We start from the raw sequence: 144179 nt of genomic DNA, 5'->3' as shown, positions 1-144179 counted from the left end.
GTACTCCGGTTTACTCCCACATTCTAAAAAACATGCATGATATGTTAATTAAAGACTCTAAATTGTCCATAGGGGTGAATGTGAGTGTGAATGATTGTTTGTCTATATGTGCCCTGCAATTTGCTGGCGACCAGTTCAGGTTGGACCCCGCCTCTCGCCCAGAGTTAGCTGAGATAGGCGACAGCACGCCCGCGATACTAGTGAGGATAAGCGGTACAGAAAATGGATGGATGGATGGTCTTTATCCTTCGAGAAGTGTTATATTTATATTTAGGAATAGAGTGACAAACCACTCACAAAACTATCCACCCATTTCTTGTCATCTAGTCTGATGCCCTATGTTAAGACTAAATTTGCACAAAACACTCAGTTTTGCAGAACTAAAATGAATTAATGAACCTTTTGCACTGAAGCATATGCCCCTTTCAAACACCAGATGCCTTAACAGGATCACAATTAATTAAATGCTGAAGTTTAGGAGAAATCGCTCACTGCGGTGGTTACCTCTAATTAATTAGGTTGACGGCATGTAATTTAGCCAACCAAGCATCAGTAATATGTCTGCTCCTGTTTTTCTCCTGGAGTTAAAGTATACTTTTTTAATCCCAAGATACATTTGAATAATTAACTTCCTGTCCTGTTCTGGTTTCCTCTCTGATAAATTACATGCACGCTTCACACCCACACATGTCTTTCTGTGTGGCTTTTCTGTAATAAATCACAATGAATTACTTGAGTGCAACAATTACAGTTGATAAGGTATCAGGTAAACAACGTCAGCTGTGGTTAGTAATGTCACCTTACTTTAAAACCGTATCCATGTTTTTGGATTGAGCTTGCTTTCAAATTGTATACAATCATTTTACATGTTGCCACTTGATGAGCTTGACATTTTAAATACATTAACTATTACCTAAAAATGACAGGGCTAATTGAAACAGTGGCCATGCTTTTTCAGTACCACGTTTTTAACTGCGTGTCAAGGAAGGAATTATTTTGAACTATCAACCTATTTTTTAAATGAGAAATTACTATTATTCAATATTATAAGGGGTAATGTGATGTAAAGAAGCAGTGCGAAAGGGCCTACATTATCATAACAACCAAAAATGCAAGGCCATCCAACAGAAAGTAAGAAACTATATTTCCTTGATCACCAACACCCATTAGAATCAGAATCAGAATCATCTTTATTTTACCAAGTATGTCCAAAAAACACACAAGGAATTTGTCTCCGGTAGTTGGAGCCGCTCTAGTACGGCAACAGACAGTCAATTGACAGAGAAGACTTTTGAGACATAAAGACATTGAGAAAAAAAAAAACTGTCACTGAGCAATAAAGGGTTGCTAGTTATCTGGTACCGGCAATCCTTTCAGCAGTTTTTATTGTCCGTTGAAGTCGGAGTTTGTCCTTTTTTGTAGCAGCGCCAAACCAGACTGTGATGGAAGAACACAGGACTGATTTGATGACCGCTGTGTAGAACTGCCTCAGCATCCACCATCCAGCAAACAGGGGGAGGCAAAGCTGCCTTGCTCTGCTCTCTTAAAAATCCATTTCAATTTCAACTTCTACTGTACTTCTAAGGTACAATAGGCCACAAAATGAAAGTAGTTGTTGACTACCTGAGAGATTTGTGCCACTGACTATCTGAAGGGTTTTAATAAATTAAAGTCTCTTTCAAATAAAAGCTGACATGAAAGTTTAGCGGCGGCACAGTGGACGACTGGTTAGAGCGTCAGCCTCACAGTTCTGAGGACCCGGGTTCAATCCCCGGCCCCGCCTGTGTGGAGTTTGCATGTTCTCCCCGTGCCTGCGTGGGTTTTCTCCGGGCACTCCGGTTTCCTCCAACATCCCACAAACACGCATTAATTGGAGACTCTAAATTGCCCGTAAGTGTGAATGTGAGTGCGCATGGTTGTTTGTTTGTATGTGCCCTGCAATTGGCTGGCAACCAATTCAGGGTGTACCCCGCCTCCTGCCCGATGACAGCTGGGATAGGCACCAGCACGCCCGCGACCCTAGTGAGGAGAAGCGGCTCAGAAAATGGATGGATGGATAGATGAAAGTTTAGCTTTCTAGCAGGCATGGGAAAGTACTTGTACATCACCATAATTAGTCAGACTTTTATTCCAGGTCATGTCAAATGCTTGCCCAGCCACTTTCTTCTTCAAGGTAGATTTCATTGGGGTCAATCATTAGTACCCACAGGCCAATGAAACTTCTTTGATCTGCTTTGTATTAAATATAATGGCGCACTGTCTCCTAGGGTTATTGGCTACGGGCTACTGGCGCCCTATGGGCCAGAACTAGGCCATCAATCTACTTGGACCAGTCCGCGGCCCATATACCCATATATACTGTCGTAATAACTATTGATTAACTGCCCCTAAACTGAACTCTTTTCAGCACTGCAATTTATACTGTTTACAAAAGGTCAGGCAAACCAGCTGCATATGACAACACGTCACAGCCAAGGGAGAAACGATAACCAGGCTAGGGGAGTACAGCGATATATAAACAAGATAACAACATTTTTTTTTAACTGTAATCAGGTCAAGTTACAGAAAAAAAAGACAATCACATTACAGGAACATTAAAAAACCGACTGGTTAGCACATCTGCCTCACAGTTCTGAGGACCGGGGTTCAATCCCCGGCCTCGCCTGTGTGGAGTTTGCATGTTCTCCCCGTGCCTGCGTGGGTTTTCTCCGGGCACTCCCCTTTCCTCCCACATCCCAAAAAGATGCAAGGTAGGTTAATTGAAGACTCTAAATTGCCCATAGGTATGAATGAGAGTGCGGATGGTTGTTCGTTTATATGTGCCCTGCGATTGGCTGGCGACCAGTTCAGGGTGTACCCCGCCTCTCGCCCAGAGTCAGCTGGGTTAGGCTCCAGCACTCCCGCGACACTAGGGAGGAGAAGCGCATGAAGATGAATGAATGAATGAATAACATTTATTAAGAAAAAAACTGTGAGCTGTCAAAGCTGTCACTGCTGGTGAGGCTATGGAGGAGCGACCTCCGGGCTTGCCCGACCCCTGCACCTTTTAAGTATATGTTTCACTATCCCGTCAGGACGCCCACTTAGTATTTCAACACCATATTAACAACATCAGCTGCTAATTGTTGTCACGGGATATAGGTTTTTTCGCGGATGACAGTCACGTATCACTGTCATTGTTTAAAAAATTGCGAGTGTGTGTGCGTGTGTGCATGCGTGTATTTGTGTGTGTGTGCGCACGCGTGTGTAAATTTGTCCTTCTTTTTTCATTTCACACATTTTAACAAACACCGAGTCAAGTGGAAAGCTTTTAAAAACTTAAAATCAAATTTCCCTCATGGGATGAATAAATTACCTATCTGTCTCTCAGTATTGCTCTCTCTCTCTCTCTCTCTCTCTCTCTCTCTCTCTCCCTCTCTGTAAACAAGTGGTTAGCACGTCTGCCTCACAGTTCTAACGTTTGGGATTTGAATTCCAGGTGCTCCAGCTTCCTACCTCATTCCAAAACCATGTACTGTGTAGTAAACATTCATAAAACCAAAAAGACGAGATAAACATATTGAAATATACTCGATATTCATTCATTCATGTTCCGTACCGCTTATCCTCAGTAGGGTCGCGGGCGTTCTGCAGCCTATCCCAGCTGACTCTGGGCGAGAGGCGGGGTACACCCTGAACTGGTCGCCAGCCAATTACAGGGAACATATAAACAAACAACAATTCGTACTCACATTCACACCTACGGGCAATTTAGAGTCTTCAGTTAACCTCCCTTGGATGTTTTTGGGATGTGGGAGGAAAGCGGAGGCACAGAGGGAACATGCAAACTCCACACAGGCGAGGCCGGATTTGAACCCAGGTCCTCAGAACTGTGAGGCGGACGTGCTAACCAGTTGTCCGCCAGGCTGCCTTATCCTCTATATATTTGTTTTTGTGTCTTTTATTTTTTTTTTAGGATACAGTTATTTGGTTCGGTTAGCGGTTGGGAAAATGGATGGATGGATGAGTATTTGGTATTGGAGTAATCCTAAAGTAATTAAAAGTAATCGAGTTACATTACGTTTACGATTACATTACTAACTTAATTTTTTGACAGGTAACGAGTTAACTTTATCGGAATACATTTTTAAAGTAACCCTAACCCTTCCAACCATGACGACAGCTCAACAGAACATTTGATGACAACTGGCCCTATAAGAGCCTACGCGCCCAAAAATGTTTTAAGGCAATCCCATGCCCTTGATGTGGTGTACATGTTTGACATCAGCTCTGTGACTAAACAATCCTCGCCCAAGTCTGCTTCTTTCACATGAATGCCATAAAAATGGGCTATCTTGCCTCGATGACAAATGAGCATATGCACCATTGTTTGCTGATTGCTCTCACGTCGTATGAGCCAAATGTTTCTGCCCCACTTCAGTCAAGGAAGTACAATTTCTCTCATTAAAAGGATAGACCGGTGATTCCCAGCCACAGTGCCGTGGCACCTTCGTGTGCCACTAAAGATCATCAGGGGTGCCACAGGAAAACATCCAGTATTACTTAATTTGTAATAAAATTATTAGTTATTAATTCCAAATATATTTTTGTTCATCTATCCATACCAGTGAGACACCTGTGTATTCACCTGTTGCCATTCATACAACGGAATAGGTTATGGCTTCCTGGGAGTATATCAGCTTTGTTAAATTAAACAGGCAGAGATTTCACACTGAGCAAGTCAATTTGTGAGTAAAATGCCGAGTAAACGAAGGCGACTGCTGTGCGAGTCGGCGGCGGGCTGTCCGGCGAGCACTGTGTTTCTCCAGCCTGCTCCGCCACACACAGCATAAAAACTTCTAAGTTTTGCTTTTCAATGTGTTTTTAAGTGGTGCAAGATGCAAATTTTGACCTACAAATCAAAATCAGAATCTGACTCAGAATCAGAATTAGAATCAGAATCATCTTTATTTGCCAAGTATGTCCAAAAAACACACAAGGAATTTGTCTCCGGTAGTAGGAGCCGCTCTTGTACGACAACGTACAGTCAATTGACAGAGAACACTTTTGAGACACAAAGACATAAAAAACAATGAAGGGTTGCCAATTATCTGGTAATGCCGGTACAATTTTTTTTTGTTTTGTGTTTTTTTTTGACAATTGTGCAAAAAGTTGAGTCCTCTAACACTTAGAGCAGTTCGAATGACTAATATAGCAATAGTCCAGTGCAATGACCATTGTGCAAAGGGCGCCGAGACTTCAAGCGAGTAGTGCGATAACCTGGGACAATGTTGATTGTGCAAATGTTGCAGATACTCCTCAATCAGTGTGCAAATGGGGCAGAGGCCACTCTGGCATGAGTGGCCAGTATTGGTCAACAACAGATATGCAAATAGTGCAGCGTGGCGAGACTACTACAGTGAGTGCACGAGTAATGTATAATTGGCCCGACAGAAATGTGACAGCAAACTCAGACAAAAAAAATTGCCAGCATGTTGCAATGGAATTGTAGGTTAGCTGTTTAAGAAGTTGATTGCAAGAGGGAAGAAGCTGTCGGAATGTCTGGTAGTTCTATTTGGCATTAAACAAAGAATGTGGCGCTAATAACAAATGTCTTTGTCAACCAATCAGGATTCGTCAGCACAGCCCGTTTCCTCAAGAATTCATGGTAGGTCCACAAAAACCCTGGGGCACAAGAGGAACTAAAAAATCCTTGGGGAAACTTCTGTACCCTGGTAGTTTTTGTGTGTGTGGTAGAAACACAGGGGGAATTCAAACTACCAGGGTAGATAGGGAAGTTCCTGAAACGGTTCCAGCGATGGAAAAGCAGCTAATGTATGTATTAGGGCTGGGCATTGTAAAAAAAAAAACCACAATTCGATTTCGATTATTTTAGTTGCAATTCGATTCGATGTGTATATGTGATACGGAGGAGTGTATATAAGGGTTTACATACTGGGCTTTATAACAATGTTATTGTTCACATGTATATGTGGGCCCATTATTTGGGTACATTTATGGCAATTAAAGTACAAAGCATAATGTATGTGGATAACCCATATTAAGATGATATTATACATTAAAAACGATTTAGAGACTTGGGGCAGGACTAGATAAGTCTTTTACTTCCTCCAACTCCTTTTGAACGTGTAAAGTGTGCCAGATTATGTAATTTCTTGACATTTTTAGTTGTCTATTTTATGTAAATGTTATTGTTTTTTTAGTTTATTTGTTCAAATAAAGCTATCATTCAGTTAAACAATAAAATGTTTCACACTGGTCACGAGTGTGGTGGCGCCAGATATATGTGATTCATATCCACTATTTGCGTTCGCCCGTGTTTGTAACTGTGTCATACATCAATAATTAAATAAGGAGCGCTTCACTGAAAATAGCAAATGACTACACGACCTCAATTGATGAAAAAGAAATATTGTGAAATGCTGGATGTTGAAGATATCCTCTTGTTGATGAATATTGGATTACCTTTCATGCATTAAAATTTAACTACAGGTACTTTTTTTACTTTGCCACTTCCTCTTGGATAACATTTAGCACCATTTCACACAGTGAAAGAAGATTTTATCCACCTAAAGTGGTGTAATCGAGTGAACTAAAACAGGGTCCCGAGGTTTGGTTGTTTGCAAGATTTTAGGTCGGCCATGATGTTGAAGACAGATGTTATATGAAGCCTGGTAATGAGGAGGTGGCAAAACCAGACTGGCGTATGTGAATTCATCTTGTAGTGCTGCTGTAAATAATTTGTTATTATTAAAGGTAGAGGCATACTGGATTTCCTTGTCATGATTCATTTAACAATCTCTCTCTAACATGTCATTTCTAATTCATAAGAGACGTCAAATTCCGCTCACCGATGTCTACTTTGCATTAGCCAAGGGGCATGACAACAGTAAGTGAATGCGCCTTGTCATTTGGTGAATGAAGTCACTGGATTCTATTTTTAAGATCAGTGGGTGTGGCTGTGTGGATGACCTATCCCCATAGTCTGAATTCAGCACTTTATGGTATACTGCATGTGCTATTATATGTATATGTATACATGTTTGTACAATGTATTTATATACAGGTTCCGTATTGCAGTGAATAAAAACAAAAACCTCTGCAACAGTAGCATTGTATTTTTAATAAAACCAAAAATGTCGTAATATATTGTTTACCAGATTGTTCTCTGTCTTGTTCGGTGCATTGACATCTGCATCAAATGAGAAAAACAACCTGCTTATTTATTGCCATTGTTTTGAGTTGTTCATGACTGAATGCATTAAAGGGGCTATATTTTTTTTATTGTGATTCAGCTCAGGTCAGAATTGTCAGCCAGGATGTCTAACGTGTCTTGAACGCAAGCCAACCAAACACTTAAGAAACGGTGCAATTGAAATGTTGGCGTATGTGTTGCAGCACTCATTCTGAAAAGTGAAAACTAATAATAAAAATAATTTTCCACACAAAAAAACAAACAAAACTGCAACTATTTTCTCCCAAAAAGATCTACGATAGATGGATGTTTATTAACACTGCTTCTTGGCTCGACATACCGTAGACTTTTGATGAAGTAATTGAGCCAGTTCTCCCTGCCAGCTGCTTGGCATTTCTGCTTAATGTGCTACCAGCACGAGCCCTCCAAAAATCACCTTGATCAGTGTTTTATAATCCATCAACTGAGTTTTAGATGTTTTGCTGCTGTAGCACATCTGACTGACATTAAAGTTTACAAATAATTTGTGCTAAAACCCTGGCCTTGTTGAGTATAGACGCCAGAATCTTTCAGTTCAACTAGAAAGTAATTCTGGCCAATAACTGCCTGCAAAGTCAATTAAGGTTTTTTACTGACATTTATTAATGAAAAATAGCATTGAGGATCATAAAGGTCAATGAGTAATAAGTAAAACTGTGTAACCGAAAGACAAGGACAGGTGATTGAACCCAATATTTCACTCCCTATTTGTGGCCTAAACATCCATCCATCCATTTTCCAAGCCCCTTCTCCTCACTAGGGTCGCGGGCGTGCCGGAGCCTATCCCAGCTAACATCGGGCAGCAGGCGGGGTACACCCTGAACTGGTTGCCAGCCAATTGCAAAGGCGCATACAAACAAACAACCAGTCACACTCACATTCACACCTACGGGCAATGTAGAGTTGTCAATTAACCTACCATGCATATTTTTTAGATGTGGGAGGAAACCGCAGTGCCCGGAGAAAACCCACGCAGGCACGGGGAGAACATACAAACTCCATACAGGGGGGGCTGGGGATTGAACCCCAGTGTGGCCTAAACAATTATAGCAAAGTTACATGTCTTGTAGGTTGTGTCTATTCGGTTGTTCTGGTGAGGAGGATCCGTCTGGGAGTCGGACCTCAGATTCAGGAGTAGCAGCAGTGGCGGCTGGTTCATAGAGTGTGCTGGGTGCTGTCCCACCACTGACTGTTGTCACATTACTTTTCTTGAAGACAAAAAAAATGAATAGAAATATTGGAAATAAAATACAAAATAGTTCAAATTATATGTACAGTATTTCTATTTTTAGATCAGAACAGGATAAAAACATAATGATGAGCAAAGTTGTTGCGTTCCTCTCGATTGCCTGATATCATGAAGGATTTAGGGTCTGGTATAGGCGACATGGAGGCTTCTTTTCCGATTATAATCGGTTTAGAAGCCTAAACTGAATCAAAACGCTCCTTATAAACACCAATCGGAATAAAGAGGAATTTCATTTGACAACTGTTATTTATATTATTTAAGCTATGATTTTACTTTTTGGGACAGTTTTTTACACCTCCACTGTAAGGAGTCCCTAGCTGGACCCAAAGTTTAAGTATCCCTGTTCTAAACAGTTAAGTACTAATGGTTAGAAACAAAGCACTGTGAAGTTTTCACGAGGAAAATCTTTTAGGAATAGTGTTATAATAATACGTAAAGAGCTAAATATGTCATGATCTGTGCCCTGCAGTTCCTCCTTTGGAGCTTGGGTGGCACCTTGCGCCTTGCCTTTCTCTCTCCCCCAGCAATCAGCATCACCTTGGCCACGCACTTGTCTTCAATCAGGATTCACCACTGCCTGCATATAAGCCTGTGAGATCCGGGAAGCCGTCGCCTGAGTATTGACACTTGATTGTGGTATACCGGTCCAATCCGATACAATACGATTCCAAATGGTGACAAAATAAATAAACAAACCTGCTCTTTGTAGCACAAACGTGAGCCTGAAACAACGTCCGGGAGTTGACATCGTTGGTTCAACTCTTGTTCGGCCAAGTTTTCTGCTATCGTTGTTAGTGGCTAGAAAGCTAAGCTGAGCTAAGCTAACCAGCTTGAAAGGCTGCAAAATGCACGCCGAGTTGCTGCAAGTTACACACTCGCATCCTTAAAGTGAACTGCGATTGCAATGACATAACATAACAATAAGATGCAACTTTCAAAAATTATTTCCAGATTTATATATTTTTACAAATCGTAATTTCAACATAGGCTGCCATTGGTTTTTTTGTCGCAGTGCATTCTGGGTAGTGACGTCAAAGGGGGATGTGCCCGACGCGTGGCGTTTTTAGCAGTAGCCACTGCTGCCCCTGGCAGCGATGAACACTGTTCAGCCACTTCAGTTCGAGCCAGAGTGTGATCTGGGAAAGGAGGGTGAGGAAGACACAAGAAATGAGGATGAAGATGACGGCTGTGAAGAAACTGGTCATATTCAGTGGTGTATTTGTAGCTACTGCTAAAGTGGGCTGATTAAGGTACGTGGCCAGCGCCTCCTGTCTTTCGTGTCTTTTTGCTCGGGTTTTGCTTGTCACACGCGACCGTTTAGGCTCCTTGTGAGGAGAGAATAAAAACAAAGAATCTGGGCTGAAGTGACGAGAACACAGCCGCGGATCTTTCGGCAGCTCAACTCTTCTGACCGCATCCTCCCACCATTTCCTCAACTTTCTCTCTTTGGGAAAGCTATGAATGCTTACCTCCTTTTTTGCATTCCGTCCTGATTGGAAATTGAAACCAAAAGCAGCGCTGTATGGCATTTTTAACTGTTTTTGCTGACGATAAGTTGTTCGCAAGTGGCTAGCTTAGCTCCGCAGAGAGCAGTAACGTAGCAATTTTCCAACAGCCATTCACGTCATCATTCCCAGAATGCTTTGTACACACTAAAACATGGCAGCGATAGTGTCTCAAATTATGGTCTAAAAGTAAATTATAAATATATACCACTGTATTTCAGTAGTAGAGGTCAGTAGTTGTAAAATTAAATGTATTTGTCATTTCAATCGGAGCTCACTTGCATGATAATTTCCCCTTCTTATCTGTTATCAACCAGACAGACCGACGCCTTCAACATCAATAAAACTGCTTAAAACAACAACACACACGGACACTTGCCGAGCACAGACCGATCCAGCTGGATTGTAGGACTATGAATCATTCATTCATTCATTCATGCTCACTACGGGCGAGCGGCGGGGTACACCCTGAAATGGTCGCCAGCCAATCGCAGGGCACATATAAACAGACAACCATTCACACTCACATCCACACCCATGGGCAATTTAGAGTCTTCAATTAACCTACCATGCATATTTTCGGGATGGGGAAGGAAACCGGAGTACCCGGAGAAAACCCACGCAGGCACAAGGAGAATATTCATTCTACACAGGAGAGACCGGATTTGAACTCGGGTCCTCAGAACTGTGAGGCGTATGTGCTAACCAGTCGCCCACTGTGCCGCCATTGAAGACCAATTGTTATACAAAAACTAGACTTCTGCCAATGTTGAACTATGAACAAAAGTGAAGAAAAAAAACTCCAAAAAACAGGTAGCAGTGAATTATTTTCCAAGCATGCCCGCAAGGTGGTCTGAAAAGAACAAGCAGTTTGCCAGTCCCAATGTTAGTTAGGATGCTACTTTCTAGTTTAGAAAGAATAATTTAAGACTACCAGCCAGACAAGACTGTACTATTGGCATTCTGGGGCAGAGAGAACACTTCCAATGTGACTAAATTGGCCAAAAGAGAAAATAAATTACTCTCTCAACATTTGTATCCAGAATTGAACCAACATTTACTTGACTTTGTAGTTTTTCGTGTAATCCTACCTGCTTAACTTTTTTTCCAGTGCCTCCTCGTCATGGTTACACACAATGGTATTACACTTTTCCACCTGCCTTTCAGATGCAGTATTTAAAGATGCAAAATCATTCCTTGCAATTGGTCTCAGGTTTAATCAATCACATTGCATGTGCTAAATTAATCTAGTTGCATTTCGCTGGCCAAAACCTCCTATGTCGAAATTTGATCAATTTCATATTTTTTCACAATTCTATACTGTTGGTCAGTGCTCAGGTGGCTCTGTTATTTTTTCAAATTAATGACCAATCTAAAGGGTTGAGAATGGCTTTCTCTCTTTTGATGGTGCAATGTAAATGTCTCAACAAACATGCTGTCCTTTTGGTGTGAGGATTCTACCCAATGCCAGGAAAACACTACTTCTAGAATGCGCATAACAAATATTTCAGCATGTTTGATAGACATATATAATCCTGAATGCACCCGATTAGTAGATCAGCATCCACATCTGCTTGCGTGAGCAATCGAGTATGCGCCTGTCTTTTAACACACAAACCTTTTGTAACTCAGGCCATTATGTTCTGTATTTCATGAATCGATTCAGTAGGAGGCCGGGGCGTAGAAATTAAAATTTGAGAATCTATCCATCCATCCATCCATTTTCTGAGCCGCTTCTCCTCACTCGGGTCGCGGGCGTGCTGGAGCCTATCCCAGCTGTCATCGGGCAGGAGGCGGGGTACACCCTGAACTGGTTGCCAGCCAATCGCAGGGCATATAGAAACAAACAACCATTCGCACTCACAGTCATGCCTACGGGCAATTTAGAGTCTCCAATTAATGCATGTTTTTGGGATGTGGGAGGAAACCGGAGTGCCCGGTGAAAACCCACGCAGGCACGGGGAGAACATGCAAACTCCACACAGGCGGGACCGGGGATTGAACCCCGCTCCTCAGAACTGTGAGGCTGACGCTCTAACCAGTCGTCCACCGTGCCGCCATTTGAGAATCTAGTTGCCTGAAAAAAAGAAACAAACAAAATGAAATGATAAATACAGTGAGAACAGTAAAATACTGATCAACGGATTCCACCAAGTTACACCAATTAGTCACAGAGAGGTCAGGGTGCAAATCACTGATGGTGTAGTCGTACACGTGCCTGACTTTGGTGTGGGCAGCGTGGGTTCAGTTCCCACTCAGTAACGGTTTGAACGTGAGTGCAAATGGTTGTCCGTGTCTATATGTGCCCTGTGACTGACTGGCGACGAGATCAGGGTGTAGTCCACCTTTCGCCCGAAGTCAGCTGGGATAGGCTCTAGCACACTGTGACCCTAACCAGGATAAGCGGTGTTGAAAATGGATGGATGAAGGTCAGGGTGCATGCATCAGAAGAAAGGCACATGAGGATGAAGAGGCTGTGATTATTGTTGGCATGGCTCACGATCACAAGGGAGCCTGCGGACATTTTGCCAAAGATGTTGTATTTTCACAGCCATCTTCTGCTTGCAGAAGATTAAATTATTTTCATGAACATCTGCAACAAGCTCATGAGCCAATGAAGAAGCCATTGAAATTTGGGAAGGATCCAGATATTTTAATTAATTTCTCAGAAAGAAATATATTGCCCTTGGCTCCTCAATGTGCTTTGAATACTGCATATACTGTAAGTCCACTACCGAAGGGTTACACCAGTGTACCACTGAGGGCTCCATTTTCATGACTGGCCTAAATCCGACACAGCATGTGGCGTAACTGTGGCGTGGATGAAGGTAACAACCAGTGTTGGTAATTTTGTGGACCAGCGCACCCGACGCATGTAAAAGAGGAACGTCTACGCTGCTGTTGGTGTGATCACATCTGACTCCTCACCTGTCCAGTCAAAGTGGCTCCTCTCATTCCTTTTAAATGTGGAGCAGTCACAGTCTCCTATGGAGACATCCAGTGCCTGTGAGTTATTGACTTTCATACCTTACTCTGACACAAAGCCTTTATAGCGTCACGCCCAGCAAATGTGAATGACAGTTGATAAAAATACACGCATCACACCATTCTGTCAGGCAATAGCAATACTTAATGCATATTGTCCTGTTTCCACTGAGCACTAAAGTACACCAGTGGCTGTCATGAAACTCTACGTCATGAAACTCTGCACTACTATCTGAATGACTGTCTAGCAGAACTTCCAGCACACATTGTCAGTAATAATTTCATGTAACTCTGTTGATCAACTTGTATCAAGGATATTTATATTTATCAAAACATATTTCAAGGAATAAAATACCTGTACAGTACACAAGCTCAGTTGTGCTGAGCACTCAGATTTTCAACTGTCTTTGTATACATCGATTTGCGGTGCATGCGGGGGCAACCAAGGGGCAGGGGAGCAGAAAGAGAGTTTGTTGACAGCGTCGGTTACGTCTCACAGTAACTGTCTTCCTTTAATTTATCAATAAATCCATCCATCCATCCATCCATTATCTGAGCCGCTTCTCCTCACTAGGGTCGCAGGCGTGCTGGAGCCTATCCCAGCTGTCATCGGGCAGGAGGCGGGGTACACCCTGAACCGGTTGCCAGCCAATCGCAGGGCACATAGAAACAAACAACCATTCGCACTCACAGTCATGCCTACGGGCAATTTAGAGTCTCCAATTAATGCATGTTTTTGGGATGTGGGAGGAAACCGGAGTGCCCGGAGAAAACCCACGCAGGCACGGGGAGAACATGCAAACTCCACACAGGCGGGGACGGGGATTGAACCCCGCACCTCAGAACTGTGAGGCTGACGCTCTAACCAGTCGGCCACCGTGCCGCTAATTTATCAATAAATGTGAGATAAACAGACAAACGTCTCAGCGTGTATCAATGGAAGACGTTATAATTAGTTCGGCATGTACCAGTGGAAGACGTTGTAATTAGTGATGCACCGAAATTTCGTCAGCCGGAATGTCTCGGCCGAAAATAGGCCAAAAGTGCATTTTCAGTTTCGGACCACAAGACTTTTGTCAACTAAATAAATAAAATTTGTATGTCACAATTAATTGTGGCAATCGCGTGGCTTTACCGTCATGCTAGCTGCTCGTCCAAACTACAGCGTCCTTATTGTCGCCCAACCTCGCTGTGTTCCGCTGTTCGACTACTAAGGTGGAATGCTATGTACAGTATAGATGAACAGTATTTGTGCCGCCCCAGCTACCTTCAAGCTACAGCTAATGCGGCTATACGATACCAAGCTGCAGAGGGGAACGTGGCTAAATATGATGCTGAGCTGCGGAGGCGAATGTGCACATCGCGTCCATTAATCATAAGTCACTAATCATCGCCTCCATGACAGGGAATAAACTACATTTTGAGAACTATCGTTATCACAGAGTGACGAAAAGACAGGCGACAGATGGTGGGGAAGCCAGTTGCTAACATGAAGTCGCAGAACACCAAAATAATAAATAATATTGGGTGGTACAGTACACTTTTCACGTAGGTCTGGCTGGAACCGGGTTATTGAGGAGATTAGCCAACTTTGACGAGCAAAAAATCAGGAAAATTAGAAATGTGTTTATAGAGAAAAACACTAAAATATACAATAATGCCAGACAGGTACATAAACACAGGGACCAGAAACGAAAAATGAATTAATGTCACCGTGCCGTCGGTAGGGTGATTGAAGACTCTAAATTGCCCGTATGTGTGAATGTGAGTGCGAATGGTTGTTTGTTTATATGTGCCCTTCGATTGGCTGGCAACCAGTTCAGGGTGTACCCCACCTCTCGCCCAAAGATAGCTAGGATAGGCTCCAGCACCCCCGCGACCCGAGTGAGGATAAGCGGTACAGAAAATGGATGGATGGAAACAGACAGAAAATCTATGAATTGATCTACTACATAACATACAGCAATAATTGTCCTATGGTATTGTTCTTAACATGATTTTAAAAATACGTTAATTTCAGCCAAATTGTTCTGCAAGTGAATTTCTATAGGTTGGCAGCTCTGCAGTCATAGCCATAAATGCAATTATACTAATGATTGGCATAGTTTTATCATTAATAATTGGTGGGTTTGATTTATTTTTATATTTTAATTCATGCCGGCACGACGGACGACTGGTTAGCACATCTGCCTCACAGTTCTGGGGACCGGGGTTCAAATCCCGGCCCCGTCTGTATGGAGTTTGTATGTTCTATCCGTGCCTGGTGTCATGAACGGAACAAAGGACAGGACCCAAAATGCACGACTCCAATTCAAATGGACAGTTTAAAAAAAAGAGGTTTAATAAACGGGCAGAGGTCGGTACACAGGCAGGGAATCCGAAAAGGCAACAGTATCCAAAAAACGTGAGGCTGGGGGAAGACAACAACCATAACACACACCCACGACACCTTGGTGGGTTTTCTCCGGGCACTCCACATCCTCCCACATCCCAAAAACATGCGTGGTAGGTTGATTGAAGACTTTAAATTTCCCGAAGGTGTGAATGCGAGTGCGAATGGTTGTTTGCTTATATGTGCCCTGCGATTGGCTGGCGACCAGTTTAGGGTGTACCCCACCTCCCGCACGAAGATAGCTGGGATAGGCTCCAGCGGCCCGCGACCCTGGTGAGGATAAGCGGTAAAGAAAATGGATGACTGGATGGATTTTAATTCATGTAAAGCGTGTAGCGTATATTGGTTTGGATGAATACGTAATTAATTTAGGAGAAAAGAATTAGCTTTTAAAGTGAAAATCAGACTATTTTATCTCGTAAAGGGTCACCATGTCTCTTTTTAGATGTGTAAAAACCTTTGTGTCTCATAATCTGAAGGTTGCTCCGGGAATTAAATAAATTCTCAATTCCAGTGGTCTCTTGTCGTATCCAAACACACAAACGATACAGGTAGTGGGTTTTATATAAAATTTAATGAAATCTAACATGGGGATCTACACGAAACAGTACAGAGGGGTATAACTACAAGGAAACAATGCAGAGAAAAGAGAAAAACAAGGTACATTCGTAAAGCAGGTCGAACTTGTGGTGGAGGTGTGAAGTGAGGATGTACGGTGAGCAATGCATAAAGCTCGGATTCCTGTTGCTGTTAATTTAAACCTAAATATGCACTAATCTGTACTTTAGTAGACCGCATGTTCGATTTACATTGTGTGTGACACAATTCAGACAGGCGATCTCCCGGGTACTTGGCCGGTCCGGTCGAGGAGCAGGTGGAGATGACGAAAGGGAGGAGGAGAAAAAGAAAGAAAACCTTCAAGTACAGGGCGGCTGGAGCCCTCGCTTGGCGCTGGTCACCAGGGACTCGGAGCAGAAGTGCGTCGCTCTTCCTTCCAAACGGATCTGTCAAAGCTATCCCCACATGTACCAAAGCGTGGTTTCCGCGTCCCTGCCTCGTGGTGGGGGCGGGGTTTGTTGGCGATAAGCCAGTTCTTCGGCAAGGTGTACGAGCGAGCGAGAGCGAGCAAATGACAAAGGAGCTTTGGCCTTTTTTTGCACAAAAGAGAGAGAGGGAGTGATTGATAATTCCTTTTGGGGTTTCAGTTTTTGTTTTTTCCAGTTTCGGTTTTTGGTTTGGGTCAAGAATTTTCATTTCGGTGCATCACAGGACTGGCATCACAAGATTCTTCAGGGATCCTCTGCAGCTCCGTCGTCACAGCCATCTTGATGTTGTCCACGTCTTCTTCTTGGCCAAGAACTGCTGGATGCTCAGGGCATTGAGAGTAGACACATTGTCATGGTGAAGCAGTCACAACTCTCACCTCTTCTCATGCACTGAACGAAGCAAATGCAGCAGTATCTCTTTGTACAGCTGGTGGTTGACCATCTGGCCCATATTGAAGGAGAAAAGCAGTAGTTTGGGTTTGAAATATAGATTTTGTGACACATCTCATATTTCATAACACTCCTTGAGACTTGGCATAGCACATTCATATTTCTCATATTGAATGGTGAACACTTTCACTTTTAAACAGGCAAGAAGAATCCTTGTTTAAAGGTCTTCTTTGTCATCAATCCTTTTTGTTGGTATACAGACCACATCTTTGTTCACATTGGCCGAGGTAGTGCAGTCCGTTGATTGGTCAACTCCACTAAATCCATCAATGCATCCATCCATTTTGGAAATGTGGCTTTATTATTCTCACTAGATTGTTAAATATAGCATGTTTGTATATAACCCAGATTGGTGCAAAAACAAACTACAGTAAATCATATCTACTTTATAGCGTATGTATTATTTTGCATGTGATCCTTGTGAAAACGAAGATCACAAAATACATCAGATTTAGACCTGTGCTACTTGATATACAGTCACATCCACTTTTGTGTAGGTGAAAGGATATTTCAGAATGCAAAGAACACACTGAGTAAATAGCATTAGGAGAACAGTTATAAAGTAAGTGGCTCTGTTACCATGACGTGCTCTCTTGCCAAATGTATTCATCCAATTTCGGCCAGGCTTGTATCACACACAGCGTAAAATAATCTGATCATATACTGTATAATATTATATTACAAAGGTCACTAACCGGGTGGCACGGTTGCCGACTGGTTAGAGCGTCAGCCTCACAGTTCCGAGGACCCGGGTTCAATCCCCCGGCCCTGCCTGTGTGGAGTTTGCATGTTCTCCCCGTGCCTGCGTGGGTATTCTCCGGCCACTCCGGTTTCCTCCCACATCCCAAAAACATGCATGACTGTGAGTGCGAATGGTTGTTTGTTTGTATGTGCCCTGCGATTGGCTGGCAACCAGTTCAGGGTGTACCCCGCCTCCTGCCCGATGACAGCTGGGATAGGCTCCAGCACGCCCGCGACCCTAGTGAGGAGAAGCGGCTCAGAAAATGGATGGATGGAGGTCACTAACCTTTTTAGAACTGAGAGCTTATTCTTGGGTACTGATTAATATGAAGGGCATCCATTTTGACACACACTTCTGAAATAACAGATTTTCTGAAATTATCTTTTACTTTTATCCATCCATTCATCCATCCATCCACCCAGCCATCCAATCCTGTTCAGGGCCACAGGGAACTGGAGTCCATCCCAGCTGACTTTGGGCGAAAGGTGGACTTCACCCTGGACTGGTTGCTTGGCACCTATTGAAACTGACAACCATTCACACTCACATTCACACCATCAGTGTGTGGGAACCTAACCCACGTTGCCTGCACCAAAGTCAGGCAATTACCATTGCACCATCACTAACTGCCTTTAGTTACTAATAATCTTTTTAATGATAATTCATTGAGGTGAAGGCAATGATCATGTTAATGATTTCACACAATAATCATCAAACATGATTTAACAAGTTAGGAAACTGATAAATATCAATACGCAATGCTTTTTTTCTATGAATTTATGCAAGCGTTTACATTTTTTTTATTTCTGTAACATTTCTGCAACATTCCTAGGAAACCACAATCTCCCATCATGAGTGAGCTATTTTTAGAACAGACCTGCAGGCTATACATGTGGTCCTTGGGAGCTAACTGGTGCGAATCCTCCCACATGTGGGAATCATGTTGGTAACCCCTGGTGTATTACATAAAGATTTTTAATTTGATGTGAATTTCGTTTGGAAAATTTGTAATTTTATTTAAAAAATATATAAATAAAAATTATTTATTTGGAATTGGTTTGTTTTCATCCAAATGGATAACTGTGGTAAGCGTCATTGATGCATTAACGTAAATCATAGGTTCCTCATTAAGCTGTTTTGTTGTGATATTGTATTGCATGCGCCCCCAATTTTATATTTTCAGTATTATCAGAACTATTTATATACTTTAGCCAACAAAAATCAGTACATAAATGGCAATATTTGTTATGAGATTAGAATTTCAGATACAGTAAATTACGTTTTTCTCATTTAATTTAATATGTGATCTTCTCTTCCACTTCAAGCAGACCAGAAGAAGCTCATCCATTTTTATTTTTTTTTATCTCAAGTAGACCTGAGTGTTGTAATGCTATTCTGACTGGACTCCCCTAAAAGAGCATAAAACAGCTGTAACTCATTTAAACGGCTGCAGCTTGGGTTCTGACCAGAACAAAGACGTCAGAACATATTACTCCAATCCTTAGTCTCAACACTGGCTTCCAGTCAGCTTTAGAATAAACTTTAAAGTTCTGCTACTGGTCTATAAATCATTAAATGATTTCGGTCCTGAATACATTAAAGACATGCTAATGGAATATAAACCCAGTATGGCTCTGAGATCGAAAGACTCAGGACAGCTAGTGGAGCCCAGAGTCCAAACAAACATGGTTGAAGCAGCTTTTAGCTGCTATGCTGCTCACAAATGGAATAAGTTGCCGACAGAGGTCAAGTCAGCACCAAGTGTCAATGTTGTTAAATCCAGTTTAAAAACTCGCTTAAAATGTTTTTTATGTCATGCATATGTTTATTTTAGATTATTTGCCTTTCAATGAAGTTGGGACGTTGTGGTAAACATAAATAAAAACAGAATACAATGATTTGCAAATCATGTTCGACCTATATTTAATTGAATACACTACAAAGACAAGATATTTAATGTTCAAACTGATAAACTTTATTGTTTTTAGCAAATAATCATTAACTTAGAATTTTATGGCTGCAACACGTTCCAAAAAAGCTGGGACAGGGTCATGTTTACAACTGTGTTACATTACTTTTTCTTTTAATAACATTCAATAAACCTTTGGGAACTGAGGACACTAATTGTTGAAGCTTTGTAGGTGGAATTCTTTCCCATTCTTGCTTGATGTACAGCTTCAGCTGTTCAACAGTCCGAGGTCTCCATTGTCGTATTTTGTCGCTTTATAATGCGCCACACATTTTCAATGGGAGACAGGTCTGGACTGCAGGCAGGCCAGTCTAGTACCCGCACTCTTTTACTACGAAGCCACGCTGTTGTAACAGGTGCAGAATGTGGTTTGACATTGTCTTGCTGAAATAAGCAGGGGCGTCCGTGAAAAACACATTGCTTGGATGGCAGCATATGTTCCTCCAAAACCTTTATGTACCTTTCAGCATTAATGGTGCCTTCACAGATGTGTAAGTTACCCATGCCATTGGCACTGACAAAGCCCCATACCATCACAGATGCTTTTGATCTTAGCGTCTGTAACAGTCCGGATGGTTATTTTCCTCTTTGGCCAGGAGGACACGATGTCCACAATTTCCAAAAACAATTTGAAATGTGGACTCGTCGGACCACAGAACACTTTTCCACTTTGCAACAGTCCATCTTAGATGAGCTCGGGCCTAGAGAAGCCGGCGGCGTTTCTGGGTGTTGTTGATAAATGGCTTTTTCTTTGCGTAGTAGAGTTTCAAGTTGCACTTAAGGATGAAGCGCTGAACTGTATTTACTGACATTGGTTTTCTGAAGTGTTCCTGAGCCCATGTGGTGATATCCTTTACACATTGATGTCAGTTTTTGATGCAATGCCACCTGAGGGATCGAGGGTCACAGGCATTCAATGTACGTTTTGGCCGCTTACATGCAGCGATTTCTCCAGATTCTCTGAACCTTTTGATGATATTATGGACCGTAGATGATGAAATCCCTAAATTCCTTGGAGTTGTACGTTGAGTAACATTGTCCTTAAACTGTTCGACTATTTTCTCACGCAATTTTGCATAAAGAGGTGAACCTCGCCCCATCTTTGCTTGTGAATGACTGAGCAATTCAGGGAAGCTCCTTTTCCCAATTAGCCTGTTCACCCGTGGGATGTTCCAAACAGGTGTTTGATGAGCATTCCCAACTGACCTCGTGTCTCATTCCCTCTCGTTGCCAGTTCGTTGTATCTTGTCGTCGCGTTCCAGCATTCCTTGTTTCCACATCACAGACTCACAGTAAGACTTGACCCTGTTCTGATTATCGACCTTGCCTCTTTGCCTCATGTTTTTGGATACTATTGCCTTTCTTGGATTGCCTGCCTGTGTACCGACCTATGCCCGTCTATTAAACTTCTCTTTTTGGAAACTGTCCATTTGTTTTGGAGTCGTGCATTTTTGGGTCCTATCCCCTGTTCCGTTCATGACAGTAGGGCTCTGAGATCCATAGATTCAGGTCAAATAGTGGAGCAGTCCAAAGCAAACATGGTGAAGCAGCATTTAGCTATTAATGCTACACAAAAATCTAATAAATTGCCAAAAGAAGTGGCATCAGCTCCAAGTGTGAATGTTTTTAAGTCCAGGTTAAAAACTCTCCTTTTTTCTCTTGCTTATAAGGGCATTTCCACCTTTAAATGATATTCCTTGCACTGTACACTTAATTGTAATTTTATTTATTTTTCTCTTTGTTGGAAATGTTTAGAACCTGTTTTTTTTCTTTGTTTTTAAATGCTTTTAATCATGTAAACCACATTGAGTTAACTTGTGTATGAAATGCGCGATAAAAATAAATCTGTTTTGCTTTGCTTTGAATCTTGTCTGTTTGATACTCCGCTAATCTCTTTTGCTGGTGCATCTTCTCCTACCACATTTTATCCTTCCATTAGACTTTCCATTGATATGCTTGGACACAGCACTCTGTGAACAGCCAGCTTCCTTAGCTATTAACTCTTGTGGCTTACCCATCCTATGGAGGGTATCAATGGTCTTCTAGCCAGTTGTCAAGTCTGAAGTCTTCCCCATATTGAACCCAACTGAGGCAATTGAACCAAACTGAAGCAATTTAATGACATCTGGGGAAACCTGTGCAGGTGCTTTGAGTTTAGTAGATGATTAGTGTGTGATCCCTCAGTTTAAAACATTTATGGCCTGCAAAGTTTGGTCTGATTTCTTTACAGTATTCTAATTTTTTGAAATCCTGATTTCATGGGTTTTATGAGCTGGAAGCCCAAATTATGTAAAAATAAACAAATAAATACTTGAAATTGTTGGCCCTGAATCTATAATCTATGAAAGTTTAAATGTTTGAATGGAATTATGGATATATATAAACCTTTCCATGATGTAATTTTTTTTGGAAAGGGTCTGTATTTATATATATATATATATATATATATATATATATATATATATATATATGTATATATATATATATATATATATATATATATATATATATATATATATATACATACACACACACACACACACACATTTACTGGCCATATAACCTCTTAATGTCTTTTTGTTTTGTGCAGGGCTATCTTACTTACAATATGATAGAAATACTATTCAGGTTCATCTTGAAAAACTGTTAATATCATCACTGAATGTAAGGAAGTGGCAAAAGTGAAAAAATGTTTTCATGATGGATTTTTTATGTGGCTTCTATCCTGTCAGTATGAATAAAAAACTCCCATGAGTACTGAAGTTGTTTATATTTGAATTTTTGTGCGTGAGTGTGCCTGCAGTTGTGTATAATTACTCAGACATGCAAGGTGACTCACCAAAGAGCCTGGAGAGATGGGAAAGGAGAAAAGAGGAAGCGAGGTAAAGAAATAGACACAAGGGTGAGCAGACAAAGTGGTGAAGAATTTGAAAGAAAAATTATTCTATGATGACTTAACAAAGACTTTAAGCATGAGATTGTTTAGGTATTATTCCCCTTACAAGTATGTCCCACAAAGCTTCCATACTTAACTTTAGTCACACTTTTGAGTCAGTCAACATCAAATAATAAGCTATTAAAAGTTGCAAATTATAGTTCACTTTATATAATACATACAGTATATGATACCGTATATAAGATATGAAGTACATGTAAACACATGTAACATCATAAAATATCATGGAGGGCTCTATTTTGGTGACCAGCACAAATCCAGTGTGGCGTGACTTTGCGAGTGGGCGGGTTGTACCAGGTGTTTGTATTCTTGCAGACGTGCACAGCCGGCCAACCAAACCGGTTTATTTCATTCATTCCCTTTAAGCCAGACGCAATGACGGTCTCGCAGTGACGGTCAGTGGAACATTTTCACTTGGTGGGTATAGCAACAGGCAACGTGATGAAATACATGAGGGAGTGATAATCGCAGGCAACTTAAATATGTCAAGAATAAAAAATTCCAAGAATCCATCCCCACACATGCATGATGGTTTCGTGGATGTGCCGTGCCGCCCAACCACACCCAAACACATTCATTCATGGGTAATGTGTATTATGTGTCTTGCTCAGGGACACAACGACATGCATAATTGATTTCTACAATGATGAAGAAGAGCTTAATGCAGCCCTATGGGGGGCACAAGCCAGTGCAAACTGTAGGCCGGTCCCAAGGCCGGATAAATGCAGAGGGTTGCGTCAGGAAGGGCATCCGGCTTAGAACTTCAGCAAATATGAGCATTCATCTAAAGAGTTCCATACCGGATCGGTCCCAGCCCGGGTTAACAACGTCCGCCGCCGGCACCGTTAACCTGCAAGGCGCCGTGTCTCAGTGTCTATTAACAATGAATACTGGGTGCAAATCTGCAGAAATACATTCTCAATGACAACAAAATAACAAAAAACAGTAATTTAGAGCTAATCCAGTTCAAAGTACTGTATTTTCGCGACCATAAGGCGCACCGTATTAAAAGGCGCAGTCTCAGTCTCGGGGTCTATTTCTGTATTTAACACAGGCGGCGGGAGCAAAACTGAGTTAGATTGTACTTTATTGAAGTATTTAACAATGTACTCACATTATTTTTGGATCAATCCTCATCCACAAATCCATCAAAGTCCTCATCTTCTGTATCCGAAATGAACACCTGGAAAAGTTCTCCATCAAACATGCCGGGTTCCCTCTCGTCATTGTACCAGTAGCGCTGCCTTGCTCATTTCCCACATCCTGTCCTGCCCGCTCTCATCTTGTCCTATTGGTTAGTCGCTGCATGTCCTCACTGGGTGTCCTCACCGGGTGTCACCCCCCCCGAATCCAGAAATAAGAACATGATTTGACTGTAGTAACGTTACTTATGGTCAAATTTCTAGACTGTCTCACTATTGTTCTGCTGTGGTTCGCACCACTACTTCCCTTGACCGTTCTGTCCCACTGTCTGTCCCCTGAAACCCTTTTCTGTCCGGCTACATTTTCAATAAACATCAGAATAATTAAAAAATAAAAAAATAAGCAGGAGTATTTCAAACTCCCATGAAGCACCTTAAAATCACAGATCCATCATTCTGCATGGCCATGCAGCTGAACCGGACTGGTTACAAAAATAAAATGTAGTGTACATCATGTATACACCCAATCGGAATAGATCCCCTCACTTGAAACAGTTGACCAGAGCTCTTCAATCAGAATGACAAAAAAAAAAACAGTCTTCATGTAAACCCGGCTACTGTGTGGTTGGTCCGCTGGAGACGAGCCCTTCTACTGGGAATGAAATATACATTGACGTTCGCTGGAGTCAACTATTGGCTGAATAACGTGTGCCACTGTGGTTATGCTTAATAAACATTTAACCTCCTTGTGTCCCCTGATTGGGGACTAACACACACAACAACTCGGAGCGAAGCGCTGATGATTTAAATGACCGCAGTGGAGCGAGCTGTTTAGCTCCTTAACTTGTTAGCTCGCAGGCTAGCAGTTAGTTAGTTGCGAGCTAGCTCATTTGCTCATGAACACAATAAACAGTTAACTTTCCCTTAAGTGTCTCTGTTCTGTAAATCTAGGCACTGCACATGGAGCAAGGTTGTGAAGTAGTGGACGGAGCCAACACCGGCAAGTGTGTACCGGTCCGTCGACGTTCCATGAGCCCACTAGCAGCGAATCACACCCGTCCAAACTCGTTCACTGTGATCCGCGCACCGACTCACCACAACAAGAACAATTTATCCATTTTATATATCAAACAATAAGTCGTAGTAATTATTGTGACAGGCCTAGTATTCTGTTTTTATTTATGTTTTCCACAACATCCCAAACTTCATTGGAATTGGGGTTTATACATTCCAATATATATTCATTAATTCATCTTCCATTCCGCTTCTCCTCACTAGGGTCGCGGGCGTGCTGGAGCCTATCCCAGCTATCTCCGGGCGAGAGGCAGGGTACACACCGAACTGGTCGCCAGACAATCGCAGGACCGGTGTTCAAATCACGGCCCCGCCTGTGTGGAGTTTGCATGTTCACCCCGTGCCTGTGTGGGTTTTCTCCAGGTACCCCGGTTTTCCTCCCACATCCCAAAAACATGCTTGGCAGGTTAACTGAAGACTCTAAATTGCCCGTAGGTGTGAATGTGAGTGCAAATGATTGTTTGTTTATATCTGCCCTGTGATTGGCTGGCGACCAGTTCAGGGTGTACTCCGGCTCTCACCCGAAGATAGCTCCAGCACGCGCGCAACCCTAGTGAGGACAAGCGGTACAGAAAATGGATGGATTCACATATGTAAATGCTCTTACAGTTTAAATCCAAACCAGAACACCCAGACTCTGTCTTAATTCCAGTCCACTGTGTGAAAACAACCCTCCATCCATCCATCCATTTTCTGAGCCGCTTCTCCTCACTAGGGTCGCGGGCGTGCTGGAGCCTATCCCAGCTGTCATCGGGCAGGAGGCGGGGTATACCCTGAACTGGTTGCCAGCCAATCGCAGGGCACATAGAAACAAACAACCATTCGCACTCACAGTCATGCCTACGGGCAATTTAGAGTCTCCAATTAATGCATGTTTTTGGGATGTGGGAGAAAAACAGAGTACCCGGAGAAAACCCACACAGGCACGGGGAGAACATGCAAACTCCACACAGGCTGGGCCGGGGATTGAACCTGGGTCCTCAGAACTGTGAGGCTGACGCACTAACCAGTCGTCCACCGTGCCACCTGTGAAAACAACCAATTTTGCTAATTTTGCCTCTTAACCTGTTGTTTCTCATTGCAGTGTCCTTTTACCATTACAATACACACACACACATACACCTAAACACGTGCACACACACACATAAACACACGCACACACCTAAACACACACACAGATGAGCCTTTCACACAAGATGTATGTCTGTCACATGATTGCTCTCTCTCCCTTTGGCTCTATGCTTTTTTTGTGCTATTCATCTCTGCCTCTGTGTGGTTGATTCATGCATCTGATCCAAGCACATTGTCAGTGTTTTAGTGATTCTGGCCAGCCACAAGGTCGGACAATATCATAAGTAGCAGACTCTGCAATCCTGTGATATACTGAGACCCAAAAACTCAGACAGGTAGACAGAGAAAAGAAAAATGGAAGATTATAGTTTATGATTTTTTTTTGTGGGGGTCAGCTTTAAGAGTTTACCAGACAAACTATGGGATCACATTATCTGACTTGAACATCATCTTCTATCTCAGCAAGAGTGGCTTTTCCACCTCTGCCTGAGAAAGACTCACTGGTTTGGAGATCATGGTTCAAAGATTTTTCACTGTCCAATACACTTTAAGTTTAAGTTTTTGAACACATAGTGTCACGTTGTAATTCAAATGGCATGCAAAGAGACAAGCTTCTGGAATGTAGACATACCACAAGTTGATTAAAAAAACAAAACAAAAAAAACATCTCTTACACGCACGCACGCACGCACGCACACACACACACACACACACAAACATATATATATATATATATATATATATATATATATATATATATATATATATATATATTAAAAAACTGTAAAACCTTGATTTAACAGGCAAAGACTGAGTCTGGGTCACAGATATACAATGTGACTAGATCCAACCAAGAGATGTGCCCGTGTCTACGTGGCTGCCATGTTGAATGTGGTGACATTTCCAGGCAATGCATTAAACGTGGCGGCCATGATGGCATGAGTCTGTCGCATCGAGCTCTGGTAAACGATGACGTCACCTTGCATTTACGTCAAAACAGCATGCACAGAGAGCGCGCAGCAGCGGTACAATGGCTGTTAACTTTAAGGAGTACAGTACATAGCGAGACACATCTCTGGAGCTGTGGAACTTGCTATTTCAAGTAGAGTAAAAAAAAATTGGTGGGCCGCGGGATCAATTTGAAGTCAGAATGACACAGGCCGGCACAACGGCATCAGCCAAATGTGTGCACGTAATTCCATGAGCAGCAACTTCTTATTTGTATTAAATATACAGTACTCAACCTCAGTGAGATTTAAGTAAACTATTCTGTTCTGCAAGCCTTTATATTATATATGTGACCCGCCACAACAAAACCCACAGCAAGTCGGCCTGAGCCAAGTCACGTGTTTGTTTGTTAAAGAAATTAAAACATTTTCGCTGAATAAGTTGAAGTCATGAAGAAGTTATTCCAATTGTCAATTAATAATATTGGAGGCCATAAAACCTTAAACTTTTGTGTTAGAATCTGCAGCAGCTTGGGGGTGTTGGGAATGTGGAGATACGGTAGTTTGCAAAATCAGGTACCAGTTTCATGGAATCACATGGCTACTTATGCATCCGCTAGTGCATTATAAGTACTAGTAACCGTTTGCCGAAGAACTCGTGGTTGAGTCATCGCCAGTCAAGTGACTAGCGATTGTGGTGAACAATAACGTAAAAAACGCCGACGGACTTCTTATTTGATCGGAGGCAATGACGTCTGCAGGAATAGACTGCAGATTCTTACGGGGTGTGTTTGCATTCACGTTATCTATGTTAGATTAGTATTTATTCAGAAGTTTTGAGAAAGATGAAACAAATCTGTGTGGTTGTTATAGCGCAAATCTGGCTGCAAAAAGTGTTTTCGGCATCAAAAATCACACAAATCACATGTTTATAGGATTCGGACACAATCGAAAACTATATAGACGTGATTCACTATAATAATTATTATTTATACTATTATATTATTATTCTTGTTTTCTGTGAAGTTTGAAATAAATCTGATGATCCGCTTGCTCTCAGGGTGACCCAGAAAATGACGTGGCTCGAGTGCACACCGCCGTTGTTTGTTGTTTTAAGGTAGTTAGCTTAGTTAGCTCGGCAACGGTTGTCATAGTTACAAACTCAAAATCACTGGATAATCGCAATTTCAGCAGGTGCTGGAGATCACATGCTACATGACTTTGGATATGGACTATTTTTGGTGTTGTAGGTGGTGTTGTATTTTGGTGAAAATATCAATGATTGTCTCATGTAGCATCCGGTGCCGAGATCCCAAATAGCTTGTGCCGTAGCAGACTGCTAATCTACATGGGGTCCACGTACAGAATAGTAATAGATTAGTATAGCACAAAGTACATCAATACAATAGCTACACATGATTAATTGATACAGTAGTTACTCAAAATACATGCTACAGAGTCAAACAAGTAAACATTAACACAAAAGACACCAGTTAATAATCTAAAATATGAAATCAAATGCTATTATACTGGCGGCACGGTGGACGACTGGTTAGCACATCTGCCTCACAGTTCTGGGGACCGGGGTTCAAATCCCAGCCCCATCTGTGTGGAGTTTGCATGTTCTCCCCGTGCCTGCGTGGGTTTTTTCCGGGCACTCTGGTTTCCTCCCACATCCCAAAAACATACATGGTGGGTTGATTGAGGACTCTAAATTGCCCGTATGTGAGTGCGAGTGGTTGTTTGTTTCTGTGTGCCCTGCGATTGGCTGGCGACCGGTTCAGTGTGTGAAGATAGCTGGGATAGGCTCCAGCAGCCCGCGACCCTAGTGAGGATAAGCGCGAAGGAAAGTGGATGAATGGATGGATGGATGGCAAAACAGTTGTTTTTTTTCATAGTCATGATCATTCCATGACAATAGGCCTACTTGGCCACTCTTACCAAGCCATGAATCCAGTTCCTTCAAGCCATCTTTTCTTATTCTTTGGATCACCTTGGTTTTGCTTCTATTGTAAATCATACAATTGTTGCCTCATCCTCCTTTCTTCCCTCTTTCACTATTTTTGACCTCTTTTTATCATCATAATTTCTGCATCTCAAAAGCAATGATAGTTTTAATCATGCATGTAAAATAAAAGAAGCTATAACAATCAGAGGGAAGGAAACTGAATGAGAGATGCACGGAAGTCACACGTGCATTAGAACATCTACCTGACATCGATACATAGATGGATGCAGATGTTGTCACCCCTCATTGCAAACAAAACGTGTGCATGAGCAAGCTTTCTCATTTGTGTGATGGACCCTCCATTAGGCTAACCTGTAAACAAACATGCACCCTCATATTTCCCCATTTAATTTCTCCAGAGAGAAGACTGCAGATGGCCGATAACCAAAACAATGATTGTCATCATCAGTGTCCGTGTGCAGGTTGAGGCAGACTTGATATTATCATATGAATTTCTTTATATTGTTGTGAGTTTTGAGCATTCCAGGCTTTGAAAAAAAATACTTTTTTTTTTTTTGCCTTGCAACCAATTTGTTGTTTCTTTCTGCTTCTCTCCAACACTCAGATATATATATATATATATATATATATATATATATATATATATATATATATATATATATATATATATATATATATACACACACACACACACACACACACACGCATACATACACACATACATACACACATACATACACACATACATACATACATACATACATACATACATACATACATACATGGCGGCACGGTGGGTGACTGGTTAGAGCGTCGGCCTCACAGTTCTGAGGAGCGGGGTTCAATCCCGACCCCACCTGTGTGGAGTTTGCATGTTCTCCCTGTACCTGGTCCAGTGTGACATATCCACAGTCAGTCACGATTTAGGGTGCATGGTCCAGTGCAGGTGATGGTAAACGCTGCTTTCATAAATCCAAGGTCATGGCAACAGTCTACCAGAATGTTTTAGAGGACTTCATGATTCCTTCTGCTGAGGATCTGTATGGAAATGCATATTTCATTTTCCAGCAGGACCGGGCCCCTGCCCATACTGCCAGAAGCACCAAAACCTGGTTTAATGCCCATGCCATCACAATACTTGACTGACCAGCCAACCCGCCGGCTCTAAACCGCGTTGTGAATCTATGGGGTAATATCAAGAGAAAAATGAGGGGCACCAGACCCCCAAAAAAAGAACTGACAGCAAGGATCAAGGAAATCTGGGCTTCCATAACTCCCAGGCAATGCCACAGGATGATTGCCTCAATGCCACGGCGCATCGAGGCAGTGATTAAAGCAAAGGGATTCCCAACCAAATAGTTCAGATTAACATATCGTTTTGAAAGTACCATATTTTGATTGATTTCATGTGACCCTGATTTTTCTTTTTTTTCCCCTACAAATGTAAATGATTTCTTCACAGTTTTCTAATTTTCTGAATTCCTGATTTCGTGGGTTTTATGAGCTGGAAGCCCAAATTATGTAAAAATAAACAAATAAATACTTGAATTTGTTTAAATTGTGGGCCCTGAATCGATAATATATGAAAGTTTAACTTTTTGAGTGTAATTATGGAAATAAACCTTTCCATGATATGCTAATTTTTTTGCAAAGGGTCTGTATATATAAGTCAAGACAACCACAGTTTCCCAAACCAATTCCACATAATATTTGTCACAGTGCAGGCGAAATGTATGCAAACCTTTGGATTTAACAATAGCCACCTTTGGCGGTAATGATCAATCCAAAATGTATGCAGAAATCTTGGTAATTCCAAGGCTTCCCATACTTTTTCCATCCATCCATCCATTTACTTCCACTTCTCCAGGGTCGGGTTGCAGGGGCATCAGCCGACTGCGGACTATGGTCTCAGATTTGGTGGTGGTGATTTTCATCCAAGCCGCTTCACAGTCGGTTCTGAACCGCTCCAGTGAGAGCTGAAGCTTGCGGCTTGATGCAGCCATCACAACCACATCATCTGCAAAAAGCAGAGACGTAACACTGATGTCGCCAAACACCCTCAACGCCTTGGCTGTGCCTAGAAATTCTGTCTATGAAGGTAATGAACAAAATGGGTGACAAAGGGCAGGCTCAGCGGAGTCCAACTCTCACTCACAACGCATTCAACGTATTGCCGGCAACATGGACCAAACTCTGACACTGGTCGTATAGGGCCCAAACAGTCTGTATCAGGGGTCCGGTACCCCATGGTCCCAGAGCACCCCCCACAGGACACGGTTGAACGTCTTCTCACAGTCCACAAAACACATGTAAACTGGTTGGGGGAACTCTGCTGTGGGTGTAGAGCTGGTCCACTGTTCCACGGCCAAGACGAAAACCCCACTGCTCCTCCTGAATCCAAGATTCGACTTCCTGACAGACCTTCCTCTCCAGAACACCTGAATAGACATTACCAATCAACCCGGGGGGCAATCAGTATGTCCAACCTTCTCGGAACCTCTCACCATGGGCAACTCCAGAGTGGAAGAGAGTCCAACCCCTCTCAAGAAGACTGGTACTGGAGCCCAAGCTTTTCCACGTCCCAAAAGCCAGCTTCTGTAGCCGGAGATTGCCTGTGGGAGGGGCTAAGGGGGTCGGATCGTCTGTGAACTGGGCGGCGGCCGAAGGCGGGGACCTTGGCAGCCCATACTTTTTAATGCAACTTTATTAAATGTAATTGTAAATTATTATCATTCATCTATTTTGGCGGCGGCACGGTGGATGACCGGTTACAGCGTCAGCCTCACAGTTCTGAGGTGCAGGGTTCAATCCCCGGCCCCGCCTATGTGGAGTTTGCATGTTCTCCCCATGCCTGCGTGGGTTTTCTCCGGGCACTCCGGTTTCCTCCCACATACCAAAAACATGCATTAATTGGTGACTCTAAATTGCCCGTAGGTGTGACTGTGAGTGCGAATGTTTGTTTGTTTGTATGTGCCCTGCGATTGGCTGGCAACCAGTTCAGGGTGTACCCCGCCTCCTGCCCGATGTTAGCTGGGATAGGCTGCAGCACGCCCGCAACGCTAGTGAGGAGAAGCGGCTCAGAAAATGGATGGATGGATCTATTTTGGCTGAACTGTTTAGAAAATGTACCTTTAATGTGAAATGTTAGGGGGTGCAAGAACATATTTAAAATTCAAGGAACCACTGGCCTAGACTATGCATTATGAAGGTCAGTAAGAAACTGAAGCAAACTTGTCTCACTCAACTAGAGAGCAAAGTATTAGGCAGCCAGTGTGCCAAAAGTCAACTAATGAGAGTTATTTTAGTGCAAGTATGGCCTGAATAGACTCTCAGCAACCTCAAACTGCCCAACTAATCAAAGTAAGTTCCTGTGAGATGTCTATCTCACCCCAGATTACCCAGAAACTAACTTTGATGAAAAATAAAAGGCACATTTGCCCAGTTAACATCCACTTGACCACATACAGATTTAATGATGGTTGGCAGAAGGAATCAAACATAGCTGTTTGTTGTATGCCAGCTTGGGCCGGCACAATATTGAGTGCCTACCTACCAAGGTAGGAGGACGCGGCTGCACATGGTTGTGCTCTCTGTATGGTCGGCATCTCCCTACTATGACAGCCTCCCCCCAGGTAACCCAGGAGTCCTAATAATCCTAATGCGTGTCACGCTAAATTTAATTCACCCTGAAGTAAATATTTGCACTACATTTAATAGTCCCTGAGAGCTTCTTCGCATCAGCTTATTTAATTGCCTCCCTACCACCTGTAATGAATAATTTACCTGTCAAGAATAAATGTGTTTGCTGGGAAAAGGGCTGTTTCCAAAGCAAGATCAAATGAAAGGGAAATATATATTAAGCAGCAATGCTAGTCATCTTTCAGATGCATTATCACGGCACTCCAGAAAGATACAATGGCTAAAAGTTGCACGGTGAATGCAGAAACTGAGGTCTGGAGAGAAGCATAAAAGAGAAAAGATTATTTAAAAAATAAATAAAAAATGTGGGAGAAACGCAATCTCTTGCAATCCCTCATCCCGACTATTAAAAGTCTGTACATTTTGACCGTGTGTCATTCCTGTCTGCCTTTCTGTCTCACCATCTGTTCCTGGCCAGACTGCTGATTTCTATTCTTATAATATCCTATCTTAAGTGCCCGCATCTTATATATGGACTTCTTTTCGTCATCTAGCCAGCCAAACCGCATCTAGCCTCTTAACATCCCCACTTGAAAAACAATGTATTTCTGTAACAACCTGTTCAATAATGTGGGGGAAAGCCAAGTGTGTCTCTTTTGATTTACTTTTGATGTGACACCACATGCAGCCTCTCAAGCCTTACATCTGGGCAAAAGAACAAGCCACAAATAGCCTCCTCCTGGGAGCCCTTCTCTGACAAGACCACTTTTAGACAAAACATCCATCTATGCATCCATTTTCCATAGTACTTAGCGTTACGGGTGAGCTGGAGCCTATCTCAGCTGACTTTAGGCAAGAGGCCGGGTATATCCTTGACTGGTCGCCAGCCAATCGCAAAACATCCGTTTTCACATTTCTTCCACTTAAACTTGTGTATTTTGCTAGATTATTATTATGATTATTTTATTTTTTTTAGATTTGTGCCACATTCTGAAATTTAACTTCGGAAATTATTTAAAAATGATCAGCATAATAATAATTATTATATGTTGTTGGTTAGAGCGTCAGCCTCACAGTTCTGAGGACCCGGGTTCAATCCCCGGCCCCACCTGTGTGGAGTTTGCATGTTCTCCCCGTGCCTGCGTGGGTTTTCCGGTTTCCTCCCACATCCCAAAAACATGCATTAATTGAAGACTCTAAATTGCCCGTAGGTGTGACTGTGAGTGCGAATGTTTGTTTGTTTGTATGTGCCCTGCGATTGGCTGGCAGCCAGTTCAGGGTGTACCCCGCCTCCTGCCCGATGACAGCTGGGATAGGCTCCAGCACGCCCGCGACCCTAGTGAGGAGAAGCGGCTCAGAAAATGGATGGATATGTTGTTGGTTTCTGTGTTAAGCAAGCTTTCCAATGATACCAACTTTTTGAAAATAGATAATCATAAAGATTAAGAAAGTTCTTAAAGTTTTGGAGACATCTCTTGTGAATCATGCATACGCACAAATCTGTGATTCGTCAATATGTTCGTACTTTAATTTGTTCTTACTTCACGAACAGATTCAAAACCTCCTCAGACCATGCGTACGCAGAAATAAAGCAAAGCAAAGCAAATTTATTTATATAGCACATTTCATACACAAGGTAACTCAATGTGCTTTACATGATTAAAAGCATTTAAAAACAACGAAATAAAACAGCCTTTAAACATTTGAAACAAAGAGAGAAAAAAAATAACGGAATAACCTTTCATTGGTAAGAAAATTCTTTGGCTCTTTTTTTTAAAAGTGCCTACAATCAATGAACCACGTTCGTTTTTTTCAAAAGCTAGCCTTTTAAAGTCTGCCTCGCTAGCAGTAAATTATGCCATGTTTGAGCATTAACGGATAATATTTCCAACACATTTACTATTATTATTATGCACTGGGCAGCACGGGGCGGCACGGTGGATGACCGGTTAGAGCGTCAGCCTCACAGTTCTGAGGTGCGGGGTTCAATCCCCGTCCCCGCCTGTGTGGAGTTTGCATGTTCTCCCCGTGCCTGCGTGGGTTTTCTCCGGGCACTCCGGTTTCCTCCCACATCCCAAAAACATGCATTAATTGGAGACTCTAAATTGGCCGTAGGCATGACTCTGAGTGTGAATGGTTGTTTGTTTCTATGTGCCCTGCGATTGGCTGGCAACCAGTTCAGGGTGTACCCCGCCTCCTGCCCGATGACAGCTGGGATAGGCTCCAGCATGCCCGCGACCCTAGTGAGGAGAAGCGGCTCAGAAAATGGATGGATGGATGGATGCGCAGCACGGTGGGGAAATTGACCGACTGGTTAGCACATCTGCCTCGCAGTTCTGAGGACCTGGGTTCAAATCCGGTCTCTCCTGTGTGGAGTTTGTATGTTCTCCCCGTGCCTATGTGGGTTTTCTCCGGGTACTCCGGTCTCCTCCCACATCCCAAAAACATGCACGGAAGGTTAATTAGAGACTCTAAATTGTCCGTAGGTATGAATGTGAGTGTGAATGGTTGTTTCTACAAATAATAATGGGATCAATGAATTGTTTTCTACAATGATTCAGATGCTTTGATGTCCCCTGTTCACATATTTAGAATCAGAATCAGAATCATCTGTATTTTGCCAAGTATGTCAAAAAACACACAAGGAATTTGTCTCTGGTAGTTGGAGCCGCTCTAGTACGACAACAGACAGTCAATTGACACAGAACGCTTTTGAGAAATAAAGAAGTCACTGAGCAATAAAGGGTTGCTAGTTATCTGCTAATGCCGGTACAATTTTTTTTTGGTTTTGTGTTTTTTTTGACAATTGTGCAAAAAGATGCAGAGTCCTCGAGCAAATAGAGCGGTTTGAATGACTAATATAGCAATAGTCCGGTGCGATAACCATTGTGCGAAGGCCGCCGAGACTTCAAGGAATGTATGCAGTTTAAAGTGACTAATAGTGCGATAATCTGGGACAATGTCGATTGTGCTAATGTTGCAGATACTCCTCAGTCAGTGTGCAAGTGGTGCAGATGCTACTCTGGCATGAGTGCCAGTATTGGGCAACAACAGATATGCCAAAAGTGCAGCGTGGTGAGACTACTACAGTGACTGCACGACTAATGTATAATTGGCCCGACACAACTCAAAACAAAAAAATGGGCAGCATGTTGCAATGGAATTGTAAGTTAGCTGTTTAAGAAGTTGATGGTAAGAGGGAAGAATCTGTTGGAATGTCTGTTAGTTTTAGTTTGCATTGTTCGGTAGTGCCTACCTGAGGGAAGGAGCTGGAAGAGCTGGTGACCAGGATGTGGATCTTTCACACTCTTGTCTTAGTTCTGGCAGCGTCCTCAAGGGTGGCTAGGGGGGTACCGACAATCTTTTCAGTAGTTTTGATTGTCCGTTGCAGTCAGAGTTTGTCTTTTTTTGTAGCAGCACCAAACCAGACTGTGATGGAAGAACACAGGACTGATTTGTTGACCGCTATGTAGAACTGCCTCAACAGCTCCTGTGCCAGGCCGTGCTTCCTCAGAAGCCGCAGGAAGTACATCCTCTGCTGGGCCTTTTTGAGGATGGAGTTGATGCTTATCGCCACTTCAGGTCCTGAGAGACTGTAATTCCCAGGAACTTGAAGGTTACGACGGTTGACACAAGGCAGCTGGACAGCATGAGGGGGAGCTGTGGCAAAGCATGCCTCCTGAAGTCCACAATCATCTCTACAGTCTTGAGCGTTCAGCTCCAGGTTGTGTCGGCCGCACCACAGCTCCAGCCGCTCCACTTACTGTCGATATGCAGACTCGTCACCGTCAATGACTGTGGTGTCATCTGCAAACTTCAGGAGTTTGACAGCCGGGTGCGTTGAGGTGCAGAGATTCGTATAGAGAGAGAAGAGCAGCGGAGAGAGTACACAACCTTGGGGCGCCCCAGTGCTGATGTTGCGTGTAGATGATGTTGTGTCCCCCAACCTCACCTGCTGTGACCTGCCAATCAGGAAGCAGTAAATCCACTGGGAGATGGCAGGCGAGACACAGAGCTGGAGAAGCTTGGAGGAGAGGAGTTCGGGGATGATGGTGTTGAACGCAGAGGTGAATCCCCGCCTGCAATGCATCCGCAAGCGCTCCGAGCCACCCTGTTTGGGGGCCCGAGCTCAGTCCGAGAGAACCGAGGCGGATGCAACGCGCCCACTCCGAACGTCTCGCAAACAGAGACACCCGAGAGACGTCCTGCTTGGGAACTCGTTGGCCTCCCCTTTTTATTCCTCCCTTCCGTCGATCGGGCCGGCCGAACACTCGGGAGCCTGAGTCGCCTGCCTCAAACGTGTTCCAGACACATAAGTACAACATTGCGGTCTACTAAAAGTACAGATTAGTGCATATTTGGGTTTAAATTAACAGGAATCCTCAGCTATATGCATTCACTACATGCCCATTCTGCTAATCTCATGTCACAAATCCCTTCCTTTGCCAATGTTCGTCTGTACCTTGTCTATTTTGTGTTTGTCTGCCATCCATTTTCTGAGCCGCTTCTCCTCACTATGGTCGCGGGCATGCTGGAGCCTATCCCAGCTATCATCAGGCAGGAGGCGGGGTACACCCTGAACTGGTTGCCAGCCAATCACAGGACACATACAAACAAACAACCATTCGCACTCACATTCACACCTACGGGCAATTTAGAGTTGTCAATTAACCTACCACGCATGTTTTTGGGATGTGGGAGGAAACCGGAGTGCCCGGAGAAAACCCACGCAGGCACGGGGAGAACATGCAAACTCCACACAAGCGGGGCCGGGGATTGAACCCCGGTTCTCAGAACTGTGAGGCAGACGCGCTAACCAGTCGTCCACTGTTCCGCCTCTCTCTCTCTCTCTCTCTCTCTCTCTCTCTCTCTCTCTCTCTATATATATATATATATATATATATATATATATATATATATATATATATATATATATATATATACACACACACACACACACAGACACACACACATACATATATCGAGAAGATTGTCAAAATGGTACAGGTTCTTCCCTTGTCATGTCACAGATTCGCCCATTGTCACTAGGCAGAATTCAAAGGGCTCAATCGTAAGGGCTGCTGTTAAAAAATGGCCAACAGCAAATGACGGTAACGAGGCTATTTGAATGGTAGACATTAATTTCAAAATTGATTCACTCCTCTGTATTCAATATAAAAATATCCTCCACTAAGCTATATTAAATATAAAATACATACAGTATTGGAAAGAAAAATAGTGCTGGCTGCTGGATTTGTGACATGAACAGGAAACCAGACACTTAGTCTAAACCAGGGGTGTCAAACACATGGCCAGCAGGCCAGGACCGGCCCGTCAGGGGCTCCAATCTGGCCTGTGGGGATTCACTGCTATTTTTCAATAAAAGTACCTGTTGTTGCTCATTTAGAGGATGCACTGACAACACTTAAATGTCATGGATGCACTTGAGAAGGCCAAAAGATGCCAAGCCTCAGGAGCACACTAATATAAAATGCCATGCCACCTTCACACTGCAGTTTTGTGAAAATAAATACCTCCTGTAGAAATATTTTAAGACATTGAGTATTAAAAAAATTCAGTCAAAAGTTTCAGTTCAAAAGAGTTTGGTTTAGTGCAAACTTTTTTTTCTACGTTTACAAATGATGCATAACTGAATGGTACACGCTCACTGATTCATAATACTGTTGAAATCGTTTTTGTTAAAATTTCAGATTGCGCATGATTTGCAACAGAATTTGCAGATAATAATCAATAAATGTGAATGTTTTCCAAAAGTACTTATAATTAATTTAATAGCAAGTAGTAAGTAATTACTTGCACCAAAAGAAAACCTTTGGAGAGTTGTTATTTATGGATTTTTAAGCCGCAAATACCTGAAATCAAATTGGGGTGAATGTGGCCTGCGAACTAAAAGGAGTTTGACACCATTGGTCTAAACTTTCCAAGAATGTTTTCGTTTTTAATCATTCAGTAGTCGACATTCAGTTGTATCCTTCCTTCCCTTTGTCTCATCACCAGTGTCTATGTGCCGTCTCTGGAGACCAGCGTTGCTTCAATGAGTTCACAAATTAAAAGGCATAGTGTATGTCTCCCTCTCCCTTTTGCCTCTTCTTCAAAATCACTTACTTTGGGGATCTGTAACAAAGTTCTTCTCTCAAAATCTAGTCTGCCTCTCTTTTTCTCTCTGCCTCAAGTCTCCAGTTATCTATTTCTGTCCACCAGATCTCTGTGTTTGTCAGCAATACTTCCATCCCACACTCTTAGTAGACTACTTCCTTGATGCGACCTCATCCAGATTGCAAAAAGCCTCTCATCCCTGGCACTCAGTTTTTTTTTTTGGGGGGGGGGGGGTTTAGCAACTACTTATCAATAATTACAAAGCAAAAAATACAACCAGACATGCTGGCAAATGGGGTCAAGTGGGAGGAGGCACAACAAAGGCAAAATGCAGACAATCATTGGGATTTCATCTTTAGCGCGGTTGTGCTGCTGTAACAGAGTTATGCAAGAGGCATTTCCATAGAATTCTATTGACACTGAAATGAGTGATGCATTTGTCAGCATATGGAATGTGACGCCAATCATTATTCAAGTTTGGAGTTGAAACACTCTGAGCAGATGTGTCAACCAACCATCCAAGTGGTAGCAATACTAGCCCTTCCCTACTTGTCATCAGACCATGTCAGCTCAGCCTAGTGATGTTTTCAGGGTGTACCCCAGCCCTCACCCAGTAAAAATCATCTATTGCACTATGTGTCATTTTTAAGAAAACTAATTGCGCTTGTATTATTCCACAGTCTTAAACTCCTTCTCTTTGATGATACAATTGTATTTACAGGCACAGTGCTACACTTCCCACTGTTCCAAATAAGGTATGTTGATCAATCTGATCCTGTGTGTTTGTGTTCTCACTAGAATGCATACTCATTGTCCAGAGATTAGACTAATGGACTAATCTTATATTGAAGTATTTTTATTATGCCTGTTATTATTGTAATACAAATATAAATAAGAAATGCTCCCTCTCTTCCTTGACTTTTGTTCATGTGTTGTAAATAAGAGAGGTGGCAGTAAACACAGATCTTTCACAGAGATCATGTCTGAAAAGAGGTATGTACAGTAGAAGCTTCATAATGACCATTTTTTTTCCATTTTATTGTCAACAAATGGACTGACATCAGGCATCTGAAGCAGTATTTTTTTTGACAAATCTGGCAAGGTGTTACTGTTCATACACCTCAGGGAACCATTGTGTTTTTAATGCCTCCATCTATTCTGACGTTTCTACTCTTGCCACCATTTTGATGTGATGTTTTATCATATAACTCTTTTATTGTAAATGTATGCCTAACAGCAGAACAAGACAGTATGTCATCTTACATACCTTACCTTACAACTATAAAACTAAGAATCTTGCCTACCAATATTGAGGCTCAGAGTTATAGTTTTTTTTTTCTTTTCATCTATTTATAGATGGGCCATCCCTCACGATTTGTTTGAAAGTTGAGGTTCCAAAGCCACTAGATAATACCTTAAGTCCAGAGGTTTGGGATTTTCTGCTACACCACTGCAATAGATTAGCAATAAAATAATCAAGATACGACTTTATCTTTTTTCCAAATACTTATGGACCTAACTATACATTGGGATACAGAGCCATTATATTGAAAGGGACTGAAAATTGTAGAGAATATGGAGTTTCCCCTCCTTTGCAGCTATATATTGACTCTATTACTAACCTAAGTGCATTCTTTGCTTCCCTTCTGTATTGTTGCTCATTTTGGGTATTTAAATCAGAATGTGTATGTGCTTATTTGTGATTTGTCTCCCCATTCTCTGCCTAAATTGGTCAATCCAATGTGACTGACCTGCCTCTGTTGATGATCAGCTGCCATTGTTTATATATGATGTATAAAAAAAAAAAACTTCTTACCGTCAATCTTCATTTCTTTCAGTCACTATATATTTAAATTAGATTCCTGTTTTGACAATTCATACGATTTGAGATGATGAGGTGCATTTATCACTTCAATGTAACTCCCATTCCTCCTGGGCCTATTTGTGAGGTCAGTGATGTTGGACAAGAGTCCCTGTCACACAATCTCTGTTCTAGTTAATCACAAAGGTGTTTGATGGGGTTGAGGTCAGGGATCTCTGAGGGTAAAGCATATTCTTTCAAAGTAAAACCCATCCATCCGTGCCAAACCTTGCTTAGTGCACTTGGGCACGGTCATACTGGAACAGAATGGGGCCTTTCCCAAACTGCTGGACACGCACAATTGTCCTAAAGAACTTGCTAAAATGAAGAATTAAAGGAAACGTGACATATTTTTAACAATTTAAAATTGTCCCCATGTGTCTTGAAAATATGTCGTTGACATTCTACCAACAAAATACACAAAGGATAAAGAATTAGAGCACACTTAATATCCTCTTGTTACACTCTGGTTTAAATCACTTTGTCTCAAGTATGTGCGCCACTGCTCACCCCCGTCCCTTGTACAACTGAGCCAATGCCAAGAACAGCTTCCGTTACTGTGATGACCAAGCCGACCCTCTCTAATCTGGGTGTCAAATTAGAAGCTGGTCTGAAATTTGACACCCAAATCCGAGGAGTTGTCAAGTCCAGATTTTACCACTTGATGCAGCTGTCCAAAGTCAAAGCCAGTCATCTCAAGGCAGCATTTTGAAACAGCACTCCATGGGTTTATCACCATACGACCGGACTACTGTGAAGGACTTTACGTGGGAGTCAGCGCATCTGCTATTCGCCGTCCGCAGATGGTACAGAACGCCGCTGCACATTTTTAAACTGGTACACGTAACTTTGAGCACGTTTCCCCTTTTTAGCCTCACTGCACTAGCTGCCAGTGCACTTCAGGATTCATTTTAGAATGAGACAGGCCTGTTCTTAGATCACTTTTTAAAATGCATTCGTTCTCCTTGGCCTTTGACACCCAGTGAGAAAATTACAGTACACAACATACTGTCAACAAACAAGTACAGTAACACGAAATATGCAGTTTGGTCCTTTCCTCTAATCCTAAATGTTTAATCAAAAAGACATACATTAATGCACTATTGATACATACACAAAACTAATACATTAATGTACTATTGAAAAGAGATACATAAAGCAATTTTGACTGAAAGCCATAGCAAAGCAGAAGTCAACCATGCATAGAGAGGCCATACTGTAAAAATGCTCCGTAAACAACATGATGTGACGTCAGGAGCCATTCTGATGCCCTTAAGTAAATAGAATTATAGATGCGTAATCAGGCATCCTGGGGACGTGATCTAATGAAAGACCTAATAACATCTTATTTAAAACCACTTGGGCACATTGATTAAAAAAATAAATAATAATAATTTCTCATGAAATGAATTTCCCAATTACTTTTAAATCCAATTAATTAAGGAGATGAAAATATTTATTCTCCTGAGTAATAGAATTACTAGTGAAAATTATAGTAACCATATTTTTACATGGAATTTTATGGCTGCAACACGTTCCAAAAAAGCTGGGACAGTTGACAAAAAAGACTGGGAAAGGGGAGGAATGCTCATCAAACACCTGTTTGGAACATCCCACAGGTGAACAGGCTAATTTGGAACAGGTGGGTGCCACGATTTGGTATAAAAGGAGCTTCCCTGAATTGCTCAGTCATTCACAAGCAAAGATGGGGCGAGGTTCACCTCTTTGTGAACAAGTGAGTGAGAAAATATTCGAACAGTTTAAGGGCAATGTTCCTCAACGTACAATATCAAGGAATTTAGGGATTTCATCATCTACGGTCCATAATATCCTCAAAAGTTTCAGAGAATCTGGAGAAATCACTGCATGTAAGCGGCAAGGCCGAAAACCAACATTGAATGCCCGTGACCTTCGATCCCTCAGGCGGCACTGCATCAAAAACAGACATCAATGTGTAAAGGATATCACCACATGGGACCAGAAACCAACCAATGTCAGTAAATACAGTTCGGCGCTACACCCGTAAGTGTAACTTGAAACTCTACTATGCAAAGCAAAAAGCCATTTATCAACAACACCCAGAAACGTTCTGTTTTTATTTATGTTTAACACAACGTTCCAACTTCATTGGAATTGGGGTTGTAGAACAATTAACACTATATTCTGGCATTATGCCAGTTTACTTCTTTGACACCAAATCCTTAACTGCTCAGGGCATGACAGTGTGCAGCCCTCTTTCTCTGACATACAGTGTACACTGTACCTTACTGCAAGTCCTAAAGAAATTGATTGAGAATGTGTGTATGTTCAACACATTCTGGTGTTAGTGACCTTAACCTTACTACACAGTGTATGGCACAGGCAGATGCATGGCAATCTATTACCTCTGTCATAACATATTCGGATGGAAAGGTTTGTCTCACAACGCAATGCAATTGTTCCATCTGATCACAAAGATAGACTCAGAGCCTCACACACACACACACAACAACAACAACACTCTCTTAGGTACACGCACTCGGGAGACACGCAAACATGCAGACCGCTCATTAATATGAGCGAGTGCGGATGACCTTGCGATGTTGTGCTTAGGCCACCTCTTGTGGTGGATGCCACATCGGGCACAACAAGTGCTCGAGTGGCTGCCTCACTGACTTGCCACCTCGGCTGTGTTGCAACATCCCATCTGACTGCCATGCACGGTCTGTGAGTGTGGTTTGGGGGGTGGAGGGGGGGGGGGGGGGGGTGCAGACGAGCAATAGGAGATGGCAGTTGGCAGCTTGTTGCAATGACCCCCAGCATCACATCAATGTGACACACTCAAGGGCATCTGCTAACCAACGCAAGATCTTTCAACTACATGAAATGGAGCAATAAAATGCTTCACGGGAACTCTACTGTATCCAAATATATTTGACTCACCTTTGCTGTTATCTTCTTCTCTGTTGAGATGCATGACTCCTCTCAGTGTGCACTCATTTAGGCTGATTCTCGCAGCAAAGATGAGCTCTTCGCCCCGAAGAGTGTCTACGCTAAACTCTCATTCCAGTTTCCGATGTGTTGTTGTCCTCTTAGTGTCGACAGCTCGCTCGCCACGCATGGACGCGCCTGCACTTGTGCGTCCTTCTCCCCTTGTTGAGCTGGAGCAGGTAGTCTAGGTGATGTGGGGTGTCTGCACGAGGGTATTTTTGGCTCGCTCACTTACCCCCCCCCCCCCCCCCCCCCACCCGCCCCCCACCCCAACTCCCCCTCCGTCTGTGTTTTCCCAGCCCGGAGTGGCTCTCGGGGATGGTTGCGAGGGTTTGAGGGAGGATCCGACAGGCAGACGGGCGGGGTGACGTGAGGATCAAGTCGGGAGGAGGTCGAGGCTGAGGCGACGGGATCCACGCGCCCTGTGTTGGTCATTTCATCGCTGCTTTGGGGGGGGGACAAATAACCAGCATCCCCTAAAAGACAATAAAAGAAATGGCCTCTGATGCTTTTGTTGCACAAGCTGTTCATCGACAAGAAGGCTTCTGATTCCATAACATGTTGCTTCCGTTTGAAGACACTTTTTTTTTAAATAGAAAAAGAGGAGGAACACCGGATATTTGAATACAGATGGATTTGTGTGAGAAGAAACGATGACGCCTGATACACGTTGAATTTCCTCCTGTCGTCTGCGGTTCCTATGGCATTCATTCATGATTTGCTGTTATACTGTCTTCGTCGGTCTTGATGCCGAAGGAGGTAATTGAGTTAATTTGGCAACGTGTGCGCGCACGGTGCTTTTACGCGCAAAACAGCGCCGATCTGACTCGCGCAGTTGAAGTTCCCTGCCTGGCTCGAGTGATCCCATCACCTTACACAAAAGTGTCACTCGTTACTTTCGTCGTGTAATTACAGCCATTAGTGCTGTCGTGTCGGTATTATAGCACATGAACTCACCGTGCACGTTCACGAGTGGCGTGCGTCTGGACGTAGCTCACCGGTGGCCTCTAGTGGGCAATTTAAGGCAGTGACAGTCACCCGGATGCCAAGTTATGCCCGTCAACGTCTCAACTATCCATGGACTTGTGACTGACTGTTTGCCAATCATGAAATACTTAGCTCAGTTCGAATATCCTTTATGAAACCATCTATACTTACATTTTGTACAGCTCTTTTCCTGGTTAGGGTCGCGCGCAAGGAGGGCTGTTGTGTCCCAGCTGACTTTGGGCGAGACCTAAAAGACTTTTCGTCAATGCGCTACTACCACGTCGCAATTAGAGAAAGCATCAATACTTTCCAAAACACAACACCACGTACTGTACATCATGTGAAGCCAGTTTCCAGGGGGTCTATGACAATAACACTAAGCCATAAACACATACTACCAATAAAAAAATTTTTTTTGTGTGTGTGTGTGGGGGGGCTTGAGAAGTTGAAGGGGCCCCCCTGAAATAGGCCTAGCGACGCCACTGCCTAACATGACAAAACATTTGTTTCCATAAAATGCATCATACCCACCTGAGATGCTGATTATTAAGTCTGTGAATGTGTGCAGGCCGCTGCAGATGGGTTATGTTAGTCGAAGTTTGCTGTAACAAGTTTTGCGCCAATCAACCAATCAGAGTACAGAAAGATGCTGACGTCATTGCAGGGCAGCGCCCCGTGAGGAGGAATTTCATATCCGATTGGTTGAAAAATAAATCAAATTTCACCTTCAAACTAGGACTGTTTGAGTCTTAAATTAACCTAGGAAAAATGTTGAACACAGCTGAGAACAATAGCACACTAGCCAACGACTTGAATACCTTCTACTGGAGATTTGAAAAGGACAGTTTCACACCCCAGACCCACCCGGCCGCACCCCCGACCACAATCACACCTCTGACTTCTGCGTTTACCATCCATGAACAGGATGTGAGACGCATCTTCAAACAATAAAAGATTAACAAAGGGACAGGCCCAGACCATGTGTCCCCATCCTGCCTCAAAGTCTGCGCGGACCAGCTCGCGCCAGTCTTCACTCAGATCTTCAATAGATCTCTGGAACTGTGCGAAGTACCGTCCTGTTTCAAACGCTCCACCATCATTCCAGTCCCCAAGAAATCTGCAAGCTCGGGTCTAAATGACTACAGGCCGGTCGCCTTGACATCTGTGGTTATGATGTCCTTTGAACGTCTCGTGCTGGACCACCTCAAGAGTGTCACAGGTCCCCTGCTGGAGCCCCTGCAGTTTGCCTACCGAGCGAACAGGTCTGTGGATGATGCAGTCAACATGGGACTGCACTTCATCCTAGAACACCTCGACAGTGCAGGGACCTACGCGAGGATCCTGTTCATGGACTTCAGCTCAGCGTTCAACACCATCATCCCTGAACTCCAAGCTTCTCCAGCTCAGCGTCTCACCTGCCATCTGCCAGTGGATTTACAGTTTCCTGACGGGCAGGAGACAGCAAGTGAGGCTGGGGGAGGCCACCTCATCCACACGCAGCATCAGCACTGGGGCGCCCCAAGGTTGTGTCCTCTCTCCGCTGCTCTTCTCTCTCTACACGAACGACTGCACCTCACCGCACCCGACTGTCAAACTCCTGAAGTTTGCAGATGACACCACTGTCATCAGCCTCATCAAGGACGGTGACGAGTCTGCATATTGACAGGAAGTGGAGCGGCTGGAGCTGTGGTGCGGCCGACACAACCTGGAGCTGAACATGTTCAAGACTGTCGAGAGGATCGTGGACTTCAGGAGGCATCCTTCGCCACAGCTGCCCCTCACGTTGTCCAGCTGCCTTGTGTCAACCGTCGAGACCTTCAAGTTGCTCGGAATTACAGTCTCTCAGGACCTGAAGTGGGCGACCAACATCAACTCCGTCCTCAAAAAGTCCCAGCAGAGGATGTACTTCCTGCAGCTTCTGAGAAAGCACGGCCTGCCACGGGAGCTGCTGAGGCAGTTCTACACAGCGGTCATCGAATCAGTCCTGTGTTCTTCCATCACAGTCTGGTTTGGTGCTGGTACAAAAAAGGACAAACTCCGACTGCAACGGACAATCAAAACTGCTGAAAGGATTGTCGGTACCCCCCTACCCACCCTTGAGGACTTGCACACTGCCAGGACTAAGACAAGAGCGTTCAAAATCCTCTCGGACCTTCTGCATCCCGGTCACCAGCTCTTCCAGCTCCTTCCCTCAGGTAGGCGCTACCGATCAATGCAAACTAGAACTAGCAGACATTCCAACAGCTTCTTCCCTCTTGCAATCAACTTCTTAAACTCCTAACCTACAATTCCATTACAACATGCTGGCAATTTTTTGACTTGAATTGGGACCAATTATGTATTACTCGTGCACTCACTGTAGTTGTCTCGCCATGCTGCACTATTTGCATATACTGGCCACTCATGCCAGAGTAGCATCTGCCCCATTTGCACACTGATTGAGGAGTATCTGCAACATTTGCACAACTAACATTGTCCCAGATTATCGCACTACTCGTCACTTTAAACTGCATAGACTCCTTGAAGTCTCGGCGCCCTTTGCACAATGGTCATTGCACCGGACTATTGCAATATTAGTCTTTCGAACTGCTCTAAGTGCTAGAAGACTCTGCATCTTTTTGCACAATTGTCAAAAAAAAATAAATGTACCGGCATTACCAGATAACTACCAACCATTTACTGCTCAGTGACTGTTTTTTTTTCCTGTCAATGTCTTTATGTCTCCAAAGTGTTCTCTGTCAATTGATTGTCTGTTGTCGTACTAGAGCGGCTCCAACTACCCGAGACAAATTCCTTGTGTGTTTTTTGGACATACTTGGGAAATAAAGATGATTCTGATTCTGATTCGGATTCTGATGTTTGTGGGAGGAAGCCAGAGAAAACACACGCAAGCACGGAGAGAACATGCAAACATCACAGGGTTGGAAAACCTCTAAGATCAGAACTGTGAGGCAGGTCCAGGTCTGCCAACCACTCTTTCACCATGCTGGCCCTGTTGGGAATAAATTAATAAGATTTCTTGGAACAAATATCAGAGTTTATGTCATGGTCTGTGTTTTGGTCTGCGTGGTGGTTAGTTTTGTTTCATGTTTTCCTGTGTTATTGTTATTGTGTCCACCTGTTCTCATCAACCTTCGCCCTTGTGTCGACCAATCAGCTCCCTCCAGCCGCTCGTGTCTTGTCCAGGTGTTCCTCGTTGCCGCGTCAATCTGTTAGTTCCCCGGTTTCTTTCGGTTCATTGTCAGGTGTCATTGTCTCTGTCTGTGCCACGTCATAGTCGCCAGTTGTCGCTCAGTTATTTCCCTCGTCATGTCTTGTTTCCAGTTTTAGGTTTCTTCAAGTGTTTCTTTGTTACTTTGGTTATCAGTTGTGGGACTTTCCATGTTCCTCGTTTTCCTTTTTTGGGAATGAAATATTTTTGGAGACTCCCGCACTCCTGCCTCGCCTCCCAGCTTCCCGACACTTGGGTCCTCCACGTTTTTGCCTTGGCTTCCTCACCTTCAAAAACTCTAATTGTGACAGTTTAGGCTGTAAATGTAAACTTCAGGGCTTCTGATAGTGTTTCCACCCATAGAGAAGGCCTTGCTGGCCCTGACGTCTATCTTGTTATGCAGTCCGCTTACCGTACCATTGATTGTAATGCTAAAATATGTCCACTAGGTAACAGTATTGATGTACATATGAAAAGTCCAACCACTAGAAAATACTGCCCATTCCCCCTCATCCCTATTATAATTTACTTTGAGGTTTCGGTTAAATTAATACAACAGGAAAACAAGGGTGTAAACTCAAACTGAATTGATTAACCTCAAAAATCATTTTAAACAATTGCAGTATTGTTTTTAGTGTTATGAACGCTAAACCTTTTGGAGACATATTGCTGTTTAATATTTAAAATGTAATTTTAAAGCTGAGCCATGCTCAGCTTTGGGAGCACTTGAGGTAAGAATATTAAATTTCCTTTGTTTGCTTTGTGGTGACAGAAAACTCTTTGTTAATGCATTTCTTTTGTTTGTTTTTCATCCCTGTCATTATTCAGTGATGTAATTATTAATCAGTTGAACTGAGCTAAGGTATGCTTGTCATTTGTCTTAAAACATTTTAAAAATCCCAGTGATGGGCAGCAGCCTAATGCAATAAAAATCACTTTGCTGTAAATAAACATCAGAATAATTAAGAAATAAAAAAATAAGCAGAGGGAGTATTTCAAACTCCCCTGTTGCCCAGCCAAACTGTTCCAGCACCAAAGGCATACAGATCCACCATTCTGCAAGGCCATGCAGTTGAACAGGACAGGTTAAAAAAAAATCACTTTGTTACTTGTTGTAGAGTTGTACTCAAGTATTTATTTTTCTGACGACTTTTAACTTCTGCTCCCTACTTTTAAAAAACGATATCAGTTACGATATACTCCTTACTTTGTCAAACTTGGCTTGTTATTTTTTTTTTAACCAGACAAGGTAAAATGATGTACAAGAGTTGTAAAGTCAACCATGGTTGAAATCTTAACTGATTTGATTGACTGATTGATTGAGATCTTGCAGGGAAAAAAACCAAAAACAAAACAGGGACAGTAGGTGAACCATGGGGCATTATCGAAAGGGACCTAACAGATTTGGAGAAGCAAGATATTCCCCATGTAAGACAATTTTTCGACGTCAGATCCAAGAATCATTTGTGGCGAATGAAAACCATCCATCTATTTGCTATACCCCTTATCCCCACCAGGGTCGCGGGTATGCTAAAGCCTCAACACCCTGTACTGGTCGCCAGCCAATCGCAGGGCACGTAGAAACAAACAATCATTCGCACTCACATTCACGCAAGCAAAAATTCTGTCTAATCTGAAAAAAAAAAAAAAAACATACTGGTTAAGGTTTTTCTTTAGTTGTTATCATTAGATAATTTCACGTATTTTTTCTTTAGTCAGTCAGTTTACAGTTACATTATCTTAACACTGTTTTGAGAGTGCGTCCAGTGATTTTTTTTCTCTTCTTTTTTAGTCTCGGTATGAGAAAATTTAAAAACTTTTGATGCCAAAATGTCTTTTCCATTATGTGCCCCCAAAAATGTGTTGGAATTTGCATCACGATGCTAACTAAAATTTTCTTCTATTGCTTATTTTGCCTTTTCCATGAAAAGGAACACAAATGCATTTTAGTGAAGGGCAACACATACGAACTCACATGATATTTCGGAAGCTGTTTTTGTATTACAGTCATACACTTGCCTTTATTGTGATGCAAGAAGTGTATTTCAGTGGGCCATCTGCAGTCGCTCTGTTTTTGCCTTTACTATGAATGCCTAAGTCCAAATCATTAATGACATTTTAGAAATAGGGCTTTAAGCGTGGCTGTTTCAGCATGGGAGACATTTACCCATATAAGAACAAGGCGGCATAAAACAATTGCTAAATTAGATTTTTATTTTTATTTTTTTTTTTACAGGTTTTTACCATTATTGATCTAATTATGTGAAAATGATCTAATTGGCAGCTCACTTTTGTACTACATTGTTGTTCATTAAAAAAAAAAAAAACTTTTACTTAAACACATGGGTTGAATCAGTGCTGTACAAAAGTCTTTTTTTTTCTACTTTTGCCCAGTGTCAATACTGTATATACTTTTCCCACCTCCGTCACATTAGTTGTGTACGTGTAAGTGCGTTTTGCCAAATATACTGTCCAAAATATAATTTCGACGGACCAATACCTTATTGTGGTTTTGTCCAAGTTGTGCTAGATTTGTATTTTATTTCATTTGTATTTTTTTCCAGGGTGTGTAATTTGATGTGCAGCCGCCCAGTCAGCCGCAGTGTGCTCGTATATGGCGCTATGCTGGTTTCGGGGCGCCGCCGCCGCCGCCGCCGCTGCCCCTGCCGCCGCCTGTCAGCTCTCACTGCTCTCGAAAGGAGCTGAATTGTTCGGCACGTCAACATTACCCGGGTAAGACTGACTTTGAATTCTATTTAATGACAGGAGAGCGTTGAATCGTCGGCGAGCGTCGACAAGCTCTCCTCCGATTGGGGCATCGCCGCTTCTCCTGCAGAGCATCCCGAGGAAACGGCGGATGCTGATCTGCTAAGCCAGAGGATGAACGTTGCGCATCAGAGCTAACAATAGGGCGGCTCGCTTCGCTGCCATTAAAACGCCCACTCAACTCTTTACAAATATGCTTCAGGATGCTTACATTCAACTCTACAATTCGTGTTGGTGCATCCGCGAGCATCTCTTTGTCGGGTAAGCGTACGGATTATTTACGAGAGGCCCGGTGGATCGCATTCATTTCCACACGCATGACACTTTTGCTGTAACAGCTTCATCAAACGATTGGTGCGCGTGAGTTCCTGTCCGAAATGAGCTCTTGGACCTCTCTGTTATCTTCCATCTGTCACACTCTCACGCACTTCTCCAACAATTGAATGAGGGATTCCGTGTTCTAGATAGATAGATAGATAGATAGATAGATAGATCAGATGTAAACATGTAGTGAAGTTGTGAATTTCTTTACATGGGTTTTTAGCAAACAAAAATGCATGTTGATCACGGATTGTGAGTGTCACTCTGTGTCAGCAGCCATACATGGAGATGGCAGGCACTTGCTGGCGTAGTTGCTGGATTTTCATGGTTCTGAGGGTGGGAGATGTGACGCCCACAGTGTTTGTCCTCATCTTCATTGTCAGATTCTGTTTAAACCCCCCCCCCACCCCATCTGCATGATAACCGTGAGTTCGAGACGACACTGGTTTCCAGACATCATGATTTTCATCCATTCAATTTCCAAGGCTTCCATGCAATATTTGGTTGAATTCATACAGAGATACTAGCAAACGTGTGAGGCCACCATCAGCTATGCTTTACTGCAGTAAAATTCTGTAATTGCAGTAACTACTAGTACATACTGTACGGTGAGCAGGATTATGCAAAATGATTTACAGGTAACTGTACAGTCGTAGCGCATGGCACAAGGAAGAAACAATTACAATTTGGTGAAGATCAGAATCAGAATCATCTTTATTTGCCAAGTATGTCCAAAACACACAAGGAATTTGTCTCCGGTAGTTGGAGCCGCTCTAGTACGACAACAGACAGTCAATTGACAGAACACTTTGGAGACATAAAGACATTGACAAAAAACAATTGTGCAAAAAGATGCAGAGTCCTCTCGCACTTAGAGCAGTTCGAATGGCTGATATCGCAATAGTCCGATGCAATGACCATTGTGCAAAGGGCCCTGAGACTTCAAGGAGTGTATGCGGTTTAAAGTGACGAGTAGTGCGATAATCTGGGACAATGGTTGTGCAAATGTTACAGATACTCCTCAATCAGTGTGCAAATGGAGCAGATGCTACTCTGGCATGAGACAACTACAGTGAGTGCACGAGTAATACATAATTGGCCCCACAGAAATGTGACAACGAACTCAAGTCAAAAAATTGCCAGCTTGTTGTAATGGAATTATAGGTTTGCTGTTTAAGAAGTTGATTGCAAGAGGGAAGAAGCTGTTGGAATGTCTATTAGTTCTAGTTTGCATTGATCGGTAGCGCCTACCTGAGGGAAGGAGCTGGAAGAGCTGGTGACCGGGGTGGGGAGGGTCCGAGAGGATTTTGCACGCCCTTGTCTTAGTTCTGGCAGCGTGCAAGTCCTCAAGGGTGGGTAGGGGGGTACCGACAATCCTTTCAGCAGTTTTGATTGTCCGTTGCAGTCGGTATCAGTATAAGGCATGGATACAGGAATGTATTTTCACCATTGAAGTCACTATAAGGCATGAACGGAACATTCCACTTCCCAGATTTATAATCGTGGTTGTCAAACTGTCCGTTCTGCAGTGACATTCTTATTTCCCGCTTCTCTTCTTCCACAAACGATGTGGGGGAGATAGGTACATAAGGTCCGCGGACATATTGAAGTCACCCGCGGTTATCACCAGCAAATTTTTTGGTTATTTGAACACATTGCCTGTTGGAACATCGGCCAAGTGACAATGCTCCAGTAATCGCTGAGTCCTCTTCCGGTTATAGAGACATCTCCATGTGCCGCTATTAAAGGGAATGAAAGAAAGCCGCTTCGACTGGACAGGATTGAAGTCGGCTGTTTTGACACCCACACCAGCGCAGGCTTACCATTTTTTAAATGCCCTGGGCTACGCTGTGCCACAAAATTACCAAAACCTGGTCCAGCCCAACGCTAAGAGTTTGCGCTAGTCACAGAAATAGAGCCGGAAGTGTATATGCAGTACGTCTAATGTAGTCTACAGCAGACACCAACTTTAGGGAACTAATTATTTACAGTATGTTTTCTTGACTAAGTAAAGACAATTTTCATTTTGTTCTGATGGTGACCGAAGCCTTTTGCACAGTTCTGCACATCAGTGATGTCAAATGGATGCATTTCTGTTTCTAAAATAACAGCTAAACATTTAGCCCAGATCTAATATGCTGGTTAAATACATTTTGAACTGTATATTAGGAGAAGGGGCTTCACTGGATTTGGGTTCAAATTGCGACAGGTTGGTGTATTGAGTGGAGACCTGAAGGGGAGTGTGAGGAAGAAAGTGATGTGTTTGGAGGTAGCAGATGTGTGCCAATAGAAAGTAAAGGGTCCCTGCAGAGCTATGACAAACTCTTAAGAGTGCGGAGGATGTACACGTGTTGACATGCGTATTGTGAGTGGATTGCCAGGTTGTCTCCTCCACCTCGTTCCCATCGGGACCTTCACAGGTCTTCCCACCTTTTCTGCTAATAGTGTGCCCCGCTTCCTCTGAATCACACCTTTGAGAATGTCTCACTCCCCTGCTTAGTCGATAGTTTGCTATATAGCACCTGCACTCAAGGACAAACACCTTCCCTGCAGGCTGGAGGGATTTTATTCATACTGCAGCGGGAGGATACTAAATCGGTCTCCAAGCAGGGAGGCAAAGCAGTGCAACAACTGCCAACCCTGCCATACAGATGAGACATGATGAACTATTTGTAAACAAAATTAATGAATTTAAGCCTAATAAAGCAAAAGCAATTCATTGGACTTTGCGTCATGATTGGCACCAGCAAAGGGAACGTATTTAGTTGTTGTATAGGATGATGTTGTGTTATATATTCTTAAAAGCTTTGCTCTGCATTGTAGAATACACAGATTAGTTTGCTAGCTCTCTACAGTATATTACATCATGTGTTAACTTCCAACTGGAAAGAACCCAATCAAGCACAGGGAGACACAGAGAAATGTCCAATTTGATTTTTTCCTACATCAGAGTCATGCAAGATGGAAGGCAGTATCACAATTACATTAACTTCTTTCAAAATGAAGCATACTGCAGAAATCCTGAACTACTTAAGTCAGCCTCTTTTGCACAGCTCTTAAAAAGTAATTGAGCAAGGCTGTGGAATACTCTGCGATATGTATTTCTGCTTTGCTAGCTTCTTTTGATTTCCTTTTTTATTGAGACTATGCTGCTGTCGAGAGCTTCTGGCTGGCCAACCCATACCATTAATCTGACAATGGATGCTTATGCTATATTCTTACTAAAGATGCTCTACTCTGGAATACAGCTAGTTCTGATTAAAAACAGGTACTAACGGAACATGCAAGAATCAAGGTCAGATTGTGTAGATCATTCAGGAAAAGGGCAGTCTGGTTGACGTTCCTCATTCTTGACAATTCGTCCACTCGTGGTTTTCGACACAGTGTTCATGCTTTTTTTCCTTCTACTTAAATGTATTTGACAGGTTCAGCTGATATACAGTGTGTTACATACATATAACATGTAGGACACAGAAGCAATTGTTATACAAGTGAAAAGGCAACAAGCCAACCTGAAAAGGCAAAATAAGATGGAAGCTATAAGAAAAATATAACATACAGTCAAACCTCGGGTTACAAATTTAATTTGTTTCCTGACCCCGTTTGTAATTTGAAATGTTCGTAAACTGAGGTATTGTTTCCCATTGAAATGAATGGAAATGCAATTAATCTGTTCTAGCCTCCAAACCTAGTTATACTTACCTTTTTTATCATCCATCCATTTTCTGAGCCGCTTCTCCTCACTAGGGTCGCGGGCGTGCTGGAGCCTATCCCAGCTATCATCGGGCAGGAGGCGGGTTACACAGCCAATTGTAGGGCACATACAAACAAACAACCATTCACACCCACATTCACACCTACGGGCAATTTAGAGTTGTCAATTAACCTACCATGCATGTCTTTGGGATGTGGGAGGAAACCGGAGTGTCCCACGCAGGCTCGGGGAGAACATGCAAATTCCACACAGGCAGGGCCGGGGATTGAACCCCGGTCCTCAGAACTGTGAGGCAGACACTCTAACCAGTTGTCCACCGTGCCTGTAAAGACTTTAGAATTGGAGTAATATGCTCTGACCTTTTTGTTCTGGTCAGAACGCGAGCTGCGGCATTCTTAATGAGCTGAAGCTATTTAATGCACTTTTGGGGAAGTCCAGTCAGAAGACCATTACAATAGTCAAGTCTACTTGTGATAAAAGCATGGATGAGCTTCTCCTGGTCTGCTTGGCACACGCAAGCCTTCACTCTGGATATTTGCTTCAGATGGTAGAAGGCAGTTTTAGTAAAAAAAAATTAAGATTTGATATGACTGTTGAAAGTCAAGTCTGAATCGATCAGTACACCTAGGTTTTGGACTTGGTCTTTGGTTTTTAAAGAGAGTTACTCAAGGTATTTACTTTATATAGTAATGGTAAGACACTTAACTTTATAATAACTTGTTTTTCAACATAATATTACAATATTACATATCATATTCTTCATATTTAATGATATTTGGCACAAACAAGCACAACAGAAATCTCACTTGGATTGCACTCACCTACTCTTAAATATCTGATGCCTCCTTGTTTGTAAAACAGGTAATTCGTAACCTAAATTTCCACTACTTCATTAACCAAAAGTAAAGTGACTGCCAGTTCTGTAATTTGTGGATTTGCATTTTTCAACTGACTTTATAGAAATACAGTCAATATTTGAAATTAATTTTGCATTATTTATAACATCTTCAAATACTTCCCCAGGCATTAGCCATTGACAGTCATTAGCACGAGAGAAGTCAGTCTCCACAATTCTTTTGTCGCTTGCTATAATTGTCACATTGCTCAAGCCATTCACGGCTTGCATCATCAGCTAATCAAATGCAAAGTCAAAGTTTTAATAGGTAAACTATTAGATCTTGCAGGCAAAGACGTTGCTTGCAACAGAATGTTCTTTGAAAAGAAACAAGGAATCCTTTCTGACTGCTGACCATTCATCTCTTCTGATAATTAGCAATAGGTATCTGATACAGACGATTTGTGGCCAAAAATGGTCTCACCCATTCATTTCCTTTTTTGTCTTATTACCATGAAGTTTAAATGAAACCTACATCAAGACTACAAAAACCTCCAAATACGTAATTATTATCAGATCTTTATATATGCCTCCTGGTAATGAGTTTGGAATTGATCTAAGTTGAAGAGGAACCTGCAGTTGAGGTTCAGACTGTTATGGAACTATTTGTTTGCATAGAAGTCGTGTCATATGACTGAAGATTATAAAAACTCACTTTGACTATACCTCTTGCCACCAGGATTACATTTTATTGGTAATCGGATGTTCATTGAGTGACAGCATCAGTACACTTACACAACCAACGCAAGAAGAATGGTGGCTTCTGCTGCACTACAGACTGTGACGACTGCTATGTAGAGTACTGTTCAAAAGTCTTAGGTCATCACTAGCTTACTTTTTATAAAGACCCTTTTTTACAGCAGTAACTCAATAACTAATCAGAATCATCAGAATCAGAATCACCTTTATTTGCCAAGTATGTCCAAAAACACACAAGGAATTTGTCCCCGGTAGTTGGAGCCGCTCAAGTACGACAACAGACAGTCAATTTACAGAACACTTTGGAGACAGAAATACATTGACAAAAAAAAAAAAAAAAAAAAACAGTCACTGAGCAGTAAAGGGTTGCTAGTTATCTGGTAATGCCGGTACATTATTATTATTATTTATTTATTTATTTATTTATTTATTTTTTGGGCGGCACGGTGGCCGACTGGTTAGAGCGTCAGCCTCACAGTTCTGTGGACCCGGGCCCGCCTGTGTGGAGTTTTCATGTTCTCCCCGTGTCTGCGTGGGTTTTCTCCGGGCACTCCGGTTTCCTCCCACATCCCAAAAACATGCATTAATTGGAGACGCTAAATTGCCCGTAGGTGTGACTGTGAGTGCAAATGGTTGTTTGTTTGTATGTGCCCTGCGATTGGCTGGCAACCAGTTCAGGGTGTACCCCGCCTCCTGCCCGATGACAGCTGGGATAGGCTCCAGCACGCCCGCGACCCGAGTGAGGAGAAGCGGCTCAGAAAATGGATGGATGGATGGATGGATGTTTTTTTTTGACAATTGTGCAAAAAGATGCAGAGTCCTCTAGCACTTAGAGCAGTTCAAATGACTAATATTGCAATAGTCCGGTGCAATGACCATTGTGTAAAGGGCGCTGAGACTTCAAGGAGTGTATGCGGTTCAAAGTGACGAGTAGTGCGATAATCTGGGACAATGTTGGTTGTGCAAATGTTACAGATACTCCTCAATCAGTGTGCAAATGGAGCAGATGCTACTCTGGCATGAGTGGCCAGTATATGCAAATAGTGCAGCATGGCGAGACAACTACAGTGAGTGCACGAGTAATACATAATTGGCCGCACAGAAATGTGACAACGAACTCAGGTCAAAAAATAGATTAATACAAAAAAAAAAACAATGTCCACAAAATGTGTGGAGGAATGGTTCATGAGGGAACAACAAATGAAATGTAAACACCCAATTATATTTTAATCAATTTTGGTAATGATCTGGATAATATGGCATTATTTCTTTTCATCATGTGAGTCAATATGATATCAATGGAACCGCCCTAACCCCAGAATCATAATGGCACATCCCCCCATCTGCTGTGTGTCCTACATGAGCTAGAAAGTAGTCTGCTAACTAACAAAAAGATAGACAAACAAACCCAAGTACAAACCTCTATGAATTGTTGAAGCCTTTTTTTAGAGATTGAACTTTTTTATAGTTCAGCCTTGGTGAATGTCTGCACTTTACTTACGCATCATTATATATGATAATTATGGAATTACTAAACAGCAAATCTAATGGTGGCCGGAAAGTTTTGCAGAGTAGGCATATACAGTAAATTTACTAAAAAAAATAATAAATAAATAAATAAAATAACCGGTCATTATTTTTTGTGGTCTAACCAATGAGCAGATCATGTGAACAGGCTCATTATAGGAATATGTGGTATAAGCGTAACCACTGGAAAAGTTAGATTTTTTTTTCCCTTGTGTGGTGAAATTCCTTAATAATGTAATATTTGCTCCTATTTTTCCTTCACTTTCACAGCATTTTCATGTAAATCAATGAGTAAAAAATCAGTTTCACGCTGACTAAATCATGTCACACTGGGAGGAAAGCGAAATGACGAATTGAAAGAAAGCCCAAAGGAATCCCTTGTCCCCCAGTGCATGCTTGCTGAAAGAGGAACCCATTAATAGCATTGGCAACATTCAGGAAGATATGGGAATCAAAACATCATTATTTTCCTTTAACGCCTTGTGTTAGCTGGCCCTCCACATTATAATATGATCATTACAAGATTTGAAAGTTTTAGGATTTGTCATCGGGGTGCCACGGTGACCGACTGGTTAGCACATCTGCCACACAGTTCTGAGTACCTGGGTTCAAATCCGGCCTCACCTGTGTAAGAGTTTGCATGTTCTCCCCGTCCCTGTGTGGGCTTTCTCCAGGTACTCCGGTTAACTCCCACATTCCCAAAACATGCATGGCGGGGTCATTGAAGACTCTACATTTTCCTTAGGTGTGAGTATGAATGGTTGTTTGTCTGTTTGTTCCCTGTGATTCGCTGGTGTACCCCTCCTCTTGCCCAGAGTCAACTGAGATGAGTGCAAGCACACCCGTGACCCAAGTAAGGATAGGCGGTATGGAAAATTGATGGATGAATTTGTTATTGTCCTTGACTTGAATCTGAATTTCCCTTCAATTTGAAGTAACAACGGTGAGGATGACTCAGTTTAATAAATGCAAATCTAATGCTTATACTTCTTCTTTTCCTTTCGGCTTGTCCCGTTAGGGGTCGCCACAGCGTGTCATCCTTTTCCATGTAAGCCTATCGCCTGCATGCTACTCTCGAACACCAACTGCCCTCATGTCTTCCCTCACGACATCCATCAACCTTCTCCTCTTCCTCTAGCTCTCTGGCCTGGCAGCTCCATCCTCATCATCCTTCTACCAATATACTCACTATCACTACTCTGGACATGTCCAAACTATCAAAGAACATCAACATCTTCATTTCCGCCACTTCCAGCTCTGCTTCCTGTTGTGTCTTCAGTGTCTCTAATCTGTACATCATGGCTGGTCTCACCACTGTCTTATAAACTTTGCCCTTCATCCTAGCAGAGACTCTTCTGTCACATAAGACACCTGACACCTTCCTCCACCCATTCCAACCTGCTTGGACCCGTTTCTTCACTTCCTGACCACATTCACCATTGCTCTGGACTGTTGACCCCAAGTATATAAAGTCCTCCACCCTTGCTATCTCTTCTCCCTGTAGCCTCACTCTTCCCCCTCCACCCGTCTCATTCATGCACATATATTCTGTCTTACTGCGGCTAATCGTCATTCCTCTCTTTTCCAGTGCATTTCTAACTGCTCCTCCACCTGCTCTCTGCTTTCACTGCAGATCACAATGTCATCTGCAAACATCATGGTCCACAGGGATTCCAGTCTAACCTCATCTGTCAGCCTATCCATCACCACTGCAAACAGGAAGGGGCTCAGAGCTGATCCCACCTCCACCTTAAACTCCTGTGTCACACCTACAGCACACCTCACCACTGTTCTGCTGCCCTCATAGATGTCCTGTATTATTCTAACATACTTCTCTGCCACTCAGTTCCTCTCTGGGTACTCTGTCATAGGCTTTCTCTAGATCCACAAAGACACAATGTAGCTCCTTCTGACCTTCTCTGTACTTTTCCATCAACATCCTCAAGGCAAATAATGCATTTGTGGTACTCTTTCTGGGCATGAAACCATACTGTTGCTTCCAAATACTCACTTCTGTCCTGAATCTAGCCTTCACTACTCTTTCCCATAACTTCATTGTGTGGCTCATCAACTTTATTCCTCTATAGTTCCCACAGCTCTGCACATCACCCTTGTTCTTAAAAATGTGCACCAGCACACATTTCCTCCATTCCTCTGGCATCTTCTCACCCACTAGAATTGTGTTGAACAAGCTGGTTAAAAACTCCACAGCTACCTCTCCTAGATGCTTCCATACCTCCACAGGAATGCGTTTCCATTTTTCATCCTCTTTAATGCCTTTCTAACTTCCCCCTTACCAATCATTGCCACTTCCTGGTCCACCATACTTGCCTCTTCTACTTGTCCTTCGCTCTCATTTTCCTCATTCATCACCTCCTCAAAGTATTCTTTCTATCTGTCCAGCACACTACTGGCACCAGTCAACACATTTCCATCTCTATCCTTAATCACCCTAACCTGCTGCACATCCTTCCCATCTCTATCTCTCTGTCTGGCCAACGTGTATAGATGCTTTTTTCCTTCTTTAGTGTCCAACCTGTCATCATATGCCTCTTGTTTGGCCTTTGCCACCTCTACCTTTGCCCTACGTCGGATCTCAATGTATTCCTTTCCCCTCTCCTCGGTCCTCTCAGTGTCCCACTTCTTCTTAGCTAACCTCTTTCCTTGTATGATTTCCTGTACTGTGAGGTTCCACAACCAAGTCATCTTCTCTCCTTTCCTGCCAGAAGATACACCAAGTACTCTCCTGCCTGTCTCTCTGATCACCTTGGCTGTAGTGGCCCAGTCTTCAGGAAGCTCCTCCTGTCCACCGAGAGCCTGTCTGACCTCTTCCTGAAAAGCGACACAACACTCTTCCTTCCTCAACTTCCACCACATGGTTCTATGCTCTGCTTTGTCTTCCTAATCTTTCTCCCCACCATCAGAGTCATCTTACACACCACCATCCTATGCTGTCTAGCCACACTCTCCCCTACCACTACCTTACAGTCGATAACCTCCTTCAGATTACATTGTCTGTACAAACTGTAATTCACCTGCGTGCTTCTACCTCCACTCTTGTAGCTCACCCTATGTTCCTGCCTCTTCTGGAAAAAAGTGTTCACTACAGCCATTTGCATCCTTGTTGCAAAGTCTACCACCATCTGTCCCTCCAAGTTCCTTTCCTGGATGCCGTACTTACCCATCACTTCTTCATCACCCCTATTACCTTCACCGACATGTCCATTACAATCTGCACCAATTACGACTCTCTCTCTGTCGAAGATGCTCAGAACTACTTCGTCTAGCTCCTTCCAGAATTTCTCTTCCACCTCTAGGTTGGATCCTACCTGTGGGGCATAGCCGGTAATCACATGATACATAACACCCTCCATCCATCCATCCATCCATTTTCTGAGCCGCTTCTCCTCACTTGGGTCACGGGCGTGCTGGAGCATATCCCAGCTATCATCGGGCAGGAGGCGGGGTACACCCTGAACTGGTTGCCAGCCAATCGCAGGGCACATAGAAACAAACAACCATTCACACTCACAGTCACAGTCACACCTATGGGCAATTTAGAGTCTTCAATTAATGCATGTTTTTGGGATGTGGGAGGAAACCGGAGTGCCCGGAGAAAACCCACGCAGGCACGGGGAGAACATGCAAACTCCACACAGGCGGGGCCGGGGATTGAACCCGGGTCCTCAGAACTGTGAGGCTGACGCTCTAACCAGTCGGCCACCGTGCCGCCACATAACACCCTCAATATCAATTTTCAGCCTCATTACTCGATCTGATACTCTTTTTACCTCCAAGACATTCTTAGCTAACTCCACGCAGGCGGGGCTGGGATTTGAACCCCGGTCCTCAGAGCTGTGAGGCAGTGTGCCAACCAGTTGTCAACCATGCCACTCCTTGGAGACCCATTATTTAAATTTTTTTAAATTCAAAGGACGCATACATGGGCTACCTTTTATGTGCCAGCGCACTTACAGTAGTTCACCTCAGCAAGGGAAGAAGGAGACAGATAGATAATGCATATTTTGTAAGTTTACAGTTAAACAAAAAAAAGTCAGCAGCTGTCAAAACAAAGTTTGAACTGTTTATGAACTCGATGAAAAGATTGATAACAGAAATGAAAGCTGCATGGCAGGCAGAGGTAAACAAACAGAAAGGTGATTGCTGATTGGTCAAAAGTCAGTCAGAGCGCATGGCTGGCAGCGAGCAGACGACAAAATGCGACATGCCAAGCCACGGATGGTTGAAAACTGGGCGAAAAGCCTCATGTGGCTTCATTTTACGATCAAAGAGGGTACCGTAGATGATATACGTTGTTCCCTTTGTTGCCAACACGCAAATGTAATTAAATATTGCCCAAATTAGTTGCCGAAGTTTGTGGAAGGTGTTGCATACAGCGGGCTAAAGAAAGCTAATGTTGACAAGCACAACCGTGCGGAGGCACATAAGAAGGCAGTAAATTTGGATGTAAATCCTGCAATATTATCTGAACTCTACAAAACTACTCCTATTGGACGGGCGTTGAGCCATGTCTAATAGCAAGAAGGATTGGGTCAGTAAATTCAATTGCTGGTGAGTTGTATAATGGTACTATATTATGTTTATAGCCCAAGGTGGAGGGATGAATTTAGTGAAACCATGAATGCTAATATTCATTGGGCTTGTTTCCAGTAATTTTGTATTTGCCGTGTGTAGGCAAATGGTACGCATAATTAAAAAAAAATACTAGTAACCAGAGAAAACAAACTCACTTTTGTTAATTTAGGAGAAAATAATAAGCCAGAAGCGACGCTTACGTTACTTCCAGTTTACCATAATTTTAAATTTAATTGTTAAAATAAAACTAATATGTCTCGAAAAGGGCACCACGTCACTTTTTATAGGTATAAAACTTAGGAAAAATGATGAGAAACCTATTTATCAGTCTCGTAATCTGAAGGTTGCGACACTTTATGAAATTTTGAGTTCTAGATGACAAAGGTTTACTTAAATTCAGAACACACACAAAATACAACCAAGAGTGTAATTTTATAGTATATTTAATGACATCTAGAAGGAAACACACAAAAGGGGTCTAATTAAAGAAAGAAAATAACACTAATAATGGTAAAAATAAGAAGAATCTGCGTACGATAAGAGGAACAGAACATCGTGTGTTGGACTAAAGTTGGAAATGTGAGCGTTTCCTGTGTCCAGTGTGGGGGGAAAAGAGAGAGAGAGGACAAAGTTGAGATTTTGTCTGAAGCTCGTAATTTTCCCGAAATTATTAGGCACTAATATTATAGTCTGGCAAAGATGCCGTGTCTACTCACGCTGGTGGCTCAGGAAGCAAGGCGACAGATTTGGTTGCAGACGAAAAAGATGTAGAAAAATAAAGCGAAATAAAAGTGGCGGGAGAAGAAAAATGGCTGGCCGTCACGCCTTCTTGGGAGAACAGGACCGTCTCTCTCTTCCTGCCTTTTTTTGTGGCTCGTTGGCAATTTCAGAGCAATCACGCTTGGCTGGGAGCGTGCTTGGTATCGTAGGAGCAGCTGCTCTGATCGCCTAGCGATGGGGCACATTGAGGCTGGGAAGCCAGGTCTGTTTTCGCGGTTACCGAACCGAATAAAGAAAGGGCAAAAGGGGGAGGGGTGGCCCACAGGCAGCCCAACTGGCAAGAGGAGAGAAAAAACACAAGAGAGCAAGAAGGTGTGAATTCAGAGTTAAATATCCCAGTGGGCAAGAGGGATTGCTGACTTGGAGAAGACCACACCCATCAGCTTGAATCTCGTCTACAAATTTGATCAAATGGGTTTAAACTCATATATTAATATAAAATAACTTCAAGTTGGTACTCACTTTACTCAGCGGTCAAGCATATCAGACTGAGTGTTTATACTTTCGGTTTGGAAAATCAACTGCTTATGATTCAAATCACATTTCATGCTGTTTGGAGTCACATCAAGACAAACAATCCTCAATATCTCACAGTTGCTCAGAAAAAGTTGAAAGCGCTTAAAGTTGACACACTGACACAGACATCAAGGCATACGTTTGGAAGGACTTTTATCCTTGGTTAAACATCAATTGAGAGTTCAATATTGGGACCATTGGTGCCTTATGTGCTCCAATAAAAGTTTTTTTTTAAGTTTGAATGCTTCCAAAACCTCTAGGTGTATTAGGAATATGTGTCGTATTCTTAGTCAGATGGTCTAAATTCAAACACAGCCATCAAAACCTACTTTATTTTATGTCGCATGCTAAAATGCTAGTTGCTGCAGGGAATGCTAGTTGCTGCAGTGAAGTTGTACAACATACAGGCTGTTTGCGCCTTTATTTAAATTAATGCCTTATCTTTTTGATACTCACAAGAAATGCCAAGTTTAAACTGAAATCTCGCTGTTAGTTTTATTTTATATTTGTGTTTCACATTGCCTCACTGGAAATGTAGACAAGAAAATACAGTTTTCTGCATCTGCACAATGTGAATTTAAGAAAATAACAGTTGATTATCTAAAAAAGGAAACCAATTGGTTGTTATTATTTTCTCTTGTGTATTCACAATTGCTCTATAACCAAGCAAAAATATATTTTATCCAAATATTTGATTATTCGATAGGACTCTTAGTAGTAGTACTAAAATATTCGATAGCTGCAGCCCTAATTGGATACATTTCTCATTTGTGACGGGTCTTTTTAAATAGTTGAAATAGTGAAAAAATTAAGCAGTCATACTATGTTGTATAATTCTTCATAGAATTCCTGAAAACTTACTATATTGTGGTATATCGTATATATATATATATATATATATATATATATATATATATATGTATTGTGATATAAAATGGCCCATATTATGATAGATTTTTTCCATATCACCCAGCTCTATTCCCATAGCCTACTCCTTCCTCTTCAGTCAGTCATCAATTTCCCAGTTTTTGTCCAGTCGAATCAGATTGTTGTTCCCTGTTGTTTTCGCTTCTAAGCTTTTTTCTTTTGTGAGTAAAGAATTTATTGGATTTCCTGGTGATAGATCACCCTGCTCAATACCACTATCACACTTTACAAACATTAATTTTATGCTGTTAAATCAATTTGCTAGCTCCGTCTGAAAATGTTCAACAATAACTGCTCAATTAATAACCTGATTGATTGAATGTACCAAACCACAAGATCAAAATGCAGTGCATTATAGGTATAGTCAAGTCAATATTATTTGCACAACAGCATACCATATGGTATCTTCTCAAAGCACATTACATAGAGAGAAGCACACTCCTACATACAGAGAAGCACAAACCAAGTGCACCACATGGTGCAAGCACAATGTTGGTCTGCTGTTGAGGCTGTTCTACACAGCAGTCATTGAATTGGTTCTGCGTTCATCCATCACAGTCTGATTTGGTGCTGCCACAAAGACGGACAAAATCACACTGCAACAGACAGTTAAGGCTGCCAAAAAGATTAGCAGTACCCACCTACCCACTCTTGAGGATTTGCATGCTGCCACGACTAAATCAAGGGCACGCAAAATCCTCTTGGACCCTCCACATGCTAGTCACCACCTATTACAGCTCCTTCCCTCAGGTAGGCGATATCGAACAATGCAAACTAAAACCGGCAGACATTCCAACAACTTTGTCCTTCTTGCCAATAATGTCTAAAACAGTTGACTTACAATGTCATTGCAACATGCTGCCAAATAAGCTGTTGATTACTACTGGCCACTTATGTGTTTGAGAAATCTCTGCACCATTTGCAGAATCGTCACTGTACCAGATCATTGCACTGTTAGTACTGTACAACGCTAAACTTTGCTGCACCAGTACAGAACTGGATCTCGTTATTTTATATAAATTGTAAAATGAAGTTATCCATCCATCCATTTTCTACTTTCTGTTAAAGGTCACAGGTGAGATGGAGCCTATCCTTGCTGAGTTAGGGTGAGAGGCGGGTTACACCCTGGAATGGTTGACAGTCAATCATTGGGCATTTACAAACATGATTGTATTGCTTGAATAATTAAAAGTGTGATGACAAAATTAGCCTTTGACAATTGTTTTAAGGTTTGATGAGTTACATTTTTATTGGTCTGGTTAAAAATATGTTGAGGTGAACAGTTGTACATGTCTGTACAAGACTATAACTTTTAAAATTTATTTATTGCTTGTTTTTCTACCATCAGCAATATGGAGCTCTACTGAGCTGCTACACAGCCACCTTGTTTTATATATGAGAGGTGATTAATGTCAGATTTTAACAGTTTACTGTTGATAGGCATTGCTCATCTTAAGCTTGAAACTCTGCTCTTTCCCTGTTCTTTGATTCATAGCGAAAAAAAAACCAGATCTATCTGCTCATTTCTCGTTTTTTGTTTTCCTGTTTTAAAATAGTTTGATCACCAGTGACTGTTGTGATTACATTTCCATGTACACAACACTATATAAACATCTGTCAGATTTGTGCCATTGTAAAGTAGTTAGGCAGCACAGTGGTGTCATAGTGACCAATGCTGCCACACAGCATGAAGATGTGGGTTGGAGTTGGAGTTGGGAGGGTGTGGGTGTCGGTCCGGGTTTCAGCAGTCCGGGCGCCCCTCCGCCCTTCCTATCCCCCTGGATTTTAATGCCTCACATACACTCATCTCCTTGTTTTAATGCACCACATACACCCATCTCTGGGGGACGGTGGGTCTTGGGTGTGGCTGATTTGGCTGTTAGGCAGCAGTGCATGGCAGCCATAGTAACAGGAGGGAGGTGGGTTCTCACTTAGCGTCATGGCGGTGATCCCGAGGTCGGCCCCCCCGGGCTGGATGACTGCTTGGCGTTGGGGCTCCCCTCACATGACCCACGGCGTCTCCCTGGGTTCCCTGCCTTATCATTCCCTTGTCGGGTGCCCCTATCCTCCCTCCTTTCCAACACACATGGGACACCCTGCTGCCCTCAGGCCGGCGGGGACTGGCTGCATCGTGAGCCCTGCAGGTTGGGGGTCTCTGGGTCTCCCAAGGGTGGGGTAGCGGGGCGGGTGGGACGGTGGGGGGCGAGTGGCTGGTGGGGTGGCATTGGGTCCCTGTGGCCTCCACCGGGTGGCCGGTTGTCAGGGCGCCTCGGTGGGGCCAGCAGACCGCTCTGGGTCCCTCGGTGTGGGACGTGTCCCGTCCGCTAGGCTGATCTCGGGTGGACCCCTGGGCCCGATCCCACCCCTCGATTCATTGGGTGGATCCTCAGCCTCCGCGGTGCAGGCACAGCAATTACAGGACACTTCTGTCAGTCTTTGTGCATGTGAAACGGTGTCAATTCACTTGCATGTGTCCGAAGGCGCACACCCCTGGGACTCTTTCGCTGGGTGTGGGGCCACTCACTTATTGCGACAAATATCTCATGACATTTTTTTTCTGTTCGACTGATCAACTATGATTCTCAATAAACATAAATTATAATAATAAGAAACCGGCAAAAGAAAGCGGCAGCTTAAAAACTCCACTGTGACACAGTAAAACTGTTCCGGTATAAAAGGGATACAGATCCTCCATTCTGCTTGACCTAACAGCCGAACAGGACAAAAAAAATAAAAATAAAATAAAAAAAAGATTAGTGCTATTTTAAAGTAATTTGGCAGCACAGTGGGGTCCTGGTTACTTACCACTGCTGCCTCACAACATGAAGATGTGGGTTGGAGTCTAGATTTGAAATCTGGCCCTTTATGTGTTAAGTTGACCTGTTTCCCCTGTGCTTGTGTGGGTTTTGCTTGTATACTTCAAACTTCTCTCACAAAAGTACTTCATAATATTTTTCATTGACTGGCACTGAATCAGTTCAACGTTCTTATGTGGCTGTGTGGCCAAATGGCTAGCACATCCACTTCACAGTTCTGAGGTTCCAGCATCTGGCCTTCCTGTGTGGGGTTTGCATCTTCTCCCTGTGCTTGCATGTTTTTTTGTTCTGGTACTCAGGCTTTCTTCCAAATTTCCATAATTTGTTTCTTAGATTAATTGAAGACTCTAAATTGTCCTTAGTTGTTAGCAGAGGTGGGACTAAGTCATTGCTTTGCAAGTCACAAGTAAGTAAGTACTTTGCCCTCAAGACCCTAGTCAAGTACCAAGTCAAGACAGGCAAGTCCTGAGTCAAGTTTCAAGTCGAGACATGCAAGTCCCGAGTCAAGTCGCAAGTTCTACACTTTGAGTTTCGTCCTTTTGAGTCATTTTACCATCCATCAATTTTCCATAACACTTATCATCACTAGGGTCGTGGGCATGCTGGACCCTATCCCAGCTAACTCTTGCTGAAAGATGGAGTCCACCCTCAACTGGTTGCCAGCCAATCGCAGTTAGAATATAGACGAACAACCATTCATTCTCACATTAACACCTACGGCAATTTAGAGTCTTCAATTAACCTACCATGCATGTTTTTGGGATGTGGGAGGAAACCGGAGTGCCTGGAGAAAACCCGTGCAGGCACGGTGAGAACATGCAAACTCCACACAGGCGGGGCTGGGATTTGAACACGGGTCCTCAGAACTGTGAGGCAGATGTACGAACTAGTCAGCTACCGTGCTGGTCCTTTTACCAACGAAATACAAATATATTTTAATTTATATAATAATTGTGTTTAATATAACTGGTTAGAACATCTGCCTCAGAGTTCTGATGCACGTTCCTTATAAATGAGGATTTGTTTATATAAACAGGCCATCCACCAGTACATTTTAGTCAATAGGCAAGCTTTCAAAAGAGAAATAATAGCTCAACACACATTTCAGAACGTTTCGCTTCAATGTTTCCATTAAATAACTAAAATATGGCCTCAAGTGATGAGTATTAAAAATTAACCCTGCTTCAAAACGTACATACTGCTGCGGGATTTGAAAGCTTTTGAATAATTAGGTTAATATTTTTTACCCATTATTGTAAACCACTTAAAACTTTACTGAAATGTTTTTCTATTAAAAGTGCTAATGGCCATTGACACATCCTCTCTGATAGTTTATCTTCACCCCCGCGGGGGAAAAAAATTATTACAAATAATAAACAAGACAAATCATTCTTTATGCTGTAGTGTTCGTCTTTTTTCTACATTGTCAATGTGATGCTTACCTTTATTCTCTCTGGATTTCTGTTTTAGGTCATTGCTGGGAGCAAAAAGTATAGCATCTCCACACACCAACCTGCAGGTATAAGTGAGTCCAACACTCTTGTCTTGACTTTTACAGTGTTATTTTGAAGAATGTGATGATCCCTGCTGTGGTCTAGAACATTGTTAGAAGAGAAGTGGAAAAAAATCTGACTTGAATGACTCTAAAAAAGGAATGCAAAAAATATATACAGTATATATACAGGTGTGAATAATCTGGGCTCGTCATTTACTGTTTAAAAAAAAATAACCCTTTACAATTACCTGGATTCTGGATCCTGGCAGCTAAAATGGTGACAAAGTTTTTGAATTAACTAAATTATTCTTAGTCTTTGCACGTTTTCAGCACTTACCTTCAAACATATTTATGAATTTAGAAACAAAACACAAAAATGACTTTTTTGCGACTTTAAGAAATCGTATCATTTTTTTTCATATCAATGTTACTGGGGGCGGCACGGTAGACGAGTGGGTAGCACATCTGCCTCACATGTCTGAAGACCGGGGTTCAAATCACAGCTCCGCCTGTGTGGAGTTTGCATGTTCTCCCCGTGGCACTCTGGTTTCCTCCCACATCCCAAAACATGCATGGTAGGTTGATTGAAGACTCTAAATTGCCCGTAGGTGTGAATGTGTGTGTGAATGGTTGTTTGTTTATATGTGCCCTTCGATTGGCTGCCAACCAGTGTACCCCGCCTCTCGCCCGATATAGCTGAAGATAGCTGGGATCCAGCACGCCCGCGACCCTTGTGAGGATTAAATGGTACAGAAAATGGATGGATGGATGTTACTGGGTATGTCAAAGGAAATACCCAATTCAATTTAAGTCCACATAATTTATTTGTTACAACAAATGTGGGTAAATGGAGTCATCTACAAAACACGTATATAGACAAGAGCTTGAGTAAAGAAACATCTTGGGTCCAGATGAACAAGAAGTAAAACCATTGTAGAGCATTCAGACGTACTGGCTAGCTGCGGCTAAACACACCAGCATACTTTCCTTCCGGTTCCGGGAATTTACAATGACATTGTAGCCAGCATTGCACAATATTTTGTATTTCAATGCAAACACTACCTAGCTAATTGCTGTTAGTCTTTTTCACTGTTTTCGCTAAATGCAACTGATCGCAGCCTATCAAAGAAATACAGGTGTCTCTCTCTGATCTTAATTCTTTTGGTTTTTTTTACAGGGTTTTATGCAATTTCGCATCCAAATATCTACTTACTTTTTACATTGGTATGTGCATATCAGTTTTTACCTAGCTTTTATATTACATGACATATAGTAAATGATGCAAAGGTCCATGGCGTGGATTTAGAGCAGCGTCTACAGTGATGTGATGTAAGGGGATTCAAATGACAGATCCAATAATCTTGGTTTCTGTCATCACAGGATTGGTGCGTTTGTTGGCTCATTTTGGTGAGACAGACCTTATGAGGCCTTTCACATCCCATGTCCTTTCTATCCCTTATGACCTCTGAACTCATCCCTAGCGATTGTGAAATTAAGGTCAGGGTTAGATGTTGATGACTGAGGTTATGTATGTGTTGGCTGACATCTTTGTCATTGATTTAGTTCCCGTCAAAATTGACCTTGGACTAAATAAATAATGCATGATATTTTTCTCAATGGGCAATTTGTATGTACTAATGGGAAAACAAGACTCATCAGCAGGGAATACATGCTGCATTTTAAACAAAAGTCACACTTGATATGTTTAGGAATTAGAATATATAGATGCCACAAACAATATTTGACTCTTTGTACATGCACATTTTGTGTAATCAAAATGAATCAGCTTTCCAACTGATTGTTATTGTTTGGATACTTTTCCTGTTCATGCTTGATATACATCTTTTAGTACAACTTAACGCACCAAACTGTCTCTGTTCAACACTGGTATGAACAAGTGGCAGTCCAGTCAAGTAGCTGTATTACTTTTATTTTGAAACCGTCCTGTAATCAGAGCACGATTTGACATGAAAGTAGGAGTCAGGCCGAATCTTTCTCCATAACAGTATCTTGCTGTCACCATTAAAGGATGCTTCACAGATCTTCATACTTCATATCCAGTCTACTTCTTCTGTGAACCATTCCAGTACAATTTACATCCGTTGATGTCCAGATTTTGTGAATGTTGTTGTTGGATTTTGAGTATTTGCAGGGACATTAACTGGTTTAATAGTTTTATTTTTATAGAACCATGTCACACTTTTTAAGGTGTCCTATGCATTCTTTTTTTTTTTTGTTTTTTTTGCTCCATCATCATATCATTATCAAATGTGAGATTTCTCTGGATTCTCTGATTTTTGTCATATTTTAGATTACAGATGGTGAAATCAAAGTATATGACCATATTCCTTTTCTAGGGCTACATTTGACAAGTCAGTTACTAGTGGTCAGCAAAAAAATTATGATGTAATGTCTTTCCTTGATATTTGAACCAGAGCAAACCCAAGCAGACATAAGGATAATAAATTGTTTTATAACAGAAATAGAACCATCCTATTATCAAAGCAGTAGGCACTGACAATCTTTCTGATTTGCACAGTTTCCACAGAGCATTGTGAGGGAAATTTCCCCAAAGAACTCTTGAAATAGCTTTGAATCACACATTAGATTACAGACCTGCCTCCTCTGTCAAACTACACTTGCAGCTGTGATTACTGTTTTTACAGATTCCCCAACCTCATTAACATACCTTGAGGTTGATATTATAGAACTTCCTGTTCGCTTTTTTTTGTCTCTCAAAAGCAAATGCGTTTGGGGGACCTTGTCAGATTACACAGCATAACACAACACATGAAAAGATGTGTTTTCATGTTTAAATGCATTAGACAGAAGTGGGTGGTGGATAGAAAAATAACAACCTACAACATGCAGTACTGCTTTCCAAATGTGCTGCATGTGAAAGTATATAGTGGTGGGCAGATTTCAGTCTCCCTCCTGACTCTGTGTGTTTCCCTTGGGTTTCAGTAAAGCATGAATAATGCTGGGAGTTGTTTCAACTCCTGGTTAACCTGCCATTGCTTCACAAGGACTGATGTGACAGATTCACACATGGACACACACACACACACCCCACACTTGCAGTGCATTGGGATGCAACAGCAAGAGACACTGGTAGACATTAGCACACACTGTCAAGCAGGTCTAAATTTGTAATAGATGTGTATATATATATATATATATATATATATATATATATGCACGCATGAATGTACATGTACACACACACACACATGCACACACACACACACACAAATAAGACAAAAATGTCACCAACAATGGACAGGACTGATAAACAAAGCCAAGCTCTTTGTGTCCATCTGTCATTTGTATGGTGCTGCTGCTCTGGGTGCTAGAGCCGTCACTGTCTGCACAATTACTCCTCTGCATGTCAGCTGGCCACTGGTGATAGGGACACACACGCACACAAAAAAAACAATACTTGTATTCATCTAAAGATGAGGAGACAGATACAGGTTTGAGTGTTGAGTCATATTGCTGTGATGCGAAGATGACTGAAACGTTTAACCTAATTGTGTTTATCAGAGGCAAATTGTGTTTATCAGAGGCAAACATGAGAAGCCAGAGAACTGTGGTTTGAAAATTCTCTAGTAACTCTTATCACGGTTGTATTGCCTGTAGGAATTTTGAATATACAATAAATGCATTCCTGGTGGGGTATGTTTATGTCAAAGTGTATTTGTTGTGTCATTTGAACTGATTCATATTTTCTCCCCGGGTTCCCAGAAATGCTGTGTGAGTGACTCAACCCAGAACTTATTTCATTTGCCCATCACTAATCTACATTAGCATGCTGAGGTGACCTGCTCACTGTTTCTCTCAACTACACAAAGAGATTTTTGCCTTTTGCACGAACTGTAGGCACAATCACCTTCTCCAAATTGGATGAATATGATTAGTAGATTTCATGAGATTCTTGACTGCGAGGTACAATCTGTTTCTACTGTAGTCTGATATGTGAAATTGACTTTTGGGGAACAGAGTTTTTCTTCCAGTGTATTTTCCTGTCAAAATAGAATTACAAGGCAATGGCAGAATGTTTATTACCTCTGGTCATTAACCAGAGGTCACCTAGTGCAGCAGTTTTGAGCTTGAGTGAGGTAAGGAGAGTGAAGGCCATGAACAAGTAACTGGGCTTCATTAAAGGATGACACTGAATGATGATTATGGGCCAAGGGAGGGATGGGTTTCTAGAGTGGTCTCAGTAACAAAAAGGATTGAAAAAGACCTGCAAGATTTGGTGGAGCATTGTGTCATCCAGGGAGTAATTTAAACTGTGATCTTCCCCCTGATTGTTATGATAATTCACAGGGCAATCTGACATTGTGTGTATTAAATCCTCAGCTGTCTAGATCAAATTTTGTGTTTATAACAACAAGGTCAAAAGAGAACACAAATTGGACAAATGAAAGACCTTATTAAAGTAAAATCTAAAATCTGTAATCTTTTCTAAAATCAACCAGTTGTTGTTATTTCTGTAAGATGCCAGACAGGCTCGGTATGTAAGTGGGAGCCTTATTCAATTAAAAAAAGATAATAATAATACAAATAAAAATAAAAAAATAACCCTACATTAATTTTCTACACAGTTTAATCTAGAGCCTATCTTACAGGTCTCATATTTTGGCTATTTAGACCTGCATAGAGTGACTCTCTAACATGGACTTCGTATAAAAGTGTCAGTTTCATTAAAAAAAAAAAAAAAACACCTTGGTTTTGTCATACAAGTGTCCAGAAAAGGCCCCTCTGACAACTTTGTCCATATTTGGCTAAGACCGCTCCCTTTCCTCTGATTGGTTGCATCCATGTAGAAGACCCAACCCTCACAACTTGTGAGAGCACACGTGTTTGTTATGTTGACTGCGCTGGCTTGGGAGCGGAGAGGTAGGTGGAGATCTTCGCTAGGGACGCAGATAAACTTGAAAAATTCCAGTGACCTGCTTTCAGGCCTCGGCAGAAAAACGTCTGGAACTCAGGAATGCGTGGACAATTTTAATTCATATTTCACATATTAACTGAGGCACGATAGAGCCCATATTAAATCTCAAATACAAGAAAAAGTTGGTTTGGTAAAATATGGCACCTTTAAGACAAAAGGTGTACTAAACTCTGGACCGGTCACTATTCACGGAATCAGTCAAAGAGCATATTAAGTGAGAATTAATCTCCACAAATTGAGCTATGTGGACCAGTATGCTACAAATGCCTTTACATCTGTCCATTTTTTTTCTTTTGTTTATCCAAGTCTAATCTAAAACTGAAGTTAGACTGCAGGTATTAACATTCATTTCTGCTTGTGTGCCATATCCTTTTTGTTGTTGTTGTTGTTGAATATTTACATCTGCCTACGCATCTCCTATAACTGATATGACTGTGCACTGAAAAAAGAAACACTGCATAACTTGATGATTCATTTAGTGTATGCTGAAAGTTAAATCCGTTTTTATTTCATGTAAACCATGTTTGAATGTTGGAATGCACATTACCAGTGTTAGCCAAAACGTTAGCTCTTGCTAACTTAGCTCAGTTAAGTTTCAAAGCACAGCAGTAAGGGTCAGTGCTCAGACACATTCACACACCCACAGAATCTTTACACAAAGCACACGTTCCTTTGCCAAGATGTAAATTTATATTACATTCAAGTAAAAAATTACATTTAAATCACAAACTACATTTTTTTCGACAATTAGAATTTTTCTTGCATCTTTGTTGTATGTTATTCACTTTACATTTACTGCATTCAAAACGCTTTCATTTTAGTTTTATGAAAAGACTCCGACTTTGTGATCTGTCCCAGCTCCCTCAGTTAAAACCTTTTTTCTTGCATAGCCAAACTGAATTAAACCATATAAAGTCACCCCAGTATGTGTCTTTCTCCGTGGGCATAATGGGCCTGATGTTCAGCAAACATAAGTAAATATTTGTTGTTTATGTCCAAACTAGTACATTACAGTGACATATTATTATTAATAATACTTTGCAAGAGTTAGCAATGCGCACATTTGATTATTTATAACAGGGATGTATGACAAGGCCGAAGGCTATGTGCTGATTATTACCATGAGTTTTAGTTTTGTCTGTGTTGGGTTTTTGTGCGTCACCGATGGTGTAGTGGTACACTCGCCTTTGGCGCAGGCAGCGTGGGTTCAGTTCCCACTTAGTGACGGTGTGAATGTGAGTGTGAATGCTTGTCCGTGTCTATATGTGCCCTGCGACTGACTGGCGACCAGTTCAGGCTGTAGTCCGCCTTTCACCCAAAGTCAGCTGGGTTAGGCTCCAGCGCCCCATGACCCTGAACAGGATAAGCAGTGTTGAGAATGGATGGATGGATGGATGGGTTTCTGTGCCTGGAATTCAGTTACTGTATAACTAAATCGACATGCAGGCCTATTTTTAGGCTGCTTTTCTTGCTAAATATTAAATATGGTGTGTCTATAATGCTTGGCATCCAAACACATAATGAGGTGGGAGCTTACTCTTCAAAGTACACATTGCAAGTGTCCAAACTTGCAAAAATAGTTTACATTAGCACAACGACTCTATTTAAATGCTGAATTTTAATTCTTTGGAAGGGTCTTTTTGATAATTGGCTTAGATCCTTCCCAGAGAGACTGTGCTAAAAAAAAACTGGAGTTGCTGTGGAAACGGTCAAAGTTGTAGTTGTGCTTGAGGTGGCAAGCTGCACATTGGCAGGCACAACGAGAGGGGAGTTCTGTGGTCCTGTGCCATTCCCGCTGCAAAACAACTCTCTGCCCTCCTCCTCTTCCTGTCTCCCGCAATGCTCCCTTGTTGTTGTCTTGAAGTGAGTGGGAGGCTTTAAGGAGTACAAATGCTGAATCTCAATGAGATTTTATTTTCTAATGTAGTCTGTTTCTGTTACTGATCCTATTCTCAATGTACAAACAGCAAAGACTGTCAGGATCCAGAAACTACAGATGTTGCGGCCATAAATGTAATTATGTTGTCATAGCTGGAACAAATAATAAATTTAAGTCGAAGAAATTCAGGCGTCTTCCGAACTTCTCACTAAATATCATCAATGTGTCACATTAACACAAATGGTTCAGATTACTAGTTCACTCTATTGTTGGGATTAGAAGCCACAATGGCTCATGGACTCAGATGAATGGGTTTTAGACAAAGATCGAAAGTCTTTGAGAAAAACAACTTCAGAGGCTGAAACGGTCTGTCACGAATTAAGCAATAAGTAGGTGTGAATGTGAGTGCGAATGGTTGTTTGTTTCTCTGTGCCCTACGATTGGCTGGCGACCAGTTCAGGGTGTACCCCGCCTCTCGCCCAAAGATAGATGGCATAGGCTGAAAGCATGTGCAAAGACTGAGAACAATTTAGTACTGAATTTTGAGATATATTTCTCGGGGCGTGACGAAACCAAGTGCGCACTTGGGCATTCTGGCATGAGTCAGCCCTCCCCTACTATATAAGTACTGAGTGCCTTCATTCCATCAGTGGCTATTTGACGCAATTGTGAGTTACTTAGTAATAACTTGGCCCATTTCTACCCCGACAGTATGCAGTTAGTCCTACAACCCGAAAAAAAATGCATCTTTCCTGAAGTGTTATGCCACACATGGCACATAGTTACTAAGTCAGTTATTACTTGTATTCTAAAATTATGACTACCTTTTACTTTTTCTAATACTCTAATACCTTAAGATATGTATTTCTGCCTTTATCTCAGTGGTATAGAGTAGACCAAGGAGGTGTGTTATCAAATGCCATGCACCTACTGTACTGTTAAGTCTCTCACAATGAACTTTGTTGTTGTTTCATCACAGTAATCACACTGACATTTCTCTTTGCATCCCTGCATATGAGGTCTGGTTCTTGGTATGGTGTGTAACTAACATCAGAGTACACTGTTCATTTAATTTCACCTTATGGGATTAAAATTACTAATAGAGCTGACACAAATACAAAAACAAACAAAAAAATTGTAGAGGGCTGGTATTTCTGAAAAATTACTGCTAACACAAAATATCAAAACAATCCCCATGTATATTGATCTACAAAAATACATTTGCTTAATATACCCATATTACATACGCACGTAACAACTGCTTGTTCTCAAGTTAAGAATGTGAGTTATTGAACTAATGTATCGCCGCTGGTCAAAGTAAGTATACACTGTGCTGGAAATGTGTTATTACGCTTATAATCTTGAGCAGCACAAACATTTTGTTCCGTCATTCATAAAAGACTGTGACGTAGCCAAGCGTCGTCCTCTGTTTTAGGACATTTATGGCTTCTAGTGTTTGCATGATAACGCAGCGTTCTCAAAAACATCAAGACATGTTCGTTAAAGGCATTGTAAATTGAAAATAAAATGTCTTATAAAATTGACACACCACACCGAAAAGTGTTGTTAACAAACCTGTGAAATTTGAATGAAAAATAAATTGTATTGGAAAGTATATAAAATGAGATTCCAAAATCATCCTCCCAGACCTCGCAGCTCTCGGACGCTGTGGTCGTGTCTACTGATTGTGCTGAAAACACGGCCTACTCACTCAATCAATCAAATACGTTCGCTAAAACGTCTACAGTCAGCTAGCTAGTTTAGCTCACTAGCTTGTTAGCTCATTAGCTCATGGGCTAGCAAACGTAATAAACAGTTAACCTTTCCTGAAATGTCTGTTTTGTGGCTCTATGTGCGGTGTATGGATCAAGGTTTTGGAGTATTGGACGGCCCCAACGCCAGTCCGCCAGTGCGCTGATCCGGGATCTCGCTAGCGGGTACTTGCTACAAGCTGTTAGGAGCTTCGCAGACCGGCGGTGGAGCCGTCCAATTCACTATTGCCTCGCTCCATGTGCCATGTGTGGCATAACACTTTAGGAAAGATGCATTTTTTCGGGTTGTAGGCATAGCTTGAGGGCTAACTGCATACTGTCAGGGTAGAAATGGGCCAAGTTATTACTAAGTAACTCACAATTGTGCCAAATAGCCACTGATGGAATGAAGGCACTCAGTACTTAGTATATAGTAGGGGAGGGCTGACTCATGCCAGAATGCCCATGTGCAAATGTATTTGCACATGCTTTCAGCACTGATCTTCAAACATCCATCCATCCATCCATTTTCTTTATCGCTTATCCTCACAAGGGTCGCGGGCGTCCTGGAGCCTATGCCATCTATCTTTGTGCGAGAGGCGGGGTACACCCTGAACTGGTCGCCAGCCAATCGTAGGGCACATAGAAACAAACAACCATTCACACTCACATTCAGACCTAGAGGCAATTTAGAGTTTTCAGTCAACCTACCACAGATGTTTTTGCAATGTGTGAGGAAAGCGGACTACCTGGAGAAAACCCACACAGGGAGAACATGCAAACTCAACACAGGCGAGGCCGGGATTTGAACCCTGGTCCTCTGAACTGTGAGGCAGATGTGCTAACCAGTCATTCACTGTGCTGCCCATCTTCAAACATCCATCCATCCATCCATTTTCTGGGCCGCTTATCCTCACAAGGGTCACAGGAGTGCTATCATCGGGCAGGACGCGGGGTACACCCCTAACTGGTTGCCAGCCAATCGCAGGGCACATATAAACAAACAACCAACCGCACTCATATTCACACCTACGGGCAATTTAGAGTCTTCAATTAACCTACCACGCATGTTTTTAGGATGTGGGAGGAAACCGGAGTGCCCAGAGAAATCCCATGCAGGCACGAGGAGAACATGCAAATTCGACACAGGCGGGCCCGGGAATTGAACCCCGAACCTCAGAACCGTGAGGCAGATGCTCTATCCAGTCATCCACCTTGCTGCCCATCTTCAAACATATTTAATGTATTTAGTAGAGCTATGCATTAATTTGTGGTGACTCAAATCGGCATTTGAGTCCGCAGAAAAAAACTACACCGAAACATAATTTTCGGATTCAAATCACAATGAATCAAAGAATAACATTCACTTTATTCTGACAAGAGCTGCAATGCTGGTACGTTGCATCTACTTTAAAAAAAAAGGTAAATATTTCACGATTTTTAGCCTTTGTTTATGGCCCACGCACTTTGGACTTATTGCACATAGTTTCTGCGCATGAATGCATTGTAGCACCACCGAGATCTCCGCATAGTTTGTTTTTTAAAAAAAAATAAAAAATGCGCAAAAAACAACAACTATGCACAATAAGTCCAAAGTGCTTGGGCCATAAACAAACGCTAAAAATCGTGAAACAGAGGGTGACCTTGGCCAGCATTATCTTTTAATTTAATGTTTTAATCTTTGTATTCAACCGTCCACCCCCCTCAGAATTTCTAAACTAACAGATGGACAAATATAAACATGGAGGTATTTTTTTCACAGTTGTGTTAAAAGTTTAGCTTTGGTGGATGTCTGTACTATAGTTGTTTTGTTGTTCTCTTTGGTCATTGCTTAGGTAAAAGAAAAAACAAATTTCAGCAGACTTTAATCTGAAGTTTTAAGACTAGTCAAGTATTACATTATAAAGACAAAAATGTTATGGTAATTGCAATGATGGAGACCCAATAACAAAAGTCAGAAATCGGTAATTTTGTCTTTCCAGTTGAATTCTGGTCTCATTTACAAGCGTGATCAGAAGTCATACAGTGCCTAAAATTCAAGCCGAGACTGTCATGAACGCAACAGAGGATAGGACCCAAAAATGCACGACTCCAAAACAGATGGACAGTTTAAAAAAAGAGAGGTTTAATATACGGACAGAGGTCGGTACACAGGCAGGCAATCCAAAAAAGGCAACAGTATCCAAAAACATGAGGCAAAAAGGCGATGTCGATAATCGGAAAAGGGTCTAGTCTTACTGTGAGTCTTTGACGTGGAAACAAGGAATGCTGGAATGCGACAACAAGGTACAACGAACTGGCGACGAGAAAGAATGAGACACGAGGTTAAATGCAAGGGGTAATTAGGGTGAACGAGGCACAGGTGGTGAAGATGCTCTCAGGAGCAGCTGTGTATGAAACGGGGTGAAGACAAAAACCGGAACACACACCCATGACAGTACCCGTCCTTAATGGCCGGCCCCAGACCGCCCCGGAGCCCCTGGATGCGCAATGTGGAAGTCCCAAATGAGCGAGTCATCCACGATAAACGCAGACAGCACCCATGAACGTTCCTCAGGCCCGTAGCCCTCCCAGTCCACCAGATATTGAAACCCCCTCCAACGAGACGACAACAGACGCTTCACAGAGAAAACAGGGCCCCCATCCACAAACCAGGGGGGAGGAGGGGGCCTGGAAGGCGGGACCACAGGGGACTCCCGGGCTGGCTTGAGTAGGCATCGACCTTGGGAGCCTAAGCTTCACGGTGACAGGGTTGATGATCTTTGTGATGGGGCCCAACGAACCTGGGAGCGAGCTTCTTGTACTCCACCCGGAGTGGAATATGTTTGGTAGAGAGCCAAACTCGCTGACCCACTTTGTAGTTCGGGGCCGGTGTCCTCCGACGGTCAGCAGCGGTTTTGTAGGACTGTCCCTGGCGCAGCAGCATCTGACGCCGGCAACCTTGACGTGACAGTTGGTCACGGAATGACCCAACTGCCCGCAGTAGAAGCACCGCCCTTCCCTCAGCCGGCGTTGCCATTCCTCAGGGGAGAGACGGAACCTGCCCAGTTCCATGGGTTCATCCGTGGTGACACTAGCCGGTGGGTTGAGACCGGAAACAGGGGATCGCCTTGGTTTGGCTGGTCACCGAGGCTTGTCCTCCAAGTGCGTGGTGACGCAGATCCAAAAGCCTCTTGTCGATCTTTACGACGAGAGTGATGAGAGTGTCCAAGTCGGTCAGCAGGTCTAGCGGGACCAAATGATCCTTGAAGGCAGGGGATAGTCCTTGAAAAAAGGTATCGAGCAGTGCCCTATTTTTCCACTGACTCTCAGCTGCTAGAATGCGAAACACAATCGCGTAATCTGACACCCTGCGCTTGCCTTGTTGTAAGGTGACAAGGGAGCGAGCTGCCTCATGATCTGGTGTGGAAAACTGAAAAATTTACGAAAAAAGAACACGAATGACACGCAGCGGAATTACGGCTTCATTCAGCAGTAGCCCATGCCTCCGCACGACCAGTCAGGTGGGAAATAACGAAAGCGATTTTTCCCCGCTCAGTGGGGAAGGCAGCTGCCTGCAGCTCAAAGTGGAGTTCGCACTGAGGGATGAACGGCTTAATGTTCCCAGAATCTCCAGAGAACCTCTCCGGTAGAGAGAGCTGTGGCTGCATGGTGACTGCTTCACATGGAAATGTTGGTACCGTGGTGGTATTGGGTGTTGTGCCAACTGGTTCCTTCTTTAGAATCATTTTCATAAGAACTTCAAACTGTGAGGCCACCTGTCTCATCATATTGTCCTGATGTTCTGATAGTCCCTCTAGATGAAGGTGGAGGGCAGCAAGCTGCTCATCCTGCTTCGAGAGGCGTTGACTCTGCGCTTGAAGGGCTTCGCGCACCGGGTCTGAGTCTGCTGGGTCAATGTTAAGGCCAGTTCGTTCTGTCATGAACGGAACAGAGGATAGGACCCAAAAATGCACGACTCCAAAACAAATGGAAAGTTTCAAAAAAGAGAGGTTTAATATACGGGCAGAGGTCGGTACACAGGCAGGCAATCCAAAAAAGGCAACAGTATCCAAAAACGTGAGGCAAAAAGGCGAGGTCGATAATCGGAACAGAGTCTAGTCTTACTGTGAGTCTTTGACGTGGAAACAAGGAATGCTGGAACGCAACAATAAGGTACAACGAACTGGCGACGAGAATGAATGAGACACGAGGTTAAATGCAAGGTGTAATTAGGGTGAACAAGGCACAGGTGGTGAAGATGCTCTCATGAGCAGGTGTGTATGAGACAGGGGAAAGACAAAAACCGGAACACACACCCATGACAGAGGCAGTATTCCCGAGGCCTACACGATGCCATCTGCTGCTTTTGGACTGTTTCACACTCCCTAGCCCCCCCCCCACCCCCACCCAACCTTGCTTAAACACACTACACACATGTATCTGCCAAAAAATGGGAGTGTTTGATGATAATTTAAAGCTTCATCTCACTCTAGCATTTTGTGGCAGACAGAAAAAGGTTTGTTGGAGATGATAGCTTGGCTCAATTGTTCCCCAGCTGCTGCTCAAAGCAGACAAATGGGATTCTGTAGGCAGGCTAGAACAAGACAGTGTATGTGACATCCATTTAGTTTTTTAAGCATTTTTACTGATTAAAAGAAAACATTTAACCACTGCCTCCATTTCAGTATATTTACTGTAGGTGGGTGACAGTCAGATACAGCAGGTTTAGTATATGTAGAAAATAGGTAAAGTCATTGATTCACTAATGGCTACATAAATTAGCAATAAGGCATGGTGTATCCTGGTCCTTAAAAAAACCCTTTAAAACAAAGGACATGAGAGGCGTGAAAAAGCAGTTTGTTGAAATACATGTGTTGATCTATTCACAATATATTGTATACAGTACCTCAGACCGAATGTACTACATCAGGATAACACGAAACTTGAGTACTGACAAGGCTCCCTTTGTTTACCGTATGGCAATAGTTTACCAATTAATTTATGTCTTAATTGTCCGAAAGCTGCGGAAAAATGCTAATTTACTCAAATAGACAATTTGTGAGTACATTTTATTTGCAACTGATTAGATATGGATATATAAAAGTACATTAAAATATCAATCAAATCATGCTTCAATGGGGCAAAACCATACCAAATCCAAGAGCTTCTCAATATTGGAATCCAACAAAGAGGAGGTCAAAGGTGAGCTGTCCCCACCCCAGAGATGCAGTTACCCGTAGTTACTGAGCCTCTGCTCAGGAGGGGCTGTGCTTCAACAAGCGGATGTTAGAATATAATGTGGAGAAACAGGGCGGGTGGAATCGGTGTCGTTCATGCTGCGTAGCAGCTGGAGGGGGAAGGGAGGAGCAAGGAGCGCCCTAAGGGAGGCAACACTGGGCCGTTGTTAACACTAGTGCTCTTGTACACCACATCCCATTTCAGGACCTCAGGTGAGCTGTTCATTCTGTTTCTGTTTTCTGGATTTCACAAGCTACGGGCTTTTACAGTCATTTGTAAGTTAGTCAAAGATTTAGGTTTGAAGCAGTTGTTTGATTGTCTTCATGTGCACTGTAAATCAACTGTAATTATATCCAGCTATAATTTAGTAGGGAATTACAGTTCATATTTGAACTACAGAGCAGCCAGTCAGTCATGTCACTGATGTCCACATAACAGTATTAATAAGCTTGAGGATTGTTGTTGTGGTCTTGTTGTACTTGTGTTTTAGTGTGTACTGTTTGAGCTGGTTGGTTCGTAACTAACTAATTATTATAATAGCTAATGATTGTAATTGTAATGGAGGGGTAAAAATGTGAAAAGCTGTCAACTGGACACTGACAACAGATGAAAGGGTACCGAAGGGTGTGTGTGACAAAAAAAGACAGCTGAAGAATGATTGGTAGCAATAATGGCATTTGCTGGTGCAGATTCATGCTGCTTTGCATGCATGGTCTTAGTTCCACTGGGATTATTTTTTTCAACCTCCACATTAAGCTTCTTGAGTAGCATCTCTCCCTCACAAAATCAGCCAAACTGTGACATTTGGCTGATTTTGCCTGCTATGACTGTGTGCTGCGGCCTCTTGTAAATCCTCTCGAGTGGCCTGACTGGTTATTTATTATTACTTAATATCAACCTGTGCAGGGCATTAGTCTATGTTGTCAGCTCTGAAGCACTCATCCATTTTGATATTTGCACAAATTTACCAAGTGGTTTCTTTTAATACTTTTTCTGGCCGCTCATTTAAAAAAGTAGAAGACCGTATTGACCCAATTCCTGGGATGCTTCTCTATGAAAAATGAGCAAAGCAAACGCCAACAGATTTGAATTTACATACAGTATGTCTCTGATAGAGTGAGTCTATATTTTCATTTTAAATTGAGGTTAAATCTGAATCCTATAGTGTTCAGTTATCACATTAGTCCAATGGTTTCAATGTACATTGGCTCGCTGCTTGGGGATTTAAAGTCAGATTTTGCTGGTCTGATAAGGTATTTATTTCACTCAAGGTTTTGTATTAATTTCTCCCAGTCTATTCCAGTTTCTTACGTACAGTATACCCGTAACAACAAAGACTGTCTCAGATGTTTTGCTAAAGTGGAATTTATTTATCATATCTTTGCATTTGTGTTTCTTTTTATGTCTTAGGAGCTAACCATAACAATGCATAGCCTGTAAACCACCAAATATGGCTCAAAGTAAGAGGCCAGGGACCTACAGTGTGGCTCCTCCAATCCCCACCTCCTGTCCCACAGCTCATCATACAGAGTCATGTGATTTGAAAGCCATCCAACCTAGGCAGCGGCCAGCTCGCTACCCCAAGGAATCACATGTGCCAAAGCCCCTTCCCCGTACCTGTAAGGCACGTTATTCCTCTCTCAAATGTGAAGATGTGGTTCCCAGCTGTCCAGAAGTGGATGTGGATGCAGATGTTGAACTGAAACAATATAACAATCAACCTGCCGTAGAATTAGAGGACCAGAGACCCACAACACCCTCGATGTCTGAACATGAGCATGAGCAAGATAACCACAACCAGGTAGACCTTCATGACAGCCTGGATGATGACTCCTGCTCTGACTACATTAACAACACTTCAGAGGATGAGGAAGACTATGATGACGGTAAGTGATTTTTATCAGTGAATATGATGAGTGTAAAAAGTGATTTTAACCCCATCAAGTCGGGCCCAATGGGTACAGGCCCGGGCCCAACAGGTGTTCGTCTTCGAGCCCCACCTCCAGGCCTGGCTCCAGTGACTTGCGTCTGGGCAAGGGAAAACGTCCTCCTGTATTTTTAAATATCATGGGGTCTTCTGAGCCGTGCTTTGTCTAGATCCTCAACTAGGACCTGTTTGCCATGTGTGACCCCTTCCAGGGGCATAAAGCCCCAGACAACTGTAGCCTCTGCAACATCATGGGGACATCAGGGACAGTGCCTCTGGATTGGGTCACACTCCTCAGCCTCCCCTGGTAAGGTCTATTCAGGGGTGCTGGAGAGGAGGGTCCGTCGGGAAGTCGAATCTCAGATGCAGGAGGAGCAGTGTGGTTTTCATCCTGGCCGTGGAACAGTAGATCAGCTTTACACCCTCGGCAGGATCCTCGAGAGTGCATGCGAGTTCGCCCAACCAGTCTACATGTGTTTTGTGGACTTGGAGAAGGCGTTCGACCGTGTCCCTCGGGGAGTCCTGTGGAGGGTGTTTCGGGAGTATGGGGTACCGAACCCCCTGATATGGGCTGTTCGGTCCCTATATGACCAGTGTCAGAGTTTGGTCCACATTCCCGGCAGTAAGTCAGACTCGTTTCCGCTGAGAATTGGACTCCGCCCTTTGTCACCGATTCTGTTCCTAACTTTTATGGACAGAATTTCTAGGCGCAGCCGAGGTGTAGAGGGGTCCGGTTTGGTGGCCTCAGTATTGCATCTCTGCTTTTTGCAGATGATGTGGCTCTGTTGGCTTCATCAAGCCGTGACCTCCAACTCTTACTGGAGCAGTTTGCAGCTGAGTGTGAAGCAGTTGGAATGAAAATCAGCACCTCCAAATCTGAAATCATGGTCCTCAGTCGGAAAAGGGTGGGGTGCCCTCTCCAGGTCGGGCATGAGCTCTTGCCCCAAGTGGAGGAGTTCAAGTATCTTGGGGTCTTGTTCACGAGAAGAATGGAACGGCAGATCGACAGCAGATCGACAGGCTGATCGGTGCAGCGTCTTCAGTGATGCAGACTTTGTATCGGTCCGTTGTGGTGACAAAGGAGCTAAGCCGAAAGGTGAAGCTCTCAATTTTCTGGTCGATCTATGTTCCTGCGCTCACCTGTGGTCACGAGCTGTGGGTCGCCTCCCTGGGTGAGGTGTTCCGGGCACATCCCACTGGGAGGAGACCCTAGGGATGACCCAAGACACGCTGGAGAGACTATATCTCCCAGCTGGCCTCGGAACGCCTCGGGATCCCCCCAGAAGAGCTGGAGCAAGTGGCTGTGGACAGGGAAGTCTGGGGTTCCCTGCTAAAGCTACTGCCCCCGCGACCCGACCTCAGATTAGCGGAAGAAAATTGATGGATGGATGGATGGGAAGTCAGTCATATTTTCTTAAGCATTTCTCCTTGTTGGTCTGTCTGTCATCAGATTACTCTGCTTAAATATTTGTAAGACGTTTTGCATAATTTGAAGGTATCTAGGTTTCAAACAAAGGAAATTCATAGTAGTAAAAAAAGTTAATTCATTCATACTTATCACACAACTGTAGTGCTTATCTTATTTGTGAACTATTGGGACAAAGGTACTGGGGCATTGTTGAAGTTGAGCAGTTTAGAATGTGTATCTGCTTCCTTCACATGAAATCCAAAATTATATTCTTCTCTCATTCAACGAGTCCGAACAACCGGTTTTGAGGCAGGTCATTCTTTGGAGCAAGTGTTGCAACATACAAAAACAGTTTATTAGAGTTAATACTTGATCGCCAATCTGAGATCTCATGTGGCTCTGCTACTTCAGAGGTATACAATATTTGATGTTTTACCTACAGTATTTTATTTTTTATTTTTTCTAATTTATTTTAAACGTGGGGTAGAGGAAACGTGGTCCCTAGATTCATTTTCCGAGTTAAAATATTTTTGTTGTTGTTGTCCATCCATCCATCCATCCATTTTCTGAGCCGCTTCTCCTCACTAGGGTCACGGGCGTGCTGGAGCCTATCCCAGCTGTCATCGGGCAGGAGGCGGGGTACACCCTGAACTGGTTGCCAGCCAATCGCAGGGCACATAGAAACAAACAACCATCCGCACTCACATTCACACATACGGGCAATTTAAAGTCTCCAATTCATGCATGTTTTTGGGATGTGGGAGGAAACCGGAGTGCTGTTGTTGTTGTTCTTTTTTAAAATGTATTTATTTTACACATATGCTAGGGGAAACATGCGGCCAGCGCCCACACTTCGAGTTGCGCCTATCATAGGCGTAATTTAAGAGGGGGGAACGGGGGTCAGTGACAGCCAGGAAGAGGGGGAGGGAGAGTCTGCAAGGGCAAGCTGAAGATATTATAGTTCTAAACAGCGAGTTCATGAACAGGCACTCATGTCTGTAAACTATCTGGCTATGACCTCTTTCTTTTAAAAAATACTTGGCTCTCCAAGTGCCACCATAATGACCAACATTAAATCAGAATCAGAATCATCTTTATTTGCCAAGTATGTCCAAAAAACACACAAGGAATTTGTCTCCGGTAGTTGGAGCTGCTCTAGTACGACAACAGACAGTCAATTGACAGAGAACACTTTTGAGACATAAAGACATTGACAAAAAAACAGTCAGACAAAATACAGTAGCATAAAATAAAGCACAGGTTTTATTCCGATAAAGTATATTTAAATATTGTAAATGACTGTACAATATGCACAGTGGGAACATGAACACTGTGCTATACTGTACTTAGTAATTCAGTTAAGATGTATTCCACATAAAAGTTAAATAAAAATTGTACTTGAATAAATGTTTGAAAACAACAAACAAACAAAAAAACATTTGTCCTCCCCACCTTTCACATCAAGGTTACGCCACTGGCCCCTAGAGTTTCCTGTAACGTAACAGAGTTTTAAATTGTAAAAAAAATACCATTCACCACTAGATAGCGGACATCACTTACTACAGTGCCAGATCTTCTCTATCAGGGAAGAAGACTGGTGACGCCATGATTAAAATCAGCAGGAAGAGAAAGTAATGACGCAATGGCGAAAACCAGCAGTAAGAGAAAACGCAACCAAGAAAATTGCATTCCCATGTGGCCCTCTGGCAGCACTGACAACAAATTGTTGCCCCCGCCATCATTTAAGTTGCCCATCCCTGTATTCGAGCATAATAATTAAAGCACGTCCTTTTTAAGAAAAAAATACTTTTAAATCTAGAATAAGAATATTGAAAATTGGCACTGAATTGTAGAACAATAAAATATCTTAGATAAAAAAATGTTTAAATAAATAAAACAGGCGCAGGCTCTGTTCTTCTGAAAGTGCTGGAGACAAGCCCTTCACCTGTCAATGAAATACGTTCACTGTAGTCAACTACTGGCTGAAATACGTGTGCCGCTGTGGTTATGGTTAACAAACAGTTAACTCTCCCGTGTGTGGATGTGTGTGCATGTGTGTGTGTTATGTGAAGTCTAACACACACAACGCCGAGCGAGACGCTGACGTTTTAAGCGACCCCGTCACGGTTGTGCGAACTCCTTAGCTCGCTAGCCCGCGAGCTAACGAGCTAGCGAGCTCCTTGCCGAACGTAATAAACAGTTAACTTTCCCTTAAGTATCTCTTTAGTTTGGATCGCTGAATGAAGCAAGGCTGTGGATTTGGTATTGGAGTGGTCCAACTTGCTGTCGGCACACTTTGTGAGCCACGCGCCTGGTCACCACAACTGTGAGAAGAGTCCGGAAAAACTATCGTGTCCATTTTATTTATCGAAGGCTAAGTCAAAATAGTAATTATCAAGACAGGCCTAATGCTGACAATAGCTTGGTTTACATGGAACCTTTATTCCAATTATTATTGGTTTAGAAGCCCAAACTGAATGAAAATGCTCCATATAAACACCTCAATCAGAATAAACCAGCCGAATACGAATGGAATTTTATTCATTTTCATAGGGGTGGAATATTCCTTTTGCCAAACCGATCAAAAGTACATTTTCGCTATGTGTACCGTCATTCAGAATAGAGCCGTGAAAAGCTCTGTCTGCACATGGTCTGTCTTGATTGAATGCACAATGACATCACCGGTTATGCATGGCGTAACTATGGCGGCTCCCGACGGAGCTCGTTTGCTCCGGAGATCTTGCTTTTAACTACTTAGATGTTTTTAATCAAGCGTTTTTTAAATAAATGTATAAAAACAATCCCAACTACTGTACTGATTGGATGGCGGACCTCCATCCTGATAAATGGCGTGACAGTCACGACAAAGTGCGCATGTCACACGGCTGTCCCGATTAAATGTAGTGCACATGTATACACCCGATCTGAATAGATCATGTCACATGTAAACAGTTGACTAGAGATCTTCAATCGGAATGATAAAAATGTCTCCATGTAAACCTGGCTAATGTGAAACGCCTAAGACAGGCTAATGGAAATTACTATAGATGTTACGGTAATTATCAACCTTCAAACAAGTGCTACTTTATCAAACATGGAACAGTATTACATACAAACAGAGCATGCAACAACCCTCACAGGCTTATATTCTCTCTGCTTTGTGGTAACAACAAATATCAAAACAGCAAAATGTGGTACTCTATTACACTAAAGAGGCATCCTCTTCTTTTTGCTCTTACAGTTTTTCTCAATTGCTATAACACATTTCTTAAAACCTCCACCCATTATATGGTTTCTTCACAGCACGGTGGACGACTGGTTAGAGCGTCTGCCTCACAGTTCTGAGGACCGGGGTTCAATCCCCGGCCCCACCTGTGTGGAGTTTGCATGTTCTCCCTGTGCCTGCGTGGGTTTTCTCCGGGCACTCGGTTTCCTCCCACATCCCAAAAAAAAACATGCATGGTAGGTTAATTGACAACTCTAAATTGCCCGTCGGTGTGAATGTGAGTGCACGTGGTTGTTTGTTTGTATGTGCCTTGCGATTGGCTGGCAACCAGTTCAGGGTGTACCCCACCTCCTGCCCGATGATAGCTGGGATAGGCTTCAGCACGCCCGCGACCCTAGTGAGGAGAAGCGGCTCAGAAAATGGATGGATGGATGGATGGTTTCTTCACATCATTAGCCACAAATGTGATCAATTTTGAGTTGCTGTGTTTATGTTGAGACACCTGAGCATTGAGTTTCACTTTTCCTACCTATGCTTACCATTATGCAACACAAGTGCATCACAGTTCAAAATGTGTTTCAGTGGGTGAAAATATGTTTGCAAGTTGTTTCTAACTTAGTGAAAAGTGTTTAGGGTTCTACCAAAAGAGTGATCAATTCAATAAGTGGGTTCAGGGCACTGAGGATTTGGTTCAGACAATAGGGTTTTGTGTTTTAGCAATTGAAAAATACTGGAATTATGGTGCATCTTTTGCAGTAGACCTCATTGCCGCCTAGCATTTTCTTGCACAAATTGGTGCTACTCCGAAGGCACAAAAGTTCGAACTTGCCTGTAAACTGTAAAACCCCAAAAACGATTGCTTAATTTTTGCAATAAAGTACTGTGTTATTCAGTTTACATACAGTAACAGGTTTCTAGGTATACTTCTCATGTAGACCTCTGCCATGTATGTTTTATTTTCTTTGGATAAAGGGAGATATTGTGTTGATACAAAATAGGAATGTTCAGCCTTAGCAGAGCGCGCTACTGAGTCCCTTTGCAATGGTTATGATTCCACTCTTTCTTATACACTGTAGGTAATAAAGCATACATGTTTGTGATCATGAACCCTTCTAGGACTGGCAGAGGAGGATGAAGGTGTTACTTACTACATCCGGTACTGCCCGGAGGATGAGAGCTACATGGAAGCTATGGATTGCAGCAGCCAGGGAGACTGCAAACACGGTCACGAGCGGGTCTGTATTATGCAGCCAGGTGAAGGCCACACCGAGTGCCAGGAGGCAGTTGAAGGGTGGACTGAAGAGGGAGACGCAGAGGTGAGAGAGGAGGAATGGGTGGAAGATGAAGAGGAAGAAAGTGGAGCCAAAGAAGAGTGGAGAGAAGAGGACGAAGGCATGAGAGAGGCATGGAGGGAAGGAGATGAAGAGGGTGGCGAGGAATGGAGAGAGGAGGGTCCAGGCAGGCAAGAGCAGTGGGCCGGTAGTGGGAGGCACAGAGAGGAGGAATGGGCTGAGGGTGAGGGGGAGGTACGCTGTGAGGTGGTGGAGCAAGATCCAGATGAACAGATATACAATGGACGACCAGAACCAATCTTGGACCATAGCCATCACAATGACCACCAACAACAACCTGCCATGCAAGATGACCTACACACTTGCCAGCCTGATGAGGAGGAGGATGCAGAAAGCGAGGAGTACTGCCCAAATGAGGAAGAAGATGAGGAAGGAGATGAACATGAGAGACATGAAACTGCCTATACTGGAGACTACTATGCCCCAGAAGATAATGGCAACTCTGTGCATGTCTCTCCCTTCCCAGGCCGCAAGGTGCTAATGGTCGAGGGGGAGACGGGTGAGGAAGCAGAGGAGGACATTGACCAAATAGTTGCTGAGATCAAGATGAGTATGAGCATGGGTAGCCTAAGTAGTGGTACTGACCAAAGCCCAGAAGAAATGGCACAAGACCCACCCACTGGTGACTACCTTCACGCCAAGCCCAACACAGCCACCTACCCATTAGCGCACAACCACCATGACAGCAGACCCAAGTCTCTTAACCTGCCTTCTGTGCATCATAACAACCCAGATCTCCAGAGGGGCCTCAAGATACAACCACATTCCCCAGAAGATCGAGAGCGATGGCAACAGGAGCAGGTGAGCTGTGTGCCTTTTTACCTATCATAGCAACAGCTTCTCTTTGGGTTTATCACATCAATCAAAAATAAGAAGACAGTCTGCCTGGTTTAACTGTGTTTGGAGGAGAAGCTACTTGCATGTTGGTGGCAATTGTTTTTTAATGCATAAAACCCTTTAAAAGAAAATTTAAAACCTCTTTTTTAATACCCTTCTAATTTCTTCCCTTTTCCTCTCCAAATATATTTAACAGTACTTCAAGTATAAAGGACAGCATACTAAATGTAGGAACTTATCAACAAAAGCAATACAGCAATGCATAGTACAAGCTCAGTAGTTGTGCACAAATGATATCCATCATCCATCTTTTTGATGGCTGTCTGGCAGAGACACTTGCCTTGGAATATAATGGAAGAGATTGTGGCATGGAGCAAGTCGTGGGTTACAGGGGAAATGTTTCACATCGCTCCCCAGAAAATAGGTGTATTCTTCCCCCTCCCCCATGTTGCTCAATTTTTCCCTGTCCTTGTACCCTGCTCTTAAGGAGTATCATAAATATATGAGGGGCCGTTAGGGACATTATTCAGGATTAGCTCTCACACTTACTATTCAAATGCTTTCACACACACACAAACTACTGAAAGGCTCTCATGAGGACGACTCAAACACTCTCATACACACAAGTCTTGCTCTCATTTACACTACTCAAATGCTCTCATTGACTACTCAAATGCTTTCATTTACACTAATCAAATGCTCTCATTTACACTACTCAAATGCTCTCATTTACACTACTCAAATGCTCTCATTGACAGTAGTCAAATGCTCTCTTTTACACTAGTCAAATGTTCTCATTGACACTAGTCAAATGCTCTCATTTACACTAGTCAAATGTTATCATTGACACTAGTCTAATGCTCTCATTGACACTCGTCAAATGCTCTCATTTACACGAGTCACATAGCAAATAAAAAAATTCCCAATATTGAGAAACTAAAATATAACGTCAAACGAAATAGTGAATTTATTGACTAGTGTACAGCCCCTCCTTGAGCCGTCACCCCTCCTTGAGCCGTCACCTTGTCGTGGTGGAGGGGTTTGTGTGTCCCAGTGATCCTAGGAGCTAAGTTGTCTGGGGCTTTATGCCCCTGGCAGGGTCACCCATGACAAACAGGTCCTAGGTGAGGGACCAGACAAAGCACGGCTCAAAGACCCCTAATGATGACGACAAACAATGGACTTCGTTTTCCCTTGCCCCCCACTGGAGCCAGGTCTGGTGGTGGGGCTCGAAGGCGAGCGCATGGTGGCACAGCCTGAAAGGGTAACGTGGGTCCCCCTTCCCATGGGCTCACCACCTGTGGGAGGGGCCATAGGGGTCGGGTGCAGTGTGAGCTGGGCGGTGGGCGAAGGCGGGGACCTTGGCGATCCGATCCCCGGCTACAGAAGCTGGCTCTAGGGACGTGGAATGTCACCTCTCTGGCAGGGAAGGAGCCCGAGCTGGTGTGTGAGGTCGAGAAGTTCCGACTCGATATAGTCGGACTCGCCTCCACAAACACCTTGGGCTCTGGTACCAGTCCTCTCGAGAGGGGTTGGACTCTCTTCCACTCTGGAGTTGCCCATGGTGAGAGGCGCCGAGCAGGTGTGGGTATACTTATTGCCCCCCGGCTCGGCGCCTGTACGTCGGGGTTCACCCCGGTGGACGAGAGGGTAGCCTCCCTCCGCCTTCGGGTGGGGGGACGGGTCCTGACTGTTGTTTGTGCCTATGCACCAAACAGCAGTTCAGAGTACCCACCCTTTTTGGAGTCCTTGGAGGGGGTGCTGGAGAGCGCTCCCGCTGGGGACTCCATTGTTCTGTTGGGGGACTTCAATGCTCACGTGGGCAATGACAGTGAGACCTGGAAGGGCGCGATTGGGAGGAACGGCCCTCCCGATCAGAACCCGAGCGGTGTTCTGTTATTGGACTTCTGTGCTCGTCACGGATTGTCCATAACGAACACCATGTTCAAGCATAAGGGTGTCTACACGTGCACTTGGCACCAGGACACCCTAGGTCGCAGTTCGATGATCGACTTTGTGGTCGTGTCATCGGACTTGCGGCCGCATGTCTTGGACACTCGGGTGAAGAGAGGGGCGGAGCTGTCAACTGATCACCACCTGGTGGTGAGTTGGCTCCGATGGTGGGGGAAGATGCCGGTCCGACGTGGCAGGCCCAAACGTATTGTGAGGGTCTGCTGGGAACGTCTGGCAGAATCCCCTGTCAGAAGGAGTTTCATCTCCCACCTCCGACAGAACTTTGCTCATGTTCCGGGGGAGGCGGGGGACATCGAGTCCGAGTGGACCATGTTCCGCGCCTCCATTGCTGAGGCGGCCGACCGCAGCTTTGGCCGTAAGGTGGTCGGTGCCTGTCGTGGCGGCAATCCCCGAACCCGTTGGTGGACACCAACGGTGAGGGATGCCGTCAAGCTGAAGAAGGAGTCCTATCGGGCCTTTTTGGCCTGTGGACTCCTGAGGCAGCTGATGGGTACCGGCTGGCCAAGCGGAATGCAGCTCTGGTGGTCGCTGAAGCAAAAATCCGTGCATGGGAGGAGTTTGGTGAGGCCATGGAGAAAGACTTCCGGACGGCTTCGAGGAAATTCTGGTCCACCATGCGACGTCTCAGGAGAGGAAAGCAGTGCACCACCAACACTGTGTATAGTGGGGATGGGGCGCTGCTGACCTCGACTCGGGACGTTGTGAGTCGGTGGGGAGAATACTTCGAAGACCTCCTCAATTCCACCGACACGTGAGTGTGGGTTCTCTGAGGCGGGCTCTCCTATCTCTGGGTTTGAGGTCACCGAGGTAGTTAAAAAGCTCCTCGGTGGCAGGGCCCCGAGGGTGGATAAGATTCGCCCGGAGTTCCTAAAGGCTCTGGATGTGGTTTTCGTCCTGGCCGTGGAACAGTGGACCAGCTCTACACCCTCGGCAGGGTCCTCGAGGGTGCATGGGAGTTCGCCCAACCAGTCTACATGTGTTTTGTGGACTTGGAGAAGGCGTTCGACCGTGTCCCTCGGGGAGTCCTGTGGAGAGTGCTTCGGGAGTATGGGGTACCGAACCCCCTGATACGGGCTGTTCGGTCCCTGTACGACCGGAGTCAGAGTTTGGTCTGCATATCCGGCTGTAAGTCGGACTCGTTCCCGGTGTGGGTTGGACTCCGCCAAGGCTGCCCTTTGTCGCCGATTCTGTTCATAACTTTTATGGACAGAATTTCTAGGCGCAGCCGAGGCGTAGAGGGGGTCCGGTTTGGTGGCCTCAGTATTCCATCTCTGCTTTTTGCAGATGATGTGGTTCTGTTGGCTTCATCAAGCCGTGACCTCCAACTCTCATTGGAGCAGTTCGCAGCCGAGTGTGAAGCGGCTGGGATGAGAATCAGCACCTCCAAATCTGAGACCATGGTCCTCAGTCGGAAAAGGGTGGCATGCCATCTCCAGGTCGGGGATGAGATCCTGCCCCAAGTGGAGGAATTCAAGTATCTTGGGGTCTTGTTCACGAGTGAGGGAAGAATGGAACGGGAGATCGACAGGCGGATCGGTGCAGCGTCTGCATTGATGCGGACTTTGTATCGGTCCGTTGTGGTAAAGAAAGAGCTAAGCCGAAAGGCGAAGCTCTCAATTTACCGGTCGATCTTCGTTCCTACCCTCACCTATGGTCATGAGCTGTGGGTCGTGACCGAAAGAACAAGATCCCGGATACAAGCGGCCGAAATGAGTTTCCTCCGCAGGGTGTCCGGGCTCTCCCTTAGAGATAGGGTGAGAAGCTCGGTCATCCGGGAGGATCTCAGAGTAGAGCCGCTGCTCCTCCGCATTGAGAGGAGCCAGATGAGGTGGCTGGGGCATCTGATTTGGATGCCTCCTGGACGCCTCCCTGGTGAGGTGTTCCGGGCATGTCCCAACGGGAGGAGACCCCTGGGACGACCCAGGACACGCTGGAGAGACTACATCCTTCGGCTGGCCTGGGAACGCCTCGGGATCCCCCCGGAAGAGCTGAATGAAGTGGCTGGGGAGAGGGAAGTCTGGATGTCCCTGCTGAAGCTACTGCCCCCGCGACCCGACCCGGATAAGCGGTAGAGAATGGATGGATGGATGGATGGTGTACAGCATACAGTAGTATATGAAGGCAGCAGAACAGTGGTGAGGTGTGGTGTAGGTATGACAGAGGAATTTAAGGTGGAGGTGGGACTGCATCAGGGATCAGCTCTGAACCCCTTCTGTTTGCAGTGGTGATGGATAGGCTGAGAGATGAGGTTAGACTGGAATCCCCATGGACCATGATGTTTGCAGATGACATTGTGATCTGCAGTGAAAGCAGGAAGCAGCTGGAGGTTAGAGTTAGAAAGGTGGAGGCATACACTGGAAAGGAGAGGAATGAAGATTATGTGCATGAATGAGGCTACAGGGAGAAGAGATAGCGAGGGTGGAAAACTTTAAATACTTGCGGTCAACAGTCCAGAGAAATGGTGAATGAGCTAAGGAAGTGAACAAACGGGTTCAAGCAGGTTGGAACGGGTGGAGGGAAGTGTCAGGTGTGTTACGTGACAGAGTTTATAAGATGTACAGCCAGTGGCACTGGAGAGACGACAGGAAGCAGAGCTGGAGGTTGTGGAAATGGAGATGTCTCTCTAGGAGTGACCAGGTTGGATAAAATTAGAAATAAGCTCATCAGAGGGACAGCCAAGGTTAGATGTTTTGGAGACAAAGTTAGAGAGATCAGACTTCAATGGTTTGGACACGTCCAGAGGAGAGAGAGTGAGTATATTGGTCGGATGATGAGGAGGGAGCTGCCAGGCAAGAGAGCTAGAGGAAGACCAAAGAAAATGTTGATTGATGTAGTGAGGGAAGACACGAGGGCAGTGTGTGTTAGAGAGGAGGAGAAAGGCTTACGTGGAAAAGGATGACACGCTGTGGCGACCCCTGACGGGACAAGTCGGAAGGAAAAAAGAGAAACATGTTAGTTGTGGGTTTAGGATTAGAGTAAATTATATTTGAAAAACTGTTGATTCCCACTTCATACGAATGTAAATTTGTTATTCATTTGGTGTCAAATGAACATTTGTTAGTTTCATATTAATTTGCATATTTATTGTTCATGGTAGAAAGTAACATGTTAGGGTATACTAAAAAGGGAAATGAACAGTACCAGTATGTAAACAAGGATGTAAACCGTTCACCCACAGATATACAGTTATATCTACGTTCTTCCTGAGGACTAAAGCAAAACATTTTGCATATGGTTGCCTTAATTATACACATAGTGAAAATATCACAGATGGACGTGTTTAATGTACAGTGTTTTGGGAATGTGTACAGTTTTGTAGAGCGACATGGTTTTTAGCATCGCATCGCACTGAATAATCCCAATCTCATTAATGACTGTTTGCACAACTGAGCTACACGACACACTGAACACTAATCAGGTCTTTAGCTCTCATTTTGCAAAGGAGGCTACTAATGACATATATGTACTGATTAATTGCAGCTCCGTTTGCTCAACAACATTGCCTGTTTTGCTGAATCTCACATTTCCGCTTGTCATCTCTGCCCTCCCCATGAGGAGCAGGTTTATTGGCAAGAGGCTTCATTGGTGCCATTAATGGTTGAATGTTAATAAGCAGTTGTGCATAGCGAGATAGATGTATCCCGGGGAGTAAAGATAATCTGCTCCCTGTGTGATTGCGTGCTGGCTGCCCTACTTATAACCATGTATTTGCTCAGAGCTGAGAAAAAAAATACAAAACTCAGTGAAGGGCAAGTAAAAGACAGCATAATTATGAGTCACTTCTTTTTCAAACCGAAGAATTTATCTATTCAAATTGTACGCAAACGTGTTGTATTCTTTAACAGTTTGAAGAGTTTCATCAGTGCTGTATTCTGAGGTACACTTTTTTCACTAAACTCATCCAGGTCTGTAGCAGGCCCAGGTACTTCCTCGAAAGCTTCCTAGCTACTGTTGTTGTGTCCTGTTCTATACTCTTCTTCATACCTGTTTGTTTGTGTTGACCTGCCAGGTGTACAGCAGTGCAGAGCAACCCAGAAAACAGCAGCGCTCTGATCTGAACCTTCCCCTGGAGAACAACAACGTACCAGACGTAAGATTAATTAATACCCTGCTGCTGTGTTTTCTGATTCCTGTGCACATTTGTCAAATTGACAAGGCCACTTAAAACTACAGATATCGCCATTTTGATCTAACAATGGGCGTGCGTGTGACTACGTAAAAAAATCATTTTGTTGTTACACCTCAACACGTCCTCTGCTTATGCTTTGGGTGGATTTCTCGTAATTGAGCTACGTGCCTGATTTTCTGGAAGCCGTATTTCAGTGAGGAGACAGTGGTTGTTTTCTCAACATGTTTTTGCCGTTGGTAGTCTTCAGTGAGCAGGATGTAGCCTGAAGGAATAAACTGAATAGTAATCATGTCACAACTCAACTCACAACCAGATAAGAATTCTCCTACCTTCTTTGTCGTATTTATGTTCATCCAACTTCCACAGAAATGTGTGCAGGATTATTTATTAGCACCGTCTCTTGACGCACACTTCTGTGTTCATGAACATAGTGCAGCGAGACCACCATTTTTCATCTATCCAATTTGTACTGCTAAAACATTCACGGTCATGGTTGAGCTGAAGAGTATGCCAGCTGAAAAGAACCTTTGACATGAGGCAGACATGCTAACCACCACAATCATTCACAAAAAGCTGTCTTCGCTCAATATCATAATTGCAGTACATTAAATTGTATGACATCATAATACTGTGTTGTTGTTTTTTTCTGATAGACCACCAAAAAAGTTGCGTCGTTCCCCAGCTTTGTTGATGGTAAGTTCATCTGTCTATACACCTGCTCTATGTTGACCTCAAAGTAAAAGCAATCACGTGGGGAGTCACTGAGCTCCACCTCCAGCCTATCCCACTGCAGGCCCGGTTGAGCTCCTTCTGTGCTCTTTCCCTGCCTACTGACAGATATTAGCCCAAATGATGACCGAGGGCCTTATTAGCTGCCTGTCTGCTTCCTCGGATTTTGACAGTGCAACATGTCAGAGAGTGGCTGGCTGATTCACATCTACATATCACAGACAGATTAATCGAAACCCAGGCTTCCTCACGCATCACACCTCCATCAGTTCCCAGCCAGTGGCCATCTCATTGCTCACACAATCTGTTATCGTGCTATCGCTATGGTCCTTGGCTCTGTTTCACCACACCCACACTGAACCTTGTCAGTCCATCCCAGTTGGCTTCCTATTAACATTTCTCCTCTCTCCCTGGAATAGTCCCAGGACCCTGCGAGCCAGAAGATCTGATTGATGGAATCATCTTTGCCGCTAACTACCTGGGCTCCACTCAGCTGCTGTCTGAGAGGAACCCTTCGAAGAACATACGCATGATGCAAGCCCAGGAGGCAGTCAGCAGGGTTAAGGTACTCAAAGACCAGTATACAACATAAGAAAATATCAATCCGGCCTTGCCTGTGTGGAGTTTGCATGTTCTTCCCGTGCCTGCGTTTGTTTTCTCCGGGTGCTCCGGTTTCAAAAACATGCGTGGTAGGTTAATTGAAGACTCTAAATTGTCCATAGGTATGAATGTGAGTGCGAATGGTTGTTTGTTTTTGTGTGCCCTGCGATTGGCTGGCAGCCAGCTCAGGGTGTACCCTGCTTCCTGTCCGCAGTTAGCTGTGATAGGCTCCAGCATACCCACGACCCTAGTGAGGGTAAGCGGTGTCCATCCATCCATCCATTTTCTACCGCTTATCCGGGTCGGGTCGCGGGGGCAGTAGCTTTAGCAGGAATGCCCAGACTTCCCTCTCCCCAGCCACTTCATCCAGCTCTTCCGGGGGGATCCCGAGGCGTTCCCAGGCCAGCCGAAGGACGTAGTCTCTCCAGCGTGTCCTGGGTCGTCCCCGGGGTCTCCTCCCGGTGGGACGTGCCCGGAACACCTCACCAGGGAGGCGTCCAGGAGGAATCCGAATCAGATGCCCCAGCCACCTCATCTGGCTACTCTCAATGCGGAGGAGCAGCGGCTCTACTCTGAGATCCTCCCGGATGACCGAGCTTCTCACCCTATCTCTAAGGGAGAGCCCGGACACCCTGCGGAGGAAACTCATTTCGGCCGCTTGTATCCGGGATCTTGTTCTTTCGGTCACGACCCACAGCTCATGACCATAGGTGAGGGTAGGAACGAAGATCGACCGGTAAATTGAGAGCTTCGCCTTTCGGCTTAGCTCTTCTTTACCACAACGGACCGATACAAAGTCTGCATCACTGCAGACGCTGCACCGATCCGCCTGTCGATCTCCCGTTCCATTCTTCCCTCACTCATGAACAAGACCCCAAGATACTTGAATTCCTCCACTTGGGGCAGGATCTCATCCCCGACCTGGAGAGGGCATGCCACCCTTTTCCAACTGAGGACCATGGTCTCATATTTGGAGGTGCTGATTCTCATCCCAGCCGCTTCACACTCGGCTGCGAACTGCTCCAGTGAGAGTTGGAGCTCACGGCTTGATGAAGCCAACAGAACCACATCATCAGCAAAAAGCAGAGATGCAATACTGAGGCCACCAAACCGGACCCCCTCTACGTCTCGGGTGCGCCTAGAAATTCTGTCCATAAAAGTTATGAACAGAATCGGCGACAAAGGGCAGCCTTGGCAGAGTCCAACCCTCACCGAGAACGAGTCCGACTTACTGCCGGATATGCGGACCAAACTCTGACTCCGGTCGTACAGGGACCGAACAGCCCGTATCAGGGGGTTCTTTACCCCATACTCCCGAAGCACCCTCCACAGGACTCCCCGAGGGACACGGTCGAACGCCTTCTCCAAGTCCACCCAACATATGTAGACTGGTTGGGCGAACTCCCATGCACCCTCGAGGACCCTGCCGAGGGTGTAGAACTGGTCCACTGTTCCACGGCCAGGACGAAAACCACACTGCTCCTCCTGAATCTGAGATTCGACTTCCCGACGGACCCTCCTCTCCAGCACCCCTGAATAGACCTTACCAGGGAGGCTGAGCAATGTGATCCCCCTGTAGTTGGAACACACCCTCCGGTCCCCCTTCTTAAAAACAGGGACCACCACCCCAGTCTGCCAATCCAGAGGCACTGTCCCCGATGTCCACGCGATGTTGCAGAGGCGTGTCAACCAGGACAGCCCCACAAGCCTTTAGAACTCCGGGCGAATCTCATGCACCCCCGGGGCCCTGCCACCAAGGAGCTTTTTAACTACCTCGGTAACCTCAAACCCAGAGATAGGAGAGCCTGCCTCAGAGAACCCACACTCTGCTTCCTCATGGGAAGGCGTGTCGGTGGAATTGAGGAGGTCTTCGAAGTATTCTCCCCACCGACTCACAACTTCCCGAGTCGAGGTCAGCAGCGCCCCATCCCCACTATACACAGTGTTGGTGGTGCACTGCTTTCCTCTCCTGAGACGTCGGATGGTGGACCAGAATTTGCTCGAAGCCGTCCGAAAGTCTTTCTCCATGGCCTCACCAAACTGGACAATACGTAACGAGCACAGACGTAACGAGCACAGACGTCCAATAACAGAACACCACTCGGGTTCTGATCGGGGGGGCCGTTCCTCCCAATCACGCCCTTCCAGGTCTCACTGTCATTGCCCACGTGAGCATTGAAGTCCCCCAACAGAACAATGGAATCCCCAGTGGGAGCGCTCTCCAGCACCCCCTCCAAGGACTCCAAAAAGGGGGGGTACTCTGAACTGGTGTTTGGTGCATAGGCACAAACAACAGTCAGGACCTGTCCCCCCACCCGAAGGCGGAGGGAGGCTACCTTCTCGTCCACCAGGGTGAACCCCAACGTACAGGCGCCGAGCCGGGGGGCAATAAGTATACCCACAACTGCTCGGCGCCTCTCACCGTGGGCAACTCCAGAGTGGAAGAGAGTCCAACCCCTCTCGAGAGGACTGGTACCAGAGCCCAAGCTGTGTGTTGAGGCGAGTCCGACTATACCTAGTCTGAACTTCTCGACCTCACACACCAGCTCGGGCTCCTTCCCTGCCAGAGAGGTGACATTCCACGTCCCTAGAGCCAGCTTCTGTAGCCGGGGATCAGATCGCCAAGGTCCCCGCCTTCGGCCACCGCCCAGCTCACACTGCACCCGACCCATATGGCCCCTCCCACAGGTGGTGAGCCCATGGGAAGGGGGACCCACGTTACCCTTTCGGGCTGAGCCCGGCCGGGCCCCATTGGTGCAGGCCCGGCCACCAGGCGCTCGCCTTCGACCCCCACCACCAGGCCTGGCTCCAGTGGGGGGCCCCGGTGTCCCGCGTCCGGGCAAGGGAAAACGAAGTCCATTGTTTGTCGTCATCATTAGGGTCTTTGAGCCGTGCTTTGTCTGGTCCCTCACCTAGGACCTGTTTGTCCTGGGTTACCCTGCCAGGGGCATAAAGCCCCAGACAACTTAGCTCCTAGGATCACTGGGACACACAAACCCCTCCACCACGACAAGGTGACGGCTCAAGGGTAAGCGGTATCGAAAATGAAAATTGTATCAAAGAAAAAAAATATTCTCAAGTAATAGTTTTCAAACCTTTAATGCAAAAATTTCCTTCCCGTTAGGTGTCAAAAATAAAATTTTATGATTTTCAACAGGTTTTCTGAAGATGCTAAGTACATTTCTGGATATGCTGTATAGGAATTTTCTACTATTGCTTATTATGCCTTTCCATGAAAACACAAATGCCTCTCAGTGTCTTCAGAGTTCTTTTTATTTGTTTGTTTCTTTTACAAATGGTCTTTCTTTTTCACTCAAACTGTCTTTACCGTTTATGTCAATGGAGAGAACCTCATTATGTTGTTACTATACAGAAAGAGATCTGTAAGCTCTGCGACTGGCTGGCGACCAGTTCAGGGCGTACCCTGCCTCTCGCCCAGAGTCAGCTGGAATAGCCTCCAGCACACCCGCAACTTGCGTGAGAATAAGGAAAATGGATGGATGGATGGATCTGTAAGCTGAAGTAACAGGATGAGGCAGCCATTTTGCATTCACACAATAGCAGACAGCTCAATAAATTGTGTTATTTCTGAGATATGAATAAATCTGTATGAATTTGTGAAAGTGTCGGACATAATGTGTGTCTTTACGGTTATTACGAGTGTATAAAGAAAAGAGTGTAATGGGTTTAATGAGTAGTTAAGATCATTTATAAAAAATTTCCCCAGTTTGAAGGGCAACACATGTAAAATGTGCAACTAACATGGTTGCTATTAAGCTATTTGTCTTTAACGTGATGCAAGACATGTATTTCAATGGGCCAGCACCATTCGCTCTGTTAATAAGGATTGCCTTTAATATAAGTGCCTAAAATTTTCAACCATCAGTAACTTGTTGAAAATAGGACTTTAAGATTGACTGTTTCAGCATAGGCGACATTTACCCATATAAAACCAAGGCGGCATGCAAAATTGCCAAATAAGGTTTAGATTTTTTTTTACAAGTGTCTTTACTGTTATTGATCAACTGGTATAAAAATGACCCAAATATAGTTATTGGTCATACTGAGAATGACAACATTAATATATAATAATAATATGACATGCTTCAGTGAGATGGCGTCAAACACACATTTTTTAGTGCTGATCAGTGATTATAGTACAGACTCAGACTAAACACTCAGTATGTTTACATGTAGAGTTGAGTTGAGTGACAATATAACTCAACCAAGAAACGTAATTGGACTTTTTTTGTTGACCTATTGCATCACAAAGAGGTAAACTTGTAGAAAACTGCTGCCCTGCATGTAGTTATTTGGACACTTACAGCTCTGTATATTTAGTATGTGCTGTACACAATGATAGACAGCATTGTCACATCCTGCATTTGTCCATGGTTTTTTGTTTTTTGTTTTTGTGTGTTACTTTTTTGGTATCTAAGCTTGGAGAGTACATTCTGCTTTATGTATCCGTATATATCCATCCATCCATTTTCTATACCTCTTATCCTGTTCAGGGTCACAGGGAGTTGCAGCCTATTCTAGTTGAGTTTGGGCAAAAGGCAGAATAAACCCTGTATTGGCCGCCAGTTAATCACAGAGCACAAAAAGACTAAGATCCATTCACACTCACATTCACACCGCTATTGAGTGGAAACTGAACCTACGCCACCTGCAGAGAAGTTAGGCGTATGCACATGCAAGTGCATATACAGTTATATGTCCCTTGAAATATACAGTAAATGTAAATGCAAAGTGTAGATTGATATAGGCATTAAAACAGAATTGGGCAATTGGACCTGTAGTGGAAAGCCAACTACAGTACAGTCATTTTGCAGCAATTTACATGACATAAAAACTTTAAAAAGGGAAAAAAACCTGCAGTACGTACAGTATAAATGTTAAATAATCAAATGTATGTATCTATGTTTTTTCACATCGCATATGATGTCATCCAAATCCTATCCTTAATGCAGGCCTGCAAAAGAAACCTTCCCGTATTTTAAGTTTGTTCCTCTCTCTATCCATATTCTTAAATACTAAATGATCTTTGGCGATGTCATCTACTGTACTTGTAAATGTAATAAATATTGGTACTGATGAACAAAATGTGAGGGTTTGGTCCAGCAGCAGTAATAATGAAAATGATAGAGCATTTAAAGCTGTTTCCCCTACGTAGGCTTTACTTGGTCAGCCTGCCTAAGTACAGGTATGTTGACAGGTGCCTGAGAAGAATAAACAAATTTCGCAACTGTGCGGCAAAAAAAAAAAAAAAAGGTCACGAATGAAACGGCTCTTAATGATTCTTTAAAGTAAATGACAGGCACACTTCTCCACTTTCTCCCTCGCACTGCGGAGCGGACAGCGGCGTCACAAACAGCGCTGCAGGTGCACAGTGCATGCTGGTCATTGCAGTGGGCAGAGGAGGGGCGGTAATTACACCCAATTATACAGCGTGCACACAAAGAGTTGAGAGGAGAGTGGGAAACGAGAGGATAGGCTCACGAAGGAATACTCAGAGTTAAGAAAATGAGTGACAGCAGGAAAATACATTTTGATTTAATTGACAATTTGTCACGTACGTGGTTAGGGCGAAGGCGAGGAACGCAAGGCAAGAACATGGTGGACCCAATTGCAGGGAAGCAAGGTAGGAGTGCGGGAATCTCAAAATAATATTTAATTCCAAAAACAAAGGAAAACAAAGATCATAAAAAAGTCTAAATGCTAAATTAACAAAGTCCAAAATCTAAACACAAAGTAACAAAGAAACACTTGAGTGAACCCAAAACAAGAAACAAGACATGACTGGTGAAATACCTGAGCGACAACTGGCGACTATGACATGGCAAAGACGTGACAATGACATTGAACCCACGAGAACTGAAAGAAACCAGGGAACTAAATACAAACAAATTGACGAGACAACGAGGAACACCTGGACAAGACGAGTGGCTAGAGAGAGCTGATTGGTCGACACAAAGTAGACGAGAACAGGTGGACACAACAACCTAATGAGCACACGACAAACATGGAACACAGGAAAACATTGAACAAAACTAAACAACCCAAACCAAAACACAGACCATGACAGTACCCCCCCCTCTAAAGGAACGGATCCCAGACGTTCCCCAAACAACAACCAAAAAGTCACCAACCCAGGGTGGGCGGAAGGGGGCCTGGAGGAGGGTACAGAGTCCACCCCTCAGGTCAGTCTGGTGGCCATCCAGGCCACCCGAGGTGAGGTGTTTGGCTGAGCGGTTCAGGAGGTCGTCCAGGACGCCAAGCACCAGGGTCTTTACAGGGCCATTCAGGCGGACGGCCACGGTGCCGAACCCAATGGTAATGCAGGGGCCAGGCAATAGGGTCGGGTGGCGGCCGCTGGACGAGCGCCGCCGGAGCAGGGACGGGTGGCGGCCGCTGGACGAGTGCCGCCGGAGCGGGAGCCTGGCGCAGCTGCCGAGGAGCCGGAACGGGAGCCTGCCGCAGCTGCCGAGGAGCCGGAACGGGAGCCTGCCGCAGCTGCCGAGGAGCCGGAACGGGAGCCTGGCGCAGCTGCCGAGGAGCCGGAACGGGAGCCTGCCGCAGCTGCCGAGGAGCCGGAACGGGAGCCTGCCGCAGCTGCCGAGGAGCCGGAACGGGAGCCTGCCGCAGCTGCCGAGGAGCCGGAACGGGAGCCTTCCGCAGCTGCCGAGGAGCAGGAACGGGAGCCTGCCGCAGCTGCCGAGGAGAAGGAACGGGGCCTGCAATCGCTTCCTCAGCCTGCCGCCATTGAGGTTTGGGAGTAGCGGGTACGGGAGTGGCAGAGTGCACAAGGTCTCAGGAAGGTGAACTAGGAAAAATGGCTGGTACTGAACATGGTGGCATGTTTGACTTGACTTAATTGGAGCCGTGGAACAACGTGTGAGAACAGGTGAAAAATTGAGTGACTTGTGAACAGGGGGAAAGAAACGAGGGGGACGTGACAAAAACGGACGAGGACGGGATAAACTTGGGAAGGAACCAGAAAAATCTAAATCTGTGTCAGAGTCAGAATCAGACAGGAGGTTAACTAAATCAGGGCCATCTTCACAATCAGAAAAATCAGAATCTAAAGAAACATGTGGATGTAAAATAGTAGGGCATGGTGAATAACTAGGACAAGTGGGGGGACCCGATGAAAAGGACAGAAAAGACTGAACGATAGGGCTTACTGGAGGAGGGTAGGTATGGATGGCAGGCTGAGGACGGTGTGAGGCAGTTTGGTGGCGTCCAGGGTGACACCATGTTCTTCCCGCTGGGTCCTGTTCTGGTCGGTTCATTCTGTCACGTACGTGGTTAGGGTGAAGGCGAGGAACGCAAGGCAAGAACATGGTGGACCCAATTGCAGGGAAGCAAGGCAGGAGTGCGGGAATCTCAAAATAATATTTAATTCCAAAAACAAAGATCATGAAAAAGTCTAAATGCTAAATTAACAAAGTCCAAAATCTAAACACAAAGTAACAAAGAAACACTTGAGTGAACCCAAAACAAGAAACGACTGGTGAAATACCTGAGCGACAACGACATGGCAAAGACGTGACAATGACATTGAACCGACGAGAACTGAAAGAAACCAGGGAACTAAATACAAACAAATTGACGAGACAACGAGGAACACCTGGACAAGACGAGTGGCTAGAGAGAGCTGATTGGTCGACACAAAGTAGACGAGAACAGGTGGACACAACAACCTAATGAGCACACGAAAACATTGAACAAAACTAAACACAACCCAAACCAAAACACAGACCATGACAGTACCCCCCCCCCCCCCCCCCCCTAAAGGAACGGATCCCAGACGTTCCCCAAACAACAACCAAAAAGTCACCAACCCAGGGTGGGCGGAAGGGGGCCTGGAGGAGGGTACAGAGTCCACCCCTCAGGTCAGTCTGGTGGCCATCCAGGCCACCCGAGGTGAGGTGTTTGGCTGAGCGGTTCAGGAGGTCGTCCAGGACGCCAAGCACCAGGGTCTTTACAGGGCCATTCAGGCGGACGGCCACGGTGCCGAACCCAATGGTAATGCAGGGGCCAGGCAATAGGGTCGGGTGGCGGCCGCTGGACGAGCGCCGCCGGAGCAGGGAGGGGTGGCGGTCGCTGGACGAGCGCCGCCGGAACGGGAGCCTGGCGCAGCTGCCGAGGAGCCGGAACGGGAGCCTGGCGCAGCTGCCGAGGAGCCGGAACGGGAGCCTGCCGCAGCTGCCGAGGAGCCGGAACGGGAGCCTGCCGCAGCTGCCGAGGAGCCGGAACGGGAGCCTGCCGCAGCTGCCGAGGAGCCGGAACGGGAGCCTGCCGCAGCTGCCGAGGAGCCGGAACGGGAGCCTGCCGCAGCTGCCGAGGAGCCGGAACGGGAGCCTGCCGCAGCTGCCGAGGAGCCGGAACGGGAGCCTGCCGCAGCTGCCGAGGAGCCGGAACGGGAGGCTGCCGCAGCTGCCGAGGAGCCGGAACGGGAGGCTGCCGCAGCTGCCGAGGAGCCGGAACGGGAGGCTGCCGCAGCTGCCGAGGAGCAGGAACGGGAGCCTGCCGCAGCTGCCGAGGAGCAGGAACGGGAGCCTGCCGCAGCTGCCGAGGAGCAGGAACGGGGCCTGCAGTCGCTTCCTCAGCCTGCCGCCATTGAGGTTTGGGAGTAGAGGGTACGGGAGTGGCAGAGTGCACAAGGTCTCGGGAAGGTGAACTAGGAAAAATGGCTGGTACTGAACATGGTGGCAGGTTTGACTTGACGTGACTTAATTGGAGCCGTGGAACAACGTGTGAGAACAGGTGAAAAATTAAGTGACTTGTGAACAGGGGGGAAAAAACGAGGGGGACGTGACAAAAACGGACGAGGACGGGATAAACTTGGGAAGGAACCAGAAAAATCAAAATCTGTGTCAGAGTCAGAATCAGACAGGAGGTTAACTAAATCAGGGCCATCTTCACAATCAGAAAAATCAGAATCTAAAGAAACATGTGGATGTAAAATAGTAGGGCATGGTGAATAACTAGGACAAGTGGGAGGACCCGATGAAAAGGACAGAAAAGACTGAACGATAGGGCTTACTGGAGGAGGGTAGGTATGGATGGCAGGCTGAGGACGGTGGGAGGCAGTTTGGTGGCGTCCAGGGTGACGCCATGTTCTTCCCGCTGGGTCGTGTTCTGGTCGGTTCATTCTGTCACGTACGTGGTTAGGGCGAAGGCGAGGAACGCAAGGCAAGAACATGGTGGACCCAATTGCAGGGAAGCAGGGAGGCAAGGCAGGAGTGCGGGAATCTCAAAATAATAATATTTAAGTCCAAAAACAAAGGAAAACAAAGATCATGAAAAAGTCTAAATGCTAAACTAACCAAGTCCAAAATCTAAACACAAAGTAACAAAGAAACACTTGAGTGAACCCAAAACAAGACATGACTGGTGAAATACCTGAGCGACAACTGGCGACTATGACATGGCAAAGACGTGACAATGACAATGAACCGACGAGAACTGAAAGAAACCAGGGAACTAAATACAAACAAATTGACGAGACAACGAGGAACACCTGGACAAGACGAGTGGCTAGAGAGAGCTGATTGGTCGACACAAAGTAGACGAGAACAGGTGGACACAACAACCTAATGAGCACACGACAAACATGGAACACAGGAAAACATTGAACAAAACTAAACACAACCCAAACCAAAACACACACCATGACACAATTCAAAGGCAGAGTGTCGAGTCTGCGAGAAAAATACAGTATCTCTGCTGACTTCACAAATAACCTACACAGGCATATGAGGACTGTCCACCCATCAGTGCAATGGAAAGAAAAAAGACCGTCATACAGTAAGAAATGTGCCAGAGCTGTTGCTGGAGACTGCAATAAAGGTATATAAATGTTTTTTTTAAAACCAGTCGATGTGTTTTTTTTACATAACTAATTAATTTTGCTTATGGTGTTACTTATTTATGTTATAGTTCAAAGGCCGTGTTCAATATTCTTGAGAATTGAAAGTTCATTGTTTTTAATAAGGATGTACTTGCATAATTATGCTCTAATATCATTAAAAAGCATTAACAAAACATCAACGATATTATCGTTTATCATGATAGTTTCTGGGAAAATATATCATCCCAAAAAATGTGTTGTAGTGACAGGACTAGGTTAGTGGTCTAGGCCCATCATATTAGAGTGGAAATAGCTGAGGATGATAAGATGAAAAGAACGATTGACAACTTCTTCGAGTAGAATGTTAAGTTAATGGCTGTTAAGTTTTTTTTTCAAAGCAAAGAAAGATCCTTTGCTCAGACACAAATTGTCAACTTTGTAAATAGCTATCTTGAAATTATATTGTTGCATTTGTGCAATAAATAAGCATAGTTCATAAACCTTTCTCTTGACTATAGAATATTTTAAATGCGCTGATCATACACCAAGGCCCCACCTAGCACTGCCATGTCTACCACAAGTAAATTGTCAAACTAGGGGAAACACTATAACGTCTATCCAATTTCAAGTAGTTTTCAAATTTTATTTTCAAATGTTTTTGAAACTATCAGACTGAATAGACAATATTAGAATAAAAGCTCTCACTCAGTCGTTAGGATGAAACAATGCCCCAGTGAAGGAGATGGTGTTCACGGTCTCTAATTAATAGCTGTACCGCAGTTAACACTCTGGGTTCTATTTTTGTAGACGGCGCATCTGACAATTTGGTAGCAGAAAGTCGGTCTAAACGTACGTCTGCTGGGACCACGTCCAGCGTGGTACAGCACGGGCAGACGGACAGATACGCGAGCTCCGCGTACATGCGTGGTGGATGTCAGATGTATTTCATTCATAAATATGTGAACATATGTGAGTCATTGTAGAAATCAAAACATTGAATACATTTATTATTATTACTCATATTTTTTTACTATTTTTACTATTATTATTATTATTATTACCACACCAGATTCACGCAAGTCAAGAAAAAATTAAGAGTCCATTATATTTAACACTAAGCACAAAGCCCAACATATTTGTATTTTCAACGACCGTTCTTGTCATTATGCTGATCCACAAAATACACCCAATGTGTGTCTTACTGAGCTTAAAGAAATAAGTCAAGTGTAAATTGTACCAAAGCCTTAGTAGGTTATTTATGCAGTTCTTTTCTGCATGGTACTTACCATTTGATGTAATATTTATGTAGCTTTATCCTCATCCCCACTCACTCTTTCCTGCTCTCTGTCTCCTCCCTTGCCCTTTAGTGGAAAGAGCAACTCTTGGAGGGAAAAACTTTACCAAAAATAAAAACGAAAAAGCCTTTGTTCTTTTGAAATGTGCTCATACAGATGCAATAGATGAATTCTGGCCAAAAGTCCACTTTAACAGTGAATTATGGTCATTGGTAGAGGTGAAAGGAGCAATTAGGTCATCTTAAAAGAGTTGAAGTTTGAGATGGCAAAACTCCTATTCTTCTTCTCCTATTCTTTTCGATTCTAGACTGATGAGTGTTGGATGTAAATCAAGAAAAAAATCAGCAGCAGTAATAAAAACGAAAACTGCCTCCATGTTGATCTAATCAGTTTAAGTCAAAGATGATGACCCAACCAACTTTTATGGATAGAATTTCTAGGTGTAGAAGGGGTCCGATTTGGTGGCCTCAGTATTGCATCTCTGCTTTTTGGAGATGATGTGGTTCTGTTGGCTTCATCAAGCCGTGACCTCCAACTCTCACTGGAGCAGTTCGCAGCTGAGTGTGAAGCGGCTGGGATGAGAATCAGCACCTCCAAATCTGAGACCATGGTCCTCAGTCGGAAAAGGGTGGCGTGCCCTAAGTGGAGGAGTTCAAGTATCTTGGGGTCTTGTTCACGAGTGAGGGAAGAATGGAACGGGAGATCGACAGGCGGATGGATCCGTGCAGCGTCTGCAGTGATGTGGACTTTGTATCGGTCCGTTGTGGTAAAGAAGGAGCTAAGCTGAAAGGCAAAGCTCTCGATTTACCGGTCGATCTTCGTTCCTACCCTCACCTATAGTCACGAGTTGTGGGTCGTGATCGAGAGAACAAGATCCCGGATACAAGCGGCCGAAATGAGTTTCCTCCGCATGGTGTCCCGGCTCTCCCTTAGAGATAGGGTGAGAAGCTCGCTCATCCGTGAGGATCTCAGAGTAGAGCCGTTGCTCCTCCGCATTGAGAGGAGCCAGATGAGGTGGCTGGGGCATCTGATTCGGATGCCTCCTGGACCCCTCCCTGGTGAGGTGTTCCAGGCACGTCCCACCTGGAGGAGACCCCGGGGACGACCCAGGACACGCTGGAGAGACTACGTCCTTCGGCTGGCCTGGGAACGCCTCGGGATCCCCCCGGAAGAGCTGGATGAAGTGGCTGGGGAGAAGGAAGTCTGGGCATCCCTGCTAAACCTACTGCCCCCGCGACCCGACCTTGGATAAGCGGTAGAAAATGGATGGGTGGATGGATGGTGACCCAACCTTGCAGTAAATTTTTTAACGCAGCCCATAGAACAAACTCGAAGTACCTCAATCAAATCTTCATTCCAGGCTTTATTTGGTGTCTTAGTGTGGTTGGTGGTATTTCGTTTCACGTTGGAAGGTGATACTAGCGACCAATAATTTATTTATTTATTTTTTTTGCATGAATATACTGTAGATGAAAAGGCAATTATTACACTTGGTAATTGTTATTTTAATTCATATCTGTTAACCAACATGGCTGCGGTAACGCTACTACTACCCACACACACACACACAAACACACACACGCCCATGCACACACACAACCTTTCTGAGAAAGGCAATAGCATAGCTGTGTTTGGTTTGGGGCTTTATTGTCTTACCCTTTATTTCCTTTCCCCTGTTTTTTGTGTTCCCTTATCCGCTGACCTTGTCTCGTCCAAACTCCTGCCTGGCCACCCGCCTGCCAGAGGGTACAGAAGGCTGCCAAAATCAAGAAAAAAGCGGTGTGTAATAAACACAGCAAAAAGAAAAACCTCTTGGCGCTTCCATCCACTCTCACATTTCTGTTTGTTTTTTGTTGGGTGTGTCTCTCCCTTCCATTAATGCCTTGCATGTTTTCTGTGGTCATTTTTGATGTAATCAAATATTTGTCCGTTTTTTTTCTATAACTAAGTCAAGCACAGTACGCATGCTTCAAAATGAATAACCACTAACTGTAATTTTTAAATGTGACCTAATTAAGACATTTATCATATTTTTCTTTGAGCCAGTAGAAAATGACACCACAACAACAACAGGGTAAAATGATAATTTCATAGTCTACCTTAATTATGGATGACATCATAGCACACATTGAATGCATGTTGCATTTAATTATGGTTATTTCCACAATATTTGGAGCACAGTGAATTTATCAAGTGCTTCAGGTGATTTTGAATTCCATCCATCATGTATATTGTTAGTCCTGAGAAGGGTAAGAGGATGCAGGAGCATATCATAACTGACACTGGGCAAGGTCCGATGTGGGTCCATATCACACACGGCTGCTTGTAGAGCTCGACGAGCACTTTCATTTACAATCTTCAAAACATTTTACACTCATGTTTTAATAGACGTTACCTGAATTACTGTTTTTCATTTAGATTGTCCAATACTGTATGTATGTGACAAATAAATCACATAGTAGGCGGTCATGAATGACTTACACACAGCTAATAAGCTCTTGGTCAAGTGGTGAAACGTGACAGTATTTGCATAATTGATTTTTTTCAGAGCCCAGATGGAGACGTTCTAACGCTCACTGAAGTTGATCTTTTCATCTCCACTCAGAGGATCAAGGTCCTCAATGCAGACTCACAGGTAAGTGTGTTGCTCCAAGTGCCTTATTTCACCTCGAGAAGGAAGGTTGTCTCCTCTCAATCCAGTGGAGAGTGAGTGGTTGCCTGGCCTGACGTGACAGAGGATTAGAGCAGACTTCATAATACCCAAAATGCTTCACAAACATGTGTGCTTGCTGGATGACTCGACACTTAGGGTGCCAGCTATTTGGTTGCTACTCTGGTTGAGTGCATGAATATTTCTTCCTTTATGCACTCAATCAATCACAATCTGATTTTTGTTCTTGTGTTGGCTCATTTGGTTTTATCAGACAATTTATTTGTCTCCTTTTTAATAATAAATAACCTAATGTACTGTATATTTTAGTGTTCTTACGGTTTTTAGGAGAACAAAATGAAGGTGGATGATTCATTTGTCTCCTCTTTGGCCCTGTGCATGAGGGTTAGCATGTGTGTGTGCTGAGCATGCTGTAATGCAGTGTCTACCAAAGCCATGTCAATGTATTTCCCAATTGCCCCAGCACTTTAAAATAAGACTGTTCGGAATCAAAGTGTCACAGAGCAGCTTGAATTGATATTCTGACACTTTCTGACACATAATGAGAACAATTCGTAAATGGGATGTGAAAAGAGTACGAATCAGGCAATCTATCAAACACCACACACATCTAAGGAAGTGTGAACTGCAAATGCAAAATTGAATGAATCATATATTTTTTGGGGGGGTGGGTGTGCAGGGGGGGTTGGAAAATTACCCTTCATCGTGAATGTCTTTATGAAGAAGATACTCTTTAGATTGAGTAAGCAGGGAATTGCATGTCATTATCAGCGTCGGTTTTTATCAAGATAAACTGCTATGAAACCCCAATTGGTTTTGTGTGTACTCTATGTTAAATATTTTTGGCATTAATTAATTGTTTTCTTATCAAATTACTGTGCGTGTTATATAAAGTTCCAAAAAATACTGTCCATTTTATATACTGTATTTTTTCACCATTGTTTAAGTGCATCGTTTTTTATGGTTTTGTTGCTGTGTTTATAGGAAACGATGATGGACAATGCATTGCGCACCATATCCTATATCGCTGATATTGGAAACATTGTGGTACTAATGGCAAGACGTCGAATGTCACGTACAGCTTCCCAAGATTGTATTGAAACCACACCTGGGGCACCTGAGGCGAAGAAGCAGTACAAGATGATATGCCATGTCTTTGAGTCTGAGGATGTAAGTGTCTTAAAGTATGATGTATTTATTACCATGACTAGTTATAGTTAGAGAATAACATCTCTTTCACCGCCATGGTGGCTCCACATACTCACCAACATTAATGATCTGTATCAGGGGGGGAGTACAGCAGCTTGAAGGGAAAAAACAAAAAACATATCTTTATCTTTAATATGTAATATTATCTAACGTCAGATACTGTATGTTAGAGGCAAAACATTCAGATTTGTGGTTCATACAGTGAGAGAGGGGAGCCATGTCTGGGGAAAGTAGAGAAGTTCACAAAAAAGGCTAAGAAAAATCAGTTTGTAAACAAAGGCAGATATTAAAATGATTTACTGATATGTATTGTAGCTACTAGGCATGGGAAATTAAAATATTTTTGGGAGAACCTGTTACCAGAAATTCGATTCCTGGGAATCGTTTGTTCGTTTGCCTGACGATTCCCAGGAGACAATGGTGACTTAGCAATGAGTATTGATCTGGTATCTTACTGTTATTGTAGTGTTACTTACATATTCAGCTGATCCGAACTTCTCAGCTGATGAGAATAGGAAGCAGGTGGGGTGCTGGAGACTCCGCCCACCAACTCATACCATGAGGAGTGGAAAAACCCAAACAGTACATGCAGGCAAAAACACAGACACCTGACAACTAGGTTTTTAAATTGCTTGTTTTTAAACAGCCCACAGGTGTGGATGTGTGTTGGTGATGTTGCGATTAATATCATGTTTTATAATTAGACCACTATGATCAATATAATCTTTAGTCTTTTGAAGATAGTTTTGTTCATTCTCTTCTTCAACTTGAAGGAAATGAATAGTTAATAAATAGTTCAAATCATGCAAATTGGACAGGTAGTGTTGTTCTTCAACCCAGAACTACAGCTCGTCTTGCTTCAGCAAATTGAGCAGGACTTGGTAACTCAAGCAAGGTTCCACAGTGCAGCCCGCAAATCAGCATCAGTGCCAGTCATCGAAAGACATTTCATTTTGGTGATGGGTTTTAAAGGCCAACGGAGAGTCGTATTGGAAGCGTTCAGTCCCTTATCCAACCCACACAGGTTGTTCTCCACTTGCGGTGTGCACCTTTGTCCGGACGTTCACTTTTATATGCATGTAAAAACAGGTTCATAGAATATTGACTTGGTTGATCTCATGTTATCATTGTTTTTTTAATATGATGTTGTCAATCACAGCATTGTACAGTCAGGTCCAGAAATATTGGGGCATCAATACAATTCTCATTGTTTTCGCTCTAAATACCACTACAATGGATTTGAAATGAAATGAACTAGATGTGCTTTAACTGCAGACTTTAAGCTTTCATTTGAGGGTATTTACATCCAAATTGGGTGAACATTGTAGGAATTACAACAGTTTGTATACTGTATGTGCCTCCCCCCTGAACATGACTGCACTGGGTGACCTTATTTACAATATTTTAATGTGTTTTTGTATTCAGGCCCAGCTCATCGCTCAGTCCATCGGCCAGGCTTTCAGTGTAGCTTATCAGGAGTTCCTGAGAGCCAATGGAATAAACCCAGAGGACCTGAGTCAAAAGGAGTACAGTGACATCATCAACACACAAGAGATGTACAACGATGACCTCATCCACTTCTCCAACTCTGAAAACTGCAAAGAGGTGAGTAGCGTTTGCAAAATAAAAAACTTTATAGTTGTTTCCTAGTGTACTCCTCATCCTGACTAATTGTTTGAGAACTTGAAACAGACAGAATTACAGATTCAACGTAATCATAAAAAACTGTTTACTGTGGCTGTTGGTTTGTTAAATGCAGATGATCCAGTAAAATCAGCTAAAAGGGTGTCTACTCATGCCTTTTTTCACGACCGTATTTACTCCTTGGCCCTTGATGTTTCCGTAAACATTACTAGAGGCTTTTGGAAGACTACAAGCAGTGATATACAGTATTTTCTCCTGTGTGAGCAGAGAGGCTTCACAGACGCTTCCACACAGCTGCTGCCTTGCATGTGGATTTTTGTTGGTAGCCACGGGCAATATGGGCAAGCAATAAAGCCTCCTGGACAACTCCATCCATCCATCCATCCATCCATCCATCCATCCATTTTCTACCGCTTATCCAAGGTCGGGTCACGGGGGCAGTAGCTTTAGCAGGGATGCGCAGACTTCCCTTTCTCCAGCCACTTCATCCAGCTCTTCCGGGGGGATCCCGAGGCATTCCCAGGCCAGCCGAAAGACATAGTCTCTCCAGCGTGTCCTGGGTCGTCCCCGGGGTCTCCTCCCGGTGGGATGTGCCCGGAACACCTCACCAGGGAGGCGTCCGGGAATCAGATGCCCCAGCCACCTCATCTGGCACCTCTCGATGTGGAGGAGCAGCGGCTCTACTCTGAGATCCTACTGGATGACCGAGCTTCTCACCCTATCTCTAAGGGAGAGCCCGGACACCCTGTGGAGGAAACTCATTTCGGCCGCTTGTATCTGGGATCCTGTTCTTTCGGTCACGACCCACAGCTCGTGACCATAGGTGAGTGTAGGAACATAGATCGACCGGTAAATTGAGAGCTTTGCCTATCGGCTTAGCGCCTTCTTTACCACAACGGACCGATACAAAATCCGCATCACTGCAGACTTTTTATCTTTTTAACTAAATGATTAATTACATGACATTCAGATGATGAAAGGCATTTCTACCCTTTTAATTGACCCTTGCTGACACATATCCAAGTTTCTTACACTGTTTAAAATATTCACACAAACCAACAATAACAGACTGGTAACAGATTGCAACTGTCTGACTGAGCCACAGGGCTTATCCATCCATCCATCCATCCATTTTCTGAGCCACTTCTCCTCACTTGGGAGAGGGCGTGCTGGAGCCTATCCCAGCTATCATCGCGCAGGAGGCGGGGTACACCCTGAACTGGTTGCCAGCCAATTGCAGGGCACATACAAACAAACAACCATTCACACTCACATTCACACTTACGAGCAATTTAGAGTTATCAATTAACCTACCATGCATGTTTTTGGGATGTGGGAGGAAACCGGAGTGCCCGAAGAAAACCCACGCAGGCACGGGGAGAACATGCAAACTCCACACAGGCGGGACCGGGGATTGAACCCCGCACCTCAGAACTGTGAGGCAGACACTCTAACCAGTCGTCCACCGTGCCGCCGCCACAGGGCTTATAGAGTACGTACTCTATTTAATAAAAATATATGATCTGCATGGTCCAGCCAAATCTTGTTTTGAACCCACACCTTCCAAAGTTTTCACCGTTTGAGAGTTGAGTTCCTTTTAAATTGCGGCGGTACGATGAGAATATATATATACTTAAAGAAAGAAAGAAAGAAAGAAATAGAAATTCCAACAGACAGCGAGTGAACACTGGTGAGCTGTGACCAGCTCGGAGCCCTGGAATGTAGCACCCCACCTTAGTCCTATCCGTTGCATTGAGAAGGAGCTGCTGCACGTCACACTTTTAGCACAAGTCAATGTGTGCGCTCCAGAGTGCAAGTGCGTCACAAAATCAGATAACAGAGATGAACGAAGCAATTTATCATTAACTGTTTATCCTGCTCAAATAAAATTACTAATTTTTAAAATTAATGTATTTTGAAATGTTTTTCAAATTAATTTTCTCATCAATATTTTAATTAAGTATAATTGTTTTAAATATTTTTTTTTTTACTTCAAGCAAAATAATGTGGTGACCACCATGCAAGTTGGGGCGGCACCCGAGTGCCCTCTAATGATAAACCGCCACTGTTTGTAGCCTAGATTATTGTCACTGATTTTTGTTTGACAAAGGGAAAGGACTAAAGAAAACTGTGAGTATTTGGACTAATCCCGTCAGGATTTTGTCTTTGGGCACGTTGTTGACTGAAGAGTCCATAGCTAATAAAGGCTGACCGCCCTCTGCTTCTACAGTTGCAGCTGGAGAAGAGCAAAGGCGAAATCCTCGGTGTGGTGATTGTGGAGTCCGGCTGGGGCTCCATCCTGCCCACTGTCATCTTAGCCAACATGATGAACGGGGGTCCTGCGGCACGCTCGGGCAAGCTCAGCATCGGAGACCAGATCATGTCCATCAACAACACTAGTCTCGTAGGGCTGCCACTCGCCACCTGTCAGGGAATCATCAAGGTACCAGGGACACAACACTGAGGCACAAATGAAACGGACATTCACGTTTTCTAAACATTTAATTGTATATGTGTGTGTGTGTGTGTGTGTGTGCGTGCGTGTTAAAGGGCTTAAAGAATCAGGTTCAGGTAAAAATGAACATAGTCAGCTGTCCTCCTGTTACTACTGTCCTCATCAAGAGACCCGACCTCAAGTACCAGCTGGGATTCAGCGTGCAGAACGGCATTGTAAGTACCAACAGCAGCTTTAGTTTGTTTTAGTTTCCTTTTACCTATCTCACATTTGTCACACAATATTCTGCCTGCATATTAATGTGTATTCAAGAAATCCCATAATACAGTATCTCTGGAAAGATCAATTTAATGTAAAGAAACCTTTCCTGGCCTGGAAACACTTTCCCTACTGGATGCACAAGTCCAATGCGCTACTATAATATGAGGATCTTGTTTTTTTGTGTTACTCCGACTTTAGATTTGCAGTCTAATGCGGGGCGGCATCGCAGAGCGAGGGGGGGTCAGAGTGGGCCACCGGATCATCGAGATCAATGGGCAGAGTGTCGTGGCCACAGCACATGAGAAGATTGTCCAGGCCCTCTCAAACTCTATTGGCGAGGTGACACTACACACACACTCACCCACGCGCACACACACACACACACACTACACCACATTCATTATCTGAATTTTTCATGACTAGAAAATTTGTCAGAAATTAAAATCCTGTCTGTGTTTAAATAACTAATTTACTAATCACTATACAGAAGTACAATTTATCAACTTTTATGGTTGTCCTGGTATAATAACAGTCAACATACACGGTAATTTTCTTCTAAGATGCACTGGCTGTTCATTTTATCAGGTATTATTCACTGCCATAAAAATCGATATGTGTTTACCCCACTTCAGGTGACATTGATTGATTGATTGGGTTCAAATAGAGCAACAGTGGACCGAATTGCAGAACTTAACTTTTCTTTGGGGTGTTATTGGATGATACTTTATCTATAGCCACCTTTTCCTCTGCACAGTAGCTCCACTTGCTAGATGACCAGGTATTATAAATAATAAAACTTAGTACCTGATTTTATTAATAGAGAGCTGTGCCAAGTTGATAACATGCTGTGGGTCATAACGCTCCAAATGTTGCATGGCACGAGCATATTAAAACGATGGCACTCAGTGATTTTACTTCATTTTGATGGCATAGGATTGTACTGTGACATGAATGTTTTTTTGCTTTTAATTTTTTTACTTTTAGATTCACATGAAGACTATGCCTGCAGCCATGTTCCGACTCCTCACGGGGCAGGAGACGCCAATGTACATATAAAGTGAAAGGACTTATTAGCTGCTTGTCTATAAAACTTGTATTGCACAAACCCACAGGTCGATTCATTTCCTCATCCTTTATCTGGTTCCTGTCTGAAGAGCTGAACAAATTGTGTCAATGTTTTTTTTTCGGTTGTTGTTGTTATTTATTTATTGGTCTTGTCTGTGCTCTTGTGTCCCTACAATGAGATGGAAGGACTGACTGAGTGAAGGCCTCACATTTAGTTTTATGGTCACCCAAATAATGCAATATATTCAACTATACATTACAGTATGTATAGATTGATTATTTTCACTTGTTTATTTATTGCCTATATGAATACTTTGTTAAAAAATGTAACAGCGGGTGATACGAGGAGCTTTGGTGTAAATAGCTACTGAAATGTGCTATTAAGTGACATGCAGACAAGTACAGTATGGCAAGATTATCAGTTGCAGTATATGGTAATAATTGCGAGTTTACGCAGAGATGTTTGTGTTAAAAATCATGAATTTGAATGTGCTAAATTAATATAATGTAAACGTGAATGAAACTGGTGTGTGCATTAGGGGCTTAAGGGAAAGATGCCAGATAATGTACTTTGGTTTAACTTTATTTAAAGGCAATACACACGCAACGCTGAAGACTTTTCTATATCTCCTGTACACACGTGTACATACATACATTTCAAAAACAACCACAAAACTAGCAAGATGCATCAATTATGCTTTTAATATCAGTTACTTGTATCAATTGTTTTTTTTGTCTGCTTCCTGTTGTGTATGTTGATGGTGTTCCTGGCTGAAACTCATGCAAACAATGAGTTGACTGTGAATGTAATGTGCTGCGTGAGCTGTCCCATTGCCATACCAAGTATTAGAATGTTTGTACATAAAAGGAAACGTGTCTAGTATTGCGCTCCTCATCTAAAGAGAAAACACCATGGTTTAGTCACTGCATCATCATCCCACATGAATGTTGGCTTTGGGAGGGAAAGATCAGACTGTGAATCACACTGTGACAGTAAAAGCCTTACAACAGAGTAAAGCTTTTAACAATCCACTGTATTCCATTTAACCACTTGAACATTATCGGTGTGCATGCCTCGTAATGTAGTATCATGTCATTGTGGCAAGATAATAAAATCAGAGCTAAACCTGGCTGGTTGTGTTGGACTGGGTCACATACTAGTGTGTGGTATATGCGGTTCATTATACAGTGCTGCCTTGAGATACGAAAGACTCGACTTTCAAAGTTTTTCCAGATATGAGCTGTCATTCGCCTGATTTTTTTTGGTTTTGTTTGTTTTGTTTCTACTCACGAGAACAAACTTGAGATACGAGAGCAATATGGTGGCCGTAAACTCAATTCAACTCAAGCAGTTTGGCAAATAGTGAACAACAAAAAAGAGGCTTTAAACTGTTTAACGCCACTCCCATTTGAAATGTACTGACAAACTAAACATAAAAAAATGACAATTACACATTTTTGATTTAAAACCACCAAACAACATTGCCTAAAAGTAGCCCTTAAATGCTGTGAACATTGACACTTATTCCATAGTTCTGGACTTAAAAACATTGTCTGCAGAAAGAATTCACCCTCAAAAAAGATTCCGTATTTATATTAAGCCTATTTTCTGATGTTTATTCAACAGAGCTTGGCCTGCTCACATCTTGGTCAAAACCCTATATGAGCTGTGACATAGATGCCAGGAACAAATCTGATTTCCCCATACTAGTTAACGTACTCAGTTGGCTCACAAGTAAGCCTGGGAGGTAAATGTCGCCTATATTCAAAGTCAGGATGTTTTTTTTATGTAATAATAACGAGTGAAAATAGTGAGGTTAGATAACTTTGCGTAGGCTTGTTTTGTTGAAATGGATTGCTGTAATGCGCCTTGTAGAGCGCACCCATCTGGGATAAGTGATTCATTTCCACCTATATTCACGAGTTTAAGTAAGCTGTTTCTTGGGGTGATTGCATTGCTCACCTATGAAAAACATTTTGGAAGATGACGTAACAAGAGTTAGCATTTATGAAGTTTTTGATGGGCATTGCTGGCTGTCAACACAGCGAACACCTGCCATCACGGCACTGTGTTCATACTATTTTATCAGGCTTGGACGGTTGAAAAAAGGTTCTTGGACAATTACGTTATACAGGCGTTCGATTTTGTGACATATTAAAGGCTTTTTGGACAGTCATGGAGCTTGGCTGACCGTGAGTTTAATGCGCACGGCTTGGGGACTTTTGCGCACAGCTGTTTTTGATGTGTTTGTCCAATTTTAATCAATGACTATGTGATAAATGAGTGATTTTTTTTAAGCATATTAAATCAGCGATTGAACATAATGTTAGGGTGCTATAGCTGCTGTGTTCATGTGAGAAGGTGCAGTGGTACAGTATATGATTGCCTGGTTTGAGTGAGTGACGAGGAGTCTCGGGGTCGCCGCCATGTTTGTATCATTTTAATCCATGACACGCAAATAAATTAGCGATTTTTCAGGACATTAAATTACCAACGACTGAACATAACTTTGGGGTGCGATAACTTTTGTCCTCATGTGAGTGTGGAATGGTATATGACAGCAAATAAAGTCTCATACCAATTTGAACAGAGCGTTTTTTTTTTTTGTTTGTTTTTTTTTGTTTTTTTTCATGAAAAGTTATTCATAGTATAGTACATTACCTTTTCTACAATGGCTATGCAGTGAATTTGGACTGTAGCTTTGGTGGTGGCTGAAGCAAAAACTCAGGTATGGGAGGAGTTCGGTGAGGTCATGGAGAAAGACTTCCGGACGTCTTCGAGGAAATTCTGGTCCACCATCCGGCGTCTCAGGAGAGGAAAGCAGTGCAGCACCAACACTGTGTATAGTGGGGATGGGGCGCTGCTGACCTCGACTCGGGACGTTGTGAGTCAGTGAGGAGAATACTTCGAAGACCTCCTCAATTCCACCGACACGCCTTCCCATGAGGAAGCAGAGTGTGGGTTCTTTGAGGAGGGCTCTCCTATCTCTGGGTTTGAGGTCACCAAGGTGGTTAAAAAGCTCCTCGGTGGCAAGGCCCTGGGGGTGGATGAGATTCGCCCGGAGTTCCTAAAGGCTCTGGATGTTGTGGGGCTATCCTGGTTGACACGCCTCTGCAACATCGCGTGGACATTGGGGACAGTGCCTCTGGATTGGCAAACTGGGGTGGTGGTCCCCCTTTTTGGGAGGGGGGACCGGAGAGTGTGTTCCAACTACAGGGGGAATCACACTCCTCAGCCTCCCTGATAAGGTCTATTCAGGGGTGCTGGAGAGGAGGGTCCGTCAGGAAGTCGAATCTCAGATTCAGGAGGAGCAGTGTGGTTTTCGTCCTGGCCGTGGAACAGTGGACCAGCTCTACACCCTCGGCAGGGTCCTCGAGGGTGCATGGGAGTTCGCCCAACCAGTATACATGTGTTTTGTGGACTTGGAGAAGGCGTTCGACCGTGTCCCTCGGGGAGTCCTGTGGAGGGTGCTTCGGGAGTATGAGGTAACGAACCCAATGATACGGGCTGTTCGGTCCCTGTATGACCGGAGTCAGAGTTTGGTCCGCATTACCGGCAGTAAGTCGGACTCGTTCCCGGTGAGGGTTGGACTCCGCCAAGGCTGCCCTTTGTCACCAATTCTTTTCATAACTTTTATGGACAGAATTTCAAGGCGCAGCCGAGGCATAGAGGATGTCCTGTTTGGTGGCCTCAGTATTGCATCTCTGCTTTTTGCAGATGATGTGGTTCTGTTGGCTTCATCAAGCCGTGACCTCCAACTCTAACTGGAGCAGTTCGCAGCCGAGTGTGAAGCAGCTGGGATGAGAATCAGCACCTCCAAATCTAAGACCATGGTCCTCAGTCGGAAAAGGGTGGTGTGCCCTCTCCAGGTCTCCCGGACGCCTCCCTGGTGAGGTGGTCCGGGTACGTCCCACCAGGAGGAGACTCCGGGGACGACCCAGGACACGCTGGAGAGACTACGTCCTTCGGCTGGCCTGGGAACACCCCGGGATCTCCCCGGAAGAGCTGGATGAAGTGGCTGGGGAGAGGGAAGTCTGGGCCTCCCTGCTAAAGCTAGTGCCCCCACGACCCGACCTCGGATAAGCGGTAGTAAATGGATGGATGGAGATCGACTAATACTTGTCCCGTTAGGGGACGCCACAGCGTGTCATCCTTTTCCATGTAAGCCTATCTCCTGCATATTCGTCTCTAACACCAACTGCCCTCATGTCTTCCCTCAGGACATCCATCAACCTTCTCTTTGGACTTCCTCTAGCTCTCTTGCCTGGCAGCTCCCTCCTCATCACCCTACCAATGTACTCACTCTCTCTCTCCTATGGACGTGTCCGAACCATCGAAGTCTGATCTCCCTAACTTTGTCTCCAAAACATCGAACCTTGGCTGTCCCTCTGATGAGCTCATTTCTAATTTTATCCGACCTGGTCACTCCTAGAGCGAACCTCAACATCTTCATTTCCGCCACCTCCAGCTCTGCTTCCTGTTGTCTCTTCAGTGCCACCTTCTCTAATCCGTACATCATGGCTGGCCTCACCACTGTTTTATAAACTTTGCCCTTCATCCTAGCAGAGACTCTTCTGTCACATAACATACCTGACACCTTCCTCCACCCGTTCCAACCTGCTTGGACACGTTTCTTCACTTCCTGACCACACTCACCATTGCTCAGGACTGTTGACCCCAAGTATTTAAAGTCCTCCACCCTTGCTATCTCTTCTCCCTGTAGCCTCACTCTTCCTCCTCCACCTCTCATTCATGCACATATATTCAGTCTTACTTTGGCTAATCTTAATTCCTTTGCTTTCCAGTGCATGGCTCCATCTTTCTAACTGCATTTCTAACTGTTCCTCCATCTGCTCTCAGCTTTCACTGCAGATCACAATGTCATCTGCAAACATCATGGTCCACAGGGATTCCAGTCTAACCTCAACTGTTAGCCTACCCATCACCACTGCAAACAGGAAGGGGCTCAGGGCTGATCCCTGATGCAGTCCCACCTCCACCTTAAATTTGTCTGTCACACCTACAGCACACCTCAACACTGTTCTGCTGCCCTCGTACATGTCCTGTATTATTCTAACATACTTCTCTGCCACTCCAGACATCCGCATGCAGTACCACAGTTCCTCTCTGGGTACTCTGTCATAGGCTTTCTCTAGATCTACAAAGACACAATGTAGCTCCTTCTGACCTTCTCTGTACTTTTCCATCAACATCCTCAAGGCAAATAATGCATCTGTGGTACTCTTTCTAGGCATGAAACCATACCGTTGCTCGCAAATACTTACTTTTGTTGTCCTGAGTCTAACCTCCACAACTCTTTCCTATAACTCCATCGTGTGGCTCATCATCTTTATTCCTCTATAGTTCCCACAGCTCTGTACATCACCCTTGTTCTTAAAAATTGGGACCAGCACACTTTTCCTCCATTCGTCAGGCATCTTCTCACCCACTAGAATTCTGTTGAACAAGCTGGTCAAAAACTCAACAGCCACCTCTCCTAGATGCTTCCATACCTCCACAGGCATGTCATCAGGACCAACTGCCTTTCCATTTTTCATCCTCTTTAATGCCTTTCTAACTCCCCCCTGACTAATCATTGCCACTTCCTGGTCCACCACACTTGGCTCCTCTACTCTTCTTCTCTCAGTGTTCCACTTTTCTTGTATGATTTCCTGTACATTGAGGTTCCACCACCAAGTCTCATTCTCTCCTTTCCTGCCAGAAGATACACCAAATACTCTCCTGCCTGTCACCTTGGCTGTAGTGGTCCAGTCTTCTGGAAGCTCCTCCTGTCCACCGAGAGACTGTCTCACCTCTTCTTGAAAAGCCGCACAACACTCTTCCTTTCTCAGCTTCCACCACATGGTTCTCTGCTCTGCCTTTGTCTTCTTAATCTTCTTCCGCACCACCAGAGTCATCTTACACACCACCATACTATGCTGTCTAGCCACACACTCCCCTCCCACTGCCTTACAGTCAGTAACCTCCTTCTGATTACATCATCCGCACAAGATATAATGCACCTGCGTGCTTCTGCCTCCGCTCTTGTAGGTCACCCTATGTTCCTGACTCTTCTGGAAGAAAGTGTTCACTACAGCCATTTCCATCCTTTTTGCAGTCTACCACCATCTGTCCCTCCAAGTTCCTTTCCCGGATGCCGTACTTACCCATTACGTCTTCATCACCTCTGTTTCTTTCACCAACATGTCCATTACAATCTGCACTAATCACAACAATCACGAAGAAGAAGTCTACTCTTCCTTATTTGTGTCTGTATTATACTGTTCTTCCTCACAGTAGCCAAGGCAGGCACACCAGAAGGAGCAGCACAATGAATTGGAATACAGCATTAAATCATGATGCAACAATTCGATTTAATTATGTTTACTCCATGTTTTGGTAAAGTACAATACTATAGAGGGATATTGTTTCTTATTGAAACAAAACATTTTTTTTGGGGTGGGGAAGCTGGAACGGATTAATGGCATTTCCATTCATTTCAATGGGGAAGGATAAATTGAGGAATGCATGTTTTGAGTTACGAGCATGCTAAAGAACAAATTAAACTTGTATCTCAAGGCACCACTATATACTTCAGCGTGGAGGTCGCATGTTTGCTTTGTCCTTGTGTGGGTCCTCTAATTTCCTCCCACATTTATTGTAGAATCTAATCTTTTTTAGTTGTCTGCGCATCTGCCTCACAATCGAGTGGTTCTGGGTTTAAATCTCAGCTCCGGCCTTCTTGTGTGGAGTTTGCATGGTCTTTCCATGTTTATGCGGGGTTTCCTCAGGCACAGCTTCCTCACACATTCCAAAAACAATTCATTGAAGACTTTAAATTGCCAATGATGAGTGTGACTCCTTGTTTGTGTCCTATGATTAGCTGGTGACCAGTCCAGCTCATGCTCCAGCTCACCTGCAACCCTAATGGATAATCATTTCTAGGCTATGCGGTGAACTAGAGGTCGGCATGTCTGTTTCACAGTCGAGAGGTCAGCGGTGTCAAACACAAGGCCTGGGGCCAGATCCGGCCTGCCACTTCATTTTATGTGGCCCGCGAAAGCAAATCATTTGCATCGACTTCATGTTTCTTGCTAAAAATCCAAAATTGGAAATTGTCTTCACTTTTAATAACGAGATATCACAAAAAAATGTTGTTACCAATCCCCCATTTAAAATAAAATGAATAATAGTCGAACAAACAATTTTACACTGGCTTCTGATTTCAAAACTAGTTATCCATGGATTTGTTGCGTTTGTAATAATATCAGGGAGTCATACTGTTTTATGGGTTCACAGGTTTGAACGACCATCCAAAGGAAACCGTAACTAGAATGTGGCCCGCGATAAAAATTAGTTTGACACCACTGGATAGGTTTCAATCTCAGCTAAGACTCTTGCGTGAAGTTTGCATGTTCTCCCTGTGCTTTACATGTTAGGCTAATTTTAAGACTCAATTGTCCATAAGTGTGAGTGTGAATGGTTGTTTATATGTGCCTTGTTTGGTTGGCAAGGAATCGGCAGCATCAACCAGCTGATTTGTCAACTGTACTTACCATTAAGTAACGATAGGAATACTACATTGATCCATAGGTAAAATAACAATTTTGAGTACAAGATTACAGCATTTGCATGAATATATCGCTAAAATAAAAGCTAGAATAAACAAAGACACTTTCAGGTGTCCTTAATAACACAAATATATTTTGCTCGGGCGGCACGGTGGACGACTGGTTAGCACATCTGCATGGTCGAATATCATGCTGGTGCAGTCCTAATTGATGGCCTACAAAAATGTCTCATTGCCAAGGTGTGAGTCAAGAAACATCTCACGGTGCGTAAGAGCAGAGAGCTGTCTCAAGACCATCACAAACTAATTGTAACATAACGGTGTAACATTGGTTACTGGCGCATATCTAAGCCTCTGAATGTTCCAGTGAGCACGGTTGGGTCCAAAATACGTAAGTGGAAAGCCAATCATACCACCATAAAATTGCCTCGATCAGGTGCTCTTCGCAAGATTTCTGACAGAGGAGTGTAAAGAATAATCAGAAGAGTTGTCCAAGAGCCAAGGACCACCTGTGGAGAGCTTCAAAAAGACCTGGAATTTGCAGGTACTGTTGTCACAAGGAAAACAGTGAGTAATGCACTCCGCTGCCATGGCCTGTTTGCACCACTAAAGACCCCATTGCTGGAAAAAAAAAGCATGTCAAAGCTCATTTAAGGTTTGCTGAACAGCATTTAGACAAGCCAGTTAAATACTGGGAGAATACAGTCTGGTCGGATGAGAGCAAAATTGAACTGTTTGGATGCCATATTGCACGCCACGTTTGGAGGAAAAATGGCACTGCACATCACCCTAAAAACACCACACCAACAGTGAAGTTCGGAGGAGGGAACATGATGGTATGGAGCTGCTTTTCAGCAAATGGTACTAGTAAACTTCACACTACTGATGGAAGGATGAATGGGAAAATGTACCAAGACATTTTTGACAAAAATCTGCTGCGATCTACGAGGATGATGAAAATGAAACGAGGGTGGACATTTCAGCAGGATAAGGATCCAAAACATACTGCCAAGGGAACTCTCAATTGGTTTCAAAGAAAAAAAAATAAAGCTGCTAGAATGGCCCAACCAATCACCTGACTTGAATCCAATCGAAAATCTATGGAAAGAACTGAAACTCAACATCCATAAAATAAGCTCACGGAACCTTCAAGATTTGAAGACTGCTTGTGTGGAGGAATGGGCCAAAATCACACCAGAGCAATGCATGCGACTAGTTTCTCCATACAGGAGGCATCTTGAAGCTGTTGTTGCAACCAAAGGCTTGTGTACAAAGTGGTAAGTAAATACCAGTTGCCGTGTTCAATACTTTTCCCCTGTGTAATTTCACAGTATTACACACAACTTAATTTCTGATCGTATTTATTCAACTTTATTTGTATGTATGGATTACTTGGGTTGTTGCTAACATCTGGTGAAATTTTCAGGTCAATAGCACCTTTGGAAATATATTTAATGAGAAAAAAATTGTGACCTGTTAACGACTTATTTCAGCCGCTGTATGTACAGCTGTGTGTGTTTGCGTGCATGCGCACAAAGCTCTGATCAAAGCTACTGCTTCTATCTGGTGTCAATTTCTCATACTAAAATCCTTCCCAAGCCTTAGATACGTATTGTGGAGCTGCACCAAACCTTCTATTACAATTGTATTTAAAAACATAATAATAATAGAAAGGAAAAGAAAACACACTGAAAACTTATTATTATGGCTTTGGCACTAAACGGATGTGCTTATGAAAACGTATTAATATGTCTTTGGCACTAAATTCAGGAAAAAAAAAAATTCTAAGTTACCTGGGCCTGTGTGAAAAAGTAATGGCACCTTAAACCTAATAACTGGTTGGGCCATCTACAACAACAACAACTGACATGAAGCGTTTTCTATAACTGGCAATGAGTCTTTCACATCTCTGTGGAGATATTTTGGCCCACTATTCCTTATAGAATTGTTTAAATTCGGTACAAAATTGAGGGGTTTCAAGGATGAAGGACCTTTTAAACGTCATGCCACTTCATTTCATTCGGATTCAAGATTCAAAACCCGAACCTCAGACCTGTGAGGCAGACATGCTAACCACCAGCCCACCACCATGCCGGCCTTCGATGTTAAAATCAATGGTCAATTTTTCTCTTGTAGCTCTTCGATATGAAAACCCGAATTGCATCAAAAATATATATGGAGTGTAAAATAAGTCATCAAGCAGCCGGATTTCAATATGCTGTATATTATAATAATTACAGAGACGGTGTATTCAATGTTCATACCAATGAACTTTATTTTGATGGCTGCGACCATGTTCCCAACAGTTGATAGCGTCTGAGTTCCCTCACCTTTTCCAATGTCTGTCGTTCTATTTTGTACTATATGATAAGTGACAAAGTGTGTGTGTGTGTGTGTGCGTGTGTGTGCGTGTGTGTGTTGGGGGGGGGCAAAGGTAATGCCGTTTTGAATGTGATACTCTTGTTCCCCCTTCTGGCGTTACCTAAGAAATGCAGATGAAGTCATATAATAAAAGAACATAACAACTGTATAAAGTTTTAAAAGTGTACACAGTCTAAAATCATTAGGAAAAATCAATTTGCATTATAAATCAGTGTAGCAATCAATCAATGTATTATAAATCAATTTGTATTACAATTTTGTATTATTTTCAGTATTGTATCATAATATCACCATTTAACTTTTACAATCTTCATTTTAGGGATTTTGGTCATTCTGGTCACACTTTAACATGACCTTTATCCCAAGACCCTGACGTGTGGTCTCAAACGCCTGGACCGCCTGCTCTAGGGGGAAGCGGTGAGTCACCAGAGGCTTCACATTCACTTTGCCCGATGCCAACATGGTGATGGCCATGGGCCAACTGCAAAACAGTTAACGCAGACATTTTATGGATGATTGTGTGATTATTAGTGGCAGTAAAGTGCAAGATAATTAACATCCAACATCGGCTTAGCGTAAAAGGTTTTACATACGTGTTGCAGTAGCGAAAGACACCTCTGATGTCAACTTCTCTGACGGCTGCGTTGATTAGAGGAATGGTGGCCATTTCTGATCCAAGACCCACCAGCACCACCACACCTCCTGAACGGGTCGCCTGGTAAAGCACAGCAGGAGTGTCTTATTTGATCAAACAAACAGGTAGTGGATGCTGTCTTCTGAATATGTAAATATCAGTGCATTATATGATAAAAACACTCCAGAAGAATTTGGGTCTCTGGAGTGCCTGTCCATCTATCAAGAGGGAAAATAAACAACCAAGTATTTCTGAAAATGTGTCTGTGAGCAGGCTGTTCTGCACTTCCGCCCCCACTGTTACATAATAGTGGTGCTAATTTACATAATAACTGGCCTCCTCTGAGTTTCTATGCCCACGATTGGGCAGCTAGGCTCGTAGAGATGCCATTGTCAAGTGACAGCCAGAGTCTGGCGCCGGACAACGCGGAAGCACAAACATGTCGTAGTGTACATGGTTGAATTAGTCAGCGGTGACATCGCACAAGCACCATTCATTTGCAAACTGGACGCAGAGTCGCAGACACAGATTTGTAGCTCACTATTTTATGAAAAATGGTTGCCTTAACGGTAGAAAAAGCTTCGAAAAATAGCCAGAAAGTGCCGAATTTGCCAATGCTGATTGTCCTCTCTCTCATGCCCAAGTTCTGACTCTGGCTGTCATGGTAACAAAAGCCATACCTTCAATAATCGGGTGCTATGAATCAGTGTCACAAATAATGAGTGTGCTGAAATGTTTTATAACTTTGTGTATTTTGACCGAAGAATGTTATAGACCTTTTATTAAGACCCCAGGGAACTGTTTTAAATTGTGAAAAATGTGCATGTCTTTTTGAAGAATATACAGTATAATACTGTAAACCCCACATATTTGTGTCTGTGAAACTATCTTCTGTTATTCTCTGAAAAACTCATAAATTTGCAGGTTTTGTGTTTAGTCCAAAGCAATTAAAGTATTACTTTGGCACCAGGTGGTGGGATCTTGGTGCCAAAAAACTATGCTGAAGTGAAATGAGGAGATTCATTTGCTGGAATTTTGTGGAATCAACAGTATAGGCAATTATTCTCAGATTTTTACTATTTGTGAAATCCCTATCCACCACGAATAGGGATTCACTGTATAAGAAGTCAGTATGGTCCATCTATTTCAAAATTAGAGCACATAATCTTCCATTGAGTCCACTGCATAGACAAATAGTCACATTATGACCTGGAGAGGCTGCAGACCAGTGTACGTACATAGATGGCAGCTTGGATGCTGCTCTCGACGCCACTACATTCAATCGTGATGTGCGGCTGAGCTCCCAGCATGTTCTCCACCCTCGTGGCCAACTGCTGAGGTCCGTCCCCTCGCTTCACAGTCAGCTGGAAGTCTGCGCCCAACTCCTTGGCCATCGCCAGACGCTCGGGGAACAGATCTGAATATGACAATGGGCTGATTAGAGAGAACTAAGTATTCTAGAAAGGATATGTTGTGTGTTACCCGTGATGACAACTTGCACAGCTCCCATTGCCTTGGCCACAAGCAGACAGACCAATCCGATTGGCCCTTTGAGACAAAAATGAACACACAAGACGCAAACAGTAGCGGCAACATCATGAAACACCACTACAGTGGGTACGGAAAGTTTTCAGACCCCCTTAAATATTTCACTCTTTGTTATATAGCAGCCATTTGTTAAAATCATTTAAGTTCTTTTTTTTCCTCATTAATGTACACACAGCACCCCATATTGACAGAAAATAAACGTAAGTGTTGAAATTTTTGCTGATTTATTAAAAAAAGAAAAACTGAAATATCACACAGCAATAAGTATTCAGACCCTTTGCTGTGACACTCATATAGTTCACTCGGGTGCTATCTATTTTTTCTGATCATCCTTAATTAAAATGGTTCTACGCCTTCATTGGAGTCCAGCTGTGTTTGATTATACTGATTGGACTTGATTAGGAGAGCCACACACCTGTCTATGTAAAACCTTACAGTTCACAGTGCATGTCAGAGCAAATGAGAATCATGAGGTCAAAGGAACTGCCTGAAGAGCTCAGAGACAGAATTGTGGCAAGGCACAGGTTTGGCCAAGGTTAGAAAAACATTTCTGCTGCACTTTACATTCCTAAGAGCACAGTGGCCTCCATAATCCTGAAATGGAAGACGTTTGGGACGACCAGAACCCTTCCTAGAGCTGGCCGTCCGGCCAAACTGAGCAATCTGGGGAGAAGAGCCTTGGTGAGAGAGGTAAAGAAGAACCCAAAGATCACTGTGGCTGAGCTCCAGAGATGCAGTCGGGAGATGGGAGAAAATTCTAGAAAGTCAACCACCACTGCAGCCCTCCACCAGTCGGGGCTTTATGGCAGAGTGGCCCGACGGAAGCCTCTCCTCAGGGCAGGACACATGAAAGCCCGCATGGAGTTTGCTTTAAAAAAAAAAAAAAACACCAGAAGGACTCCAAGATGGTGAGAAATAAGATTCTCTAACATTGATGAGACTAAGAAATGGTTGGACTTAATTCTAAGTGGCATGTGTGGAGAAAACCAGACACTGCTCATCACCTGCCCAATACAGTACCAACAGTGAAGCATGGTGGTGGCAACATCATGCTGTGGGGGTGTTTTTCAGCTGCAGGGACAGGAAGACTGTTTGCAATCGAAGAAAAGATGAATGCAGCCAAGTACAGGGATATCCTGGACGAAAACCTTCTCCAGAGTGCTCAGAATCTCAGACTGGGCCGAAGGTTAACCTTAAAAAAAGACAATAACCCTAAGCACACAGCTAAAATGCAGAAGGAGTGGCTTTAGAACAACTCCGTGACTGTTCTTGAATGGCCCAGCCAGAGCCCTGACTTAAACCCAATTGAGCATCTCTGGAAAGACCTGAAAATGGCTGCGCACCAATGTTCACCAGCCAATCTGACAGAAGTTGAGAGGATCTGCAAGGAGGAATGGCAGAGATGAGCCCCAAATCCAGGTGTGAAAAATTTGTTGCATCATTCCCAAAAAGACTCATGGCTGTATTAGCTCAAAAGGGTGCTTCTACTAAATACAGAGCAAAGGGTCTGAATACTTGTGATATTTCAGTTTTGCTTTTTTAATAAATCACGAAAAAATTTCAACAATTACATGTTTTTCTGTCAATATGGGGTGCTGTGTGTACATTAATGAGGAAAAAAACATGAACTTAAATGTTTTTAACAAATGGCTACAATATAACAAAGAGTGAAAAATTTAAGGGGGTCTGAAAACTTTCTGTACCCACTGTATCTATCTATTGTCATGTGCTGATCATTTTAATTTCAGTTGCATACATATAATTTTACCAAGTAAATGCTAATGTAAATAAATTTGCCATCCAGTTCTACACAAGACTAGTTTATGCCAGTAGTATGTACATAAATTGCTTCGAGGTGACCTCTCTGCGAACACCTCTCCGTTCCATCCCCGTTACTCATCTATCAGGTATTGTCAAAGCTTGAGTGGTGTTGTTTAGTTTTAGTATGATTACACAGTGCTTAACATCTCTTCATATTTGTGTTACCGGTGACCCTGCTAAGAGCAAGCACTGCAGAAAATTGATGGATGGAAAATATGTTTTACAATTAGAACCAACAACAAATTGTCTTTGACTTTAAACGTTCAACTTGTAGATGTTTTAATTGTCCATTAGATTGTTTTCTCCTGTTAAATATTAGTCTGTTGCTTCATATGTTAATGTTCTTTTTTGTTGAACCTCAGCCACTGACAAAAAAGACTCCTTACTTGTGCGGGCATGATACAGACAGTTCCTTTGTAAATTAGTTTCTTGCTTCCAAACACCATTGTTGTTTTTTAGAAAAAATAAAATACCTGCACCACAGATGAGCACAGTGCTGCCCAGGGTCACGTCGGCTCTGCGACAGGCGTGGATGCCCACTGACAGAGGTTCAATCAGAGCACCCTCCTCAAATGTCACATTATCAGGCAACCTGGAGAGAGAAACACATTTCAAATGAAGAGGATGTATGCAATGATTGAGTAAGAGTGTTGCAGTTAGACAACAGTACACTGTTAGCTAATTCTTTGTGCAAAGCCTAATGCATTACTTGTAACAGAAGTTGGCACTGTGTGTGTAGTATCTGCACAAATTGCCATCATCGGGCGGCGTGGCACAGAAGAAGATAGTCGGGGATAAATTGTAGCGCCCGTTTTTGAAAAACTCGTCCATCCCTCGGGGAACACCTGGCTCAACAGCAACTCTGTCTCCTAAAAGTTCAAAAAGACAAATGTGTAATATGATGGTGAGCATTTTTAAGGGTTCCTAAACAATTAAAATTCTATGTTTTTCCAGACACTGATATAAAATAAAATAAAATAAACCTCTGGTAATTCTCTGTTAAAATAATAATAATAATAACAATTTAGGACAATTGACTAAATAGATGTGGATCATGTAAATAAATCAATTGCTCATGCACTAAATCATTTGTTTTCATTATTCTGAATATGCATGCCACTATGTCAAAAAAATCCAGATATGTTCAATGCATGACATTTTATTTTTAACTGCACATGAGCAGTTCATGAACGTTTGGCTGAATTTGCCTTGTGGGATTAATAAATTTTTCATCTTAATATAATTTCTGAAATTCCCTCCAGGTAGGCTCGCTGATGGTTTCTATTTCACGACCGTGAGGCATTTCGGCTCACTCACCAACTTGAAGGTGTTTGACCGCCGAGCCGACCTTGACCACCCGTCCTGAGGCTTCATGCCCCAACACCATTGGCTTCCTCACCACGAAGTCACCAATGCGGCCGTGCTGCCAGTAGTGGACATCGGAGCCGCAGATGCCAACTGAGTGCATCTGAAGCAAAACCTCTGAATGCAAAGCATGACACAACCACTTTGAGGAGGGCCACATGTTGAATAGCGAACCCCTACTGATTGACCCTGAAGTTCGTTTGATCTTGCGGGGGTTTTCTCCAGGTACTCCTGCTTTTTTTTTACCAAAGGAAAAGAATAATAATGTGCACTTACATTGAAAATGGAAATACTAAAGCATTGCTTGCTATCAAACTTAAGGCAGTGTGTTTTGCTGTTTTTACATTTTGCAGTGGTTAACATCTCTTTACACTTAGTAAGATAAAATGGGAGGTATGGGCGGCTGATCGGCCGATCCGATCCGAGCAATGACGTATGACGTCATTGATCAATGATGTCATTGCTCGGCTCCGCAAAAGACATTAACTCCACGTCGCCGCGTGCACAGTATATTTGAATCCAAAAGCTAGTTTATTCTTAGCCTTGTCGCGTGTCTTTTGACGTAGTACTGTAAATATCTGACGGCCAATGAAGTTATTAAAAAAAAAAAAAAAAAAAAAAAAAAAAAAAAGAAACACGTCGGCGGTGTGGAACAGACAACACGTCTGGGACAGGCAACACGTAATGCCCGGATCAGACTACAAGACAAATTTGCTCTTTCACAATTGCACTGTCAGACTACTGCAATAAAATCTTGTATTCCGATACCACCGCATCCGCTTTTTTACGATCATTGGGGTTTATCTTGTCAACTCATTACCGTGGCAACGACAACAAGAGTGGAGCCTTCATAGGGTGAGCTAAGGTAAGTTTTGGTTGGCATCGTCACTGCTCTTGACTCATATCGTGCTGTTACAAATGGCTTACTCAATATTATACAAGTAATCCAGTAAAAGTAAGAAAGAATAAAATTTGCAAAGTAATTATAAAGTGGGCACGGTGGGCGACTGGTTAGAGCGTCAGCCTCACAGTTCTGAGGACAGGGGTTCAATCCCCGGCCCCGCCTGTGTGGAGTTTGCATGTTCTCCCCGTGCCAGCATGGGTTTTCTCTGGGCACTCCGGTTTCCTCCCACATTCCAAAAACATGCATGAATTGGAGACTCTAAATTGCCCGTAGGTGTGAATGTGAGTGCGAATGGTTGTTTGTTTGTATGTGCCCTGCGATTGGGTGGCAACCATTTCAGGGTGTACTGAAGGCCCTCGCACGCGATATACTGATGCCATGATCATACATAGACTTATTTGTGCCCTGTTATGTTGTGCAACCTAACCTCAGTAGCAAAATGTTCTGATAATCGCGCAACTGTGAAACTACATGTCAGCAGGGCGCACCCAAAAACGGCTGCATAACAGGATTTTTGTGCCAAGAAGAGATATTGCTGCGGCCTTGGATCCGCCCTGCTCAAGTTTTAACACCGCCCTGAACACTGTATATAATCTCGCACTGAACGCTGAAAAAGCGCACATTTGAGCAGCTGCAGCCTTTGACCTGTAGTACATTTGTGCCCAGAATATTCTGCAATAAAGATCTTAAAGAAGTTCATTCCAGTCTCTGATTCTGACCAACACTCTCACCATCCGAAATTCAACGAACACGCGAAGGACTGGCGGAGAAAAGCCTCCTTCAACAGTACCCCGCCTCCTGCCCGATGATAGCTGGGACAGGCTCCAGCACGCCCGCGACCCTAGTGAGGAGAAGCGGCTCAGAAAATGGATGGTGGATGAATTATAAAGTGCCTGACAACAAGAACAATATACAACTGAAATCAACGTTTCTGGTGAAGTAGTTGTGGTGATGTTTGAGCTGTGACATTTTCAAGGAGACATATGCAGTGGGGTTTCCTACCATTAGGACCTGGCTCCGGGACAGGGCGCTTCTCCTGAGGGAAACGCAAACACAAACCGGTATGAGACTACACGCGTACACCTTGCAGCGACTTGCCAAACGAAATTGCAGGATTTGGACTGTGAGCTTGTACCAGTCTGAGGTCTCCCTGAGAGTGCAGCACCACGGACAGATTGTCCTGCTCCATGACAGAATCAACCCGGGTCGGTGGCGGAGAACAACGTAGCCAAGCAAAGTCCGATTGATTGCTTTGTGGAGTTTGCAATCTTGCTCGGAGTGACAAAGTACATCACCGCCTTCTTTCTGGGGGTTGGTCCCACAATAAATACCCGATTGGCCCAACATGAGCGGCTCAGTCCACTGGGAAGGGGTGGACGTCTTTATTTATAAAATAATGCCTGCTTAAGAAAAAAATAAAATAAATAAATAAACATTTTCTTAAGCCTTTCTATTGCGCTCCACCCTAACATGTTAAAAGGCATGATATGAATTATTAATATTGTGTTTGATATACTGTTCGTACAGTTTTTACCCGTTTCAAAGGTGGTCAAGTCGTTCTGCTTAACATGGCGCACCATGCCAAAGATTTTCAAGAAAGGAGACGGACGAACGAATACATCTGTTTCATATCGTTTAAAACGCGTTATACATTGTTTCTAAAAAAAAAAAAAAAAAAAAAAAAGACTTGAATGAGGGCTCCTATGAATAATGCAATTTCATATTATGAAATGTTTAGCCGTCCAAATGTTTGGACGCTAGTGCGATGTCGAAGAGTTGATTGGCCCAAAGCGGAGCACGTGACAAAGGCTAACGGATATCAATGAAATATTTCAAAAAATATAATATAATATAAAAAACATCTCTGAAGAGCTTTTCGTTTACACGTTTTATTTTCTCACCCATGTAAATGTCAGATTTAGCTTACTAAATCGTAATGTGCCTAAATGGACACACATAAGAAGTTGAATTTCAAACATTTTAACAATTTTATTTTAAATGTATTTATTTTATGTGTATCTAGTGATTGAGCGAGACGACCATGTTTCCATTTAGCATGCCTCTCAGTTCTCACCATAAATCAATAAAATTAAGGAAAAACACAAAACAAGATAGAATTCATGTCACATTTTCATCGAGTGAATATCACATCCATAAGCAAAATCAATCGCATGCTGACACATAAGTAAACAATAATCGTTTAATTTTCAGTACATTAGATACAAATGGTCATTTTTTTCTCTGTGACTTTTGGCATGCAGGTATGGGTGTTACATTGTCTTGGAGCACTGGAAACAATTTGGATGGCAATAACAACAGTCCCACCGGTACATTTTTGCAGGCGCTACATGGTGACATACACCTAAGAGAACAAAGCGAAAAAACAAATCAGTCCGATACAGACTTCTTCAGTCCAACTAAAGATTTCCTAATGATGAATGTTTCACCTGTAACACTTTCACTGAATGAATCATCCTTTAATCGCAACATGTACACAATTCGTTCTCTGACGTGCTTGTACTGAATGAATCACTCCTGCAAGAATAAGAAGGTTTATGCATTTACTGTTTTGTGTTGTCCAATATTTGCATTAAATTCGCAACAAACTCGTCTCTGCTGCACTCCTCTTTCTTGGAATCGCTGGCAGCCTGGTCAGCAAAACTCTTCAGGGATCACAAGGAGGCAGAAACCAGTCAAATTAAGGTAACAGATTACCTAATCATCATCATAATGTGTCATCAATCATACCTGTGTATTTGGCTGGTCATGCTCCCAAATAAGCCTTCCAACCACATTTCTCACCGCTTAAAATACAAAGAGCATAATCACTAATATGTATTTATTATACTTAACTGTTTGGTTATGGTATCCTACACAACAGTAATTCTCAACTGATGGGTATACCCAAAAGCGGGTATATTAGCATAATAATTCAAACTATTACAACAGTTATGGTGGTATTCATCTGTATCCTTCATTGACTAATAAAAAGACTGATGTTGCACCTTCCTAAAATGAAGAGATACAATATTGTGGCCACATTTTGTGATATTTTACAATATACATTTTTGTGCATGCCACTGTTATGTTCATTCTTAGCTTCTTAAATAAGGTGCTCTGGAAGGCACTTTGAATATGTACTCTTGAGTAGTTATGTTTAACAATACAAGCTAAATATGACATACATACAGTTTCAAATGCTTTTTTGAACTATACATTTTCTTGATTGTTCTTAACTTTTATAAAAGTTGAATCCCGGTCCTCAGAACTGTGAGGCAGATGTGCTAACCAGTCGTCCACCATGCGTGCGTGTGTGTGTGTATATGTATGTATATGTATATATATATATATATATATATATATATATATATATATATATATATATATATATACACACACACACACACACACACACACACACACAGGGACCCCAGTGAGGATAAGCGGTAAAGATAATGGATGGATGGATATATATATATATATATATGTTTTATATATATTATATATATATATATATATATATCTGGATGAAAATCCTCACCGTCCTGCACTGCGACCGGAGGCAGCACATAGTGTCCGATGCTTACTGACTTTACACTCTGTCGCTTTTCACATGCACACAGGAACAAGCTGTGAAAAACAGTAATCTTGTCCCAGAGGTACTCTATACTTTGAAAAATCCTGAAATAATAAAAGCACCTTTAGTATAGGACCCACTCTAATGATATTTTTTAAAAATTATGTCACTCACCTGAGTGTGTCAGGGTGTGCAGCATCATCACTGAAAAGATAATCTGCTGTTCTCCAACCTGTAACTATTCCATCCTCCACTACTACAAGGTAACACGATGACACCAACTTGGTCATGCTAATGTAAATGTTGACATTTATCGACACCACCTTAAACTGGGGTTGTTGCAAGCTTTATCCTCTTTTCAAATCTTTATTAATGAACAAACTATATGTTTAAAATTACTGTAGCTCAAGCTAAGTATAATAAGTACAGTAAGTACCAAATGGTATTGACCCCAACATTAAACTAAATTCTGTTTAAATGCATACATTTTGGGGGGTTTTATGAACGGGTGTTTATATGGAAAATGACCACGATCTTAAGCTAGCTAGCTAGCTAAAAATTACTGAATGTACTGTGTAAATTGATCCACTCCTGGCTCATACTTACGCCAAAAATCCCGACGTGCCCGTGAAACACTGCTTGAAAACCAGGCTTTTTTATTTGCAAACATACTACATCGGCGTATCAGTAAGTTTTCATTGCCAAGGTTTGTTGGTTGGCTTGTTTCTGCCTCACATTCAACCTGAACGCCTCTGACGTTCACGTGCTTCAGAAACTGTTTTTTTTTTTTTTTTTTTTTTTTTTTTTTATAATTGTCTGAACCTTACGACTTTCCTTGTCCTTTAAAATTGCAGTATTCTATTAATATTGTAAAACTATATGTTGTTTGTCATATTGTTGGCTCTTTGCATTAAATTGTTGGAGCAAACTCAAATTGTTTACACAAACAAACAAAAATGGTAAACTGAGTTACTATTTCTGCTTCCACTTGTACGGTTTGTTTTATCCAACCTAGATATTCTATATAGCTGCTAGAAACTACTGCTATTTGTAGCCTTGTTTTCTATGTTCTGTCGTGGAAATAGGATTTATGAAAACGTTAACTCTCCTACATATTTCTTATTTTCCAAATAGTTTTGATAAATATTTTCATGACGATGCGAAATGTCACACTGACCCGTGACGCAAACATTGACAGTAACGTTAAGAGAAAAGCTCATGTTTCAAGAGGTCCTATCTGTTTCAATGGCTGCTGTATGAGATTTCAGCCGCTAGGTTGCAGCATTTTATAACGCATTGCTCAAGTTCATGAAAACCGTGGTTCTTGTTTATGGATCACAAGAATCCATTCAAATACAGTAATGGGTTTGAGGTCAAACCAGGCAACGACAAAGCATCACTTAAGTGTTCCTCTTTCTTCTTACCCCCCAAGAGCCCAACTTCAAGACTTTGATATAAAAACAGTGAAACGTGCTTTTATTGGATGATGGTGCATATTCTGCTGGAGGTTACAGCTGCCATGAGTGATAACATTTAAGAACATTTAACGCAAGCTGCTTTGTTGTCAAATCTCACTTCTTCAAAACAGCACCATGCTGGGTGGCTGTGGGCCAGACCGCCACGCTCCAAAACGATGAGGTTCCAGTCAGAACATCAGCACCGGGGTTGTGTGCAGGTCAGGCGCTTGGTGCTCTCACTCCAAAGCACACTTTTCCTCCCCCAATATCAGTTCCAGTAATATCATTGAGCCTTGTGTTTCACAGGAGTGTCAGCCAATTGAAGCAATTATTGCAGTGCAGGAGTGTTGCCAGGATGCTTCCAGTCCAGGTGATGGGCATGAGACGCTTTCTTTCTGTCGCCATGCAATAGGTCCTTTCCCAGAGTGTTACAAGGTACTGGAATTGCAATTGAGTTCAACTGTTGTGTACAGTGACTGGTCCAAGGGCTTCAAAGCAGCACTAACTCTGTTGCCATGACAACAGTGAAGCCACTCCCTGTGTGTTTCCCAACCCCCCAACATGTGGTGTTCAGAGTGGCGCTGAGGAGAGGCTGGTGGTTTCTCATTAAACATAGTCGGACATATTCCCTCTTAGCACCCCATTTTAACAGATTTGATTGTATCAAAACATAAATGAAATATTTTGAAGTCCAGTGCAGAAAGAATAGATTGATCAATGGGTATGATGAGTCACAGAGAACACTTCAATGGGAATCAATTGCTTTTTAAGATATTTTTCATTGTCAGTTATTGTTCAATTGTTTTCCTATGCGAAGATCGTTGCAGCTTTGGACTGCTGGTATTGAATTTTTTCTTAATTACTAAAATAATAATTAACTTCAGCTCTAATTCCATCGTTATCATTTATTTACTCCCTCTTCATTCATTTTGCACATCCACTTCTTTCCTATGACACTGCGCTGTACTGTATTTGGATCCTTGGATAACCAGCAGTAAGTCATATACTGTAGCTCACTAATGGTAAAATTATTGGACCTGTCGTCTCCATTGTTTACTGTTGATTTTGTCCACTAAGCTTGCTTCCCACAGGGGGGTGGGAAATGGGCTGTGGTGGTTTCACCGGGCCAACCATCCTATGCTGCCCTTTGTCACTGTTCCAGTGTCATAATCTACATTACTGCAGCGTCACTGTTGCTTTTGTTCAATTTATTTCGACTAATTTAATGAGCACTTGAGTCAACTCACACTGTTGATCTCAAATTTCTTTTGAACATTTTGCAAAACAGGTATTAGTCTAGGGCGGCACGGTGGCCGACTGGTTAGAGCGTCAGCCTCACAGTTCTGAGGTGCGGGGTTCAATCCCCGTCCCCGCCTGTGTGGAGTTTGCATGTTCTCCCCGTGCCTGCGTGGGTTTTCTCCGGGCACTCCGGTTTCCTCCCACATCCCAAAAACATGCATTAATTGGAGACTCTAAATTGCCCGTAGGTGTGAATGTGAGTGCGAATGGTTGTTTGTTTCGATGTGCCCTGCGATTGGCTGGCAACCAGTTCAGGGTGTACCCCGCCTCCTGCCCGATGACAGCTGGGATAGGCTCCAGCACGCCCGCGACCCTAGTGAGGAGAAGCGGCTCAGAAAATGGATGGATGGATGGTATTAGTCTAGCCTGGAGGGAAATAATCCAGCAAATGTTTCCATTCGATAAGGCTGAATTGCTTTTTTTAAGCATTTAATGTGATGCAATTACAATACCTCTTCATATTTATTCGCTTCTCAACTGATTGCCGTGAAACATTGTGGATGAGTAGGGCATTTTGGTGCAGCTACAGATAAAGCTTAATGTTGGGAGAGTTTTTTCTTTTTCAAAATTTACCTCAGTTTTTGAGGCAACAATGCCTAATTACGTTTGGATATTGGAGGAGAGTATCCATTAGTGGATATTGGTTATACAATATATATATAGGTTATACAATATTGCTGCAATATTTTGCCAACAATAATGATAATATTGCAATACGCTGATTATAATTGATATAGTTGTGAAAATGATAATTATGTCAATGATTATATGGACGTATATAGACACACTTGCACACACATATACACATCCCTCAGGACGGAGGACTAAACCGTCAGTCTTGTCCTGGTTAAGCTAGAGATAGTTCTTTCTCCTCCAGGATTTGATGTCTAAAATACAGTTAAAAATAGCATCCACTGGACTGGTGTCATCAAGAGACTGTGGTAGCTCACTCCGTGTCTCCTGATGATGCTGCCAAGAGAGAGCATATAAAAAATTTAACAATAAAGGACCAAAAATGTAACCCTGAGGCTCACGTCATGTTCCTGATTAGACTTTTGAAAAGCATGTACTGTATCTAAACTTACCATAATGCTTCTTTTGGTGAGGTAGAATAAAAAACATTTATGTACAGTACAAGAGAAACCAACCAGATGTTTTAGTCTATTTAAAAGAATGGACTGCTCTACTGTAACAAAGGTGGCACTTAGAGCCAGCAAAACCCATCCATCCATCCATTTTCTGAGCCGCTTCTCCTCACTAGGGTCGTGGGCGTGCTGGAGACTATCCCAGCTGTCATCGGGCAGGAGGCGGGGTACACCCTGAACTGGTTGCCAGGCAATCGCAGGGCACATAGAAACAAACAACCATTCGCACTCACAGTCACACCTACGGGCAATTTTAGAGTCTCCAATTAATGCATGTTTTTGGGATGTGGGAGGAAACCGGAGTGCCCGGAGAAAACCCACGCAGGCACGGGGAGAACATGCAAACTCCACACAGGCGGGGCCAGGGATTGAACCCGGGTCCTCAGAACTGTGAGGCTGACGCTGTAACCAGTCGGCCACCGTGCCGCCGCCAGCAAAACCAACATAGTTAATTTTTGGCAATCAAGATTTTTTCTAAAATCATTTAAATCAAAGGCAGTCTCAGTGCTGTGGTTTACCCTGAAACCAGACTATTTTTGAGAAATATTACAATTAACTAAAATGTTGTTTATTTGAATAGAAATTCGTCTTTCTAAAATGTTGTTTAAAAATGGGAAGTTTGATACTGATTGGTAGTTATTGAGATTGATAAAATCCAAATTGCTCTTCTTGAGATGGCGCCTAACCACTGCTGCATGGAAGGCACTCGTCTGAAGAGCTATTCATTATGTTTAAAAAGTCATCGCAGAACAGTTCGTACAATGCTTTAAAAAATGGTGTTGGAACAGGGTCCTGAAGACATGTGGTGGGCCTCACTGTGGTCTAAAGCTTTGTCAAGTGTCTCAGCATTTACCAGGGCAAAACTGTCCGGTGTTTCATCAAGTAAAGAAAGACACTCAGATGTAGTTAAAACCATGTCACGATTAGATAAAATAGTGCATCTGATAGGGTCGATCTTACCTCTGAAGTGTGCAGCAAAATCCTCACAAAGGGGAGTGTAAATGAGTGTCAGCTGGAAGTGGAAATAACGGCATACTGGCCAGAGTTTGGGTGGAGTCCATCTGGCCCAAAGAAAGAACGGCGATTCCAGAGGAGGTTGAAGTTATTAACATATGTGAGTTTGGCATGACTGCAGGTACGTAGAAGTCAGGTATTTAGACCTGTTAGCTGATTGAAGCGGTCAACGCTGTGGAATAGCGTCGGTAAGGGACCACTGAGCCACACTGACAAACCGCATGTTTTAAGCAAAGCAATTGGATGTGGAAGTCTTTCTTTGTCTGTTCTGATTGTAAACATACTGTTTCATTACTTCCAATGTGTATGATAAGCCGAGATACAGGTGGCGGAATGGCATCCAGAAGATCGGGAAGGACATCAACTATATCCGCAAACTTGGCTCCATTGTAGCAGTGAGTGATGGCATTAAAATAACAGATCCCCCTCAATATACTGTCCCCTA

General features: G+C 43.4%; 4 protein-coding genes across 12 annotated transcripts in view; 1 reads left to right on the top strand and 3 right to left on the bottom strand.

Moving 5' to 3' along the window:
• Nucleotides 1-43553, bottom strand: part of syt7b (synaptotagmin VIIb) — a 156945-nt gene extending 113392 nt beyond the window's left edge. For all 3 annotated transcript variants that reach the window (XM_061759415.1, XM_061759424.1, XM_061759432.1), the window contains exon 1: nt 43271-43553. In XM_061759415.1, coding sequence (XP_061615399.1) covers nt 43271-43304 — 34 coding nt within the window. In that variant the 5' untranslated portion in view covers nt 43305-43553. The remainder of the gene's footprint in view (nt 1-43270) is intronic.
• A 6574-nt stretch (nt 43554-50127) lies between these two features.
• On the top strand, nt 50128-120148 carry apba2b (amyloid beta (A4) precursor protein-binding, family A, member 2b). 5 transcript variants are annotated; one of them, XM_061759326.1, is made up of 15 exons: nt 50128-50249; nt 68545-68593; nt 83787-84262; nt 90054-91090; nt 97110-97190; nt 97883-97922; nt 98378-98523; nt 111456-111491; nt 112261-112347; nt 113368-113553; nt 115018-115197; nt 117467-117679; nt 117787-117906; nt 118151-118291; nt 118937-120148. In XM_061759326.1, exons 3-15 carry the CDS (start codon nt 83827-83829, stop codon nt 119006-119008), a joined length of 2775 nt encoding a protein of 924 aa, XP_061615310.1. In that variant the 5' UTR covers nt 50128-50249; nt 68545-68593; nt 83787-83826; the 3' UTR covers nt 119009-120148. The 5 variants fall into 5 exon arrangements, with proteins under 5 accessions (XP_061615310.1, XP_061615301.1, XP_061615338.1 ...); XM_061759317.1 differs by having other exon boundaries at nt 68545-68599; XM_061759343.1 differs by lacking the exon at nt 50128-50249 and adding an exon at nt 50301-50543.
• Nucleotides 120149-128838: 8690 nt separating this feature from the next.
• On the bottom strand, nt 128839-136582 carry sord (sorbitol dehydrogenase). 3 transcript variants are annotated; one of them, XM_061759368.1, is made up of 9 exons: nt 136378-136582; nt 136245-136278; nt 134291-134455; nt 133683-133842; nt 133447-133565; nt 131087-131152; nt 130843-131021; nt 129564-129685; nt 128839-129451 (listed from the first exon to the last, which is right to left on the bottom strand). In XM_061759368.1, the coding sequence occupies exons 1-9, from the start codon at nt 136429-136431 to the stop codon at nt 129286-129288; spliced, it is 1065 nt and encodes a 354-aa protein (XP_061615352.1). In that variant the 5' UTR covers nt 136432-136582; the 3' UTR covers nt 128839-129285. The 3 variants fall into 3 exon arrangements, with proteins under 3 accessions (XP_061615352.1, XP_061615369.1, XP_061615359.1); XM_061759385.1 differs by lacking the exon at nt 136378-136582 and adding an exon at nt 135974-136083 and having other exon boundaries at nt 136245-136264; XM_061759375.1 differs by lacking the exon at nt 131087-131152.
• An 846-nt stretch (nt 136583-137428) lies between these two features.
• Nucleotides 137429-139599, bottom strand: terb2 (telomere repeat binding bouquet formation protein 2). The gene is made up of 7 exons (XM_061759400.1): nt 139426-139599; nt 138994-139075; nt 138784-138923; nt 137991-138046; nt 137850-137905; nt 137690-137777; nt 137429-137604 (listed from the first exon to the last, which is right to left on the bottom strand). Exons 1-6 carry the CDS (start codon nt 139487-139489, stop codon nt 137720-137722), a joined length of 456 nt encoding a protein of 151 aa, XP_061615384.1. The 5' UTR covers nt 139490-139599; the 3' UTR covers nt 137429-137604; nt 137690-137719.
• Nucleotides 139600-144179: the final 4580 nt, after the last annotated feature.

Source organism: Phyllopteryx taeniolatus, chromosome 2 (assembly GCF_024500385.1).
Source record: "Phyllopteryx taeniolatus isolate TA_2022b chromosome 2, UOR_Ptae_1.2, whole genome shotgun sequence".
Lineage (NCBI taxonomy): Eukaryota > Metazoa > Chordata > Actinopteri > Syngnathiformes > Syngnathidae > Phyllopteryx > Phyllopteryx taeniolatus.
The sequence above is the reverse complement of the archived record's forward strand: the minus strand, read 5'-3'. Positions and strand labels throughout refer to the sequence as shown.

Coding starts and splice junctions, on each gene's coding strand:
- apba2b (XM_061759326.1), top strand. CDS start 83,827: ATGGCTCAAAGTAAGAGGCCAGGGACCTACAGTGTGGCTCCTCCAATC. Junction 91,091..97,109: donor AGCGATGGCAACAGGAGCAG/GTGAGCTGTGTG, acceptor TTGACCTGCCAG/GTGTACAGCAGTGCAGAGCA. Junction 115,198..117,466: donor ACTCTGAAAACTGCAAAGAG/GTGAGTAGCGTT, acceptor CTGCTTCTACAG/TTGCAGCTGGAGAAGAGCAA.
- terb2 (XM_061759400.1), bottom strand. CDS start 139,489: ATGTTTGCAAATAAAAAAGCCTGGTTTTCAAGCAGTGTTTCACGGGCA. Junction 138,924..138,993: donor GCACACCCTGACACACTCAG/GTGAGTGACATA, acceptor TTATTATTTCAG/GATTTTTCAAAGTATAGAGT. Junction 137,906..137,990: donor ATGACCAGCCAAATACACAG/GTATGATTGATG, acceptor TGATCCCTGAAG/AGTTTTGCTGACCAGGCTGC.
- sord (XM_061759368.1), bottom strand. CDS start 136,431: ATGGAGCAGGACAATCTGTCCGTGGTGCTGCACTCTCAGGGAGACCTC. Junction 136,279..136,377: donor CTCAGGGAGACCTCAGACTG/GTACAAGCTCAC, acceptor CGTTTCCCTCAG/GAGAAGCGCCCTGTCCCGGA. Junction 134,456..136,244: donor CCCGGAGCCAGGTCCTAATG/GTAGGAAACCCC, acceptor CTTTGCATTCAG/AGGTTTTGCTTCAGATGCAC.